Source organism: Erythranthe guttata, chromosome 9 (assembly GCF_056151865.1).
Source record: "Erythranthe guttata isolate IM_541 chromosome 9, IM_541, whole genome shotgun sequence".
Classification (NCBI taxonomy): domain Eukaryota; kingdom Viridiplantae; phylum Streptophyta; class Magnoliopsida; order Lamiales; family Phrymaceae; genus Erythranthe; species Erythranthe guttata.
Genome location: NC_142541.1, coordinates 11,420,189 through 11,564,367, shown reverse-complemented (window position 1 = coordinate 11,564,367; position 144,179 = coordinate 11,420,189). Strand labels below are relative to the sequence as shown.

Below are 144,179 nucleotides of genomic sequence, written 5' to 3'. Positions count from 1 at the left end.
ATAAATATGAATCTAACACATAGCGAAGTGATTGTGCAATTTCAGATGCAGGATGACCAGTATTCATAACATGAAAAACAATTTTTTGTTTTCAAGTTTCCATGCACGATTGATCCAATGACATGTTACACCCATATAGTCATTACGACCCCAATGATCACTCCAAATATCATAACAAATAGAAACTTTGTTGTCTAGCATAAGAAATTCCTGTACTAATTCAAGTTTAAGTCGAGAAACCAATTGCTTTGTAGTTCGAGTAGTTGTAGTTTTTGGTTGACAAGAACAACTAGGTCCATACATGTTTTTCAAACGGTCTATAAGACAATCATTATCAGCAAAACTAAATGAAAGTGATGCTAATGAAATAACTCTAGCCCATTCTTCTCTTTCTACAATTTTTGAAAATTTAAAAAGTTGAGAATCGGTACCTTCCTGTGAAGAATTAAATCTTAGTTGTGTTTGAGTTTTGTCACGACCGAATTCCGTCGGATATTTGCTAATCAAGTGCTTACGAAACGTCCCATGCCCATCGCCCTTTTTCCACGCGTATGATTTAGGGGCACCCTATATATTAAATTAAAAAAACTATTAATACACTTGCTAACTTAAATAGACAAATGAATAAAAAATAAAAAACGTGCAAAAATAAATACCTTGCAATAATTTCAAAACGCTTGAATGCTCCCGTCCACCATAACCGCTCTAGTAAAATGGACTGAGATTTTTTCGTAGAGAGAAGAGAGAGTGATGAGAGAGATATTTCAGAAGATGCAGGAAAGGGTAGAAGAGTAATTACACAACAAAATTTAACATTGTCAAATTTCTGACTATTGACTGTTAAAAATAGGGGGTTCTTTGATGTTTTCAATACTATAGGGGGGTAAATGCGACATATTCCATAGTACAGGGGTGCAAAGTGTATTTTACCCTAATAAAAAGGGCTTGAAAGGGGAGGAAAGGTAATTATCTGAAAATATTAGTGTTGATTTAATAAATAAAGGAAAATGGGAGGAAAGAATGGGTGCGACATGCAATATTTTAAAAATTACTATGGGATAATATAATAATAAAAATGACTTATAAGGGGTAGAAATGTAATTATTAAAAAAAGTTAGGGCTGATTTTATAATTAAAGGAAAATGGGAGGAAAGAATGCGTGCAGCAAGCAATATTTTAAAAATTGATAGGTGTATAACATAATAATAAAAACTGGTTGCAAGGGATGGTAAAGTAATTATCCGCAAATGTTTCGGCTGATTTCTAAATAAAGGAAAATGAGAGGAAAGAATGGGTGCAACAAGAATATTTTAAAAATCACTGGGGATAATAAAATAAGAAAAAGGGCTTATCAATGGTGGAAATGTAATTACCCGATAATGTTAGGGCTAATTTTATAATTAAAAGAAAATGGGAGGAAAGAATGAGTGCATCAAGCAATATTTTAAAAATTACTGGGATAATATAATAATAAAAAAAGCTTATCAGGGGTGGAAATGTAATTTCCCTAAAATTTACGGCTGATTTTATTACTAAAGGAAAATGGGAGGAATGTATGGGTGCAACAAGTAATATTTTAAAAATTACTAGGGGATAATATAATAACAAAAAGGGCTGATCAAGGGTGGAAATGTAATATTATGCGGAAATGTTAAGGCTGATTTTATAATTACAGGAAAATGGGAGGAAAGAATGCGTGCAGGAAGCCATATTTTAAAAATTGGTAGGTGTATAACATAATAATAAAAAGGGCTTGGGGTTGTAATGTAATTATCCAAAAATGATAGGGCTCATTTTATAAATAAAAGAAAATGGGTGGAAAGAATGGGTGCAACAGGCAATATTTTAAAAATTACAGCGGAATGATATTATAATAAAAAGGGCTTGTCAGCGGTGGAAATGTAATTACCCGAAAAAGTTAGGGCTGATTTTATAATTAACGGAAAATGGGAGGAAAGAATGTGTGCATCAAGCAATATTTTAAAAATTGGCTGGTGTATTATATAATAATAAAAAAAGTCTCACCATGGGAGGAAATGTAATCATCCAAAAATGTTAGGGAGGATTTTATGATTAAAGGAAAATGAGAGGAAAGCATGGGTGCTGCAAACAATATTTTAAAAATTGATAGGTGTATAGCATAATAATAATAAGGCTTACAAATGGTGGTAATGTAATTATCCGAAAATGTTAGCACTGATTTTATAAATAAAGGAAAATGGGAGGAAAGAATGGGTGCAGCTAGCAATATATTTAAAATTACTGGGTGCTAATATAATAATAAATAGAGTTTATCAGGGCCGGAAATGTAATTATCCGAAAATGTTAGGGCTGATTATGTAATTTAAGGAAAATGGGAAGAAATAGTGGGAATGGGAGGAAAAAATGGGTGCAACAAGCACTAATTAAAAAATTGACAAGTGTATAGTATAATAATAAAAAGACCTTGCAAGGGGTGGTCATGTGATTATCCAAATATGTTAGGGCTGATTTTATAATTAAAGGAAAATGGGCTGAAAGAATGGGTGCAACAAGCAATATTTTTAAAATTACTGGGTGCTAATATAATAATAAAAATGGCTTATCAGAGGTAGAAATGTAATTACCGAAAATGTTAGGGCTAATTTTATAATTAAATGAAAATGGGAGGAAAGCAGGGGTGCTGTGAGCAATATTTCAAAAATTGACAGTTGTATACTATAATAATAAAAATGGCTTGCAAGGGGTGGAAATGTAATCATCTAAAACATTAATGCTGATTTTATACATAAAGGAAAGTGGGAGGAAAGAATGGGTGCGACATGCAATATTTTAAAAATTACTGGGGATAATATAATAATAAAACGGGCTGATCAGGAGTGGAAATGTAATTACCTAAAATTTTACGGCTGATTTTATAATTAAACGAAAATGGGAGGAAAGAATGGGTGCATCAAGCAATATTTTACAAATTACTGGGGATAATATAATAATCAAAGGGTTGATCATGGGTGGAAATGTAATTATCCAAAAATGCTAAGGCTACTTTTGTAATTAATGGAAAATGGGAGGAAAGAATGGGTGCAGCAAGCAATAATTTTAAAATTGATAGGTGTGTAACATAATAATAATCATTGTAAGATGAAGAAAAAAAAAGACACCTCAAATTTTGATCCAAAAAACTAGTAGACATATATTCTTCAAGAAACTCCCTAAAAATCAAATAAATACAGTTAAACCTCAATAAATTAATGCAGTCGGACTAGCGAAACTCTATTGATTTATCGAAATATTAATTTACTACATTTTTTTCCCGAGTCGGGACCGGAATAAATTATTATTAATTTTGAACGGGACTATTAATTTATCGAGGTGATACTTGACTATCCGAAATAGCCCTTCTCACCAACAGGATGAGGAAGATTCCTGGAGGATAGAATTGTGGACTTCATTATCTCAGCAGGGATCAGAAATTGCTCTCTTCATTAGTTAAGCATAGCTCTATTACCACCTTACAAGGATTTATGGGTAAGTGAAAGCTGGCCGGATAAGGCTGCTGACGAGACGAGCAGGTTTGGAAGGCGCTTCCGATAGGTCGATTCAACACCAATGTATGAAGCGAAGCGTGGTTCGATCTACGCCCAACTCCATGATTTCATGCATGACTCTTCAGGCTATAAGTCGCTATAACCCCAGCTGAGAACAACTAAGGTCCAGTGTGTTGGAAAGCCAGCTCCTGCATTGGTTCTTTCTTTAAGTATGCGGGGGATTTACCATCCATCCGCTAGTTCTGAAGATCTCAGGCTTGGACCAAGCGGTTCCACTAAGTTTCATTAAGGAAGGGATCCTTCTATAAATCCATTAAAGAGCGTTTCCACCTGGTAGAACATCCTCAGGGAATATAAGGTTTTCATGAGGCTGATCTTGAGCCGCCATCCATGCACGAATACCATCGTTTAATAGAATATTTTTGGTGTAGAAAGTCTCAAATTCCGAATCTTCCGCTGCGCGAATTTCCTGAGAAACGAAGTCATAGGCACGTAAGTTCAGGGCCAAGCCGACTACTCCAAGAGCACTCATCCATAAACCGGTTAATGGTACAAATAACATAAAGAAATGTAACCAACATTTATTGGAAAAAGCAACCCCAAAGATTTGGGACCAAAAACGGTTAGCATCGGCTTCTGTGTTGGACTTGGATACAGTTTCTTCTTTCTTGCTTTTCCAAGAGATCAATGATGAGCCAAGGAAAAACAACCACCGCTTGGTTTTGACACTCAAGCGACCCGCCCTACGAAACATCGATGGAAATGTTAGATTTGACCACCTCTATCTACCCAACTAGTCCTATTTGATCTAAAAAATCCAACCTGGATGCTGGATAAATACCTTTGGCAGCTAATCCTCTTGATAGTACGGTAGTAGCATCTAAATGTGCAAATGTTGTAGCAGGGGTAGGATCGGTCAAATCGTCTGCAGGTACATAAACTGCTTGAATAGACGTTATGGACCCCTCTTTGGTAGAGGTAATTCTTTCTTGTAAAGAGCCCATTTCGGTACTCAGGGTGGGTTGATAACCGTAAAAAAATATCTCGAGAAATCTATGAAGATAGAATTCGGTCTCAAGAAGCAAGTCGGTGTTTTACGACCAATCACAAGTTTCATGTTGGACGCAGTATGAATACTGGAAATTATGATCAAAGATTCCTCTATCAACCGCCATCTACTTCGGAGATACCTACTGAAACCTTTTTTTAAATAATTCATAGGTTTGATATCTTGTCTCAAACTCATGTTGAAAGACATATTCAATCACATAAAGTCGACAAATGAAGTGGGTTAATTAAAAATTCACAGGTGAAAAATGGCAAAAACGAAAGCATTCACTCCTCTTTTGTATCTTGCATCTATAGTATTTTTACCCCGGTGGATTTCTCTCTATAGCATTCACGGAAGGTTATAATTTTGGGGATTTCAGGGCAGCGCGCTTGAATTTTTTTTTCGGGTTATTCACAAAATATTGCTAAAATAAGTATATATTTATAATTTTGAAGTAAAAATATATATATTTTAGTAGTTGTATTTTATATCGTAATAACAAATAGAGAAAGAATATCAAAAAAAAAATGTATGTACACAACATCTTAACATATTCAAAACAATATCCATATCCACACATCTCAACTATGGATATTATTTTATCATATGTAATATATCAAACGATAAATCACATATGATAAACTAAAATATTCATATTAATAAACCACAACAGCATATCCATATCCATAGATTAGAAACGTATCCATATCCATAGATCCCAACTAAACACAACAACAATAAACATAAATATTTAGCTTACTACCATTTGAACAATAAAATTGCATTACACTTACTGAAATGTGGAGTTGTTCGGGAGTTGTTGTCCCATTAAGCGATTCTCTGTATCTCCCTCCTCACTAATAGTTGGTCCGATTCCCCTCGACACATCATTGTCCATGTAGGCTTTCTTATACGTATCAAACACCGTAGGACTTTTGCCAATTTTTTTAAACAATAATAATAGATTATAAAGTAAGTAGGTATTTTAAACTTAAATAAATTAAATTATAGATCAAATCACTTACATGACTGTAAGAACAACTATTGATACTTGTTCGACCTCAATGGTGGTTTGTCGAGACTTTCTTTCGCAAGTCATTGCATTTATTTGATTTCAACTGTGAAAAATTACACATAAATTAATACAATTTAATATATATAAATATGATCCATAAATTAAAAGTATAGAATTTACATTCCCATCAACCCCAGGAGTAGAAATAGAATGAATAGTTTCTCCTAAGTTTGAGCATTGATCATATTTGGACGATTTGCCTTAGCAGTTGCAAGGTCTGGCGTTCTATCAAAAATTACCTTCAATCCTTTAGGTTTTTACATCTTTCCAACGACCATTCGCAGCCTCATTGAACCATTTCTTTGTAGCCTTATTTTCAGGAAGTTTCCAGGTTCCCTAACAGGCATAATGAAGATTTCATTGATTTGAAACAAAATAATTTAAATAACTTAATAAAATAAAATAAAAATTAACTTGAAATACTTTTGTTATCAATTTGTTCACTCTTTCTTTTCAATTATTTGGTCACCAATTAATTATTTTTACTGTCTCCAACAGTAATTTAACTGTCTTAGACAATAATATTAATAATATTACTGTTAGGGAAAATAATATTCATAATATTACTGTCCCAAACAGTAATATTACTGTCTGAGACAGTAATTTGGTAGCCAAGATAGTAATGTTAATTCAAATATTTTTTTCTAAGAAAAAAAAATTTCAAAAACAAAAAAACAAAGTCAACGTCGGAGACCGGCCGGAAAAAAATTTCAGGAAAAAACAAAGTTTTTCAGAAAATATAAAAATAAAAAAATAAAGTCAACGCCGAATCTGGCCGGAAAAAAAATTTCAGAAAAAAAAATTATTTTCTGAAAAAAAAAAAATTGGGGGTTAATGTGATATATTTGTTTAAATCCGGGATCAATGTGTAATATTAAGGAAGTTAGAGCATAATGGGTGGAGTTGATAAGAATTATATTATAGAGGGTATTTTAGACTAAAGACATGGGGATGGGTTTAATGGAGAGACTGTTTTTTTTGTAGACCAAAAAGCATTTAAGTCCCATGTGATGAGCCTTTTTGCCATTCGCCATATTAAATATACGTTACAGAAAAAAAAAATACTAAGAGGGAGAGTCCTACTGCTGCTGCATTACCGTGTTGAAGGAGATGTTTATGAACATAAAACACTATATATATATATATATATATATATATATATATATATATATATATATATATATATATATATATATATATATATATATATATATATATATGGGGCAATATGCCAAACACCCTTCATTGGGATTTTAATTCTTGATAAATCCATTATTTATAAATGATATTTGAGATAAATCCAATGGGCTTTAAAAACCATATATGCCCCCACTAATTATTAATTAGTATAACTATTTAATTTAAAAAAAAATTACACCCATAATCTACACCCAAAGCTTCTCCTAAAATTATTCCCCTCATCACGTTAATTCAGTTTTTTCTTTCCTTTTCTTTTTTATTTTGTTTAATGGTTTTCTTTATTTCCATTTAAAATAAAAGTTTATAATTATATTATTATTATTAAAAAAAATCGGTTGTTTATTTTAAATTATTATTTTTCTTATTTATATATTTTCATGTTTTTTATTTTAATTTAAAAAAATGATTTTATTTTTATTTTCGTTTTTTCATGGTTTTTCTTTTTTCTTAATTTCGATTTTTTTTGAAAATGGTTTATTTATTTATTTTTTATTTCCAGTTTTTTTTTTTTAAATAAAAACCACTCTATATAAACATAAAAATCACTCTGTATAAACATGAAACCACTATGTCTAACAATTATATAACATGAAAACCACTATGTATATAATTATATAACATGAAAACCACTATGTATAACAACTATGTCAACATAAAAACCACTATGTATATACAGTTATATAAAAATTTGTACAAAAATTATTGAAAAGCACTATAATTATTTATACAGAGTTTTATAGTGGTTTATGTAAAAATATTGAAAACCACTATAAAAATCCGCGAGGGTGTGGATGTGGTCGTCCGGTGGGGCAACGAGAGTGTGGGTGTGGATGTGGGAGTGGGTTGTGGAGAAAAGAGGGAGAGAGGAGAAAAGAGGGAGACGGTACGGGTTAAGAGTCGATTCAGCCAAACTACGGCTCTTTCGACCGTCAACATTACCCCTCTCTCTTCATTGGCTGCTCTTTTCTTCTCCCATGGGAAGTTCACATTCTCGTCTCCGAACGGGGATTTCTCCGAAAACCCCCCTCGTGTATTCGGGAATATTCATTCCTCAACATGGAATATGTCCTCAATCGACCCCTTTTCGATCACTCCCTTTGTACCCTCACTCTCGTCATCGATGTCGTCTTTATAGTCGAACTTCTTCAATTTTTCGACGATTCTTTCCACCGTTGTGCCGCCGGTGCTCGTACTCGTGCCCTCTTCGGAATCGGAACTCGAAACATCGCCCCTGTTAAGAGTCATTCAGCCAAACTACGGCTCTTTCGACTGTTATGTTTAACGAGAAACGATATAAAGTTATGTTTAACGAGAAACGATATAAAGTCACTTAATTAACAGAAGCCAATTGGCATGCGTGAATGATGATTAAATTAAAGAAATTACCTGTGGAGCCATCACCATCCAACAATGAGTTCCATGTCGATGACCTTTTTCTTGCCGAACCAAATCCCAAGGTTTGATGGTTCGATTTCGACTACATTACAGAATTTTCATCGCTGATTTCAATACAAAAATACAATCAGCTAACAAAAATTACAATAGAACCATTACAGATGAATATAAATCAAACATTATTCCCCGCATGGGTGTAGCTCAACTGGTTCCGGAGGTGGTAAGTTGGTGTAAGGTCCTAGGATCGAATCCTGGCAGCCGCAGTGTGGGAATTTCAACTCCAATGAGATTGGTTCCTTGTGGGCACCAGGTCCGGGTCTGCTACCTTAACGGGCCGTTGAGTTACCATGATTTACATTCCTCCATCAATCCTTGTCGGGCCAAGGGATGGGGGCCCTGGGGGCGAGGGATTTCGCCTTTTGGTGCAAATCAAACATTATTTGGATTTTGTCGCTGCTGTAAATAAGGGGCGTGGGGATTACATGAGGATGTGTTGTTACGATATAATAAGAAAAGATTCTACGAATCTTATTTTATTTTTTTTATTTTCAGTCATAAAACATACGTTACTTTTAAGTTAAGGGTATAATAGTGATAATTTATTATTTTTTATTATTTAATGCTAAAATAGATTTATCTCAAAAAGTTCTAAAAAAATTGGACCTATTGTAATTAGACTTGTGTAATGGGGGGCTTTTGACAAATAATCCCTACATATATATATATATATATATATATATATATATATATATATATATATATATATATATATTAGGGGTAATGGCAAATAGGCCCATGACAAGGACACTTAATTAAAAAAGGGACATCCAATTTTTTTTCTTTCAATAAATCCACCACATTCAAACTTATTTGCAAATAAGGAAAATCCTTTTATATATACCAAAATTACCCCAATTCATTGAAACCCAATTCAACTCCAATTTCATGATTTATACCCCAATTTAGCCCAATTTCATCAATTAACCAATTTTAACCCTAATTTCAATTTTGACCCCAATTTTAATCCTAATTCTTATCAATTCCACCCATTGTGCTCTAACTTCCTTAATATGACACATTGACCCCGGATTTAAACAAATGTATCACATTAACCCCCCAATTTTTTTTTTTTTTTCAGAAAATATTTTTTGTTTTGAAATGTTTTTTTTCGGCCAGATTCCGGCGTTGACCGCCGGAGACCGCCGTTGACTTTTTTTTTTCTTAAATTTTTTTGTTTAATTAATATTACTGTCTTGGCTGCTAAATTACTGTCCCCGGCAGTTATTTAACTGCCGGAGACAGTAATTTAGCTGTTAATTGACTGTTTTTTTCCTTCAAAATATTTTAATTAATATTACTGTATTCGTTGCTAAATTAATGTCTCCAGCAGTTATTTAACTGTTGGAGACAGTGATTTAACTGTTAATTGACTTTTTTATTCTTAAAAAAATATTTTTAATTAATATTACTGTATTCGTTTGCTAAATTACTGTCTCCAGCAGTTATTTAACTGTCGGAGACAGTAATTTAACTGTTAATTGACTTTTTTTCATTTTTTTTCTTAAAAAAAAATATTTTAATCAATAATACTGCCTTAGATGCTAAATTACTGTCTTCAACAGTAATTTAACTGTCTTACACAACAATATTAATAATATTACTGTTCGGAAAAAATAATATTAATAATATTACTGTTCGGAAAAATAATATTCATAATATTACTGTTCGGAAAAATAATATTCATAATATTACTGTCCCAAACAGTAGTATTACTGTCTGAGATAGTAATTTAGTAGCTAAAACAGTAATATTAATTAAAATATTTTTTTCTTCTATGAAAAAAAAATTCAAAAAAAAAGTCAACGCCGGAATCTGGCCTATAAAAAAAATATTTCAGAAAAAAAATTATTTTCTGATATAAAAAAGTTTTGGGGGTTAATGTGATATATTTGTTAAAATCTGGGGTCAATGTGTAATATTAAGGAAGTTAGAGCATAATGGGTGGAATTGATAAGAATTATATTATTGAGGGTATTTTAGACTAAAGACATGGGGATGGGCTTAATTGAGACACTGTTTTTTTTGTGGACCAAAATGTATTTAAGTCCCATGTGATGGGCCTTTTTGCCATTTGCCCTAGATATTATATGTATACATATTCCGTTCCTGTATAAATAAACAAAATACGAGAGAGAGAAAGATAAAAAGGAGACAGAAAGAGAGAGAAGAACAACGAGAGAGAGAAAGAGAGAGAATTAAGAACGGGAGAGAAGAATGAGGATTGCTCCAGGTGTTGTACCGTCGGACGAAGAGCTGATTAATTGCTACCTGTTGAAAGTATCAATGGGGATTCCACTGCCATGGAATTGGATGTCGGAAAAAGAGATTTACGGCGAAACAGCAGATCCATGGGAAGTTCTTCAAGACGTTCATTGGGAAGATTTTCATTCCGAAACGAAATTCAAGCACGTCACGTACGTTCTTACCAAGTTATTACGAGTTAATGGTAAGACTCGTATCGCCAGAAGAACAAAATCGGGTACTTGGAAGGGACAAACGAGTGGCAAAGAAATTTACGATGAGTCATCGGGAAATTTAATCGGCTTGTCCAAGATGTTCACTTTTTACAAGAATAAACCTAAAGGCCGGAGAGGCGAAGAAGAAGAAGAACACGGTCACTGGGTTATGCAAGAGTTTTCATTGGCCGGGGTTTGTTTGAATTTTGAGTTGAAGTTTAAAGATTACGCAATTTGTAGAATCACTAGGATGTTTCCAAAGGAAAACTAAAAGGAAAAGACAAAGAAGCTTGATATCGGATGGAGTTAGGAGAAATTAGTTCTAGTTCTTAATTTTCGATTTGTATCAATTATTCAATGCAGCTTGATATTTTTTTTTCGACCATTATTTCCGGTCTCTATTGTAAGCAATTATGTTTGAAATTAATCATCAAGAATTTGTTTTTTCCTTGATTGCATCTGATTAGCATCATCAAAAGATATATATATATATATATATATATATATATATATATATATATATATATATATATATATATATATATATATATATATATATATATATATATATATATATATGTATATATATATAAGATAACTTGAAACTTCCAATAATTTCTGAAAAATAAGGGAATGAATGAATGTGTAATTAGGGCAGACATATTATTTTAACTCAGAAGGGGTGAAATCACTATCATGTGCCATGTACGTGTGTGTGTGTGTGTGTGTGTGTGTGTGTGTGTGTGTTTTTCCTTGATTGCATCTGATTTATTGTTTAATTTTGAGTTGAAGTTTAAAGATTACGCAATTTGTAGAATCACTTGGATGTTTCCAAAGGAAAACTAAAAGGAAAAGACAAAGAAGCAGCCGAAGATTAGCAGAAGACGAAGGAATCGAAGAAGATCGTGATGCGTTTTCCAAGATGCAGAAGATTGATTTGGATAATATAGAGTTCGATTTCGATATCGATATCAATGACATTACGTTGAAAGATTTCGGATGGAGTTAGGAGAAATTAGTTCTAGTTCTTAATTTTCGATTCGGATCAATTATTCAATGCAGCTTGATATTTTTTTTCGACCATTATTTCCCGTCTCTACTGTAAGCAATTATGTTTGAAATTAATCAAGAATTTGTTTTTTTCTTGATTGCATCTGTTTTATTGTTTAATATATATATATATATATATATATATATATATATATATATATATATATATATATATATATATATATATATATATATATATATATATATATATATATATGATATGCCTAATTGGCCCAATCCAATGGGCCTACAAATTATTTACCTACTGGGCCACGAGCCCAATATCGAAGACCACTATCTCCGAGGCCCAATCACCTTCAAGCAAGGTTTGGGCCCGACAATCTCATCTAAGCTATAAACACACATTTGAACTCATTCCATAAGGTACGTCCTATTAACTGAGCAATACTATCAACTGTATTCTCTGGACTATTTCTATGATCAGCACGTCTGACTTGAGCGTCGGAGGGGTTTCCGCCGGATCAACCCCCGGCTTAGTTCATGTGTTCTATGATCGCAGGTACCTCAGGATCATCAAGTTGTCAAGCTACTGACCCGCTTTGCTCTCCCAGTTCATTTTCTACACCACCCCAGGTGATCTAAGTAATTAGCATCATCATTTTGGCGCCGTCTGTGGGAACGATGCAAACCAGATCACGTAGCCAACAAGATCCTCCTGAGGCGTCTGCTCGGAGAGAAAATGACACAGCTAACGACCTCCCACCTCGTGGAGGCTCTGGCTTGCCACCTCCTCCACATCCCATGGATCCGCCTCGCGAGGTTCAGGTGATCCCCTATCGGGACCCACCACTCGCCGATCCACCGCTCCCTGCTCCTCGAATGGTTCAAATAACCGAGGATGTGCTTCAACGCATGATAGGAGAAGCTTCAACTCGCGCTGCCATAGAGGCCGTGACCCAATATATCGCCACGATGGGAGCAAATGCTCCCAACGCGATACCAGCACCTGCTCCACATGTGGAGCCACCTATGGCACCACCGCCGTCGACTCCCTGGGGGCTTACATATGCCCCCAAAATATTTCGCTCGCCAAGGGTTATCGATTCCCTGGGGGCTTACATCTGCCCCCAAAATATTTTGCTCGCCAAGGGTTATCGACTCCCTGGGGGCTTACATCGCCCCCAAAATATTTTGCTCGCAAAGGGTTATCGACTCCCTGGGGGCTTACATCGCCCCCAAAATATTTTGCTCGCCAAGGGTTATCGACTCCCTGGGGGCTTACATCGCCCCCAAAATATTTCGCTCGCCAAGGGTTATCGACTCCCTGGGGGCTTACATCGCCCCCAAAATATTTCGTTCGCCAAGGGTTATCGACTCCCTGGGGGCTTACATCTGCTCCCAAAATATTTCGTTCGCCAAGGGTTATCGACTCCCTGGGGCTCACATCGCCCCCAAAACATTTCATTCGTCATAGCAGGAGCCAACGCTCCTCCTCGTGAGGCCCCACTTGGTCCTCAACATGATCAATTTCTACTTACTTCTCGAACGGTTCAGATAACCGAAGAAGACTTTCAGCGTATGATCACGGAAGATTCAACTCGTGCTGCCACTGAATCAGTGGCACCATATATCGCCAAGGTGGGGCATCTCACCCCAGTGGTTCGTGATCGCCTCATCCTAAATGGGGGGCTATCCCATCCTAAAGTTGGGCATCTCCTCTCAAGGGTGGTACATCCACTGACCTTTCAACCCCAAGGGGTTTCACATCCTTTCAAGTGTTTCACGTCCCTACTTCAAAAACAGAAAAAGGGTCTGACGCGCGCGCACGAACCAATGGCACAACCGTGCGCATCAACCTCAGACCATAGGTCTCGAGCGCCTCATCCTACAGTGGGCAGTTATCCCCATCCTAAGGTTGGGCATCACCCTTACCTTTCAACCCTAAGGGGGTTCACATCACATCTCAAGGAACGAGGAAAATCTCCCTACTCAAAAAATAGAACATCCCCAAGGGTGCGCACGTCCGATCTCAAGGAACGAGGATAATCTCCCTACTCAGAAAATAGAACATCCCCAAGGGGGCGCACATCCGATCTCAAGGAACGAGGATAATCTCCCTACTAAAAAAATAGAACATCCCCAAGGGTGCGCACGTCCCATCTCAAGGAACGAGGATAATCTCCCTACTCAAAAAAACAGAACATCCCCAAGGGGGCGCACATCCGATTTCAAGGAACGAGGATAATCTCCCTACTCAAAAAATAGAACATCCCCAAGGGGGTCCACATCCCATCTCAAGGAACTAGGGTAATATCCCTATTCAAAAAATAAAACATCCCCAAGGGGGTGAATATCAACCAAATAAGAAAGAAGAAAAAAAAAAAAAAAAAAAAAGAGAAGAAGAAAGAAGACGAAGAAAAAAGAAAAGAAGAAAGAAGAAGAAAAAAGAAGATGAAAAAATAGAAGAAAAAAGAAGATGATGAAAAAAGAGAAGAAGAAAGAAGAAGAAAAAAGAAGATGAAAAAATAGAAGAAAAAAAGAAGATGATGAAAAAAGAGAAGAAGAAAAAAGAAGATGATGAAAAAAGAGAAGAAAAAAGAAGAAGAAAAAAGAAGATGAAAAAATACAAGAACAAGAAGAAGAAAAAAAAGAGTAAAAGAAGAAGAAAAAAAAAAAAAAAAAAAATGGAAACGCGCGGAACGTTAGCGCGTGTGGAAGACACGCGCCAATCGCGCCCTCGGTATGCGCGCGCGCTGGGAGCAGCAAAAAAAAAAAAAAAAAAAAAAAAAAAAAAAAAAAAAATGGATGCAGCGCGTAGCACGCGCGCTTGGGGGCAACACACATGTGCAAACTGCACACCTCGATCCGCGCGCGCGAGTGAAGACAAAAAGGAAAAAAAAAAAAAAAATATATATATATATATATATATATATATATATATATATATAAAATTAAAGAGGGCAGCTAGCAGGCACGCCCCTGTCATTGCTGCGCCCATCACATCATTGCCATCATTTTACACTTTGCGTCAGCTCCTTTCATGACCCCGCGCGCGCTCCGCTACACCATATCAAATCGCGCGCGCGTCTTCACGTACCACATTTAATTGGGCGCGCTTCTACTCCACTCACCTAATCGCGTGCAAATTCTACTACTCTCTAACAAATCGCGCGTATATTTTGACGTGATTCACCAAATTGCGCGCGAATTTCAATACGCTCCACCAAATTGCATGCCGATTTTACCTCACTTCACCAAATCGCGTGAGAATTTCAACGCGCTATACCAAATCGTGTGCGCTCTCCAAATAAAAATAATTATTTCTCCACGCCATGCCAACGATTAACGCAAAACTACAGCACCAATCTACTCTCAATACGATCCGGTACCCCTTTCGACTTGGCTCCCACATCGTCTCGAGAGTGGGGGTTTACGAGACAACACCCACGAGGAGCCAACTCCCTCGGGTCTCATAACCACAACGAGATAACTCCCACGAGGAGACCACTCGCTCTGTCCCACAATTCGCAGCGACACAACTCCCACGAGGAGCCAACTCGCCCGATACTACAACCCGTAGCGAGACAACTCCCACGAGGAGCCAACTCGCTCGGTACTACAACCGGCAGCAAGACAACTCCCACGAGGAGATAACTTGCTCAGTCATATAACCCGTTGCGAGGCAACTCCCACGAGGAGTCAACTCCCTCGGGTCTACGAACCCACAGCGAGATAACTCCTACGAGGAGACCACTCGTTCCATCCTACGACCCGCAACGAGGCAACACCCACGAGTAGCCAACTCGCTCGGTACTACGAACCCGCAGCGAGACAACTCTCACGAGGAGCCAACTCGCTCGGTACCACAACCCGCAGCGAGACAACTCCCACGAGGAGCCAACTCGCTCGATACTACAAATCCGTTGCAAGGCAACTCCCACGAGGAGCCACCTCGCTCGGTAAAAAGACTCGTTGCGCGACAACTCCCACGAGGAGACAACTCGCTCAGAGCAACCTCAGTCCGCACGCTCCTCAATCGCGCGTCATCCAATGCTCCTACAACTTCGCTGCAAGACAACTCTCTCAAAGAGACAACTCGTTCGCTATGCACTACATAATCGCAAGCTCAAGTTAGCACGATTACAACCCTAGAAACACTTAGAGATATTATGAGAATCTATATAGCCTGGCCAGCTTGATTACTCAAAATTTATCTACTTGTTTTCGATGGGTCCTTCATTAAAACGTGGCCACGGTCCAAACATACTTACGACCCACGAGGTCTAACAAGGGGCACGATCCCCATAAAAAAACTCTTGAGAGCCTGATCCCCTCCTCAAGTACATCACGCACAAGGCTATATGTAAACACATATAAGCAACGCGTCAAAAACATTGACAATGTCGAAAAATAACAACTCCCACGAGGAGAATACTAGCTCCGTGCTAATACATTATCGTGAGACAACTTCCACGAGGACATAACTCGATCAACTCTATTACCCCAGAGACAACTCCCACGAGGAGATTACTTAATCCGTGCTACTACAATATCGTGAGACAACTCCCACGAGGAGATAACTCGATCAACACTATTACCCCGCGACGAGACAACTCCCACGAGGAGATAATTCGCTACTACATCATCGCGGGACAAAACCGACGACTCAATTAATTACATCGCGACAATTTGGTCGCGCTATGCACCAATGCGCATTCACGCTCCTCCGACACACGCTCCAACGCATTATCGCACACCATCGACTACTACAATTTTTACTCTCGACACGATGTGTCACCCATTTCAACATGGCCCCCACATCGACTCGAGAGTAGGGGGCTTAATGATATGCCTAATTGGCCCAACCCAATGGGCCTACAAATTATTTACTTACTGGGCCACGAGCCCAATATCGAAGACCACTATCTCCGAGGCCCAATCACCTTCAAGCAAGGTTTGGGCCCGACAATCTCATCTAAGCTATAAATACACATTTGAATTCATTCCATAAGGTACGTCCTATTAACTGAGCAATACTATCAACTGTATTCTCCTGGACTATTTCTATGATCAGCACGTCTGACTTGAGCGTCGGAGGGGTTTCCGCCGGATCAACCCCCGGCTTAGTTCATTTGTTCTATGATCGCAGGTACCTCAGGATCATCAAGTTGTCAAGCTACTGATCCGCTTTGCTCTCCCAGTTCATTTTCTACACCACCCCAGGTGATCTAAGTAATTAGCATAATCAATATATATATATATATATATATATATATATATATATATATATATATATATATATATATATATATATATATATATATATATATATATATATATATATCTTGAAACTACCAATAATTTCTGAAAGAATAAGGGAATGAATGAATGTGTAATTAGGGCAAACATATTATTTTAACTGAGTGAAATCACTATCATGTGCCATGCACGTGTGCGTGTGTGTTTTTCCATCCAAGTTAATTAAAAGGTTAATGGCATGACAAAATCGACAGGAAAATAGACACGTTGAGCACCAGCATTGTAACTCTAAACTACGCAATAACAAAAATCGAATTTTTATTTTTTTATTTTTTTTTTTTGAGTAACAAAAATCGAATTGATGAGTGTTTTTGTTAGGGCTTAGGCTTCGACTTTGGGGATTTGATGCCAGAGGGGAATGAGTTGAGAGGGGCCGAATGAAAGATAACTGAAATAGGAGACGGGCGGGCATTTGGTAATTTCTACAGCTTGACCAAACACTTTCAGTGTTCCGGTTGAAAGCCGTAAACTAAAGTCGGAGCCACATTTGAACAATTTTACAAATTCAAGGGTAAATCGATATGATCGAGTAGAACATGGTAAAGTGATCCCGCCCCAAAGCACAATGATGAAAATAAAATTTACCCCAAGCAAAAATCATGAAATAATTATATGTTCATTTCATATATAAATCTAAATATATTCATCCAACAATTCGATTAGAGCGCTAAACAAATATGTCCTGTAAACGAAGTAGAGCACATAAAAAATATAACAAATGAAATCACTTATAAACGGAGGTCAAGTCTAATATGCCACCCCATTCAATGATTTTATTTATTTCCATGAGTTTAATTCGCAGTTCTCTTTTACTACATCAGTGCAAAAGGCAGAGGTAATAAGTGGAGGAAGAAATAAGTATGTAAAAAAACACACCTGGTGTGTGTCTTCATACGAAAGAAACGTTTCCCAGCCCTCATTTGCAGTGTAATCGCGGCGAACAAGCCGAACTTGTTCTGGCTTTATATTGTGGTGGATGTCCTGATTTTGTTAAGTAGAATATTAATTCGCTGCATATATAACCCGACCGAGCTAAAAAATCGATATAGCACGAATAATGCTCCAACTTGGGCGAAATTAGAGAATCTTTTCGATTCATTTCGTCGAAAATTTCACACCCTTTATCTAATAGCCCCGAGTGACTACACGCAGATAAGGCACCGAGGAAAGTTCTCGGCGAAAACTTCTCTCGCAGCATCCAAATTCCCGCATTTCGAGTACATATCTATCAACGCAGATGCGAGATTTACGTTGGATGATGATAGTACATGTTTTTTCCCACTTCTCGTGTCCGAACATCTCTACATATCATTACCTTCATTCATTAGCAAAAGATCACAAAACACGCAGATAAAACACTACCCATGGTATCACTTTCAGGCAGCAGATTTTTGTCGAGCATCGTCGTAAATAAATTGAGGGCGTCTTCGGATGATCCGAGTTTAGCATATCCAGAAATCAAACAAGTCCAGCAAAAAACCAAATTTCTGTCAGGCATATCATCAAACACCTGGCGTGCTGACCTCAAATCCCTAACCACCTTGGCATAAACCATAAGCAAGCCATTGCAAACGAAAGAATCAGACACGAAAGCCGATTTCAGTAAACGGAAGACCCTGACGGCGAAATTCGAATGGTAGTGGCCGATGAGACGAGTGGCAATCAGATTGCTCGTTGAGGTGGAAAATGCGAGCGTGGAGTTGGAGGAGGTGAGCGCGTGGGATGCGGCCCTGTAAGAGGCGGGAGAGATCGTTCGCCGGCGGCCAAGTTGAATCGACTGAGTGACTGAGTTTTGGAGGATACTGTGAAAAGAACCCAGCTTTTGCGCGCCAAGTGGAATCGGAAAGAAGAAAGATGGTGGTGCTGCCGTGCTGGTGCATCAACAAAAGCTTTGCTCCTATTTTGCCGGGACATTAGCTTAAATACTGCACAAATCGTAATTTTATTAGGAATCTAGCTAGGGGAAATTACAAACACCCCTGAGGTATGCTCAAATTACAAAAACACCCCTCTTGTTTGGATAATTACAACCACCCCTCAACTCCTCAAATTTAGTGAAATCTTCGAGATTATATGGAATATTATCACTTTTGTACCCGTTTTATCTCATTCAAACTCTACATTATGAAGCAAGATGATCATAATATGTGATTTTTAGCTTGTATATATCAGTTTTTGGTACATCGAAAACTGTATTTTTACACAAAATGAGTACAAACTAGAGCAAATTTCACGGAATCTAGATGATTATGTTGAATTTGGCACCATAGAGGTGGAGGTGTAAGAAAGAATCATAGTTGAGGGGTAGATGTAATTATCCAAACAAGAGGGGGGTTTTTGTAATTTGACCATACCTCAGGGGGGGTGTTTGTAATTTACCCCAGCAATTTATTTTTTTCCATTATTTTCTACGTAATATTGAAAATTATGAATTAAAAAAAAAAATCGGTCTCAATCATGTATAGACATCCATAGAAAACTGTAGTAATCCGTAGTAACCCGTAGTAATCCATAGACATCCATAGACATCTGTGATAGCATATTTTGAAACTCTAGCTTCTCCTTTTAAACCCTAGCCGTCAGACACCCATAGTAACCCATAGACATCAAATCGAAAAATCTTGGATTCATACCACCAAACCTTAGATCCACCCACCAAACCCTAGATTCGTGACGCCAAAGGTCACCCACCCCCATCCACGCCTCTAAGGTTACCGCCCACCCCACCCACGCTGCCATCACCTACTCCAGAATCACCGCACCACCAACACCATTCTCGAACTCCGAGCGCCGCCGCTGGGCCACGTCACCCTCGAAGCCGCCTCCACTACGCACTCCATTGCCGCTTCAGATCCACCGCCGCCACCATAGATCCGACGCGCCACCGCTACCCACTTCGTCGGCGCCTTCACCATAGATTCACCGTAGCCGCCGCCTTAAGATTCAGTTCCGCGCACTCCGCCGCCGCCCCCGTTTGCTTCTCCAAACAAAAGACTAGTCTAGAGGGATACAGAGAGGGAGAGAAAAAGAGAAAAAAAAAAACAGAGAGAGAAAGAAAGCTGCGATGGAGAGAGAGGGAGAGGAAAATAGAGAAAGAAAGACGACAGAGGGAGAATGAGGGAAAAATAAATAATAGAAATAAATTTAATTAAAAAAAGTAAATGAATATGTAAATTAAAAGATTTAGGTTATAAGGGTAATTTAGGGATAAAACAATAATTAAGGATGTATATCATATATTGTTCCAAATTAAGGATTTAATTAAAAAATTGGGTTTGAACTTGTTATTTAGTTCAAATTAAGTTTTATTTGAGAGGCTCCTAGCATATTACCCTATTTTTTTATTAGTTCAAAACCTCCAACATAGAAATACTAATTTACCCTTAATGAAATTCAAAACCAAATGAATAACATAAATCATAAAAAAAAGAAAAAAAAAAGAAAACAAAACAAAATCGGCATTACAACGCCGATTTTGACTTGTAAAGTCGGCGTTGTGTCGCCGATTTGATTAACAAAAATCGGCATTGTGACGCCGATTTTCGTGTACAAAATCGGTCTGGATAAACCGATTTGGGAAACCAACGAAAACACACAAAAAAATCAATTTCAATCTCAATTTTTTTCCAAAATCGGTTAACGCATTGCAACACTACAAGAAGTAAGCATAGATTAATGTTCATCCACGCATATTTATCAAGAATCGATGCTTGATTAATGTTTTTGAATTGACAAACAAAAGTTTAGTAAAAATGACTTGTTGGTGGTGGTGGGGTGGTGGTGATGGTGCGGTGGAGGTGGTGCGGTAGGTGGGTCGCTGGTCGTCGCCGGTACGGTGGAAGTCTCGCTTGTCGGTGTCTCGGCGGTCTGGTGGCGGCAGTTGTGAGTTTTTTCCATATTTTTCTCTTTTTTTTTTTTTGTTTTTTTTTTTTACTTTTTTATTTTTTATTTTTTGGTCTTGAACAAATTAAAAATAGAGTTTGTTTGTATTTGAGTATAATTTATTGATAAGGGTATATTTGTCATGTTTAGTCTTGATGTAATAAAATTAAATTAATTTACGGGCTTGAACTAATAAATTCATTTATGTAAGTTTGAACTAATAAAAAAATGGGTTTGCATATTATATCCGCCGTTTATTGATAAATTAACGACAAAAGGAAATAAATTATTGATACACATGTTTTGTTAATCTTTTTTTTTTCTTTATAAGAAAAAAAAAACAAAGATGGCTGATAGAAACAAAGAAGAAGAAAAAAAAGTAATAAATGAAAAGTTTATTCGAGAACTAAATTATAGAGGAAAAAAGAAAAAAAAAAAGAAATAGGAGAGTGAAAAACAAATTACAATTTTCGTTCCAAAAATTTGATATCAAGATTCCAAAATTGTAATAAAAAAAATTGTTTCAGTATCAAAAAGTTTACAGATTGGAATTGGCAGATTTTGAATAGTTATAATTAGTGCAATTTTTTAAAATGAAAATCAGATCGAAAATAAAAATCATATATATATATATATATATATATATATATATATATATATATATATATATATATATATATATATATATATATATATATATATATATATATATATATATATTAAAAAGGGTTTATTAGGGATAACCCCATTGTTCATATTTTCTAATGAGGTAGATCAAATATTTTTTCCCTTTTTGATATACACCCAAATATGCCAACTTGGCACAATATATTATTTAATTTCCCTTTAATACCCCTGCTTTATTTTTGAACGGCATTTATTTCCTTAACTACGTGATATGAGATTACTGATTCGTTGCCTAAAATCACGGAATAAAATTACGTGAGTATATTGGTGGTTTCATCGGTTTCATCTGCACTTGCGCCGCCACCAGCACCTCCACCGCCACCACCTCCGCCTTCAAGATCGTCACCTCCACCTAGACCTCGACCGGCACCACCTCCGCCTCCAAGGGTGTGACACTCGATTTAGGAGTGAAGCCAAGTAACTTAAATGGCCAATATCGTTGTTATCGTTGTTGGCCACCGACGGCCGCCCCCGTCAATTCTCAGATATAGGGTTTTGATGATTTTTCGGCCCATAGTCGATGAGCGAGATTCATAGTCGAATTAGATCTATGGGATAGTATATTAAATGATATGGGATAGTCTATTAATATTAAAACACAAATCCTCCACCGTCACTTCTGAGATCTAGGGTTATGATGATTCTTCGGCCCATATTTTCGGTCCATAGTCGATTAACGAGATCCATGGTCGAATTAGATCTATGGGATAGTCTATTAAATGATACGGGATAGTCTATTGATATTAAAACATATATCCGTCGCCGTCACTTCTCAAATCTAGGGCTCTAATGATTTTTCATCCCATAGTCGATTAACGAGATCCATAGTCGAATTAGATCAATGATATGGGATCGTCTAACAATATTAAAACACAAATCCGCCGCCATCACTTCTCAGATCTAGGATTTTGCATTTGCTCTTGCATTGACTTCATTTGGATCTCCACTTCCGGTGGAGTTGAAAAAAATCTCGATTTTCCAGTCCTTGTACTTGTACTTTTAATTCCAAGTCCTTTGCTCTTTCCGAGAACTTTTTCTATCGCAGTTGAGATGGTTGTGCTTTCGTCACTTCCATCACACATGGTCTCATCATAAACTCGCTCCAAATGAGCCTGAAATTGAATATCAAAAAAAAAATGTATGTACACAACATCTTAACATATTCAAAACAATATCCATATCCACACATCTCAACTACGTACTAGTTTAATATATCAAACGATAAATCGCATATGATAAACTAAAATATTCATATTAATAAACCACAACAGCATATCCATATCCATAGATTAGAAACGTATCCATATCCATAGATCCCAACTAAACACAACAACAATAAACATAAATATTTAGCTTACTACCATTTGAACAATAAAATTGCATTACACTTACTGAAATGTGAAGTTGTTCGGGAGTTGTTGTCCCATTAAGCGATTCTTTGTATCTCCCTCCTCACTAATAGTTGGCCCGATTCCCCTCGACACATCATTGTCCATGTAGGCTTTCTTATACATATCAAACACCGTAGGACTTTTGCCAATTTTTTTAAACAATAATAATAGATTATAAAGTAAGTAGGTATTTTAAACTTAAATAAATTAAATTACAGATCAAATCACTTACATGATTGTAAGAACAACTATTGATACTTGTTCGACCTCAATGGTGGTTTGTCGAGACTTTCTTTCGCAAGTCATTGCATTTATTTGATTTCAACTGTGAAAAATAGCAAATAAATTAATACACTTTAATATATATAAATATGATCCATAAATTAAAAGTATAGAATTTACATTCCCATCAACCCCAGGAGTAGAAATAGATTGAATAGTTTCTCCTAAGTTTGAGCATTGATCCTATTTGGACGATTTGCCTTAGCAGTTGCAAGGTCTGGCGCTCTATCAAAAATTACCTTCAATCCTTTAGGTTTTTACATCTTTCCAACGACCATTCGCAGCATCATTGAACCATTTCTTTGTAGCCTTATTTTCAGGAAGTTTCCAGGTTCCCTAACAGGCATAATGAAGATTTCATTGATTTGAAACAAAATAATTTAAATAACTTAGTAAAATAATATAAAAATTAACTTCAAATACTTTTGTTATCAATTTGGTCACTCTTTCTTTTCAATTATTTGGTCATCAATTAATTACTTTTACTGTCTCCAACAGTAATTTAACTGTCTTAGACAATAATATTAATCATATTACTGTTAGGGAAAATAATATTCATAATATTACTGTCCCAAACAGTAATATTACTGTCTGAGACAGTAATTTAGTAGCCAAGATAGTAATGTTAATTCAAATATTTTTTTCTAAGAAAAAAAAGTTTCAAAAACAAAAAAACAAAGTCAACGTCGGAGACCGACCGGAAAAAAATTTCAGGAAAAAACAAAGTTTTTTAGAAAAAAAAAAATAAATAAAGTCAACGCCGAATCTGGCCGGAAAAAAAATTTCAGAAAAAAAAATTATTTTCTGAAAAAAAAAATGGGGGTTAATGTGATATATTTGTTTAAATCCGGGATCAATGTGTAATATTAAGGAAGTTAGAGCATAATGGGTGGAATTGATAATAATTATATTATTGAGGGTATTTTAGACTAAAGACATGGGGATGGGCTTAATTGAGAGACTGTTTTTTTTGTGGTCCAAAATGTATTTAAGTCCCATGTGATGGGCCTTTTTGCCATTTGCCCTAGATATTATATGTATACATATTCCGTTCCTGTATAAATAAACAAAATACGAGAGAGAGAAAGATAAAAAGGAGACAGAAAGAGAGAGAAGAACAACGAGAGAGAGAAAGAGAGAGAATTAAGAACGGGAGAGAAGAATGAGGATTGCTCCAGGTGTTGTACCGTCGGACGAAGAGCTGATTAATTGCTACCTGTTGAAAGTATCAATGGGGATTCCACTGCCATGGAATTGGATGTCGGAAAAAGAGATTTACGGCGAAACAGCAGATCCATGGGAAGTTCTTCAAGACGTTCATTGGGAAGATTTTCATTCCGAAACGAAATTCAAGCACGTCACGTACGTTCTTACCAAGTTATTACGAGTTAATGGTAAGACTCGTATCGCCAGAAGAACAAAATCGGGTACTTGGAAGGGACAAACGAGTGGCAAAGAAATTTACGATGAGTCATCGGGAAATTTAATCGGCTTGTCCAAGATGTTCACTTTTTACGAGAATAAACCTAAAGGCAGTAGCGGCAAAGAAGAAGAAGAACACGGTCACTGGATTATGCACGAGTTTTCATTGGCCGGGGTTTGTTTGAATTTTGAGTTGATGTTTAAAGATTACGCCATTTGTAGAATCACTCGGATCTTTCCAAAGGAAAACGAAAAGGAAAAGACAAAGAAGCTTGATATCGGATGGAGTTAGGAGAAATTTGTTCTAGTTCTTAATTTTCAATTTGTATCAATTATTCAATGCAGCTTGATATATTTTTTTTCGACCATTATTTCGGGTCTCTACTGTAAGCAATTATGTTTGAAATTAATCAAGAATTTGTTTTTTCCTTGATTGCATCTGATTTATTGTTTAATTTCTAGTTGATATATATATATATATATATATATATATATATATATATATATATATATATATATATATATATATATATAAGATAACTTGAAACTTCCAATAATTTCTGAAAAATAAGGGAATGAATGAATGTGCAATTAGGGCAAACATATTATTTTAACTCAGAAGGGGTGAAATCACTATCATGTGCCATGTACGTGTGTGTGTGTGTGTGTGTGTGTTTTTCCATCCAGCATTGCAAAATCGACAGGAAAATAGCCACGTTGAGCACCAGCATTGCAACTCTAAATTACGCAGTAACAAAAATCGAATTGATGAGTGTTTTTGAAAGCCGTAAACTAAAGTCGGGTCCACATTCGAACAATTTTACAAATTCAAGGGTAAATCGATATGATCGAGTAGAACATGGCAGTGAACTTGGCGCACGCAATCCACACCGACGACGCCATCTCTAGAGCACGCCTTGAGGAGAAAAGAAAACGTCAACTCGTTGGGCAGAAGCAGCCAAAACTTCTCGACCAGCACTCTGATGATTGCGTTGAAAGGGAAGATATTAGGTTGCCGCAGTAAACGAAAGACCGAAGACCCTGACGGCGAAATTCGAATGGTAGTGGCCGATGAGACGAGTGGCAATCAGATTACTCTGGTGCGTATTGAGGCGGAAAATGCTAGCGTGGAGTTGGAGGAGGTGAGCGCGTGGGATGCGGCCCTGTAAGAGGCGGGAGAGATCGTTCGCCGGCAGCCAAGTTGGATACAGTGAAAAGAACCTAGCTTTTGCGCGCCAAGTGGAATGGGAAAGATGGTGGTGCATCAACAAAATCTCACGACAACTGGACTATTTAATTAATTCTTAAATCTATTTAACTATTAAACTTACCATGGTTGTAAATTTAGGTTCAAGGTTATTGATAAACTAACGACAAAAGGAAATGAATTATTGATACACATGTTTTGCTACTTTTTTTTTTTCTTTTTAAGAAAACAAAAAACTAAGAAAAAGGGCTGATAGAAATAAAGAAGAAGAAAAAAAGTAATAAATAAAAAGTTTATTCGAGAACTAAATAATAAAGGAAAAAAGAAAAATAAAAAATAAAAGTAAGGGGAGAGTGAAAAACTAATAACAATTTTCGTTCCGAAAATTGAATATCAAGATTCTAAAATTGTAAATAAAAAGAATTGTTCCAGTATCGAAAAGTTTACCGATTGAAATTGGCAGATTTTGAATAATTATAATTTTACTATCACCTAAAATATATAAAACATAATAATACTTGTTTATTAATTAGTGTAATTTTTTAAAACGAAAATCAAAGCCATAATTTTCAAAATGGTATATAAATCAAAGCCATAATTTTTTCATCGTGCCATAGTCCTTCGATGGTTTCAAATCGAGATTGAAGAATGCCTAAGTTCTTTCGATATCCGTCTAATATGCCTCTTGCATCCTTGTAAACAATTGTAATCACGTCCTTGTAAAACAGGAATTGCTTGAACAATAGTAAACCAATGTGGATATATACCATATACTAGATAATAACCTTTTTTGTATTATATTATCTACCCTTGAGAGGAAATCGAATATATGTGGCTAGACCTTCAATGTCGACTGAAGGAATTACAAATGTGGAAACGTTGCAAAAGCAGCACGAACAACCTGGACTTGTTTCTACACCAGCGGTCCACGCTACGACAATCTCTACGGGTGCAAGTTGGAACGGATTTTTCAATTTCCGCCGGTTCCGATCTGAAAAGTTCCAATTTTGGAACAACTTTTTTCATTCCGACTTCCAAAATTCCGATTCCGAAATTTTCCGATTTATTTGGATTGGAATTGGAATTATATAAAATAAATTTGGAATTTCCGATTTCTGATCCGATTTAATTCCGAAAAATTCCGATTTTTTTCCGAAAAATACACCTATAAATAGTATATATTATATAATGCTTATTCTCTAAACAATACACCAATAAGTTTTGTTTTAGGATTTTGACATAATGAATTGTTGTTAGAAGTTTTATTGGATATTATGCAGTGTTTATTTTTATTTATTTTTTAAAAATAAAATTTAGTAGTTATTAGTTTTACTTTTATCGGCGTGGATGTTCTTATTTTCGAAAAATTGTGAACATTTTAGAAAATTTCGGCTACGTTTTGAAATTTTAAAGCTTATGTGATTTCCGATTTTTTTCCGAAATTCCGAAATTTTCGGTCCTTTTGGAATTGGAATGAATTTTTAGATTCCGAAATTTTTGGAATTGGAATTGGAATTGATTTGGTACTTCCGATTTTTTTTGGAAATTTTCCGAAAAGGCTAATTCCGCTCCAATCCATCCGACTCGCACCCCTATATATACATATATATACACACACATTACTAGAAAATCACCTATTGGCTACGGCACCATCCATCGCTAAACAATGTAAATCCGTCGCTAACTCGTGATTAGCGACATATATCGTGTGTTGCCAATCCCAAAGAAAAAAGCGACGTCGCTTAATTTTAGTTGCGACTTGTTGAAATGCCGTCGCTACACGTGGCAACAAATAATGATCGTCGCTACACTCCATCGCTACGGTTGTCACAGACTAGTTTGTCGCTAGACATGGCCACGGGTTGGGTCGGGTCCGGGTCCGGGTTCTATTTTTGCGGGACCCAAAATCGACCCGCGTGAGGCGGGTCCAGGTCCGGGTCCGGGTTCTACTTTTTCGGGACCCAAAACCGACCCGCGTGAGGCGGGTCCGGGTCCGGGTCCGGTCGGATCCACTCGGGTCCAGGTCCAAAACCGGTTCTTGAATTTTTTTTTTTAATTTTATTATTTTCACATATATCAAAAAAAGGAAAAAAAAAAGATGAATTTAAAGGACTTGAGCTTAGTTTTAAATTCAAAATTATAAAATTTTAAATTTAAAACTAAGTTGCCTACGTATCCGGTATGGAATCAAAGTCCACGTAGTTCTCTTACCTTCACTTACCTTTTTAGTCGTCGCTGCCGCCGGGTGAAGTTGTATTCCCACCTTCTGTAGGAACATATTTATCATCGTCGTCGTCTTCTTTGTCGATGTGATCATCTTTGTGTCTGTAGTCGGTCTTCGTCCAATCTCCCAAAAGCATTTGATTTTCGAAATTGTCGGCACCGAGATTGCTTCTTGTTGGATCCAATACTCTACCGGCTACACTAAAGGCGGATTCGACCGCAACAGTGGAGACGGGGTAAGCGAGAACATCCGTGGCAATACGTGCCAAAATTGGAAAGGATGAACTTTTTGACTTCCACCACGCTAGTATGTCAAAATCTGTACTTTCTGTGGAATCAAATCTAACGGTTAAATAACTCTCAAGTTCCAATCGTTGATTGGAACTTGAGGATGAGGACCTTGGGCGCTTGAAGCGCTCATGCAATAAACATTGGGCCGCCAACATAGTAGATGTATCCGTCGATGTTGAAGCAGGATTGTTATTTGAAACATTAGATGTTCCAGATATACTAGCATATTCATCATAAAGTTCATTTAATAATGTAGTCGAAGTGCTAACAAGAGTAGGTATGTTAGGAAGTGGAGGACAATCAATCAATGATATATCCTTAGACAAATTATCGTAATATATTTGTAGCATATCAGGTAATAGATCAAGCCTAAGTCTAGGATCTAAAATTGTAGCAACCAAATATAGTTCAGGAATATTCATATAATATTTGCAGAATTTTTTCTTAATTTCATTCAGACACGGAACTAAAATTTCAATTTGCATAGCTTCGTTAATAACACCGTCAACATTGCATAACTGATAAACAACTAAATGAACAGTAGGATAATAAGTACCAGATAATAAATCAGAACTTTCGGAAAAAATGCTTAAAGCATTACAAATTTTCAAGCATGTATCCCATTCAGATGGTAAAATATGAATTCCACCCTGAGAAAATTTTGTTTGAAAAAATTGACATATTAAGTCTTTATATGCAAAAATTTGTTTTAAAACTCTAAATGTTGAGTTCCAACGAGTTGGAGTATCTCGGTTAAATCTAACTTGATGCATGTGGTGGGTTTGACAAAACTCCCACCATTGTTTGGTAACCGACTTGTGTCGCCATATGTATTGAATACATGCTCTAATTTTAGTAATATGCGTTGACAACATTAGTAAACCATCTTGGACACATAAATTCAAAATATGACATATGCACCTAATGTGAAAAAAAATTCCCCCACGTGCTGGCTTACATGGATAGAAGCCGTGTTAGCACTTGCGTTATCGAATGAAATTGAAAAAACTTTTTCACTTAATAAATATGAATCTAACACATAGCGAAGTGATTGTGCAATTTCAGATGCAGGATGACCAGTATTCATAACATGAAAAACAATTTTTTTTTTCAAGTTTCCATGCACGATTGATCCAATGACATGTTACACCCATATAGTCATTACGACCCCAATGATCACTCCAAATATCATAACAAATAGAAACTTTGTTGTCTAGCATAAGAAATTCCTGTACTAATTCAAGTTTAAGTCGAGAAACCAATTGCTTTGTAGTTCGAGTAGTTGTAGTTTTTGGTTGACAAGAACAACTAGGTCCATACATGTTTTTCAAACGGTCTATAAGACAATCATTATCAGCAAAACTAAATGAAAGTGATGCTAATGAAATAACTCTAGCCCATTCTTCTCTTTCTACAATTTTTGAAAATTTAAAAAGTTGAGAATCGGTACCTTCCTGTGAAGAATTAAATCTTATTTGTGTTTGAGTTGTGTCACGACCGAATTTCGTCGGATATTTGCTAATCAAGTGCTTACGAAACGTCCCATGCCCATCGCCCTTTTTCCACGCGTATGATTTTGGGACACCCTATATATTAAATTAAAAAACTATTAATACACTTGCTAACTTAAATAGACAAATGAATAAAAAATAAAAAACGTGCAAAAATAAATACCTTGCAATAATTTCAAAATGCTTGAATGCTCCCGTCCGCCATAACCGCTCTAGTAAAATGGACTGAGATTTTTTCGTAGAGAGAAGAGAGAGAGTGATGAGAGAGATATTTCAGAAGATGCAAGAAAGGGTAGAAGAGTAATTGCACAACAAAATTTAACATTGTCAAATTTATGACCATTGACTGTTAAAAATAGGGGGTTCTTTGATGTTTTCAATACTATAGGGGGGTAAATGCGACATATTCCATAGTACAGGGGTGCAAAGTGTATTTTATCCTAATAAAAAGGGCTTGAAAGGGGAGGAAAGGTAATTATCTGAAAATATTAGTGTTGATTTAATAAATAAAGGAAAATGGGAGGAAAGAATGGGTGTGACATGCAATATTTTAAAAATTACTATGGGATAATATAATAATAAAAATGACTTATAAGGGGTAGAAATGTAATTATTAAAAAAAGTTAGGGCTGATTTTATAATTAAAGGAAAATGGGAGGAAAGAATGCGTGCAACAAGCAATATTTTAAAAATTGATAGGTGTATAACATAATAATAAAAACTGGTTGCAATGGTTGGTAAAGTAATTATCCGCAAATGTTTCGGCTGATTTCTAAATAAAGGAAAATGAGAGGAAAGAATGGGTGCAACAAGAATATTTTAAAAATCACTGGGGATAATAAAATAATAAAAAGGGCTTATCAATGGTGGAAATGTAATTACCCGATAATGTTAGGGCTAATTTTATAATTAAAAGAAAATGGGAGGAAAGAATGGGTGCAACAAGCAATATTTTAAAAATTACTGGGATAATATAATAATAAAAAAAGCTTATGAGGGGTGGAAATGTAATTACCCTAAAATTTACGGCTGATTTTATAACTAAAGGAAAATGGGAGGAATGTATGGGTGCAACAAGCAATATTTTAAAAATTACTGGGGGATAATATAATAATAAAAAGGGCTGATCAAGGGTGGAAATGTAATATTATGCGGAAATGTTAAGACTAATTTTATTATTACAGGAAAATGGGAGGAAAGAATGCGTGCAGGAAGCCATATTTTAAAAATTGGTAGGTGTATAACATAATAATAAAAAGGGCTTGCTAGGGGTTGTAATGTAATTATCCAAAAATGATAGGGCTCATTTTATAAATAAAAGAAAATGGGTGGAAAGAATGGGTGAACAGGCAATATTTTAAAAATTACAGCGGAATGATATTATAATAAAAAGTGCTTGTCAGTGGTGGAAATGTAATTACCCGAAAAAGTTAGGGTTGACAGCAATATTACTATAACAACAGTAATATTACCGTCAACCACAGTAATTTTATTGTGTTTACAGTAATATTACAATAATAGACAGTAATATTATTACGTTACTCCGTGAATAACTCAAACAAAAAAAAACCCAAAAAAAAATATTGATGTTGTTGACAATAATATTATTGTGTTTACAGTTATTTTACTGTCAACGACAGTAATATAATTACGTTGACTTGTCAACGAATCAAAAAAGATAAAAAAAATATAACAAAAAATAAAAAATAAAATTTTTACATTAATTTACTTTCAACGGCAGAACAATTACATAAATATATTGCCAGCGACAGTACAATTACTTTAACTAACTGTCATTGACAGTATAATTACGTTAATTTACTGTCAGTGATAGCACAATTACGGTCAACGTTTAGTGGCGGACGTAAAAAAAAAAACAAACAAAACAAAAAAAAAAAAAAAAAACTTAAAAAAACACTAAAAAAAATCAACGCCGGAAACCGGCGAAAAAATCCGGAAGAAAAGAAAAGAAAGAAAGGAAAAAGAAATAAAAAAGAAAAAGTCAACGCCGGAAACCGGCGAAAAAATCCCGGAGAAAAAAAAAAATCGAAAAGTCAATGCCGGAATCCGGCGGCAAAAAAATGTCTTTAAAAAAAAAGGTTTTTGAAAAAAAAAAGTCAAAATTGAATTTTTATGGACAAAATTGATTAAATTGGTGTTACAATTAAGAATTGTGTATAAATGGTTGGGGGTAATATTGGCATATACATGAATGTTTCCTTTATTTATGATAAACTAGTAACCATGCCCGTATGTTGCACGAGAACAACTACAAAAGAGAAGAAAATAATTATTTTATTTAAAATTGTATATATGTAATATAAGATTCATATATTCAAAAGCACGGATGGCTAATTTTGCAAAATTTGGCAAATGAAAAAAAAAAAACAATGTTTAAGAAGAAAATAAACTCACCTCAGCACAAATTATGTTTCAATCATTGTACGATAAAGAAAAAAAAAGACACCTCAAATTTTGATCGAAAAAACTAGTAGACATATATTCTTCAAGAAATTCCCTAAAAATCAAATAAATACAGTTAAACCTCAATAAATTAATGCAGTCGGACTAGCGAAACTCTATTGATTTATCGAAATATTAATTTACTACATTTTTTTCCGAGTCAGGACCGAAATAAATTATTATTAATTTAAACGGGACTATTAATTTATCGAGGTGATACTTGACTATCCGAAATAGCCCTTCTCACCAACAGGATGAGGAAGATTCCTGGAGGATAGAATTGTGGACTTCATTATCTCAGCAGGGATCAGAAATTGCTCTCTTCATTAGTTAAGCATAGCTCTATTACCACCTTACAAGGATTTATGGGTAAGTGAAAGCTGGCCGGATAAGGCTGCTGACGAGACGAGCAGGTTTGGAAGGCGCTTCCGATAGGTCGATTCAACACCAATGTATGAAGCGAAGCGTGGTTCGATCTACGCCCAACTCCATGATTTCATGCATGACTCTTCAGGCTATAAGTCGCTATAACCCCAGCTGAGAACAACTAAGGTCCAGTGTGTTGGAAAGCCAGCTCCTGCATTGGTTCTTTCTTTAAGTATGCGGGGGATTTACCATCCATCCGCTAGTTCTGAAGATCTCAGGCTTGGACCAAGCGGTTCCACTAAGTTTCATTAAGGAAGGGATCCTTCTATAAATCCATTAAAGAGCGTTTCCACCTGGTAGAACATCCTCAGGGAATATAAGGTTTTCATGAGGCTGATCTTGAGCCGCCATCCATGCACGAATACCATCGTTTAATAGAATATTTTTGGTGTAGAAAGTCTCAAATTCCGGATCTTCCGCTGCGCGAATTTCCTGAGAAACGAAGTCATAGGCACGTAAGTTCAGGGCCAAGCCGACTACTCCAAGAGCACTCATCCATAAACCGGTTAATGGTACAAATAACATAAAGAAATGTAACCAACATTTATTGGAAAAAGCAACCCCAAAGATTTGGGACCAAAAACGGTTAGCATCGGCTTCTGTGTTGGACTTGGATACAGTTTCTTCTTTCTTGCTTTTCCACGAGATCAATGATGAGCCAAGGAAAAACAACCACCGCTTGGTTTTGACACTCAAGCGACCCGCCCTACTAAACATCGATGGAAATGTTAGATTTGACCACCTCTATCTACCCAACTAGTCCTATTTGATCTAAAAAATCCAACCTGGATGCTGGATAAATACCTTTGGCAGCTAATCCTCTTGATAGTACGGTAGTAGCATCTAAATGTGCAAATGTCGTAGCAGGGGTAGGATCGGTCAAATCGTCTGCAGGTACATAAACTGCTTGAATAGACGTTATGGACCCCTCTTTGGTAGAGGTAATTCTTTCTTGTAAAGAGCCCATTTCGGTACTCAGGGTGGGTTGATAACCGTAAAAAAATATCTCGAGAAATCTATGAAGATAGAATTCGGTCTCAAGAAGCAAGTCGGTGTTTTACGACCAATCACAAGTTTCATGTTGGACGCAGTATGAATACTGGAAATTATGATCAAAGATTCCTCTATCAACCGCCATCTACTTCGGAGATACCTACTGAAACCTTTTTTTAAATAATTCATAGGTTTGATATCTTATCTCAAACTCATGTTGAAAGACATATTCAATCACATAAAGTCGACAAATGAAGTGGGTTAATTAAAAATTCACAGGTGAAAAATGGCAAAAACGAAAGCATTCACTCCTCTTTTGTATCTTGCATCTATAGTATTTTTACCCCGGTGGATTTCTCTCTATAGCATTCACGGAAGGTTATAATTTTGGGGATTTCAGGGCAGCGCGCTTGAATTTTTTTTTCGGGTTATTCACAAAATATTGCTAAAATAAGTATATATTTATAATTTTGAAGTAAAAATATATATATTTTAGTAGTTGTATTTTATATCGTAATAACAAATAGAGAAAGAATATCAAAAAAAAAAATGTATGTACACAACATCTTAACATATTCAAAACAATATCCATATCCACACATCTCAACTACGTACTAGTTTAATATATCAAACGTAAATCGCATATGATAAACTAAAATATTCATATTAATAAACCACAACAGCATATCCATATCCATAGATTAGAAACGTATCCATATCCATAGATCCCAACTAAACACAACAACAATAAACATAAATATTTAGCTTACTACCATTTGAACAATAAAATTGCATTACACTTACTGAAATGTGGAGTTGTTCGGGAGTTGTTGTCCCATTAAGCGATTCTCTGTATCTCCCTCCTCACTAATAGTTGGTCCGATTCCCCTCGACACATCATTGTCCATGTAGGCTTTCTTATACGTATCAAACACCGTAGGACTTTTGCCAATTTTTTTAAACAATAATAATAGATTATAAAGTAAGTAGGTATTTTAAACTTAAATAAATTAAATTATAGATCAAATCACTTACATGACTGTAAGAACAACTATTGATACTTGTTCGACCTCAATGGTGGTTTGTCGAGACTTTCTTTCGCAAGTCATTGCATTTATTTGATTTCAACTGTGAAAAATTACACATAAATTAATACAATTTAATATATATAAATATGATCCATAAATTAAAAGTATAGAATTTACATTCCCATCAACCCCAGGAGTAGAAATAGAATGAATAGTTTCTCCTAAGTTTGAGCATTGATCATATTTGGACGATTTGCCTTAGCAGTTGCAAGGTCTGGCGTTCTATCAAAAATTACCTTCAATCCTTTAGGTTTTTACATCTTTCCAACGACCATTCGCAGCCTCATTGAACCATTTCTTTGTAGCCTTATTTTCAGGAAGTTTCCAGGTTCCCTAACAGGCATAATGAAGATTTCATTGATTTGAAACAAAATAATTTAAATAACTTAATAAAATAAAATAAAAATTAACTTGAAATACTTTTGTTATCAATTTGTTCACTCTTTCTTTTCAATTATTTGGTCACCAATTAATTATTTTTACTGTCTCCAACAGTAATTTAACTGTCTTAGACAATAATATTAATAATATTACTGTTAGGGAAAATAATATTCATAATATTACTGTCCCAAACAGTAATATTACTGTCTGAGACAGTAATTTAGTAGCCAAGATAGTAATGTTAATTCAAATATTTTTTTCTAAGAAAAAAAAATTTCAAAAACAAAAAAACAAAGTCAACGTCGGAGACCGGCCGGAAAAAAATTTCAGGAAAAAACAAAGTTTTTCAGAAAATATAAAAATAAAAAAATAAAGTCAACGCCGAATCTGGCCGGAAAAAAAATTTCAGAAAAAAAAAATTATTTTCTGAAAAAAAAAAAATTGGGGGTTAATGTGATATATTTGTTTAAATCCGGGATCAATGTGTAATATTAAGGAAGTTAGAGCATAATGGGTGGAGTTGATAAGAATTATATTATAGAGGGTATTTTAGACTAAAGACATGGGGATGGGTTTAATGGAGAGACTGTTTTTTTTGTAGACCAAAAAGCATTTAAGTCCCATGTGATGAGCCTTTTTGCCATTCGCCATATTAAATATACGTTACAGAAAAAAAAAATACTAAGAGGGAGAGTCCTACTGCTGCTGCATTACCGTGTTGAAGGAGATGTTTATGAACATAAAACACTATATATATATATATATATATATATATATATATATATATATATATATATATATATATATATATATATATATATATATATATATATATATATATATATATATATATATATATATATATATATATATATATTAGGGGTAATGGCAAATAGGCCCATGACAAGGACACTTAATTAAAAAAGGGACATCCAATTTTTTTTCTTTCAATAAATCCACCCCATTCAAACTTATTTGCAAATAAAGAAAATCCTTTTATATATACCAAAATTACCCCAATTCATTGAAACCCAATTCAACTCCAATTTCATGATTTATACCCCAATTTAGCCCAATTTCATCAATTAACCAATTTTAACCCTAATTTCAATTTTGACCCCAATTTTAATCCTAATTCTTATCAATTCCACCCATTGTGCTCTAACTTCCTTAATATGACACATTGACCCCGGATTTAAACAAATGTATCACATTAACCCCCCAATTTTTTTTTTTTTCAGAAAATATTTTTTGTTTTGAAATGTTTTTTTTCGGCCAGATTCCGGCGTTGACCGCCGGAGACCGCCGTTGACTTTTTTTTTTTCTTAAATTTTTTTGTTTAATTAATATTACTGTCTTGGCTGCTAAATTACTGTCTCCGGCAGTTATTTAACTGCCGGAGACAGTAATTTAGCTGTTAATTGACTTTTTTTTTTCTTCAAAATATTTTAATTAATATTACTGTATTCGTTGCTAAATTAATGTCTCCAGCAGTTATTTAACTGTTGGAGACAATGATTTAACTGTTAATTGACTTTTTTATTCTTAAAAAAATATTTTTAATTAATATTACTGTATTCGTTTGCTAAATTACTGTCTCCAGCAGTTATTTAACTATCGGAGACAGTAATTTAACTGTTAATTGACTTTTTTTCATTTTTTTTCTTAAAAAAAAATATTTTAATCAATAATACTGCCTTAGATGCTAAATTACTGTCTTCAACAGTAATTTAACTGTCTTACACAACAATATTAATAATATTACTGTTCGGAAAAAATAATATTAATAATATTACTGTTCGGAAAAATAATATTCATAATATTACTGTTCGGAAAAATAATATTCATAATATTACTGTCCCAAACAGTAGTATTACTGTCTGAGATAGTAATTTAGTAGCTAAAACAGTAATATTAATTAAAATATTTTTTTCTTCTAAGAAAAAAAAATTCAAAAAAAAAAGTCAACGCCGGAATCTGGCCAGAAAAAAAATATTTCAGAAAAAAAATTATTTTCTGATATAAAAATGTTTTGGGGGTTAATGTGATATATTTGTTAAAATCTGGGGTCAATGTGTAATATTAAGGAAGTTAGAGCATAATGGGTGGAATTGATAAGAATTATATTATTGAGGGTATTTTAGACTAAAGACATGGGGATGGGCTTAATTGAGAGACTGTTTTTTTTGTGGACCAAAATGTATTTAAGTCCCATGTGATGGGCCTTTTTGCCATTTGCCCTAGATATTATATGTATACATATTCCGTTCCTGTATAAATAAACAAAATACGAGAGAGAGAAAGATAAAAAGGAGACCGAAAGAGAGAGAAGAAAGAGAGAGAATTAAGAACGGGAGAGAAGAATGAGGATTGCTCCAGGTGTTGTACCGTCGGACGAAGAGCTGATTAATTGCTACCTGTTGAAAGTATCAATGGGGATTCCACTGCCATGGAATTGGATGTCGGAAAAAGAGATTTACGGCGAAACAGCAGATCCATGGGAATTTGTTTTTTCCTTGATTGCATCTGATTAGCATCATCAAAAGATATATATATATATATAAGATAACTTGAAACTTCCAATAATTTCTGAAAAATAAGGGAATGAATGAATGTGTAATTAGGGCAGACATATTATTTTAACTCAGAAGGGGTGAAATCACTATCATGTGCCATGTACGTGTGTGTGTGTGTGTTTTTCCTTGATTGCATCTGATTTATTGTTTAATTTTGAGTTGAAGTTTAAAGATTACGCAATTTGTAGAATCACTTGGATGTTTCCAAAGGAAAACTAAAAGGAAAAGACAAAGAAGCAGCCGAAGATTAGCAGAAGACGAAGGAATCGAAGAAGATCGTGATGCGTTTTCCAAGATGCAGAAGATTGATTTGGATAATATAGAGTTCGATTTCGATATCGATATCGATGACATTACGTTGAAAGATTTCGGATGGAGTTAGGAGAAATTAGTTCTAGTTCTTAATTTTCGATTCGGATCAATTATTCAATGCAGCTTGATATTTTTTTTTGACCATTATTTCCGGTCTCTACTGTAAGCAATTATGTTTGAAATTAATCAAGAATTTGTTTTTTTCTTGATTGCATCTGTTTTATTGTTTAATATATATATATATATATATATATATATATATATATATATATATATATATATATATATATATATATATATATATATATGATATGCCTAATTGGCCCAATCCAATGGGCCTACAAATTATTTACCTACTGGGCCACGAGCCCAATATCGAAGACCACTATCTCCGAGGCCCAATCACCTTCAAGCAAGGTTTGGGCCCGACAATCTCATCTAAGCTATAAATACACATTTGAACTCATTCCATAAGGTACGTCCTATTAACTGAGCAATACTATCAACTGTATTCTCTGGACTATTTCTATGATCAGCACGTCTGACTTGAGCGTCGGAGGGGTTTCCGCCGGATCAACCCCCGGCTTAGTTCATGTGTTCTATGATCGCAGGTACCTCAGGATCATCAAGTTGTCAAGCTACTGACCCGCTTTGCTCTCCCAGTTCATTTTCTACACCACCCCAGGTGATCTAAGTAATTAGCATAATCAATATATATATATATATATATATATATATATATATATATATATATATATATATATATATATATATATATATATATATATATATATATATATATATATATATATATATATATATATATATATATATATATATATATATATCTTGAAACTACCAATAATTTCTGAAAGAATAAGGGAATGAATGAATGTGTAATTAGGGCAAACATATTATTTTAACTGAGTGAAATCACTATCATGTGCCATGCACGTGTGCGTGTGTGTTTTTCCATCCAAGTTAATTAAAAGGTTAATGGCATGACAAAATCGACAGGAAAATAGACACGTTGAGCACCAGCATTGTAACTCTAAACTACGCAATAACAAAAATCGAATTTTTTTTTTTTTTATTTTTTTTTTTTGAGTAACAAAAATCGAATTGATGAGTGTTTTTGTTAGGGCTTAGGCTTCGACTTTGGGGATTTGATGCCAGAGGGGAATGAGTTGAGTGGGGCCGAATGAAAGATAACTGAAATAGGACATTAACCTCCCAATTTTTTTCGATCAACGCCGGAATCTGGCCAGAAAAAAAATATTTCAGAAAAAAAATTATTTTCTGATATAAAAAAGTTTTGGGGGTTAATGTGATATATTTGTTAAAATCTGGGGTCAATGTGTAATATTAAGGAAGTTAGAGCATAATGGGTGGAATTGATAATAATTATATTATTGAGGGTATTTTAGACTAAAGACATGGGGATGGGCTTAATTGAGAGACTGTTTTTTTTGTGGTCCAAAATGTATTTAAGTCCCATGTGATGGGCCTTTTTGCCGTTTGCCCTAGATATAAATAAACAAAATACGAGAGAGAGAAAGATAAAAAGGAGACAGAAAGAGAGAGAAGAACAACGAGAGAGAGAAAGAGAGAGAATTAAGAACGAGAGAGAAGAATGACGATTGCTCCACGTGTTGTACCGTCGGACGAAGAGCTGATTAATTGCTACCTGTTGAAAGTATCAATGGGGATTCCACTGCCATGGAATTGGATGTCGGAAAAAGAGATTTACGGCGAAACAGCAGATCCATGGGAAGTTCTTCAAGACGTTCATTGGGAAGATTTTCATTCCGAAACGGAATTCAAGAACGTCACGTACGTTCTTACCAAGTTATTACGAGTTAATGGTAAGACTCGTATCGCCAGAAGAACAAAATCGGGTACTTGGAAGGGACAAACGAGTGGCAAAGAAATTTACGATGAGTCGTCGGGAAATTTAATCGGCTTGTCCAAGATGTTCACTTTTTACGAGAATAAACCTAAAGGCAGTAGCGGCAAAGAAGAAGAAGAACACGGTCACTGGATTATGCACGAGTTTTCATTGGCCGGGGTTTGTTTGAATTTTGAGTTGATGTTTAAAGATTACGCCATTTGTAGAATCACTCGGATCTTTCCAAAGGAAAACGAAAAGGAAAAGACAAAGAAGCTTGATATCGGATGGAGTTAGGAGAAATTTGTTCTAGTTCTTAATTTTCAATTTGTATCAATTATTCAATGCAGCTTGATATATTTTTTCTCGACCATTATTTCCGGTCTCTACTGTAAGCAATTATGTTTGAAATTAATCAAGAATTTGTTTTTTCCTTGATTGCATCTGATTTATTGTTTAATTTCTAGTTGATATATATATATATATATATATATATATATATATATATATATATATATATATATATATATATATATATATATAAGATAACTTGAAACTTCCAATAATTTCTGAAAAATAAGGGAATGAATGAATGTGCAATTAGGGCAAACATATTATTTTAACTCAGAAGGGGTGAAATCACTATCATGTGCCATGTACGTGTGTGTGTGTGTGTGTGTGTATTTTTTTCCATCCAGCATTGCAAAATCGACAGGAAAATAGCCACGTTGAGCACCAGCATTGCAACTCTAAATTACGCAGTAACAAAAATCGAATTGATGAGTGTTTTTGAAAGCCGTAAACTAAAGTCGGGTCCACATTCGAACAATTTTACAAATTCAAGGGTAAATCGATATGATCGAGTAGAACATGGCAGTGAACTTGGCGCACGCAATCCACACCGACGACGCCATCTCTAGAGCACGCCTTGAGGAGAAAAGAAAACGTCAACTCGTTGGGCAGAAGCAGCCAAAACTTCTCGACCAGCACTCTGATGATTGCGTTGAAAGGGAAGATATTAGGTTGCCGCAGTAAACGAAAGACCGAAGACCCTGACGGCGAAATTCGAATGGTAGTGGCCGATGAGACGAGTGGCAATCAGATTACTCTGGTGCGTATTGAGGCGGAAAATGCTAGCGTGGAGTTGGAGGAGGTGAGCGCGTGGGATGCGGCCCTGTAAGAGGCGGGAGAGATCGTTCGCCGGCAGCCAAGTTGAATCGACTGAGTGACTAAGTTTTGGAGAATGCAGAGGAAACGTGGATACAGTGAAAAGAACCTAGCTTTTGCGCGCCAAGTGGAATGGGAAAGATGGTGGTGCATCAACAAAATCTCACGACAACTGGACTATTTAATTAATTCTTAAATCTCACCATGGTTGTAAATTTAGGTTCAAGGTTATTGATAAACTAACGACAAAAGGAAATGAATTATTGATACACATGTTTTGCTACTTTTTTTTTTCTTTTTAAGAAAACAAAAAACTAAGAAAAAGGGCTGATAGAAAAAAAGAAGAAGAAAAAAAGTAATAAATAAAAAGTTTATTCGAGAACTAAATAATAAAGGAAAAAAGAAAAATAAAAAATAAAAGTAAGGGGAGAGTGAAAAACTAATAACAATTTTCGTTCCGAAAATTGAATATCAAGATTCTAAAATTGTAAATAAAAAGAATTGTTCCAGTATCGAAAAGTTTACCGATTGAAATTGGCAGATTTTGAATAATTATAATGTTACTATCACCTAAAATATATAAAACATAATAATACTGGTTTATTAATTAGTGTAATTTTTTAAAACGAAAATCAAAGCCATAATTTTCAAAATGGTATATAAATCAAAGCCATAATTTTTTCATCGTGCCATAGTCCTTCGATGGTTTCAAATCGAGATTGAAGAATGCCTAAGTTCTTTCGATATCCGTCTAATACGCCTCTTGCATCCTTGTAAACAATTGTAATCACGTCCTTGTAAAACAGGAATTGCTTGAACAATAGTAAACCAATGTGGATATATACCATATACTAGATAATATCCTTTTTTGTATTATATTATCTACCCTTGAGAGGAAATCGAATATATGTGGCTAGACCTTCAATGTCGACTGAAGGAATTACAAATGTGGAAACGTTGCAAAAGCAGCACGAACAACCTGGACTTGTTTCTACACCAGCGGTCCACGCTACGACAATCTCTACGGGTGCAAGTTGGAACGGATTTTTCAATTTCCGCCGGTTCCGATCTGAAAAGTTCCAATTTTGGAACAACTTTTTTCATTCCGACTTCCAAAATTCCGATTCCGAAATTTTCCGATTTATTTGGATTGGAATTGGAATTATATAAAATAAATTTGGAATTTCCGATTTCTGATCCGATTTAATTCCGAAAAATTCCGATTTTTTTCCGAAAAATACACCTATAAATAGTATATATTATATAATGCTTATTCTCTAAACAATACACCAATAAGTTTTGTTTTAGGATTTTGACATAATGAATTGTTGTTAGAAGTTTTATTGGTTATTATGCATTGTTTATTTTTATTTATTTTTTAAAAATAAAATTTAGTAGTTATTAGTTTTACTTTTATCGGCGTGGATGTTCTTATTTTCGAAAAATTGTGAACATTTTAGAAAATTTCGGCTACGTTTTGAAATTTTAAAGCTTATGTGATTTCCGATTTTTTTCCGAAATTCCGAAATTTTCGGGCCTTTTGGAATTGGAATGAATTTTTAGATTCCGAAATTTTTGGAATTGGAATTGGAATTGATTTGGTACTTCCGATTTTTTTTGGAAATTTTCCGAAAAGGCTAATTCCGCTCCAATCCATCCGACTCGCACCCCTATATATACATATATATACACACACATTACTAGAAAATCACCTATTGGCTACGGCACCATCCATCGCTAAACAATGTAAATCCGTCGCTAACTCGTGATTAGCGACATATATCGTGTGTTGCCAATCCCTAAGAAAAAAGCGACGTCGCTTAATTTTAGTTGCGACTTGTTGAAATGCCGTCGCTACACGTGGCAACAAATAATGATCGTCGCTACACTCCATCGCTACGGTTGTCACAGACTAGTTTGTCGCTAGACATGGCCACGGGTTGGGTCGGGTCCGGGTCCGGGTTCTATTTTTGCGGGACCCAAAACCGACCCGCGTGAGGCGGGTCCAGGTCCGGGTCCGGGTTCTACTTTTTCGGGACCCAAAACCGACCCGCGTGAGGCGGGTCCGGGTCCGGGTCCGGTCGGATCCACTCGGGTCCAGGTCCAAAACCGGTTCTTGAATTTTTTTTTAATTTTATTATTTTCACATATATCAAAAAAAAGAAAAAAAAAAAAAGATGAATTTAAAGGACTTGAGCTTAGTTTTAAATTCAAAATTATAAAATTTTAAATTTAAAACTAAGTTGCCTACGTATCCGGTATGGAATCAAAGTCAACGTAGTTCTCTTACCTTCACTTACCTTTTTAGTCGTCGCTGCCGCCGGGTGAAGTTGTATTCCCACCTTCTGTAGGAACATATTTATCATCGTCGTCGTCTTCTTTGTCGATGTGATCATCTTTGTGTCTGTAGTCGGTCTTCGTCCAATCTCCCAAAAGCATTTGATTTTCGAAATTGTCGGCACCGAGATTGCTTCTTGTTGGATCCAATACTCTACCGGCTACACTAAAGGCGGATTCGACCGCAACAGTGGAGACGGGGCAAGCGAGAACATCCGTGGCAATACGTGCCAAAATTGGAAACGATGAACTTTTTGACTTCCACCACGCTAGTATGTCAAAATCTGTACTTTCAGTGGAATCAAATCTAACGGTTAAATAACTCTCAAGTTCCAATCGTTGATTGGAACTTGAGGATGAGGACCTTGGGCGCTTGAAGCGCTCATGCAATAAACATTGGGCCGCCAACATAGTAGATGTATCCGTCGATGTTGAAGCAGGATTGTTATTTGAAACATTAGATGTTCGAGATATACTAGCATATTCATCATAAAGTTCATTTAATAATGTAGTCGAAGTGCTAACAAGAGTAGGTATGTTAGGAAGTGGAGGACAATCAATCAATGATATATCCTTAGACAAATTATCGTAATATATTTGTAGCATATCAAGTAATAGATCAAGCCTAAGTCTAGGATCTAAAATTGTAGCAACCAAATATAGTTCAGGAATATTCATATAATATTTGCAGAATTTTTTCTTAATTTCATTCAGACACGGAACTAAAATTTCAATTTGCATAGCTTCGTTAATAACACCGGCAACATTGCATAACTGATAAACAACTAAATGAACAGTAGGATAATAAGTACCAGATAATAAATCAGAACTTTCGGAAAAAATGCTTAAAGCATTACAAATTTTCAAGCATGTATCCCATTCAGATGGTAAAATATGAATTCCACCCTGAGAAAATTTTGTTTGAAAAAATTGACATATTAAGTCTTTATATGCAAAAATTTGTTTTAAAACTCTAAATGTTGAGTTCCAACGAGTTGGAGTATCTCGGTTAAATCTAACTTGATGCATGTGGTGGGTTTGACAAAACTCCCACCATTGTTTGGTAACCGACTTGTGTCGCCATATGTATTGAATACATGCTCTAATTTTAGTAATATGCGTTGACAACATTAGTAAACCATCTTGGACACATAAATTCAAAATATGACATATGCACCTAATGTGAAAAAAAATTCCCCCACGTGCTGGCTTACATGGATAGAAGCCGTGTTAGCACTTGCGTTATCGAATGAAATTGAAAAAACTTTTTCACTTAATAAATATGAATCTAACACATAGCGAAGTGATTGTGCAATTTCAGATGCAGGATGACCAGTATTCATAACATGAAAAACAATTTTTTTTTTCAAGTTTCCATGCACGATTGATCCAATGACATGTTACACCCATATAGTCATTACGACCCCAATGATCACTCCAAATATCATAACAAATAGAAACTTTGTTGTCTAGCATAAGAAATTCCTGTACTAATTCAAGTTTAAGTCGAGAAACCAATTGCTTTGTAGTTCGAGTAGTTGTAGTTTTTGGTTGACAAGAACAACTAGGTCCATACATGTTTTTCAAACGGTCTATAAGACAATCATTATCAGCAAAACTAAATGAAAGTGATGCTAATGAAATAACTCTAGCCCATTCTTCTCTTTCTACAATTTTTGAAAATTTAAAAAGTTGAGAATCGGTACCTTCCTGTGAAGAATTAAATCTTATTTGTGTTTGAGTTGTGTCACGACCGAATTTCGTCGGATATTTGCTAATCAAGTGCTTACGAAACGTCCCATGCCCATCGCCCTTTTTCCACGCGTATGATTTAGGGACACCCTATATATTAAATTAAAAAACTATTAATACACTTGCTAACTTAAATAGACAAATGAATAAAAAATAAAAAACGTGCAAAAATAAATACCTTGCAATAATTTCAAAATGCTTGAATGCTCCCGTCCGCCATAACCGCTCTAGTAAAATGGACTGAGATTTTTTCGTAGAGAGAAGAGAGAGAGTGATGAGAGAGATATTTCAGAAGATGCAAGAAAGGGTAGAAGAGTAATTGCACAACAAAATTTAACATTGTCAAATTTATGACCATTGACTGTTAAAAATAGGGGGTTCTTTGATGTTTTCAATACTATAGGGGGGTAAATGCGACATATTCCATAGTACAGGGGTGCAAAGTGTATTTTATCCTAATAAAAAGGGCTTGAAAGGGGAGGAAAGGTAATTATCTGAAAATATTAGTGTTGATTTAATAAATAAAGGAAAATGGGAGGAAAGAATGGGTGTGACATGCAATATTTTAAAAATTACTATGGGATAATATAATAATAAAAATGACTTATAAGGGGTAGAAATGTAATTATTAAAAAAAGTTAGGGCTGATTTTATAATTAAAGGAAAATGGGAGGAAAGAATGCGTGCAACAAGCAATATTTTAAAAATTGATAGGTGTATAACATAATAATAAAAACTGGTTGCAAGGGATGGTAAAGTAATTATCCGCAAATGTTTCGGCTGATTTCTAAATAAAGGAAAATGAGAGGAAAGAATGGGTGCAACAAGAATATTTTAAAAATCACTGGGGATAATAAAATAATAAAAAGGGCTTATCAATGGTGGAAATGTAATTACCCGATAATGTTAGGGCTAATTTTATAATTAAAAGAAAATGGGAGGAAAGAATGGGTGCAACAAGCAATATTTTAAAAATTACTGGGATAATATAATAATAAAAAAAGCTTATGAGGGGTGGAAATGTAATTACCCTAAAATTTACGGCTGATTTTATAACTAAAGGAAAATGGGAGGAATGTATGGGTGCAACAAGCAATATTTTAAAAATTACTGGGGGATAATATAATAATAAAAAGGGCTGATCAAGGGTGGAAATGTAATATTATGCGGAAATGTTAAGACTAATTTTATAATTACAGGAAAATGGGAGGAAAGAATGCGTGCAGGAAGCCATATTTTAAAAATTGGTAGGTGTATAACATAATAATAAAAAGGGCTTGCTAGGGGTTGTAATGTAATTATCCAAAAATGATAGGGCTCATTTTATAAATAAAAGAAAATGGGTGGAAAGAATGGGTGACCAGGCAATATTTTAAAAATTACAGCGGAATGATATTATAATAAAAAGGGCTTGTCAGTGGTGGAAATGTAATTACCCGAAAAAGTTAGGGTTGACAGCAATATTACTATAACAACAGTAATATTACCGTCAACCACAGTAATTTTATTGTGTTTACAGTAATATTACAATAATAGACAGTAATATTATTACGTTACTCCGTGAATAACTCAAACAAAAAAAAAACCCAAAAAAAAATATTGATGTTGTTGACAATAATATTATTGTGTTTACAGTTATTTTACTGTCAACGACAGTAATATAATTACGTTGACTTGTCAACGAATCAAAAAAGATAAAAAAAAAATATAACAAAAAATAAAAAATAAAATTTTTACATTAATTTACTTTTAACGGCAGAACAATTACATAAATATATTGCCAGCGACAGTACAATTACTTTAATTAACTGTCATTGACAGTATAATTACGTTAATTTACTGTCAGTGATAGCACAATTACGGTCAACGTTTAGTGGCGGACGTAAAAAAAAAACAAACAAAACAAAAAAAAAAAAAAAAACTTAAAAAAACACTAAAAAAAGTCAACGCCGGAAACCGGCGAAAAAATCCGGAAGAAAAGAAAAGAAAGAAAGGAAAAAGAAATAAAAAAGAAAAAGTCAACGCCGGAAACCGGCGAAAAAATCCCGGAGAAAAAAAAAATCGAAAAGTCAATGCCGGAATCCGGCGGCAAAAAAATGTCTTTAAAAAAAAAAGGTTTTGAAAAAAAAAGTCAAAATTGAATTTTTATGGACAAAATTGATTAAATTGGTGTTACAATTAAGAATTGTGTATAAATGGTTGGGGGTAATATTGGCATATACATGAATGTTTCCTTTATTTATAATAAACTAGTAACCATGCCCGTATGTTGCACGAGAACAACTACAAAAGAGAAGAAAATAATTATTTTATTTAAAATTGTATATATGTAATATAAGATTCATATATTCAAAAGCACGGATGGCTAATTTTGCAAAATTTGGCAAATGAAAAAAAAAAACAATGTTTAAGAAGAAAATAAACTCACCTCAGCACAAATTATGTTTCAATCATTGTAAGATAAAGAAAAAAAAAGACACCTCAAATTTTGATCGAAAAAACTAGTAGACATATATTCTTCAAGAAATTCCCTAAAAATCAAATAAATACAGTTAAACCTCAATAAATTAATGCAGTCGGACTAGCGAAACTCTATTGATTTATCGAAATATTAATTTACTACATTTTTTTCCGAGTCGGGACCGAAATAAATTATTATTAATTTAAACGGGACTATTAATTTATCGAGGTGATACTTGACTATCCGAAATAGCCCTTCTCACCAACAGGATGAGGAAGATTCCTGGAGGATAGAATTGTGGACTTCATTATCTCAGCAGGGATCAGAAATTGCTCTCTTCATTAGTTAAGCATAGCTCTATTACCACCTTACAAGGATTTATGGGTAAGTGAAAGCTGGCCGGATAAGGCTGCTGACGAGACGAGCAGGTTTGGAAGGCGCTTCCGATAGGTCGATTCAACACCAATGTATGAAGCGAAGCGTGGTTCGATCTACGCCCAACTCCATGATTTCATGCATGACTCTTCAGGCTATAAGTCGCTATAACCCCAGCTGAGAACAACTAAGGTCCAGTGTGTTGGAAAGCCAGCTCCTGCATTGGTTCTTTCTTTAAGTATGCGGGGGATTTACCATCCATCCGCTAGTTCTGAAGATCTCAGGCTTGGACCAAGCGGTTCCACTAAGTTTCATTAAGGAAGGGATCCTTCTATAAATCCATTAAAGAGCGTTTCCACCTGGTAGAACATCCTCATGGAATATAAGGTTTTCATGAGGCTGATCTTGAGCCGCCATCCATGCACGAATACCATCGTTTAATAGAATATTTTTGGTGTAGAAAGTCTCAAATTCCGGATCTTCCGCTGCGCGAATTTCCTGAGAAACGAAGTCATAGGCACGTAAGTTCAGGGCCAAGCCGACTACTCCAAGAGCACTCATCCATAAACCGGTTAATGGTACAAATAACATAAAGAAATGTAACCAACATTTATTGGAAAAAGCAACCCCAAAGATTTGGGACCAAAAACGGTTAGCATCGGCTTCTGTGTTGGACTTGGATACAGTTTCTTCTTTCTTGCTTTTCCACGAGATCAATGATGAGCCAAGGAAAAACAACCACCGCTTGGTTTTGACACTCAAGCGACCCGCCCTACTAAACATCGATGGAAATGTTAGATTTGACCACCTCTATCTACCCAACTAGTCCTATTTGATCTAAAAAATCCAACCTGGATGCTGGATAAATACCTTTGGCAGCTAATCCTCTTGATAGTACGGTAGTAGCATCTAAATGTGCAAATGTCGTAGCAGGGGTAGGATCGGTCAAATCGTCTGCAGGTACATAAACTGCTTGAATAGACGTTATGGACCCCTCTTTGGTAGAGGTAATTCTTTCTTGCAAAGAGCCCATTTCGGTAATCAGGGTGGGTTCATAACCGTAAAAAAATATCTCGAGAAATCTATGAAGATAGAATTCGGTCTCAAGAAGCAAGTCGGTGTTTTACGACCAATCACAAGTTTCATGTTGGACGCAGTATGAATACTGGAAATTATGATCAAAGATTCCTCTATCAACCGCCATCTACTTCGGAGTTACCTACTGAAACCTTTTTTTAAATAATTCATAGGTTTGATATCTTATCTCAAACTCATGTTGAAAGACATATTCAATCACATAAAGTCGACAAATGAAGTGGGTTAATTAAAAATTCACAGGTGAAAAATGGCAAAAATGAAAGCATTCACTCCTCTTTTGTATCTTGCATCTATAGTATTTTTACCCCGGTGGATTTCTCTCTATAGCATTCACGGAAGGTTATAATTTTGGGGATTTCAGGGCAGCGCGCTGTTGGCCGAAAACCTACACGCAAGTGCACGTATCGTACAAGTAATATAGTGGACAATTAAGTCCGGATATCGAACCCACAGGGAATATTTAATTATCTAATCCTAGACGCTAAATTCTACCAATTATTATCAAGCCCACCCTACACAGTCGACTTTTGAGAGAATTAACTAAAATAAATTAAAAGACAAATTAAAACGACAAAGCAAGAAAGCAAATTAAACACGAAGATTTATCAGAGTAAACGAGCCTAGGATTTTATTCTTCCCCCTATGTGATTATTATTCCCCCAATTCCTTCAATTATGCAAGCAATTAACCCGGATTATTAACCTGAGATGCTAAAATAATCATAACCCGCTTCCGCGTGTATTACGATTCTAATACTCTAGATTCAATTACTATATTCCTATGCAATTAATTCTAGAACACAGCATTAAGCACAAATCTCAATAATGGCTACCTAAGAGATTAACTATATTCCTATGTTAATACCACAAAGGCTCTTCTACCACAGTTCTAATTATTAACCCGATCTTCCGATTCATGCGATTAACAATAACATAAAAGCGCATAAAGTGGCCAGTTTCATGAACTTAATAAAACAAGTAGAAGAAATAATCCGGAATTAAAACTTGCATAAAATCATAGAAAAGGGTTCATAAATCCCACATAGGGTTCCAAATAAAATCCTAGAAATAAGAAATTTAGCTACTCATGATTAAAGGAAAAACGCAAATAAAATAAATCATAGACGATAAATCTTTGCTTGGAGTCTTCGAATTCTTCGTCTTCGTTATTGCTTTGTTGCTCTTGAAATTGCGTAAAAAGATCCCTAATTGTGTGCTTGGCTTGGTCTTATATAGGGTGAAGAACTTGGGGAAGAAGGCAGTTTCCTTGTGCAATTAAAATTCCTTTACTGCGCAACTTCGGAGTCTCGGACGGGGGTCTCACAATTTGAACTAAAACTGGGACGGGGGTCTCAGCTTTAAATCTTCAGAATTTTGATATTTTAACTTTTGACCCATATTTTCGCCAAAATTGCAGTTTTGACCCCATACTTTTCCAATTCTTCACTTTGTACCTAAAATACAATAAATCAACTTTTTAAGCACCAATTATCGTTAAAACACACCAAAAGCTCAAATAAAAAGATACGATAAAGTGTAAAAACATACACTTAACACACCCCCAAACTTGAACTTTTGCTTGTCCTCAAGCAAAATTTACCAATAAGCAAATAACTCAACGATAACATCTCATCACATAGATCAATGACCAACTTCACGTTTTCAGAACTTGTAATTATAATGACAATTCTTAGGCATTCGCAAGCTCAAAATTCAACAACACTTAGTCACTCACCATTACCAAAAACCACAATTCATACAATTGCTTCAAGCATCCAATATTTGCAAATTAAAGATAGAAAAAAATTTATACTTACATGCATATGCTTGACTCCAAATACTCACCAAATTATTCTACTCTACTAATATCGAACACTAAGCTATTGGGATCATTGGGGCTTTGTGGCTTTCAATTGTTAGGCTCTTTGGTTCGAGGTAGGAAATATGGGTATATGTGGCTATTCTTCTTGAATTTAGGTGATTACGCCAATGTTTGAAAGATAGGCGTTTGAAACAATGAATTCACCTCTACGGACTTTAATAAACTCGATTCTCAAAAGTTCAAAAGTCTCCACTTTTGCTTTTGAGGCAATGGATCGAGTTTTCAAAAATAATTCAACAAGTAGTCCTTATTTCTCCCTTCTAGTCTCTTCTTCTTCTTCTTCTTTATTTTTTTTTTTTATGTATATATATAGAAGCAAAGATATTTGTCTTCTTTTTTTTTTTTTATTTTTTTTTTTCGAAGAAGAAGAAGGACCTTAAAAATTTTTAGACCGAACTCCAAGGGGTAATTTTTCAAGAATCTCCACCTATTCTACCTTACACATTGGCTAAAAGAAAGAACACCTTTTCTCCGAGGCTCAAAACAAGGTTCTAAGGATAATTTCGATAAAAAGGTTGGCTTGAAAGGCTCAAACGGTTCAAAGAAGGCCCAAATCATATCCCAAATCACTCACTACTCAATACTTCGTATCATAAATTTCCTAAGGTGAGTTCTAAAACCGAACATAGCATGATCTAGCACAAATTAATTCCAAATTTAAAATACAAAACATTCAACCAAAGCAATGCACAAAATGTGATTCCTAGCAATAATTCGCTTCTAAGTCCCGTTGAATCGAAAGCTAAACAAACATCTAATCATTATCACACAAAACAAGCAATCTAATCATCAAACATTGATCATCTCTCATCATCATAAATCATTGATGCATTCGACTCAAGCAAATTATTTTTTTATTATTTTTTTTTTATATTTCGGAAAAAAAAACGATAAAAGCAATAAAAACAAATAAAACCTAATGCATGCAAACTAAAACAAATAAGCACAAAAACATGTTTTTCACCCCCAAACTTAAAATTTTCGTTGCCCTCAACGAAATTAGCACAAAGTTTAAGGATAGAAAACACCTGATTTAGTCGGAGTCGTCGTCATCGGGGTATGAGAATTGGCGGGAAGGCAAAACGATTCTTTTTTTTTTTTTTTTTTTCTGGTTGTGGGACGGCCGTCCCACATTTTAGGCCATTTTTCGGACGGCCGTCCCACAGACAGAGCTGCAGAATGCGGCCTTCTGTTTCCCGGACGGCCGTCTGACATTTTGCTTGCGATTTCGGACGGCCGTCTGGACCCCCTGACCATGTTTTCGACCCTGAAAATGAAAATTCAAATAAATTAATTAGAATGCATGCCTATAATAATAAAAACGAAACGAAAAATATAAAGAAAACTACGAAAAACAATAAAGCTCGGGTTGCCTCCCAAGAAGCGCTAAGTTTTAAGTCTTCAGCCAGACTTTTCTTCTTAAAATTGTTATGTCCAATCCAACGCCTTGTAGATTGTGCATCCATCCATGAGCTTTTTCACTTCAATTGCAACCGATACAAGGATAGGATTGCAATATGTCAGGGTCCACCTTAGCTTGTAGTCTTTCTTAGTTGTAATCAATCGGTACGAAGCCAAGATGGGGTCTTCATCACCCGCTCCCTCAAATTGGTACACAAAAACCTCACGTCCGCGTATAACCTCCACTTCAAACACATTCGTCTTCTCATCAACCTCTATTGATGCCTTCAAAGCCACGTCATGAACAACAATAATATCCTCAATTTGAATATTTGCACTAACCACATCCATCTCCTTGTTCTCTTTTTCCGATACATCTTTGGAGTTGAGCTCGATTGCATTCTCATATTCATCATCCTTAAGCGTCTTCGTAAGTTCCTTTTCCTTCTCATCGACAATATTTTCTAGGTCTAAAGGATTTTTCTCACTACAAGTTGTAGACGGATTTTCTTCGTTGCAACCATTCTCGATATTGTCTGAAATATTTTCAAGAGACCTCTGGCGCTTGAATTCTTCCAACTGTAACTCCAGTCTCCGGATAGATGCTTGAGTGGATTTCATAAATTCTTCAAGGACGGAATTCAAATAACACTCCTGAACAGTGGGCTCTCGTGGTGTGTTGGTGTATGTGTTCCAATAACCGTCGTTGGTGTTATCTATGAAATTATTCGCTTTCGGTGCATACCAACATTGGTTACTGTAATGATCTCCACCACATCTTGAACAAAGTAACGGCATATTATAGGTATTTTGGAGGTATTCGCCAGACGGAAGCCATTCATATCCCGTTTGAGTTTCGCGAAAATTGTAACCTGACATGTAACCAAAGAAAAGAGAAAAAAAAATATTAAAAAAAAAAATTAATTTGGGTGAATCGTGAAAATTGTTCAAATTTAGAGCTAGAATAAAATAAATAATTAAAATATTCCCCGGCAACGGCGCCAAAAACTTGTTGGCCGAAAACCTACACGCAAGTGCACGTATCGTACAAGTAATATAGTGGACAATTAAGTCCGGATATCGAACCCACAGGGAATATTTAATTATCTAATCCTAGACGCTAAATTCTACCAATTATTATCAAGCCCACCCTACACAGTCGACTTTTGAGAGAATTAACTAAAATAAATTAAAAGACAAATTAAAACGACAAAGCAAGAAAGCAAATTAAACACGAAGATTTATCAGAGTAAACGAGCCTAGGATTTTATTCTTCCCCCTATGTGATTATTATTCCCCCAATTCCTTCAATTATGCAAGCAATTAACCCGGATTATTAACCTGAGATGCTAAAATAATCATAACCCGCTTCCGCGTGTATTACGATTCTAATACTCTAGATTCAATTACTATATTCCTATGCAATTAATTCTAGAACACAGCATTAAGCACAAATCTCAATAATGGCTACCTAAGAGATTAACTATATTCCTATGTTAATACCACAAAGGCTCTTCTACCACAGTTCTAATTATTAACCCGATCTTCCGATTCATGCGATTAACAATAACATAAAAGCGCATAAAGTGGCCAGTTTCATGAACTTAATAAAACAAGTAGAAGAAATAATCCGGAATTAAAACTTGCATAAAATCATAGAAAAGGGTTCATAAATCCCACATAGGGTTCCAAATAAAATCCTAGAAATAAGAAATTTAGCTACTCATGATTAAAGGAAAAACGCAAATAAAATAAATCATAGACGATAAATCTTTGCTTGGAGTCTTCGAATTCTTCGTCTTCGTTATTGCTTTGTTGCTCTTGAAATTGCGTAAAAAGATCCCTAATTGTGTGCTTGGCTTGGTCTTATATAGGGTGAAGAACTTGGGGAAGAAGGCAGTTTCCTTGTGCAATTAAAATTCCTTTACTGCGCAACTTCGGAGTCTCGGACGGGGGTCTCACAATTTGAACTAAAACTGGGACGGGGGTCTCAGCTTTAAATCTTCAGAATTTTGATATTTTAACTTTTGACCCATATTTTCGCCAAAATTGCAGTTTTGACCCCATACTTTTCCAATTCTTCACTTTGTACCTAAAATACAATAAATCAACTTTTTAAGCACCAATTATCGTTAAAACACACCAAAAGCTCAAATAAAAAGATACGATAAAGTGTAAAAATATACACTTAACACGCGCCTGAATTTTTTTTCGGGTTATTCACAAAATATTGCTAAAATAAGTATATATTTATAATTTTGAAGTAAAAATATATATTTTAGTAGTTGTATTTTATATCGTAATAACAAATAGAGAAAGAATATCTAAAATTACATAAAAGAATAGAGAAGGAAATAAAAATAAGGCGGCAAAAACACATATTTGCATAATAATATGTCAAAAAGCAATAAAAAAAAGTTGGAATATTTTTTCTGGCAGATTTTGAATAGTTATAATTAGTGCAATTTTTTAAAATGAAAATCAGATCGAAAATAAAAATCACATATATATATATATATATATATATATATATATATATATATATATATATATATATATATATATATATATATATATATATATTAAAAAGGGTTTATTAGGGATAACCCCATTGTTCATATTTTCTAATGAGGTAGATCCAAATAATTTTTCCCTTTTTGATATACACCCAAATATGCCAACTTGGCACAATATATTATTTAATTTCCCTTTAATACCCCTGCTTTATTTTTGAACGGCATTTATTTCCTTAACTACGTGATATGAGATTACTGATTCGTTGCCTAAAATCACGGAATAAAATTACGTGAGTATATTGGTGGTTTCATCGGTTTCATCTGCACTTGCGCCGCCACCAGCACCTCCACCGCCACCACCTCCGCCTTCAAGATCGTCACCTCCACCTAGACCTCGACCGGCACCACCTCCGCCTCCAAGGGTGTGACACTCGATTTAGGAGTGAAGCCAAGTAACTTAAATGGCCAATATCGTTGTTATCGTTGTTGGCCACCGGCGGCCGCCCCCGTCAATTCTCGGATATAGGGTTTTGATGATTTTTCGGCCCATAGTCGATGAGCGAGATTCATAGTCGAATTAGATCTATGGGATAGTATATTAAATGATATGGGATAGTCTATTAATATTAAAACACAAATCCTCCACCGTCACTTCTGAGATCTAGGGTTTTGATGATTCTTCGGCCCATATTTTCGGTCCATAGTCGATTAACGAGATCCATGGTCGAATTAGATCTATGGGATAGTCTATTAAATGATACGGGATAGTCTATTGATATTAAAACATATATCCGTCGCCGTCACTTCTCAAATCTAAGGCTCTAATGATTTTTCATCCCATAGTCGATTAACGAGATCCATAGTCGAATTAGATCAATGATATGGGATAGTCTAACAATATTAAAACACAAATCCGCCGCCATCACTTCTCAAATCTAGGATTTTGCATTTGCTCTTGCATTGACTTCATTTGGATCTCCACTTCCGGTGGAGTTGAAAAAAATCTCGATTTTCCAGTCCTTGTACTCGTACTTTTAATTCCAAGTCCTTTGCTCTTTCCGAGAACTTTTTCGATCGCAGTTGAGATGGTTGTGCTTTCGTCACTTCCATCACACACGGTCTCCTCATAAACTCGCTCCAAATGAGCCTGAAATTGAATATCGAAAAAAAAATGTATGTACACAACATCTTAACATATTCAAAACAATATCCATATCCACACATCTCAACTACGTACTAGTTTAATATATCAAACGATAAATCGCATATGATAAACTAAAATATTCATATTAATAAACCACAACAGCATATCCATATCCATAGATTAGAAACGTATCCATATCCATAGATCCCAACTTATAAACACAACAACAATAAACATAAATATTTAGCTTACTATGTGACACCCCCTAGATTATATGTAGCAAACCGAGAGGGTTTGCCGTGCACGGAAGCTTTAGATGTATTATACGGGTAATATATAGGTGTTTTGACTCCGAGACTTGGTGAAGTGTAGTTCATCTCATGACCTAAGGACTTAGACGGAGTGGACTTGGCAATGTTTTCGACGGAAAGGTTTAGTGGGTGGAGGAGTGATGGTCTAACTACCCGACTAATCGGTGATATAGACTATGAATGGTGTCACCTTGAGAAAACATAAGAATAATAGGTTAAAGTCCATAATTAAACAATATATTAGTTTTACATAAGTGGACCATAGTTTAACAAAAAGGGGCCCATCTTCGGAGGAATATGCCTCCTCTACCACGGATAATAATACACATGGGCTACTACGGAAATAGTAATTGTTCTAAGAACAATATACACAAAAGATAGTACTACAAGCATTATAAGTAGATCCTCCATGCGAACCAAAAACCCGGAATCGTCCTCTCGAACCGTCGACTAGTCCAATCCGGTGGAGTGAGTAGTACTAGTACCTGCAAACGGAGAATATCTATATGAGCTAACAAAGCTGAGTAAGGTTATCGAAAGATACCGAAAATTTACATATTGTCATACTACATATACTATATTAGAATAGCACAAGCACAACGACATTTAACACTATTCACATATAGAAACATAAAGAATCTTCGTTTTATCGGATCCGATGAGAAATTAACTTTTGTACTTAGAAAACAAGAAGATTATTCTGAGCCCGTTTTAGTGGAATCAAACCACTCATCTGTAGTATCTATGGTTGGAATACCGGCCCCCCGTATCCATTCTCATTCTTTCTAAGTATTTCATTAATTCCCCAATTTATTTCATTTAATTACAAAATGGCACGGCCGAAGTATTAAGAATTTCGGTTGAGTACATACAGTTATCAATATTCCACCATAGCCCATAAGAGATACAAAAGTCACAAAACATCACAAATATCAATCAAGTGACAATTAAACACATATTTCACGAAAGATTAACCATGATTAAATTGTGAATTCACACATATTCATCCAAGAATATAACACACACTTATTAAGGATCAACCTATCTACTATCTTTCCTTAAGCTACCTAATATCAATTAAGATTCAAGATCAAGGAACCATATTAGGTTTCGGGTTTTCAGCACAACACCCCTGAACTTCTGAAAATTACAGTTCTGCCCCCCAAAGTTCAAGACTCACACATGCAATATACTCTAAAGTTCAAAATCCATACTTTCATGAAAATCGACCCTTAACTTAAATTTCAGATCAATGCAGAAAACTCAGTTGAAATTGATTTGATGCAAAATTTCCAAAAATTACATAATTCACCCTAACTTCTCTAGATCTATACATGCAAGACCTCTAAAATACACAAATCCCATTTTCTAGTAAAAACCTTTTTAAAAACTGAATATCACTATTTACTAATGCAGAAAAACAATTTTTTTGGAACTCCAATTGAAACTCGTTTCCTTGAAATTACAGATTTGCCCCAAAATTCTTTTAAATTGCACATGCATCAACACTAACATTTCAAAATCCCAATTTTTTTATGTCCAACCCTTAAAATTCGAAATCTTTACCCAAATTATGCAGAAAATGAAATCAAGATTTTAATCTAGGCAACAACTTTGAAAATTCCATTTTTCACCCCAAGAGTTTTAGATCCACACATGCAAAACCACTAAAAGATCAAAAATTACCCTTTTCTTAGAAACTTACTTAATCTGAAATTTTCGTTTAATAAATGCTGAAAAAAAACAATTTTGAAAACTCAATGAACCTGACTTCTCACAATTTACAGATCTGGCCCGAAAATATGCAGAATTACACATGCAACCCCAAAACTTTTTCCCAATTTAATTTCCTCACAATTTTCGAAATAACTAATATTTTCTTTGGAAGAAATCAACCCAAATCTACCATTTAAGACCTCTGATCATACATGCAATAACATAAATCCTACGGATTAACAACAAGAAACAATTTAAATGCAAGAACAACACAAATAAGAATTAGGGGTGTCTTTTAATTAATTTCGAAGTTTTTCCTTTTTATTACTTGATACCTCCATTTGCAGCAAGGATTTCGATTCCTTACCTCAAAAATAGAAAAGAAATAAAGGCTAGATGAAAAGGGAAAGGTTCTTGGGAGCCTTCTTCAAGCTTGCAGATTTAACCAAGCTACCTTAATGTGGAAAGATACCGTGTAGATTTCTAGGTGAGAGGTGTTTTCATTTGTGAAGGGGCACCATGTATTTATAGTATTTTTTTGAGTATTCAAGTGCAAGGGTGAGATAGGGAATTCTCATGGTTGGTTTGATAAATATCTTGCTGAGTTTGAAGAGGGGTTCAAGCTTGGTGGTGCCGGTGGAAATGGTGGTTTCGGAGGTGAAGAAAGAAAAGCAAAAATGGAGAGAGAGAGAGGGTATGTTGCAGCCGAAATGGGGAGGGGAGAAGGGACTCTTGGCCTTCTTAAGTGGGCATGCTTGACATGGAGTGTAGGAGTGGTTTAGTAGGGGTTAGGCTAGGCTTTAGGATAATCATTTACTTGATTTCAAAATATTCAATAATCCCCCCCTAATTACATACACACATATACACGGCACACACATACATATATATATATCTATTACATATTATGATAATTCCTAATATGCATGCATAATTACCGAAACACATAGGCACATAAGGTCACGTAATAAATTTGATATCTAATAATTCGGATATCAATAATTCACGTATAGCCCAAATTTTATTTTTGGTAAAATCTAGCATTTACGTGACTAGAGGTTTTACGGTTTAGAAATTATCGTGTTTTGAACACGTGGGGTGTTACAATCTTCCCCCCTTTAAAAAATTTTGTCCCCAAAATTTGTTACCTGTCCCGAATAGTTCGGGATAGAGACTTCTCATTTCGGATTCGCGTTCCCATGTAGCTTCTTCGGGTGTGTGGTTGAACCACTGCACTTTGACTAGGTGAATCTCGCGGTTTCGGAGCGTCTTGGTTTTGGAGTCGAGGATTCGGAAGGGTTTTTCTTCGTAGGAAAGGTTTGGGTTCAGCTCAATAGGTTCGGCCTTGAGAATATGATCGGGGCTGGGAATGTACTTGCGAAGCATGGAGACGTGGAATACGTTATGGATTCGGGATAGGTTAGGCGGAAGTGCTAGACGGTAAGCGCGACTGCCTATTCTTTCGAGTATTTCGAATGGACCGATATAACGTGGAGATAGCTTGCCTCGGTTTCCGAATCGCAAAATTCCTTTAAAAGGAGCTACCTTTAGAAATACCGATCCTCCGACTTCAAATTCCAAATCTCGCCTTCTATTATTTGCGTAGCTTTGTTGTCGGTTTTGGGCAACTCGTATATTTTCGCGGATGTCTCGAACTAGGTTCACGGTTTGTTGAACTAGGTCGGGCCCGAGAAGTTTTCTCTCTCCAACTTCATCCCAGTAGAGGGGAGATCGGCACTTTCGTCCGTAGAGTGCTTCGTAGGGCGCCATTCCGATTGATGTTTGGAAGCTATTATTATATGCAAATTCGATCAACGGTAGTCGAGATTCCCAGTTGCCTCCAAAGTCGAGTATACAGGCTCGAAGTAGATCCTCAAGGGTTTTAATCGTGCGTTCTGACTGGCCATCGGTTTGGGGATGAAAGGCCGTGCTGAACGATAATTTGGTACCAAGGGTTCCTTGCAAACTTTTCCAGAATCTTGAGGTGAACCGTGGGTCTCGATCTGAAATAATGGTCGTCGGAATTCCGTGGAGCCGAACGATTTCTCGCATATAGAGTTCTGCGAGTTTGTCTAGGCTAAACGTCTTGCGGATCGGAAGAAAATGGGCTGATTTGGTTAACCGGTCGATAATTACCCAAATAGAGTCGGATCCGCGTTGGGTCCTTGGAAACCCTTGAACAAAGTCCATTGTTATTACTTCCCATTTCCATTCGGGAATTGAATTTGGTTGAAGTAATCCTCCGGGTCGTTGGTGTTCGGTCTTGATCTGTTGGCAAGTGAGGCATTGGGCGACGAATCGAGCTATATCTTCTTTCATTCTCGGCCACCAATAAAGTTTCTTCAAGTCTTGGTACATTTTGGTTGATCCGGGGTGGCAAGTATATGTGGTTTGATGTGCCTCGGCTAAAAGGAGTCGTTTGATTTCGGCATCGTCGGGAATGCAGGTGCGGTTGTGGAATTGGAGGAAACCGTCTTTGGAAATTTGAAAATTAGGGTTTGCTTCGAGATTTGTGCGAATTTTCTGAAGTTGGGGGTCCTGCTCTTGAGCTGCCTTCACGCGTTCTCGGAAATCTGATTCAACCACTAGGGCGTTCATTGATTTCCGACTAAGAGCATCTGCCACGACATTCGCCTTCCCGGGGTGATATAGGAATTCGCAGTCATAGTCTTTAACCAGATCGAGCCATCTTCGCTGCCTCATGTTTAATTCCTTCTGTGTGAAGAAATACTTCAGGCTTTTGTGGTTGGTGTAGACGGTGCACTTATCTCCGTATAGGTAGTGGCGCCAGATCTTAAGTGCAAAGACTACTGCTGCGAGCTCCAGATCGTGAGTTGGGTAATTTTTCTCGTATTCCTTGAGCTGGAGGGACGCGTAGGCTATCACTTTTCCGTTTTGCATAAGTACGACACCTAGTCCGAGTTTGGACGCGTCACTATAAATCACAAAACTTCCGGATCCATCGGGTAATGAGAGAATTGGGGCGGTGGTTAAACGCTTCTTTAGCTCTTGGAAACTAGCCTCACGGTCTGGGGTCCATTGGTAGGTGACTCCCTTCTTCGTGAGTTGAGTGAGAGGTGATGCGATTTTTTAGAAATCTTGGACGAACTTGCGATAGTATCCGGCCAAACCAAGAAAGCTTCGGATCTCTCTGACGTTCCTTGGAGTTGGCCATGTTGAGATGGCTTCTATTTTGCTGGGGTCGACGGAAAGTCCTTCGGCGGAGATAATGTGACCAAGGAAAACGACGCGTGATAGCCAAAATTCACATTTACTGAACTTGGCGTAGAGTTTGTGCTCCCGGAGTGTTTGAAGTACTGTTCGTAGTTGGGAGGCATGTTCTTCTTGGGTCTTGGAGTATATAAGAATATCATCGATAAAGACGATGACAAACTTGTCGAGGTACTGATGAAAGACTCGATTCATAAGGTCCATGAAAGCGGCTGGTGCGTTGGTCAACCCAAACGGCATTACTACAAATTCATAATGGCCGTATCGGGTTCGGAAGGCAGTCTTTGGAATATCAGTCCCTTTGATCTTAAGCTGGTGGTATCCTGACCGAAGGTCGATCTTGGAGAAGACGGATGACCCTTGGAGTTGGTCAAAGAGATCATCGATGCGGGGCAGAGGATATTTATTCTTTATGGTCACCTTATTCAGCTCTCGATAGTCGATGCAAAGGCGGAAAGATCCATCTTTCTTCTTAACGAATAATACCGGGGCTCCCCATGGGGAGTGACTAGGGCGGATGTATCCTTTATCGAGTAGCTCTTGGACTTGATTTTTCAATTCTTTAAGTTCCACCGGAGCCATACGGTATGGAGCCTTTGAGATTGGTTCCGTTCCCGGAATAAGATGAATTTCGAACTCAATTTCTCGATCAGGCGGTAGCCCGGGTAGGTCTTCGGGGAAAACGTCGGGGAATTCTTGAACAACGGGAAGTTCGGACATTGTCGGTGGAGGTTTTGAGTTAGTCTCTAGAAGGTCGACTAGATAGCCGGTATGTCCCTTGTTGATGAGTTTGGTGGCTTTGATTGCTGAGATTATGGGAATCTGGGTCTTGGTGTCGCTTTGAAATTCTAGGGAAGCGTGATTCGGAAGAGAAAAGCTTACGGTCTTCAGAGCGCAATTGATTTGAGCCTTGAACTTGGTCAGCCAGTCCATGCCCATTATAAGGTCAAAATTCTCGATTGCTAAGACGATGAGATCGAACCTCATGGGTTGGGATTTAATCTGAATAGGGCAATCCTTCACTACCTCGCTAGTAATCATCTCTTCGCCCGAGGGCATAGAGATGCGATATTCATGGCTTACTTGGGTCGGTATTAGGCCAAGGCGTACGCACACATTGGTTGAAATAAAAGAATGTGTAGAACCAGAATCGATCAAAGCATACACGGGTTCTCCAAGAATAAGAAGGGTACCTGCGATCATCGTCGGGTCTTGATGCACTTGTTCTCGGGTCATAGAAAACACGCGGCCTGGGACTCGAGTTTGGGCATTGGGGCAGTCTCTCGCCTTATGGCCGGGCTTTTTGCATCGAAAGCATAATTCGGTATCCCTTACGCAGATTCCAAAGTGAGCCTTTCCGCAGTTCGAGCAAGTTGGCTTGGCTGCCGGTGTTACTGGTCTAGAGTTTGAAATTTGGACCTTCTTTCCCTTGAATTTTTGATTTCCAAAATTGGCCTTCTTCCATGGTCGTGGCGCGGGTGGCTGGGATCGTTTCCCTTGTTGAATTTCGTTTTCGTCTTGAGCGGCGGTTAGTGCCTTGTCTACCATTTGGCGAAAGGTAGTGGCGTCGGACATGTGGATATCCCTTCGGATTTCAGGTTGTAGTCCTCTTGTGAAGTGATTCTTCTTTTCTTCAACGTCCTTGGCGATAAATGGGGCGTACAAGCATCCTCGTTCAAATAATCGAACGTATTCGGTCATGGTGAGGTCCCCTTGGCGGAGTTCCAGGAATTCCTTGAGTTTGTTGGCCCGAACGTCTTTGGAAAAGTACTTCTCGAAGAATTGGATCTTGAATGCTTCCCATGACAAGTTCTCAAGTTCAACACCTTCTTTCGCCCCTTCCCACCAGTTTCGGGCTTCGTTGCGGAGTAAAAAGAGGGCACAGTGCACTCGTTCGCGGTCATCCATTTGCATGTAATCAAAGATCACTTCCAAGGATTTGACCCATTCTTCGGCTATGACCGGGTCGGGATCACCATGAAATTCAGAGGGTTTCATGCGAAGGAAACGTTCATATAGGCTTTGAGGATTTGGTTGAGGCGTAGATGGCGCTTGGCGGCTTTGAAGAAGTTGTTGAATCTGATCGTGATGATTCTGTGCTTGCTCGCGGATAAGGTTGGAAAGACCAAGAATAACGTTAGCGGTGTCTGGGAGATTGTTTGTGGCGGTGGTGTTCCGTGATTGTCTTCCTGTCATGTCTTAGTGTATGTGTTGCAAAAATACCTTTAGATTAACAGAAAAATAAATATAAACACAAGTAAGCACATAATTACCGGACCGACCGAGTCTTCACGCTTCGAGGGTTTCGAATTCCGGTTCGGTGCTCGTATAGAGTTTCTACTAATTTTGCTCTGATACCATGTCTGTGACACCCCCTAGATTATATGTAGCAAACCGAGAGGGTTTGCCGTGCACGGAAGCTTTAGATGTATTATACGGGTAATATATAGGTGTTTTGACTCCGAGACTTGGTGAAGTGTAGTTCATCTCATGACCTAAGGACTTAGACGGAGTGGACTTGGCAATGTTTTCGACGGAAAGGTTTAGTGGGTGGAGGAGTGATGGTCTAACTACCCGACTAATCGGTGATATAGACTATGAATGGTGTCACCTTGAGAAAACATAAGAATAATAGGTTAAAGTCCATAATTAAACAATATATTAGTTTTACATAAGTGGACCATAGTTTAACAAAAAGGGGCCCATCTTCGGAGGAATATGCCTCCTCTACCACGGATAATAATACACATGGGCTACTACGGAAATAGTAATTGTTCTAAGAACAATATACACAAAAGATAGTACTACAAGCATTATAAGTAGATCCTCCATGCGAACCAAAAACCCGGAATCGTCCTCTCGAACCGTCGACTAGTCCAATCCGGTGGAGTGAGTAGTACTAGTACCTGCAAACGGAGAATATCTATATGAGCTAACAAAGCTCAGTAAGGTTATCGAAAGATACCGAAAATTTACATATTGTCATACTACATATACTATATTAGAATAGCACAAGCACAACGACATTTAACACTATTCACATATAGAAACATAAAGAATCTTCGTTTTATCGGATCCGATGAGAAATTAACTTTTGTACTTAGAAAACAAGAAGATTATTCTGAGCCCGTTTTAGTGGAATCAAACCACTCATCTGTAGTATCTATGGTTGGAATACCGGCCCCCCGTATCCATTCTCATTCTTTCTAAGTATTTCATTAATTCCCCAATTTATTTCATTTAATTACAAAATGGCACGGCCGAAGTATTAAGAATTTCGGTTGAGTACATACAGTTATCAATATTCCACCATAGCCCATAAGAGATACAAAAGTCACAAAACATCACAAATATCAATCAAGTGACAATTAAACACATATTTCACGAAAGATTAACCATGATTAAATTGTGAATTCACACATATTCATCCAAGAATATAACACACACTTATTAAGGATCAACCTATCTACTATCTTTCCTTAAGCTACCTAATATCAATTAAGATTCAAGATCAAGGAACCATATTAGGTTTCGGGTTTTCAGCACAACACCCCTGAACTTCTGAAAATTACAGTTCTGCCCCCCAAAGTTCAAGACTCACACATGCAATATACTCTAAATTTCAAAATCCATACTTTCATGAAAATCGACCCTTAACTTAACTTAAATTTCAGATCAATGCAGAAAACTCAGTTGAAATTGATTTGATGCAAAATTTCCAAAAATTACATAATTCACCCTAACTTCTCTAGATCTATACATGCAAGACCTCTAAAATACACAAATCCCATTTTCTAGTAAAAACCTTTTTAAAAACTGAATATCACTATTTACTAATGCAGAAAAACAATTTTTTTGGAACTCCAATTGAAACTCGTTTCCTTGAAATTACAGATTTGCCCCAAAATTCTTTTAAATTGCACATGCATCAACACTAACATTTCAAAATCCCAATTTTTTTATGTCCAACCCTTAAAATTCGAAATCTTTACCCAAATTATGCAGAAAATGAAATCAAGATTTTAATCTAGGCAACAACTTTGAAAATTCCATTTTTCACCCCAAGACTTTTAGATCCACACATGCAAAACCACTAAAAGATCAAAAATTACCCTTTTCTTAGAAACTTACTTAATCTGAAATTTTCGTTTAATAAATGCTGAAAAAAAACAATTTTGAAAACTCAATGAACCTGACTTCTCACAATTTACAGATCTGGCCCGAAAATATGCAGAATTACACATGCAACCCCAAAACTTTTTCCCAATTTAATTTCCTCACAATTTTCGAAATAACTAATATTTTCTTTGGAAGAAATCAACCCAAATCTACCATTTAAGACCTCTGATCATACATGCAATAACATAAATCCTACGAATTAACAACAAGAAACAATTTAAATGCAAGAACAACACAAATAAGAATTAGGGGTGTCTTTTAATTAATTTCGAAGTTTTTCCTTTTTATTACTTGATACCTCCATTTGCAGCAAGGATTTCGATTCCTTACCTCAAAAATAGAAAAGAAATAAAGGCTAGATGAAAAGGGAAAGGTTCTTGGGAGCCTTCTTCAAGCTTGCAGATTTAACCAAGCTACCTTAATGTGGAAAGATACTGTGTAGATTTCTAGGTGAGAGGTGTTTTCATTTGTGAAGGGGCACCATGTATTTATAGTATTTTTTTGAGTATTCAAGTGCAAGGGTGAGATAGGGAATTCTCATGGTTGGTTTGATAAATATCTTGCTGAGTTTGAAGAGGGGTTCAAGCTTGGTGGTGCCGGTGGAAATGGTGGTTTCGGAGGTGAAGAAAGAAAAGCAAAAATGGAGAGAGAGAGAGGGTATGTTGCAGCCGAAATGGGGAGGGGAGAAGGGACTCTTGGCCTTCTTAAGTGGGCATGCTTGACATGGAGTGTAGGAGTGGTTTAGTAGGGGTTAGGCTAGGCTTTAGGATAATCATTTACTTGATTTCAAAATATTCAATAATCCCCCCCTAATTACATACACACATATACACGGCACACACATACATATATATATCTATTACATATTATGATAATTCCTAATATGCATGCATAATTACCGAAACACATAGGCACATAAGGTCACGTAATAAATTTGATATCTAATAATTCGGATATCAATAATTCACGTATAGCCCAAATTTTATTTTTGGTAAAATCTAGCATTTACGTGACTAGAGGTTTTACGGTTTAGAAATTATCGTGTTTTGAACACGTGGGGTGTTACATACTACCATTTGAACAATAAAATTGCATTACACTTACTAAAATGTCATGTTGTTCGGGAGTTGTTGTCCCATTAAGCGATTCTCTGTATCTCCCTCCTCACTAATAGTTGGCCCGATTCCCCTCAACACATCATTGTCCATGTAGGCTTTCTTATACGTATCAAACACCGTCGGACTTTTGCCAATTTTTTTAAACAATAATAATAGATTATAAAGTAAGTAGGTATTTTAAACTTAAATAAATTAAATTATAGATCAAATCACTTACATGACTGTAAGAACAACTATTGATACTTGTTCGACCTCAATGGTGGTTTGTCGAGACTTTCTTTCGCAAGTCATTGCATTTATTTGATTTCAACTGTGAAAAATAGCACATAAATTAATACACTTTAATATATATAAATATGATCCATAAATTAAAAGTATAGAATTTAAATTCCCATCAACCCCATGAGTAGAAATAGAATGAATAGTTTCTCCTAAGTTTGAGCATTGATCATATTTGGACGATTTGCCTTAGCAGTTGCAAGGTCTGGCGCTCTATCAAAAATTACCTTCAATCCTTTAGGTTTTTACATCTTTCCAACGACCATTCGCAGCCTCATTGAACCATTTCTTTGTAGCCTTATTTTCAGGAAGTTTCCAGGTTCCCTAACAGGCATAATGAAGATTTCATTGATTTGAAACAAAATAATTTAAATAACTTAATAAAATAAAATAAAAATTAACTTCAAATACTTTTGTTATCAATTTGGTCACTCTTTCTTTTCAATTATTTGGTCATCAATTAATTATTTTTACTGTCTCCAACAGTAATTTAACTGTCTTAGAGAATAATATTAATTATATTACTGTTAGGGAAAATAATATTCATAATATTACTGTCCCAAACAGTAATATTACTGTCTGAGACAGTAATTTAGTAGCCAAGATAGTAATGTTAATTCAAATATTTTTTTCTAAGAAAAAAAAGTTTCAAAAACAAAAAAACAAAGTCAACGTCGGAGACCGGCCGGAAAAAAATTTCAGGAAAAAACAAAGTTTTTTAGAAAAAAAAAAATAAAGTCAACGCCGAATCTGGCCGGAAAAAAAAATTCAGAAAAAAAAATTATTTTCTGAAAAAAAAAAATTGGGGGTTAATGTGATATATTTGTTTAAATCCGGGATCAATGTGTAATATTAAGGAAGTTAGAGCATAATGGGTGGAGTTGATAAGAATTATATTATAGAGGGTATTTTAGACTAAAGACATGGGGATGGGTTTAATGGAGAGACTGTTTTTTATTGTGGACCAAAAAACATTTAAGTCCCATGTGATGGGCCTTTTTGCCATTCGCCATATTAAATATACGTTACAGAAAAAAAAAAATACTAAGAGGGAGAGTCCTACTGCTGACAAATAGGCAAATAGGCCCATGACAAGGACACTTAATTAAAAAAGGGACATCCAATTTTTTTTCTTTCAAATAAATCCACCCCATTCAAACTTATTTGCAAATAAGGAAAATCCTTTTATATATACCAAAATTACCCCCAATTCATTGAAACCCAATTCAACTCCAATTTCATGATTTACACCCCAATTTAGCCCAATTTCATCAATTAACCAATTTTAACCCTAATTTCAATTTTGACCCCAATTTTAATCCTAATTCTTATCAATTCCAACCATTATGCTCTAACTTCCTTAATATTACACATTGACCCCGGATTTAAACAAATGTATCACATTAACCCCCCAATTTTTTTTTTTTTCAGAAAATATTTTTTTTTTTCTGAAAAGGTTTTTTTTTCGGCCAGATTCCGGCGTTGACCGCCGGTCTCCGGCATTGACTTTTTTTTTTCTTAATTTTTTTTGTTTAATTAATATTAATGTCTTGGCTGTTAAATTACTGTCTCCAGCAGTTATTTAACTGCCGGAGACAGTAATTTAGCTGTTAATTGACTTTTTTTTTTCTTCAAAAATATTTTAATTAATATTACTGTATTCGTTGCTAAATTACTGTCTCCAGCAGTTATTTAACTGTTAGAGACAGTGATTTAACTGTTAATTGACTGTTTTATTCTTAAAAAAAATATTTTTAATTAATATTATTGTATTCGTTTGCTGAATTACTGTCTCCAACAGTTATTTAACTGTCGGAGACAGTAATTTAACTGTTAATTGACTTTTTTTCATTTTTTTTTCTTAAAAAAAATATTTTAATCAATAGTATTGCCTTAGATGCTAAATTACTGGCTTCAACAGTAATTTAACTGTCTTCAACAGTAATTTAACTGTCTTACACAATAATATTAATAATATTATTGTTCGGAAAAAATAATATTAATAATATTACTGTTCGGAAAAATAATATTCATAATATTACTGTTCGGAAAAATAATATTCATAATATTACTGTCCCAAACAGTAGTATTACTGTCTGAGACAGTAATTTAGTAGCTAAAACAGTAATATTAATTAAAATATTTTTTTCTTCTAAGAAAAAAAATTCAAAAAAAAAAAAAGTCAACGCCGGAATCTGGCCAGAAAAAAAATATTTCAGAAAAAAAATTATTTTCTGATATAAAAAAGTTTTGGGGGTTAATGTGATATATTTGTTAAAATCTGGGGTCAATGTGTAATATTAAGGAAGTTAGAGCATAATGGGTGGAATTGATAAGAATTATATTATTGAGGGTATTTTAGACTAAAGACATGGGGATGGGCTTAATTGAGAGACTGTTTTTTTTTGTGGACCAAAATATATTTAAGTCCCATTTGATGGGCCATTTTGCCATTTGCCCTAGATATTATATGTATAAATAAACAAAATACGAGAGAGAGAAAGATAAAAAGGAGACAGAAAGAGAGAGAAGAACAACGAGAGAGAGAAAGAGAGAGAATTAAGAACGAGAGAGAAGAATGAGGATTGCTCCAGGTGTTGTACCGTCGGACGAAGAGCTGATTAATTGCTACCTGTTGAAAGTATCAATGGGGATTCCACTGCCATGGAATTGGATGTCGGAAAAAGAGATTTACGGCGAAACAGCAGATCCATGGGAAGTTCTTCAAGACGTTCATTGGGAAGATTTTCATTCCGAAACGGAATTCAAGAACGTCACGTACGTTCTTACCAAGTTATTACGAGTTAATGGTAAGACTCGTATCGCCAGAAGAACAAAATCGGGTACTTGGAAGGGACAAACGAGTGGCAAAGAAATTTACGATGAGTCGTCGGGAAATTTAATCGGCTTGTCCAAGATGTTCACTTTTTACAAGAATAAACCTAAAGGCCGGAGCGGCGAAGAAGAAGAAGAACACGGTCACTGGGTTATGCAAGAGTTTTCATTGGCCGGGGTTTGTTTGAATTTTGAGTTGAAGTTTAAAGATTACGCAATTTGTAGAATCACTAGGATGTTTCCAAAGGAAAACTAAAAGGAAAAGACAAAGAAGCTTGATATCGGATGGAGTTAGGAGAAATTAGTTCTAGTTCTTAATTTTCGATATTTTTTTTCCGACCATTATTTCCGGTCTCTACTGTAAGCAATTATGTTTGAAATTAATCAAGAATTTGTTTTTTCCTTGATTGCATCTGATTTATTGTTTAATTTCTAGTTGATATATATATATATATATATATATATATATATATATATATATATATATATATATATATATATATATATATATATATATATATATATATATATATATATATATATATATATATATATATAAGATAACTTGAAACTTCCAATAATTTCTGAAAAATAAGGGAATGAATGAATGTGTAATTAGGGCAAACATATTATTTTAACTCAGAAGGGGTGAAATCACTATCATGTGCCATGTACGTGTGTGTGTGTGTGTGTTTTTCCATCCAGCATTGCAAAATCGACAGGAAAATAGCCACGTTGAGCACCAGCATTGCAACTCTAAATTACGCAGTAACAAAAATCGAATTGATGAGTGTTTTTGAAAGCCGTAAACTAAAGTCGGGTCCACATTCGAACAATTTTACAAATTCAAGGGTAAATCGATATGATCGAGTAGAACATGGCAGTGAACTTGGCACACGCAATCCACACCGACGACGCCATCTCTAGAGCACGCCTTGAGGAGAAAAGAAAACGTCAACTCGTTGGGCAGAAGCAGCCAAAACTTCTCGACCAGCATTCTGATGATTGCGTTGAAAGGGAAGATATTAGGTTGCCGCAGTAAACAAAAGACCGAAGACCCTGACGGCGAAATTCGAATGGTAGTGGCCGATGAGACGAGTGGCAATCAGATTACTCTGGTGCGCATTGAGGCGGAAAATGCTAGCGTGGAGTTGGAGGAGGTGAGCGCGTGGGATGCGGGCCCTGTAAGAGGCGGGAGAGATCGTTCGCCGGCAGCCAAGTTGATTCAGGAATATGCTGCCAAGTGAGAACTCTACAAAGAGCTGCACAAGTGCAAAAATTTCAATGAAAGACGTTTCTACAAGTCCTCGGTCGAACTGATTAGTTAACTAACATATTTTAGAAACTTGGCTGACAAGATTTCCGGTTTCTTTGTGTTTACGGGACATGGAACAGTACGTTACATCATTAGCTCGAGCACCACCGCCTTCAAAGATTGTAGGGTTGTTCTTATGCTGTCGTTTTTTGCGTTTGATGTTTGTGTAGAAATCTTAATTGTGTCGACTCTTACCCGAATACTGACCCGCCTGCAGCCCTAACTTTCTCCACCGATTTGCACTCTTAACAGCCACTGGAAAGTTCTGGAAATGCGACAGAAAGAGGAAGTTGATAACTAAGGCGCCGGTCTGCCACCACTAGAGTAGGATTGGAGTTTTCAAAACCAGATAGATTGAACCGGGTTTAGATTAATAGGCACCGGCTGTAATTAGTGTGTACATTCCTTTTCCTGGACCCATGGTCTGGTGAGGTAGGTTACTCAACGTAATGTTATTCTACTTAATTCCGTAGATGCACTGTGTAAACATTTATTCGTATCTATATGAAGTGTTTGAGTTGATTGTACTACACAGGTGTTGATTGTGCATCCTTTACCGAAATTAGGGTTCCGCAGCAAATACAACAATCTTCATAGGTAGATCTCGAGCTCCATCGAACTAATTATGTAATTAAATTATTAACTATTAATAATTTTATGTCTATATTCCTTTGTTAGCATTCTTAGTTTGGCTATTTATAGTCCTTTAAATGTTTCGGTTTGATTCAATTCATTTCACAACTTACAAACGATCACCAAGTAAAGGACACGTATTTTTATCATTTAACCCAAAACAAAATGTATCAACATTCTTACTTTTGCGCGCCAAGTGGAATGGGAAAGATGGTGGTGCATCAACAAAATCTTTACTTTATTTTTTGATATTTTTAATGAGTTTAAATTCAGAACGGATTATCCGTTTTTTTAGGATTCATCTCATGACAACTGGACTATTTAATTAATTCTTAAATCTATTTAACTATTAAACTTACATAGTTGTAAATTTAGGTTCAAGGTTATTGATAAACTAACGACAAAAGGAAATGAATTATTGATACACATGTTCTGTTACTTTTTTTTTTTCTTTTTAAGAAAAAAAAACTAAGAAAAAGGGCTGATAGAAATAAAGAAGAAGAAAAAGAGTAATAAATAAAAAGTTTATTCAAGAACTAAATAATAAAGGAAAAAAGAAAAATAAAAAATAAAAGTAAGGGGAGAGTGAAAAACTAATAACAATTTTCGTTCCGAAAATTGGATATCAAGATTCTAAAATTGTAATAAAAAGAATTGTTCCAGTATCGAAAATTTTACCGATTGAAATTGGCAGATTTTGAATAATTATAATTTTACAATCACCTAAAATATATAAAACATAATAATACTGGTTTATTAATTAGTGTAATTTTTTAAAACGAAAATCAAAGCCATAATTTTCAAAATGGTATATAAATCAAAGCCATAATTTTTTCATCGTGCCATAGTCCTTCGATGGTTTCAAATCGAGATTGAAGAATGCCTAAGTTCTTTCGATATCCGTCTAATATGCCTCTTGCATCCTTGTAAACAATTGTAATCACGTCCTTGTAAAACAGGAATTGCTTGAACAATAGTAAACCAATGTGGATATATACCATATACTAGATAATATCCTTTTTTGTATTATATTATCTACCCTTGAGAGGAAATCGAATATATGTGGCTAGACCTTCAATGCCGACTGAAGGAATTAAAAATGTGGAAACGTTGCAAAAGCAGCACGAACAACCTGGACTTGTTTCTACACCAGCGGTCCACGCTACGACAATCTCTATGACTTGATCAATGTCGGTGGTCGCCATCACCCGTCCGGCCAGTTATTCAAGCCGATCATTTCTCAGTATGCAATCTCAACTGCGCATTCTCCTTCTCTCCCGTTACTACCAACATCGGCCAGTCTCTTCAGATAATTGTTCAAAAAATGAGATGTCGCAACCTCTCAGCTTCGGTCGGGGCGGTCTTCCAAGTCCTGGCTGTCTTTTAGCTTACCGCGGTCTCGACTTCGATGTTTGTTTCCATCGATCTCGAAATGGTGGAATGCTGAAAGTGTAGCGTCATTTACAAAGTTGTGCGTAATGTAGCCCAACTGCCCTCTTTGTGGGGTGGACTTTCCCTAGTCATGAAGAATCACTATGATGAGAAACATAAAGGCAATGATGCAAAGATGATAATTTGGATCAAATTGGTTACACAAGCGGTGGGATACTTAACAATTGGCTGTCACCAACGGTTTGAGGTAAATTACATATTTCCCTATGAACATGTGTGTTGCTTGAATATTTAGTTAGGATTTTTGAATGACGTTTTAATTTGATTTCCATTACCCTTATTTTCATGATTTTTAGCTGAATTTACCGCAATCAATATGTGATAACCAAGTTATTTCATAATTTCTTGTATTGTTTAGGGGTTATATATACATACGGGTGCAAGTTGGAACGAATTTTTCAATTTCCGCCGGTTCCGATCTGAAAAGTTCCGATTTTGGAACAACTTTTTTCATTCCGACTTCCAAAATTCCGATTCCGAAATTTTCCGATTTATTTGGATTGGAATTGGAATTATATAAAATAAATTTGGAATTTCCGATTTCTGATCCGATTTAATTCCGAAAAATTCCGATTTTTTTCCGAAAAATACACCTATAAATAGTATATATTATATAATGCTTATTCTCTAAACAATACACCAATAAGTTTTGTTTTAGGATTTTGACATAATGAATTGTTGTTAGAAGTTTTATTGGATATTATGCAGTGTTTATTTTTATTTATTTTTTAAAAATAAAATTTAGTAGTTATTAGTTTTACTTTTATCGGCGTGGATGTTCTTATTTTCGAAAAATTGTGAACATTTTAGAAAATTTCGGCTACGTTTTGAAATTTTAAAGCTTATGTGATTTCCGATTTTTTTCCGAAATTCCGAAATTTTCGGGCCTTTTGGAATTGGAATGAATTTTTAGATTCCGAAATTTTTGGAATTGGAATTGGAATTGATTTGGTACTTCCGATTTTTTTTGGAAATTTTCCGAAAAGGCTAATTCCGCTCCAATCCATCCGACTCGCACCCCTATATATACATATATATACACACACATTACTAGAAAATCACCTATTGGCTACGGCACCATCCATCGCTAAACAATGTAAATCCGTCGCTAACTCGTGATTAGCGACATATATCGTGTGTTGCCAATCCCAAAGAAAAAAGCGACGTCGCTTAATTTTAGTTGCGACTTGCTGAAATGCCGTCGCTACACGTGGCAACAAATAATGATCGTCACTACACTCCATCGCTACGGTCGTCACAGACTAGTTTGTCGCTAGACATGGCCACGGGTTGGGTCGGGTCCGGGTCCGGGTTCTACTTTTTCGGGACCCAAAACCGACCCGCGTGAGGCGGGTCCAGGTCCGGGTCCGGGTTCTACTTTTTCGGGACCCGAAACCGACCTGCGTGAGGCGGGTCCGGGTCCGGTCGGATCCACTCGGGTCCAGTTCCAAAACCGGTTCTTGAATTTTTTTTTTAATTTTATTATTTTCACATATATCAAAAAAAGGAAAAAAAAAAAAAAAAAGATGAATTTAAAGGACTTGAGCTTAGTTTTAAATTCAAAATTATAAAATTTTAAATTTAAAACTAAGTTGCCTACGTATCCGGTATGGAATCAAAGTCCACGTAGTTCACTTACCTTCACTTACCCTTTTAGTCGTCGCTGCCGCCGGGTGAAGTTGTATTCCCACCTTCTGTAGGAACATATTTATCATCGTCGTCGTCTTCTTTGTCCATGTGATCATCTTTGTGTCTGTAGTCGGTTTTCGTCCAATCTCCCAAAAGCATTTGATTTTCGAAATTGTCGGCACCGAGATTGCTTCTTGTTGGATCCAATACTCTACCGGCTACACTAAAGGCGGATTCAACCGCAACAGTGGAGACGGGGCAAGCAAGAACATCCGTGGCAATACGTGCCAAAATTGAAAACGATGAACTTTTTGACTTCCACCACGCTAGTATGTCAAAATCTGTACTTTCTGTGGAATCAAATCTAACGGTTAAATAACTCTCAAGTTCCAATCGTTGATTGGAACTTGAGGATGAGGACCTTGGGCGCTTGAAGCGCTCATGCAATAAACGTTGGGCCGCCAACATAGTAGATGTATCCGTCGATGTTGAAGCAGGATTGTTATTTGAAACATTAGATGTTCCAGATATACTAGCATATTCATCATAAAGTTCATTTAATAATGTAGTCGAAGTGCTAACAAGAGTAGGTATGTTAGGAAGTGGAGGACAATCAATCAATGATATATCCTTAGACAAATTATCGTAATATATTTGTAGCATATCAGCTAATAGATCAAGCCTAAGTCTAGGATCTAAAATTGTAGCAACCAAATATAGTTCAGGAATATTCATATAATATTTGCAGAATTTTTTCTTAATTTCATTCAGACACGGAACTAAAATTTCAATTTGCATAGCTTCGTTAATAACACCGGCAATATTGCATAACTGATAAACAACTAAATGAACAGTATGATAATAAGTACTAGATAATAAATCAGAACTTTCGGAAAAAATGCTTAAAACATTACAAATTTTCAAGCATGTATCCCATTCAGATGGTAAAATATAAATTCCAGCCTGAGAAAATTCTGTTTGAAAAAATTGACATATTAAGTCTTTATATGCAAAAATTTGTTTTTAAACTCTAAATGTTGAGTTCCAACGAGTTGGAGTATCCCGGTTAAATCTAACTTGATGCATGTGGTGGGTTTGACAAAACTCCCACCATTGTTTGGTAACCGACTTGTGTCGCCATATGTATTGAATACATGCTCTAATTTTAGTAATATGCGTTGACAACATTAGTAAACCATCTTGGACACATAAATTCAAAATATGACATATGCACCTAATGTGAAAAAAAATTCCCCCACGTGCTGGCTTACATGGATAGAAGTCGTATTGGCACTTGCGTTATCGAATGAAATTGAAAAAACTTTTTCACTTAATAAATATGAATCTAACACATAGCGAAGTGATTGTGCAATTTCAGATGCAGGATGACCAGTATTCATAACATGAAAAACAAATTTTTGTTTTCAAGTTTCCATGCACGATTGATCCAATGACATGTTACACCCATATAGTCATAACGACCCCAATGATCACTCCAAATATCATAACAAATAGAAACTTTGTTGTCTAGCATAAGAAATTCCTGTACTAATTCAAGTTTAAGTCGAGAAACCAATTGCTTTGTAGTTCGAGTAGTTGTAGTTTTTGGTTGACAAGAACAACTAGGTCCATACATGTTTTTCAAACGGTCTATAAGACAATCATTATCAGCAAAACTAAATGAATGTGATGCTAATGAAATAACTCTAGCCCATTCTTCTCTTTCTACAATTTTTGAAAATTTAAAAAGTTGAGAATCGGTACCTTCCTGTGAAGAATTAAATCTTATTTGTGTTTGAGTTTTGTCACGACCGAATTCCGTCGGATATTTGCTAATCAAGTGCTTACGAAACGTCCCATGCCCATCGCCCTTTTTCCACGCGTATGATTTAGGGGCACCCTATATATTAAATTAAAAAACTATTAATACACTTGCTAACTTAAATAGACAAATGAATAAAAAATAAAAAACGTGCAAAAATAAATACCTTGCAATAATTTCAAAACGCTTGAATGCTCCCGTCCGCCATAACCGCTCTAGTAAAATGGACTGAGATTTTTTCGTAGAGAGAAGAGAGAGTGATGAGAGAGAATTTCAGAAGATGCAAGAAAGGGTAGAAGAGTAATTGCACAACAAAATTTAACATTGTCAAATTTCTGACCATTGACTGTTAAAAATAGGGGGTTCTTTGATGTTTTCAATACTATAGGGGGGTAAATGCGACATATTCCATAGTACAGGGGTGCAAAGTGTATTTTACCCTAATAAAAAGGGCTTGAAAGGGGAGGAAAGGTAATTATCTGAAAATATTAGTGTTGATTTAATAAATAAAGGAAGATGGGAGGAAAGAATGGGTGCGGCATGCAATATTTTAAAAATTACTATGGGATAATATAATAATAAAAATGACTTATAAGGGGTAGAAATGTAATTATTAAAAAAAGTTAGGGCTGATTTTATAATTAAAGGAAAATGGGAGGAAAGAATGCGTGCAGCAAGCAATATTTTAAAAATTGATAGGTGTATAACATAATAATAAAAACTGGTTGCAAGGGATGGTAAAGTAATTATCCGCAAATGTTTTGGCTAATTTCTAAATAAAGGAAAATGAGAGGAAAGAATGGGTGCAACAAGAATATTTTAAAAATCACTAGGGATAATAAAATAATAAAAAGGGCTTATCAATGGTGGAAATGTAATTACCCGATAATGTTAGGGCTAATTTTATAATTAAAAGAAAATGGGAGGAAAGAATGGGTGCAACAAGCAATATTTTAAAAATTACTGGGATAATATAATAATAAAAAAAGCTTATCAGGGGTGGAAATGTAATTACCCTAAAATTTACGGCTGATTTTATAACTAAAGGAAAATGGGAGGAATGTATGGGTGCAACAAGCAATATTTTAAAAATTACTGGGGGATAATATAATAATAAAAAGGGCTGATCAAGGGTGGAAATGTAATATTATGCGGAAATGTTAAGGCTAATTTTATAATTACAGGAAAATGGGAGGAAAGAATGCGTGCAGGAAGCCATATTTTAAAAATTGGTAGGTGTATAACATAATAATAAAAAGGGCTTGCTAGGGGTTGTAATGTAATTATCCAAAAATGATAGGGCTCATTTTATAAATAAAAGAAAATGGGTGGAAAGAATTGGTGCAACAAGCAATATTTTAAAAATTACAGCGGAATGATATTATAATAAAAAGGGCTTGTCAGTGGTGGAAATGTAATTACCCGAAAAAGTTAGGGCTGATTTTATAATTAACGGAAAATGGGAGGAAAGAATGTGTGCATCAAGCAATATTTTAAAAATTGGCTGGTGTATTATATAATAATAAAAAAAGTCTCACCAGGGGAGGAAATGTAATCATCCAAAAATGTTAGGGATGATTTTATGATTAAAGGAAAATGAGAGGAAAGCATGGGTGCTGCAAACAATATTTTAAAAATTGATAGGTGTATAGCATAATAATAATAAGGCTTACAAATGGTGGTAATGTAATTATCCGAAAATGTTAGCACTGATTTTATAAATAAAGGAAAATAGGAGGAAAGAATGGGTGCAGGTAGCAATATATTTAAAATTACTGGGTGCTAATATAATAATAAATAGAGCTTATCAGGGCCGGAAATGTAATTATCCGAAAATGTTAGGGCTGATTATGTAATTTAAGGAAAATGGGAAGAAATAGTGGGAATGGGAGGAAAAAATGGGTGCAACAGGCACTAATTAAAAAATTGACAAGTGTATATAAACCCTTTTTAATATATATATATATATATATATATATATATATATATATATATATATATATATATATATATATATATATATATATATATATATATATATATATATATATATTAAAAAGGGTTTATTAGGGATAACCCCATTGTTCATATTTTCTAATGAGGTAGATCCAATTAATTTTTCCCTTTTTGATATACACCCAAATATGCCAACTTGGCACAATATATTATTTAATTTCCCTTTAATACCCCTGCTTTATTTTTGAACGGCATTTATTTCCTTAACTACGTGATATGAGATTACTGATTCGTTGCCTAAAATCACGGAATAAAATTACGTGAGTATATTGGTGGTTTCATCGGTTTCATCTGCACTTGCGCCGCCACCAGCACCTCCACCGCCACCACCTCCGCCTTCAAGATCGTCACCTCCACCTAGACCTCGACCGGCACCACCTCCGCCTCCAAGGGTGTGACACTCGATTTAGGAGTGAAGCCAAGTAACTTAAATGGCCAATATCGTTGTTATCGTTGTTGGCCACCGGCGGCCGCCCCCGTCGAATTAGATCTATGGGATAGTATATTAAATGATATGGGATAGTCTATTAATATTAAAACACAAATCCTCCACCGTCACTTCACAGATCTAGGGTTTTGATGATTCTTCGGCCCATATTTTCGGTCCATAGTCGATTAACGAGATCCATGGTTGAATTAGATCTATGGGATAGTCTATTAAATGATACGGGATAGTCTATTGATATTAAAACATATATCCGTCGCCGTGACTTCTCAAATCTAGGGCTCTAATGATTTTTCGTCCCATAGTCGATTAACGAGATCCATAGTCGAATTAGATCAATGATATGGGATAGTCTAACAATATTAAAACACAAATCCGCCGCCATCACTTCTCAAATCTAGGATTTTGCATTTGCTCTTGCATTGACTTCATTTGGATCTCCACTTCCGGTGGAGTTGAAAAAAATCTCGACTTTGCAGTCCTTGTACTTGTACTTTTAATTCCAAGTCCTTTGCTCTCTCCGATAACTTTTTCGATCGCAGTTGAGATGGTTGTGCTTTCGTCACTTCCATCACGCATGGTCTCATCATAAACTCGCTCCAAATGAGCCTGAAATTGAATATCAAAAAAAAAATGTATGTACACAACATCTTAACATATTCAAAACCATATCCATATCCACACATCTCAACTACGTACTAGTTTAATATATCAAACGATAAATCGCATATGATAAACTAAAATATTCATATTAATAAACCACAACAGCATATCCATATCCATAGATTAGAAACGTATCCATATCCATAGATCCCAACTAAACACAACAACAATACCATTTGAACAATAAAATTGCATTACACTTACTGAAATGTGAAGTTGTTCGGGAGTTGTTGTCCCATTAAGCGATTCTCTGTATCTCCCTCCTCACTAATAGTTGGCCCGATTCCCCTCGACACATCATTGTCCATGTAGGCTTTCTTATACGTATCAAACACCGTAGGACTTTTGCCAATTTTTTTAAACAATAATAATAGATTATAAAGTAAGTAGGTATTTTAAACTTAAATAAATTAAATTATAGATCAAATCACTTACATGACTGTAAGAACAACTATTGATACTTGTTCGACCTCAATGGTGGTTTGTCGAGACTTTCTTTCGCAAGTCATTGCATTTATTTGATTTCAACTGTGAAAAATAGCACATAAATTAATACACTTTAATATATATAAATATGATCCATAAATTAAAAGTATAGAATATACATTCCCATCAACCCCAGGAGTAGAAATAGAATGAATAGTTTCTCCTAAGTTTGAGCATTGATCATATTTGGACGATTTGCCTTAGCAGTTGAAAGGTCTGGCGCTCTATCAAAAATTACCTTCAATCCTTTAGGTTTTTACATCTTTCCAACGACCATTCGCAGCCTCATTGAACCATTTCTTTGTAGCCTTATTTTCAGGAAGTTTCCAGGTTCCCTAACAGGCATAATGAAGATTTCATTGATTTGAAACAAAATAATTTAAATAACTTAATAAAATAAAATAAAAATTAACTTCAAATACTTTTGTTATCAATTTGGTCACTCTTCCTTTTCAATTATTTGGCCACCAATTAATTATTTTTACCGTCTCCAACAGTAATTTAACTGTCTTAGACAATAATATTAATAATATTATTGTTAGGGAAAATAATATTCATAATATTATTGTCCCAAACAGTAATATTACTGTCTGAGACAGTAATTTAGTAGCTAAGATAGTAATGTTAATTTAAATATTTTTTTCTAAGAAAAAAAAATTTCAAAAACAAAAAAACAAAGTCAACGTCGGAGACCGGCCGGAAAAAAATTTCAGGAAAAAACAAAGTTTTTCAGAAAAAATAAAAATAAAAAAATAAAGTCAACGCCGAATCTGGCCGGAAAAAAAAATTCAGAAAAAAAAATTATTTTCTGAAAAAAAAAAAATGGGGGTTAATGTGATATATTTGTTTAAATCCGGGATCAATGTGTAATATTAAGGAAGTTAGAGCATAATGGGTGGAGTTGATAAGAATTATATTATAGAGGGTATTTTAGACTAAAGACATTGGGATGGGTTTAATGGAGAGACTGTTTTTTTTGTGGACCAAAAAGTATTTAAGTCTCATGTGATGGGCCTTTTTGCCATTCGCCATATTAAATATACGTTACAGAAAAAAAAATACTAAGAGGGAGAGTCCTACTGCTGCTGCATTACCGTGTTGAAGGAGATGTTTATGAACATAAAACAATATATATATATATATATATATATATATATATATATATATATATATATATATATATATATATATATATATATATATATATATATATATATATATATATATATATATATATATATATATATATATATATATATATATATATATATATATATATATATTAGGGGTAATGGCAAATAGGCCCATGACAAGGACACTTAATTAAAAAAGAGACATCCAATTTTTTTTCTTTCAAATAAATCCACCCCATTCAAACTTATTTGCAAATAAGGAAAATCATTTTATATATACCAAAATTACCCCCAATTCATTGAAACCCAATTGAACTCCAATTTCATGATTTACACCCCAATTTAGCCCAATTTCATCAATTAACCAATTTTAACCCTAATTTCAATTTTGACCCCAATTTTAATCCTAATTCTTATCAATTCCACCCATTATGCTCTAACTTCCTTAATATTACACATTGACCCCGGATTTAAACAAATGTATCACATTAACCCCCCAATTTTTTTTTTTTTCAGAAAATATTTTTTTTCTGAAATGTTTTTTTTCCGGCCAGATTCCGGCGTTGACTTTTTTTTTTTCCTTAAATATTTTTGTTTAATTAATATTACTGTCTTGGCTGCTAAATTACTGTCTCCGGCAGTTATTTAACTGCCGGAGACAGTAATTTAGCTGTTAATTGACTTTTTTTTTCTTCAAAAATATTTTAATTAATATTACTGTATTCGTTGCTAAATTACTGTCTCCAGCAGTTATTTAACTGTTGGAGACAGTGATTTAACTGTTAATTGACTTTTTTATTCTTAAAAAACATATTTTTAATTAATATTACTGTATTCGTTTGCTAAATTACTGTCTCCAATAGTTATTTAACTGTCGGAGACAGTAATTTAACTGTTAATTGACTTTTTTTCATTTTTTTTCTTATAAAAAATATTTTAATCAATAGTACTGCCTTAGATGCTAAATTACTGTCTTCAACAGTAATTTAACTGTCTTCAACAGTAATTTAACTGTCTTACACAATAATATTAATAATATTACTGTTCGGAAAAAATAATATTAATAATATTACTGTTCGGAAAAATAATATTCATAATATTACTGTTCGGAAAAATAATATTCATAATATTACTGTCCCAAACAGTAGTATTACTGTCTGAGACAGTAATTTAGTAGCTAAAACAGTAATATTAATTAAAATATTTTTTTCTTCTAAGAAAAAAAAATTCAAAAAAAAAAGTCAACGCCGGAGACCGGCGATCAACGCCGGAATCTGGCCTGGAAAAAAATATTTCAGAAAAAAAATTATTTTCTGATATAAAAAAGTTTTGGGGGTTAATGTGATATATTTGTTAAAATCTGGGGTCAATGTGTAATATTAAGGAAGTTAGAGCATAATGGGTGGAATTGATAAGAATTATATTATTGAGGGTATTTTAGACTAAAGACATGGGATGGGTTTAATTGAGAGACTGTTTTTTTTGTGGACCAAAATGTATTTAAGTCCCATGTGATGGGCCTTTTTGCCATTTGCCCTAGATATTATATGTATACATATTCCGTTCCTGTATAAATAAACAAAATACGAGAGAGAGAAAGATAAAAAGGAGACAGAAAGAGAGAGAAGAACAACGAGAGAGAGAAAGAGAGAGAATTAAGAACGAGAGAGAAGAATGAGGATTGCTCCAGGTGTTGTACCGTCGGACGAAGAGCTGATTAATTGCTACCTGTTGAAAGTATCAATGGGGATTCCACTGCCATGGAATTGGATGTCGGAAAAAGAGATTTACGGCGAAACAGCAGATCCATGGGAAGTTCTTCAAGACGTTCATTGGGAAGATTTTCATTCCGAAACGAAATTCAAGCACGTCACGTACGTTCTTACCAAGTTATTACGAGTTAATGGTAAGACTCGTATCGCCAGAAGAACAAAATCGGGTACTTGGAAGGGACAAACGAGTGGCAAAGAAATTTACGATGAGTCATCGGGAAATTTAATCGGCTTGTCCAAGATGTTCACTTTTTACAAGAATAAACCTAAAGGCCGGAGCGGCGAAGAAGAAGAAGAACACGGTCACTGGATTATGCAAGAGTTTTCATTGGCCGGGGTTTGTTTGAATTTTGAGTTGAAGTTTAAAGATTACGCAATTTGTAGAATCACTAGGATGTTTCCAAAGGAAAACTAAAAGGAAAAGACAAAGAAGCAGCCGAAGATTAGCAGAAGACGAAGGAATCGAAGAAGATCGTGATGCGTTTTCCAAGATGCAGAAGATTGATTTGGATAATATAGAGTTCGATTTCGATATCGATATCGATGACATTACGTTGAAAGATTTCGGATGGAGTTAGGAGAAATTAGTTCTAGTTCTTAATTTTCGATTCGGATCAATTATTCAATGCAGCTTGATATTTTTTTTCGACCATTATTTCCGGTCTCTACCGTAAGCAATTATGTTTGAAATTAATCAAGAATTTGTTTTTTTCTTGATTGCATCTGTTTTATTGTTTAATATATATATATATATATATATATATATATATATATATATATATATATATATATATATATATATATATATATATATATATATATATATATATATATATATATCTTGAAACTACCAATAATTTCTGAAAAAATAAGGGAATGAATGAATGTGTAATTAGGGCAAACATATTATTTTAACTGAGGAGTGAAATCACTATCATGTGCCATGCACGTGTGTGTGTGTGTGTTTTTCCATCCAAGTTAATTAAAAAGGTTAATGGCATGACAAAATCGACAGGAAAATAGACACGTTGAGCACCAGCATTGTAACTCTAAACTACGCAGTAACAAAAATCGAATTTTTATTATTTTTTTTTTTTTGAGTAACAAAAATCGAATTGATGAGTGTTTTTGTTAGGGCTTAGGCTTCGACTTTGGGGATTTGATGCCAGAGGGGAATGAGTTGAGTGGGGCCGAATGAAAGATAATTGAAATAGGAGACGGGCGGGCATTTGGTAATTTCTACAGCTTGACCAAACACTTTCAGTGTTCCGGTTGAAAGCCGTAAACTAAAGTCGGAGCCACATTTGAACAATTTTACAAATTCAAGGGTAAATCGATATGATCGAGTAGAACATGGTAAAGTGATCCCGCCCCATAGCACAACGATGAAAAATAAAATTTAGCCCAAGCAAAAATCATGAAATAATTATATGTTCATTTCATATATAAATCTAAATATATTCATCCAACAATTCAATTAGAGCGCTAAACAAAACCAAAGTAGTGCATCGATAGATATATAGATAGATAGCTTACAGATAGATGCACGAATAGAAAACCTCAAAACTCGACATTATCAAAACCAATGAGCTCTGGGCATGTTATATTCTTTCCACATTTCCGCAAACGCAGTAATCCAACAAGTATGTCCTGTAAATGAAATGGAGTTGCACAGAATAATTATGTATTTATCTCCATGAGTGTAATTTGCGATTCTCTTTTACTACATCAGTGCAAAAGGCAGAGGTAATAAGTGGAGGAAGAAATAAATATGTAAAAAAACACACCTGGTGTGTGTCTTCATACGAAAGAAACGTTTCCCAGCCCTCATTTGCAGTGTAATCGCGGCGAACAAGCTGAACTTGTTCTGGCTTTATATTGTGGTGGATGTCCTGATTTTGTTAAGTAGAATATTAATTCGCTGCATATATAACCCGACCGAGCTAAAAGATCGATATAGCACGAATAATGCTCCAACTTGGGCGAAATTAGAGAATCTTTTCGATTCATTTCGTCGAAAATTTCACACCCTTTATCTAATAGCCCCGAGTGACTACACGCAGATAAGGCACCGAGGAAAGTTCTCGGCGAAAACTTCTCTCGCAGCATCCAAATTCCCGCATTTCGAGTACATATCTATCAACGCAAATGCGAGATTTACGTTGGATGATGATAGTACATGTTTTTTCCCACTTCCTCGTGTCCGAAAATCTCTACATATCATTACCTTCATTCATTAGCAAAAGATCACAAAACACGCAGATAAAACACTACCCATGGTATCACTTTCAGGCAGCAGATTTTTGTCGAGCATCGTCGTAAATAAATTGAGGGCGTCTTCGGATGATCCGAGTTTAGCATATCCAGAAATCAAACAAGTCCAGCAAAAAACCAAATTTCTGTCAGGCATATCATCAAACACCTGGCGTGCTGAACTCAAATCCCTAACCACCTTGGCATAAACCATAAGCAAGCCATTGCAAACGAAAGAATCAGACACGAAAGCCGATTTCAGTAAACGGAAGACCCTGACGGCGAAATTCGAATGGTAGTGGCCGATGAGACGAGTGGCAATCAGATTTTTAATGAGTTTAAATTCAGAACGAATTATCCGTTTTTTTAGGAATAATAGGATTCCATTCATCTCATGACAACTGGACTATTTAATTAATTCTTAAATCTATTTAACTATTAAACTTACATAGTTGTAAATTTAGGTTCAATGTTATTGATAAACTAACGACAAAAGGAAATGAATTATTGATACACATGTTTTGTTACTTTTTTTTTCTTTTTAAGAAAAAAAAAACTAAGAAAAAGGGCTGATAGAAAATGGTAGTGGCCGATGAGATTGCTCTTACATATTTGGTTGCCGCCAAATATGTAAGAGGCGAAGTTGAATCGACTGAGTGACTGAGTTTCCGAGGAATGCAGAGGAAACGAGGGTAGTGTGAAAAGAACCCAGCTTTTGCGCGCCAAGTGGAATCGGAAAGATGGTGGTGCATCAACAAAAGCTTTGCTCCTAATTTTGCCGGGACATTAGCTTAAATACTGCACAAATCATAATTTTATTCTGTGAAACCTTTTTAATCTCACGACAAGTGGACAATTTAATTAAGGCCTGCAGATATATGCAAGCCTAATTTTTTAGGGGTCTTAAGATATAGGTCCCTGGTGACAAAACTTATTAGAACTAAATGACAAGTCTAACTATTAGTCATAGAGACAACATAGAGTTACATGGTAGAGACAACATAGAGTTACATGGTGACACGTTGTTCCAATAGAGTTCAAACGGACTATTACTTTTAGTAATGGTAGAGACAACATATAGTTAGGGGGTGACATGGCTCCTCCAACATTTCTTAAATCACTCATAGAGCTATGTTGTCTCTAGTCTCTACCACTTCTTGAAACTATTAGTCAGTATGAATAACATATCTACTACATTATCCCATTAGAGTTTATAACTATATTTCAGGGGTAAGTGCAATTATCGATACCACAGGGACCTTAAAATTATTTTATCGTACCTGAGGGATGTGGGTGTAATTTACCCTATTTTCAATGAGTTTAAAATCAGAACGGATTGTCCGTTCTTTTAGGAATAATAGGATTCCATTCATCTCATGACAACTGAACTATTTGATTAATTCTTAAATCTATTTGACTATTAAAGTCACCAGACTTCTTCGACTCTACACCCAGTGATAAACACCGGGTGGTCTTCTGGTGCCACGTGTCATTTTTTGTATTTTATAATATATTCCCCCGCTAGGGTTTACTTTTAGGGATTTTAGAAAAAAAAAAAAACACGTTGCAGCAGAAGATCCACCCCGTGTTTATCACCGAGTGTAGGATCGAAGGAGCCAACTTTTTCTTTTTCAAAAAAAAAATTTTTGCCGCCGGTCTCAGGCATCGACTTTTCAAAATAGGAGCATACTTTAATATGCTCTAATAGCACCCTTAACTTAATTTAACCTCAATTTGACCACAAATTTCACAAATTATTCAATTTTGACTCAAAACATTTCTTTTTCAAAAAAAAAATTTTGCCGCCAGATTCGAGCGTTGAATTTTCAATTTTTTTTTTCTTCCGGATTTTTTCGCCGGTTTCCGGCGTTGATTTTTTTTTCCTCTCTTTTTTCTTTTCTTTTCTTCCGGATTTTTTCGCTGGTTTCCGGTGTTGACTATTTTAAGTGTTTTTTTAAAATTTTTTTTTTTTTTTTTTTTTTTTTTTTTACGTCCGACGCTAAACGTTGACCGTATTTGTCCTGTCACTGACAGTAAATTAACGTAATTATACCGTCAATGACAGTTAATTAACGTAATTGTACTGCCGTTGACAATACATTTATGTAATTGTTCTGCCGTTTACAGTAAATTAACGTAATATTATTATTTTTTATTTTTGTTATTTTTTTATTTTGTTTGATTTGTTGACAAGTCAACGTAATCATATTACTGTCATTGACAGTAAAATAACTTTAAACACAATAATATTACTGTCAACAACATCAATATTATTATTTTTTTGGGTTTTTTATTTTGTTTGAGTTATTAACGGAGTAACGTAATAATATTACTGTCTATTATTGTAATATTACGGTGGTTGACGATAATATTACTGTTGTTATAGTAATATTGCTGTCAACTACATCAATATTATTATTCTGTTTGGATTTTTTTTGTTTGTTTGAGTTATTCGCGGAGTAACATAATAATATTACTGTATATTATTGTAATATTATTGTGGTTGACGGTAATATTACTCTTGTTATAGTGATATTACTGTCACTCACAGTAATATTAACTCTTTTGGCTTTTTATTATGTTTACATTGGTTGAACGGTCAACATAGTAATATTACTCTATTACACAATAATAATGAGTTTTGTAGTGTTAATATTATTGTGCTATAGATTAATATAGCAATATTACTGTGTTAAACTGTAGTTTAGTTAATTTTACTGTGTTTAACAGTAATATAGTTAATATTACTGTCAATCACAACAATATTGTTGTTTAAACGGAAAAAAAAATGTTACAGAAAAAAAATCGAAAAAAGTCAACGCCGGAGACCGCCGGGAAAAAAAAATTAAAATTGTTTTTTTTCTTTAAACGAAAATGTTTTTGGTCAAAATTGAATAATTTGTGAAATTTGGGGTCAAATTGAGGTTAAATTGGGATGAAATTGGAGCATATTAAAGTATGAGGCCATATTCTAGTCTTTTACAAAAATCTGAACCATGTGTGAACTTATTTGTAAGAGTTTTTTGCCTCGATCTCTTTATGAATATATATATATATATATATATATATATATATATATATATATATATATATATATATATATATATATATATATATATATATATATATATATATATATATATATATATATATATATATATATATTAAAAATCAGATATCATAATGATCGGAATTTTGAATGAAAAGTTGTTCCAAAATCGCAAAATCTCCAATCAAAATTGACGGAATTCAGTGTTTTTTTCAATATCTACCCATGAATTTATGTGCTAGGAGATTTCCTTTAAATAAAATTGAAAAAATAATTAAATGAAATAAAGGAATAAAAAGGGTTATTGAAGTCTATAGCAGCCGAGAAAGAAGATTAAAAGTCTTCACAAACGACTCCAATCTCTCATATTGGCCGAACAAACAGTTGCTCGAAGGGAAGTAATTCGGGGTATTGGCGCCAACGCAGTCGAGTGCAATGGATTCAAGAAGGGGAGAGGAATACGAGGTTTTTTCACTCCAAGGCCACTATCAGGAGATGTACAAACCGAGTGGATCGTCTTAAAGATACTGAGGGAATTTGGAAAGAGAAAGATGAGGACATTGAGAATATTATTTCTAATTATTTCGAGCACATCTTCAAGTCCACAAATCCGAGAGAGGATGAAATAGATGAGGTGTTGGCGAGTGTCGAGACCAGAATTTCCAGGGAAGCTAGTCAACTTATGTCAAAGCCTTTTACTTCGGATGAGGTAAACCGAGCCATTTCTCAAATGGCTCTTCTTAAATCCCCGGGCCTGGATGGTTTACCCTTTGTTTTTTTCACTAAATATTGGCATTTGTTAGGGTCCGATGTTCTTCCTCGTGTGCTTGAATTCCTGAATCACCGCAAACTTCCCCCAGACCTAATTCCACTTTTATTGTTTTAATCCCGAAGGTGAAAAACCCGGAAAAAATCACTGATTATCGACCTATAAGCCTTTGCAACGTTATTTATAATTGGGTCGAAAGTCTTAGCCAATTCTCTGAAATTGGTTTTAAATGACTTGATCTCCCCTACTTAGTCTGCCTTTGTTCTAAAACATTTAATTTCTAATAACGTTCTCGTTGCTTTTGAGATCAATCATTTCATTAAATTGGGCTCTAATACATGGCTATTAAATTGGACATTAGTAAGGCATACGATCGGATTGAATGGTTTTTCTGCAAGAGATTATTTCTCGTTTTGGAATCCCCTCTCGCTTTATTGATCTTATTATGTTGTGCTGAGGCTCTCATTTTCGTTTTTATTTAATGGTACGCAGTTTGGCGGTGTCATTCCCTCGAGAGGGCTTCGGCAGGGCGACCCGCTCTCGCCGTACCTGTTTATCTACTGTGATGAGGCTCTTATTGCAATGATTGCAAATGCCACTGTTAGAGGAGCATTCCAAGGCGTCCGTGTCTCCCAAACAACTCCGATGGTGTCTAGCTTGTGCTTTGCCGACGACACTCTTATTTCCGGACATGCTACTGAGGAATATGCTGCTGTTTTGAAAGAAATTCTCATCAAGTATGCCAGAGTTTCCAGGCAGGAGATTAATCATGAGAAATCTACGATGACTTTTAGTCCGACTACCCGGCTGTCCTGTAGAAATGCCATTAACCAAATCCTAGGCTTCCGAATTGTGGACCATCGTGACAAATATTTGGGGATGCCGGCGTCCGTTGGAAAAACCAAAAAAGAGATATTTGCCTATTTACGAGACCGTGTGTGGTTGAAGATCAAGGGTTGTGGGAAGAAACAACTCTCCAAAGCGGGCAAGGAAGTTTTGATCAAAGCAGTCCTACAGGCTATCCCGACTTACAAGATGAGCTGTTTTCTTCTCCCCGAAGGACTTATTAATGAAATTGAAATGGCAATCAGACGATTTTGGTGGGGAAATGGAGAGAATAAGGGCATGGCCTGGTTGTCGTGGGGGGAGATGTGCAAAGCTAAGGCTGTCTCTTTAACGCTGACGTGGGATCTCGACCATCCACCACTTGGAGAAGCATTTGGAAGATTATTCCGTTTGTGAAGATGGGCCTCCGTAGAAGAATTGGAAGTGGTCTCGACACATCTATATGGGGTGATCCATGGCTTCGAGGGGGAGGTGGGTTTAAGGTTTTCACCTGGCGTCCAAGTAACTTCGCTTTTCCGGATAGGGTCTCAGATTTAATCGAGTCGAATACAAATTCTTGCAATATGCAACTGATAAATGATGTTTTTTGGCTGGTGAACGTCGAACGTATCTTGGCTATTCCGGTGGGCAACGGGTATGGGAAGGACATTTTGTATTGTATATTGTTTTGTCTAATAAAAAATTACTTATCAAACTTAATTCATTCTACTATGATTTAAAATTAAAATTATAAATATTATATATTGTAATTGTTTTACAATTTTTAGACCAATAGACAATGTGTCCTACATTAAATCTTGCAATAGATGTCGGAGCAATCTGCCATGCAACTCATCAATTGATCGCTCTCTCTCAAACAAATATTGTAAAAAGTGTAAAACCATAATTTAAATATATATATATATATATATATATATATATATATATATATATATATATATATATATTAAAGGGTAAATGACAAATAGGCCCATGACAAGCACATCCAACTTTTTTGTCTTTCAAATAAATCCAGCTCATTCAAACTTATTTGCAAATAAGGAAAATCCTTTTATATATACCAATATTACCCCCAATTCATTGAAACCCAATTCAAAGAAGTCCAGCAAAATACCAAATTTATGTCAGGCATATCATCAAACATATGGCGTGCTGACCTCAAATCCCTAACCACCTTGGCATAAACCATAAGCAAGCCATTGCAAACAAAAGAATAAGACACGAAAGCCGATTTCAGGACATGGCAGTGCACTTGGCGCACGCGATCCACACCGGCACCGCCATCTCTAGAGCACGCCTTGAGGAGAAAAGAAAACGTCAACTCGTTGGGCCAGCACTCTGATGATTGCGTTGAAAGGGAAGATATTAGGTTGCCGCAGTAGGCGGAAGACCCTGATGGCGAAATTCGAATGGTAGTGGCCGATGAGACGAGTGGCGATGAGATTGCTCTGGTGCGCATTGAGGCGGAAAATGCGAGCGTGGAGTTGGAGGAGGTGAGTGCATGGGATGCGGCCTTGTAAGAGGCGGGAGAGATCGTTCGCCGGCGCCCAAGTTGAATCGACTGAGTGACTGAGTTTTCCCAACATTTCTTAAATCACCCATAGCGCTATGTTGTCTCTAGTCTCTACCATTTCTTGAAACTAATAGTCAGTTAGAACTCTACCGGAATAACGTATCTACTACATTATCCCATTAGAGTTTCTAACTATGTTTTCAGGGGGTAAGTGTAATTATCGATACCACAGGGACCTTAAAATTATTTCATCATACCTGAGGGGTGTGGGTGTAATTTACCCTATTTTTAATGAGTTTAAAATCAGAACGGTTGTCCGTTTTTTTAGGAATAATAGGATTCCATTCATCTCATGACAACTGGACTATTTGATTAATTCTTAAATCTATTTAACTATTAAAGTCACCAGACTTCTTCGACTCTCCACCCGGTGATAAACACCGGGTGGTCTTCTGGTGCCACGTGTCATTTTTTGTATTTTATAATATATTCCCCCGCTAGGATTTACTTTTAGGGATTTTAGAAAAAAAAAAAAAAAAAAGAACACGTTGCAGCAGAAGATCCACCCAGTGTTTATCACCGAGTGTAGGGTCGAAGGAGCCAACTTACCATGGTTGTACATTTAGGTTCAAGATTATTGATAAACTAACGACAAAAGGAAATAAATTACTGATGCACATGTTTTGTTACTCTTTTTTTTTTATTTGCTTTATAAGAAAAAAAAAAACTAAGAAAAATGGTTGATAGAAACAAAGAAGAAGAAAGAAAGTAATAAATAAAAAGTTTATTTGAGAACTAAATAATAAAGGAAAAAAGAAAAAAATAAATAATTTAACTGTTAATTAGAAAAAAAAATATTTTCTTAAAAAAAATATTTTCTTAAAATATTTTCCCAAAAACCGCCCGTTCAACGCCGGAATCTGGCCGGAAAAAAAAAATAGAAAAAAAATTGTTTTCTTAAAAAAAATATTTTTGTAAAAAGTTATTAAAATGGGGGTTAATGTGATATATTTGTTTAAATCCGGGGTCAATGTGTAATATTAAGGATGTTAGAGTAGAATGGATGGAATTGATAAAAATTATATTATGGAGGGTTTATTGGACTAAAGACATCGAGATGGGTTTATTTAAAAAAAAGTTTTTTTTTTTTTTTTTTTGTGAACCAATGTGCATTTAAGTCCCTTGTCATGTTTCTTTTTGTCATTTGCCCTTAAAAAAATGGGTCTATTAGATATAACCCCCTTAAACATTCAAATAATAGGGGTGGATCCAAATTTAAATTTGCCATTTTGATAAAAACCCAAACTTTTCTAAATTACATAATTACCCTCAATCAAATCCCACAAATCCCGTTACTTTACCTTTTGAAATAATATCAAATCTCTCCCTATTTTCCCGTTAAAACACTATCACCACAAAACCACTATCAAAAAAACTGCAAAACCTCTCAAAACCAGGAATTTGCACGGCCGTGGATCGGCGATTTTTCTGCACTCCGACCAAGCCTCCGTAGGTACGTCGTCGCCACTCGCTGAATCGCTATCATCCATCGATTTGTTGATATGTTTTGGCTAAATCGACTATCACGTTTGTGTAATTGCAGATCTGTTATAATCGCATACCGAATTCGAGCACTAAATCAGTGATATTGCAACAATTGATGGGCAGGACATCCACCAGAAGTGATATTGTCGTTGGCCGCCGTCGCCGCCGCCGTCACTGCTCCAATCTAGGGTTACTCAAATCTAGGGTTTTGATAATTCTTCGGCCCATAGTTGATTAACGAGATGCATAGTCGAATTACATATGTATTAATATACTATCCCGTATCATTTAATAGACTATCCCACTGGTATAATTTTACTATGGATCTCGTTAATCGACTATGGGCCGAAGAATCATCAAAACCCTAGATTTGAGAAGTGACGGCGGCCGATTTGTGTTTTAAAATTAATAGACTATCTCATATATTTTAATAGACAATCCCATGTATCTAATTCGACTATGGGTTTAGTTATTTGACTATTGGGCCGAAGAATCAACAAAATCCTAGATCTGATAAGTGATGGCGGCGGATTTGTGTTTTAATATTGTTAGACTATCCCATATCATGTAATAGACTATCTCGTTGATCTAATTCGACTATGGATCCGTTAATCGACTATGGATCCCGTATTATTCAACCACATAGTATATTAATAATTTCAATATAGTACATGAATCTGCTATGATAGTATATTACGGTTATAGTAGTGATATGAAATTGTGTTACAAACAATATACCACTGAAATGACAAGAACATTGAGAACAAAACCAACGTAAAGTATTCCAACATAACCAATAAAATAGTACATTAATAATCTCATAATTTCAATCTAGGGTTTTGATAAAATACTTAAAACACATCATAACACAATCAAACCAATATGTCGAGTTAAAAAACTCTAGTACATTAATATTCTCATAATAGTATAATAAAATGATAATGGTACTATCATACGGTATTCATAATAGTATACTACTGTATTACAACGGTTTAGCACTTAACCGACGTTACCGAGCCATTACATCGTAAACACCTCTTTATAGCAACCAACCCACCAAACCTCAACAAAATCGCCATCGAGAAAACCTAAAATCATGAAACAAAATTAAAAATGCAGAATACTAAAAAATGATTAAATAGACTGCAAATACATTTGAATGACAATACATTAATATCATCAAAAATAAACTTAAAATGCAAAATCCATACACTAAATAAAAAAAGACTACGAAATATATTTTAATGTACTACCGAGCACACTAAAATCGACTATTGTAAACAAATAAACCAACTATCAATATGGATCAAACTCATGAACTCGACCACAGCAGACATTTATTTCGATTATTGCATAAACCAACTACGACGTTCATATAAAACAACTCTGGTCCGACTGCGTGAACCATCCTCTTCTAACTTTGTGAATCCTCTTCCAAACAAACATCATCAGCCAAAAATAACGATGTATATGTGACAACGTAATTTTGTTAAAAAACGTTCTACTTAATAGAATCAAGTATCAACACAACTCTTAAAAATGTCTAACCACGGTACACGACAACCCTGGACATACAGCGAAAATAAAAAACGAAAAAAACGCATTTCATACCCGCTTAACAACGTACAACAATGAACGCTCAAATCCGATCCTATTTCCACGCCGGTGAAAAAATCTTCAAAGACGATAGAAAAACGATGAAACGCTGGAGAAAATCTTCAAAACAGATTGTACACGATTTGATAGAAACGGCCAATAAACTCACGTAAATTTATTCCGTGATTTTAGGCAACGTATCAGCAAATCTCATATCACGTAGTTAAGGAAATAAATACCGTTCAAAAATAAAACAGGGGTATTAAAGGGAAAATATATAATATATTTTGCCAAGTTGGCAAAATTTGGGTGTATCTCAAAAAGGGAAAAATTAATTGGATCTACCTCATTAGAAAATATGAACAAGGGGGTTATCCCTAATAAACCCTAAAAAATATGGGTTAATCTCAAAAAGCCCTATGACAAGGGCACTTAATTAAAAAAAAGACATCCAACTTTTTTGTCTTTCAAATATTTCCAGCTCATTCAAACTTATTTGCAAATAAGGAAAAACCTTTTATATATACCAAAATTACCCTCAATTCTTTGAAACCAAATTCAACTCCAATTTCATGATTTACACCATAATTTAGCTCAATTTCATTAACTAACCAATTTTGACCATAATTTCAATTTAGACCCGCCACCACCGGAGACCGCCGATCAGCCGCCGTTTACCGCTGGAGACCGGCGTTAACTTTTTCTTTTTCTTTTTTTTCTGAATTTTTTTTCATGTAGGTCAACCAACGTTGACCGCCGGGTCTCCGGCGTTGAATTTTTTTTTTTTTAATCATGGTATTTTGAGACTATACAAAAAATCATGTTTCTCCGTTATTTCTATCAATTCTCTAATTTCTCTCCTTTTCTCTCTGTCGCATTTTTTTTCCTCCACGTCTCCCCTTTCTCTAAACCATTTCTATCACTCGTCTTTTTGCAACGGGCGGCAATAAGCGGAGGAGTATATGACGGTATCGACGCGTGGCCGCGGCGAGGAGGATTAGAGTGGCAACACCCTTTCCTCTTGATCCAAAGCCTAACCCAAATGCTTCTCTTGTTTCTACTTCCGATCCAGATTCTGCCGCGCCCTGCACATAGATTTGACTGTATAATATTTAGTAATTAGTCATAATTTTTAGGGTTAAATACATTTTGCACTCTGTACTATAGCTACTGTGGCATTTGCCCCCGTTACTATCAAATGTGACAAAACAACCCCTACAGTTAGCAATCGTTAATCTTTTTGTTCATACGAGATGATGTGGCACATTGATTTTTTGTGTGTGTGTTTGATTTTTTTTTTTTTTTTTTATGGAAATGAGGTGGAAAATTACCCGAAAATGTTACGGCTGATTTTATAATTAATGGAAAATGGGAGGAAAGAATGTGTGCATCAAGCAATATTTTAAAAACTGGCTGATGTATAATATAATAATAAAAAAGGCTCATCAGGGGTGGAAATATAATTATCCAGAAATGTTAGGGCTGATTTTATAATTAAAGGACAATGGGAGGAAAGCATGGGTGCTGCAAGCAATATTTGAAAAATTGATAGGTGTATAACATAATAATTAAAAGGCTTGCAAGGGGTGGTAATGTAATTATCTGAAAATGTTAGCGCTGATTTTAGAAATAAAGGAAAATGGGAGGAAAGAATGGGTGCAACAAGAAATATTTTAAAAATTGACAGGTGTACAATATAATAATAAAAATGGCTTGCAGGGGGTGGAAATGTAATTATTTGAAAATATTAGGGCTGATTTTATAATTAAAGGAAAATGGGAGAGAAGAATGGGTGCAACAAGCAATATTTTAAAAATTGACAGCTGTATAATATAATAATAAAAAGGACTTGCAAGGGGTGGTAATGAAATTATCCGAAAATGTTACGGCTGATTTTATAATTAAAGGTAAATGGGAGGAAAGAATGGGTGCAACAAGGATATTTTAGACTAAAAAAATTTGGGGGTTAATGTGATATATTTGTTTAAATCCGGGGTCATGTGTAATATTAAGGAAGTTAGAGCGTAATGGGTGGAATTGATAAGAATTATATTATGGCGGGTATTTTAAACTAAACACATTGGGATATGTTTAATTGAGAGACTGTTTTTTTTTTTGGACCAAAATACATTTAAGTCCCATGTGATGGGCCTTTTTGACATTCGCCCTATATTAAATATACGTTACAGAAAAAAATACTAAGAGGGAGAGTCCTATTACTGTTGCATTACCGTGTTGAAGGAGATGTTTATATATATATATATATATATATATATATATATATATATATATATATATATTCCGTTCCTGTATAAATAAAGAGTTAATTGCATAGACCCCCTGTGTTATTTCTCGGAAGCAAAAAACCCCCCGGAAAAAAAAAATTAGCATATGACCCCCTATGTTGTGTTTTAGTCAGCCCACCGCCCCTTTGTGTGCACTGGCTCGTTGACTTACGTGAAATGACAGAATTGCCCTTAATAAAAAATAAAGAAAAAAAGATTCTTTAAATTAAAAAAAAAAAAAAAAAAATCACCGGATTCGGTAAATATATCAGATGGGGTTCATTTGGGAGCTCCGATGCAACCTACAAACGCGTACAAATGAAGCTTCGTCTATACGAAATGGCATTAAACACATGGTCGGATTGGTTGGAAATAAACATCAATCGGACCAAAACGAAGTCGTTCTTCACTAGCCTCTCCCCCGGTCACTTTCACTTGTGGTGGCGGCGCCGCCACCATCAGCCCATGGTGGAGGCCACCGCCGAAGACCACGGTCGCCATGGACGGCGGCACGAATTCCTTCGCCATGGGGTTCAATTTCGAGAGCATTTCCTCCAAATCCCTCATCTCCCTCTTGAACCCCTCTCCTCCATCATCGCCGCCCCCGTTAACTTTCACCTCCTCCACGTGCTGACGGCCGTCGTCGCCGCCGCCGCCGTTAATTGTGTTTTCCAGCTGATGATGGTGGTGGCCGTTGGATACTTTCTGCTGGGCCAGGTTTTCCGTTTAATTTGCCCGGAAAACACTTGCCCCTTTCGAATCTACTTCGAACGCAAAGTTCTTGAAGAACTTCGAAGAAACCTCTGCTTCCAAGGATGACCGCCACTGAGGCCGCCGCCGCACGAAGATGAAGAAAACTCATTTTCTGGGCCTCCATTTTCTCCGTTCAATCTCACCGACCACGAGCCGCACACCTCCGCCGCGGCATGCCTCAATTGGAAGAAGATCTGAAAATGTAGTGGTGTTGGGGTGATAAGCAGCGGTGGCCTGAACGCTCCGACTTGGGTTGAATTCAGTTGTGAGTTGGATGGGTGGAGTGGTTCGGTGGTGGGTTGGGGGAGGGGGAGGCGGGGATGGAGGAAGGGGGGTGGGGATGGAGGAAGGGGAGTGGTTCAATTATTTGGGGAAGAAGATTTATTCTTTTTTTTTTTTTCCTGTATTCTTTATATTTGTTTTGACAATTTTGATAATTACAATTTAGTCCTATAACTTTAGATTATTTATAATTAAATCAATCTGGGTTTTTTTCCTCTTACAAAGGGGTTTTTATGTCTTTTCCTGTCCTAAAATGTCATAAAACGCACGCCCAGCTGCATGAACCGCGAGTGTATCCCACGAATCGCTCGTAGGGTTCTTATTGTCATTGACTTCCTTTCATAGGGGGGTATTTGCTAATTTTTTTATCAGAGGGGGTTTTTTGACAATTAGACATTTCACAGGGGAGCCGAGTGCAAATACCCCTATAAATAAACCAAATACGAGAGAGAGAAAGATTAAAAAGGAGACAGAAAGAGAGAGAAGAACGAGAGAGAGAGAGAACGAGAGAAAAGAACGAGAGAGAGAAAGAGAGAGAATTAAGAACGAGAGAGAAGAATGAGGATTGCTCGAGGGTTTGTACCGTCGGACGAAGAGCTGATTAATTGCTACCTGTTGAAAGTATCAATGGGGATTCCACTGCCATGGAATTGGATGTCAGAAAAAGAGATTTACGGCGAAACAGCAGATCCATGGGAAGTTCTTCAAGACGTTCATTGGGAAGATTTTCATTCCGAAACGAAATTCAAGCACGTCACGTACGTTCTTACCAAGTTATTACGAGTTAATGGTAAGACTCGTATCGCCAGAAGAACAAAATCGGGTACTTGGAAGGGACAAACGAGTGGCAAAGAAATTTACGATGAGTCATCGGGAAATTTAATCGGCTTGTCCAAGATGTTCACTTTTTACAAGAATAAACCTAAAGGCCGGAGCGGCGAAGAAGAAGAAGAACACGGTCACTGGATTATGCAAGAGTTTTCATTGGCCGGGGTTTGTTTGAATTTTGAGTTGAAGTTTAAAGATTACGCAATTTGTAGAATCACTAGGATGTTTCCAAAGGAAAACTAAAAGGAAAAGACAAAGAAGCAGCCGAAGATTAGCAGAAGATGAAGGAATTGAAGAAGATCGTGATGCGTTTTCCAAGATGCAGAAATTGATTTGGATAATATAGAGTTCGATTTCGATATCGATATCGATGACATTACGTTGAAAGATTTCAGACGGAGTTAGGAGAAATTTGTTCTAGTTCTTAATTTTCGATTCGGATCAATTATTCAATGCAGCTTGATATTTTTTTTCGACCATTATTTCCGGTCTATACTGTAAGCAATTATGTTTGAAATTAATCAAGAATTTGTTTTTTTCTTGATTGCATCTGTTTTATTGTTCAATCCAATAATTTCTGAAAAACTAAGGGAATGAATGAATCTGTAATTAGGGCAAACATATTATTTTAACTGAGAAGGGGTGAAATCACTATCATGTGCCATGCACGTGTGTGTGTGTGTGTGTGTTTTTCCATCCAAGTTAATTAAAAAGGTTAATGGCATGACAAAATCGACAGGAAAATAGCCACGTTGAGCACCAGCATTGTAACTCTAAATTACGCAGTAACAAAAATTGAATTTATTTTTTTCTTTTTCTTTTTTGAGTAACAAAAATCGAATTGATGAGTGTTTTTGTTAGGGCTAAGGCTTCGACTTTGGGGATTTGATGCCAGAGGGGAATGAGTTGAGTGGGGCCGAAGGAATGATAATTGAAATCGGAGACGGGCGGGCATTTGGTAATTTCTACAGCTTGACCAAACACTTTCAGTGTTCTGGTTGAAAGACGTAAACTAAAGTCGGAGCCACATTCGAACAATTTTACAAATTCAAGGGTAAATCGATATGATCGAGTAGAACATGGTAAAGTGATCCCGCCCCAAAGCACAATGATGAAAATAAAATTTAGCCCAAGCAAAAATCATGAAATAATTATATGTTCATTTCATATATAAATCTTAATATATTCATCCAACAATTCGATTAGAGCGCTAAACAATTATGTCCTGTAAACGAAGTAGAGCACATAAAAAATATAACAAATGAAATCTCTTATAAACGGAGGTCAAGTCTAATATGCCACCCCATTCAATGGTTTAACGAGTATTTTACGATGGCAGTAAATACAATTCAAGAGCACTTGAGAGAAATATCAATCTTTTAGCCAATACACTTCCTCAAAAGTCAATTCACATACACCTTCATTCATTAAACAATAGAAAAACTGTTGTAAACAAATTTTGATTTGTTTCGGAGCAGTAACATGGAAATGGAGTTGCACACAATAATTATGTATTTATTTCCATGAGTTTAATTCCCAGTTCTCTTTTACTACATCAGTGCAAAAGGCAGAGGTAATAAGTGGAGGAAGAAATAAATATGTAAAAAAACACACCTGGTGTGTGTCTTCATAAGAAAGAAACGTTCCCCAGCCCTCATTTGCAGTGTAACCGCGGCGAACAAGCTGAACTTGTTCTGGCTTTATATTGTGGTGGATGTCCTGATTTTGTTAAGTAAAATATGAATTCGATGCATCAATAATTCAAAACATCCCTAAATGGAAAGAAATCATGAAGTATCTATGAAGTAGATAATCGCATTTCTCTAAACAGAGATTCCTTCTATCACCTGATAAACACTTCTATTTTGATCATGCAAAGAAGAACCAAACAAGAAATGCATGCACAACGCCACCAATATTAATCCAACTCCGCCTCCTTTCCTTAACGACCCCCTTCTCGCTCATAACCCCCTCAATTTCGACACACTACGCCACTCAAGATCCGAAGCAAACGAATTCGAAATCATAACATAACAAATGGAATTCTCAGGATCAACCCCGACAAGCATCGAAGAAACATCTCGAGCTATTTCTAACCTGTTGTGCAGCACCGACTCGGCAAGAATTGCCCCCAAAACAAATTTAATAGCCTCAAAAGGCATGCAACTAACAACACCGAGAGCTTCCTCTATATAACCTGACCGAGCTAAAAGATCGATATAGCACGAATATTGCTCCAACTTGGGCGAAATTAGAGAATCTTTTCGAGTCATTTCGTCGAAAATTTCACGCCATTTATCTAATAGCCCCGAGTGAGTACACGCAGATAAGGCACCGAGGAAAGTTCCGGAATCTGGAAGAAGCAGACAAAGCTCTTGCATTTCGGAGAAGAGTCTCAAAGCTTCATCGCCTTTGCCGTTTACAGCAAGACCTACGATCATGGAATTGAATGAAACCACGTCTTTTCGACTATCTCGGCGAAAACTTCTCTCGCAGCATCCAAATTCCCACCTTTCGAGTACATATCTATCAATGCAGTTGCGAGATTTACGTTGGATGACAGTACATGTTTTTTCCCACTTGTTCGCATGTAGTTGTGAACCCAAATTCCGAGGTCTGAGTCTCCGATTTCAGCACACGCTGAGAGGATGCTGACCATAGTGACGTGGTTAGGACAACATTCGTAGCTCTCCATCATTGATTTGAAATCACACAAAGCCTCTAAAGCGCAGCCGTTTTGAACGTAAGTACCTATCATAGTATTCCAAGAAAGAATGCTTCTTTTACTTTTGTCAGAAATCTGATCAAAATTCACCCTACTCCGCTCCATCTTTCAGCATTTTCCGAAACGAGTACAATATTAACATAATCAGAAGATAAATTGTTGCATTCTTTTAGCATACGTGACATTAGTTTCACCCATTTGTCAAGGTGTAATCGCGGCGAACAAGCTGAACTTGTTCTGGCTTTATATTGTGGTGGATGTCCTGATTTTGTTAAGTAAAATATGAATTCGATGCATCAATAATTCAAAACATCCCTAAATGGAAAGAAATCATGTTTCACTTGCCTGAATACCAGCTTCTCGTGTCCGAACATCTCTACATATCATTACCTTCATTCATTAGCAAAAGATCACAAAACACGCAGATAAAACACTACCCATGGTATCACTTTCAGGCAGCAGATTTTTGTCGAGCATCGTCGTAAATAAATTGAGGGCGTCTTCGGATGATCCGAGTTTAGCATATCCAGAAATCAAACAAGTCCAGCAAAAAACCAAATTTCTCTCAGGCATATCACCAAACACCTGGCGTGCTGACCTCAAATCCCTAACCACCTTGGCATAAACCATAAGCAAGCCGATTTCAGGACATGGCAGTGCACTTGGCGCACGCAATCCACACCGGCACCGCCATCTCTAGAGCACGCCTTGCCGCAGTAAACGGAAATTTGAGCGCGAAATTCGAATGTTAGTGGCCGATAAGACGAGTGGCGATAAGATTGCTCTGGTGCGCATTGAGGCGGAAAATGCGAGCGTGGAGTTGGAGGAGGTGAGCGCGTGGGATGCAGCCTTGTAAGAGGCGGGAGAGATCGTTCACCCGGCGCCCAAGTTGAATCGACTGAGTGACTGAGTTTCCGAGGAATGCAGAGGAAACGAGGGTAGTGTGAAAAGAACCCAGCTTTTGCGCGCCAGGTGGAATGGTGGTGCATCAACAAAAGCTTTGCTCACAAATCTTAATTTTATTTTCCGATACCTTTTTAATCTCATGACAAGTGGACCTTTTTAATCTCATGACAAGTGGACTATTTAATTAAGGGCATATTACAAATAAGCCCATCAGTGGGAACTTATTCATAAAGAGATCCAGACAATATTCTCCTTTACCAATAAGTCCACACATGGTCCAGATTTATGTAAAGGACTAAAATAACCCCTCTTACTTTAATATGCTCCAATTTCATCCTTAACTTACTTTAACTTCAATTTGACCCCAACTTTCACAAATTATTCAATTTTGACCCAAAACTTTTTTTTTTTCACAAATTTTTTTTTTTTCAAAAACTTTTTTTTCCCGCCGGATTCCGGCGTTGACCGGCGGTCAACGCCGGTCTCCGGCGTTGACTTTCTAAATTTTTTTTTTTTTTTTTTTTTTTTTTTTTTTTCCTTCCGGATTTTTTTTCCGGATTCCGGCGTTGACCGGCGGTCAACGCCGGTCTCCGGCGTTGACTTTTTAATTTTTTTTTTTTTTTTTTTTTTTTTTTTCTGTAACTTTTTTTTCCGTTTAAACAGCAATATTGCTGTGAATGACAGTAATATTAACTATATTACTGTTAAACACAGTAAAATTAACTAAACTATAGTTTAACACATTGATATTGCTATATTAATCTCTAGCACATTAATATTAACACAACAAAATTCATTATTATTGTATAATAAAGTAATATTACTATGTTGTCCGTTCAACAAATGTAAACAAAATAAAAAAAACCAAAAGAATTAATATTACTGTGAGTGACAGTAATATTACTATAGCAACAGTAATATTACAATAGTAGACAGTAATATTATTACGTTACTTCGTGAATAACTCGAACAAAACAAACACCCCAAAAAAATAATAATATTGATGTTGTTGACAGTAATATTATTGTGTTTACAGTTATTTTACTGTCAACGACAGTAATATAATTACGTTGACTTGTCAACAAATCAAAAAAAATAAAAAAAAATAATAATAAATAAAAAAATATAATATTGCATTAATTTACTGTCAACGGCAGCACAATTACATAAATGTAATGTCAACGGCAGTACAATTACGTTAATTAACTATCATTGACAGTATAATTACGCTAAATTACTGTCAGTGACAGCACAATTACGGTCAACGTGTAGCGGCGGGCGTGGAAAAACAAAACAAACCAAACAAAAAAAAAAAAACTTAAAAAAACACTAAAGAAAGAGACCGCCGGAAACCGGCGAAAAAATCCGGAAGAAAAGAAAAGAAAAAAAAAAAGAAAAAAGAAAAAAAAAAAAAAAAAAAGTCAACGCCGGAATCCGGAAAAAAAATCCGGAAGAAAAAAAAAAAAAAAAAAAAAAAAAAAAGTTTAAAAAGTCAACGCCGGAATCCGGCGGCAAAAAAAAGTTTTTGAAAAAAAAAAATTTTTTGAAAATAAAAAAAATTTTGGGTCAAAATTTAATAATTTGTGAAATTTGGGGTCAAATTGAGATTAAATTAAGTTAATGATGAAATTGGAGCATATTAAATTATACTCCAAAAAAAAGTCAAAATTGAATTTTTGTGGTCAAAATTGAACTTTTATGGACAAAATTGATTAATTTGGATTACAATTAAGAATTGGGTATAAATGATTGAGGGTAATATTGGGATATACATGAATGTTTCCTTTAGTTATAATAAATATTAAAGGGATGGGCTTATTGGTGAAAGAGATATGTCCCCTATACCTAGAATAATAAACATGCTTGGTTGGGGACTTTTGCATAAAAATCCCTATAATTAATTCTTAAATCTATTTAACTATTAAATTTACCATGGTTGTAAATTTAGGTTCACGTGTTTTGTTACTTTTTTTTTTTTTTTTTTTTTTTTTTTTTTAAGAAAAAATAGAAACTAAGAATAAGGGCTGATAGAAACAAAGAAGAAGAAAAAAAGTAATAAATAAAAAATTTATTCGAGAACTAAATAATAAAGGAAAAAAGAAAAAAGAAATAAAAGACGAGGAGAGTGAAAAAAATTGTTCCAGAATATATAATTTTATTATCACCTAAAATATATAAGACATAATAATATTGATTTATTAATTAGTGTAATTTTTTAAAATGAAAATCAGATCGAAACTAAAAATCTTTTAGGGATAATTAGCAAGACCCCCTCATGTGGTAAAATCATGTAAGGTAGCTCATCCTCCAAATAATAATTTGAGAAAACCCAAATAATTTTTAAACCCCTTAGATTATTCTCTAACTAATTTTTAAACGTAAGATTACAATACTGCCCTCAATGAATCTTAAACCCTAATCGGTTCTCATTTAACCCAGATCACAAATTTTTGTCTCCCTCATCAGTCATTCCTCTCTCTCTGCCACCGACGCCATCAGAGGTTGTGGTCCAGTTGAAACCATAGCCTTCGTCTGCCTTCCTCTTCCTCAACTTCTTCCAAATCGTGCGCTCTGTTTCTGTAGATTCAAATGAAATTTCAATTTTTAGCAATTATTGCGAAATCGAGAAGTTACTTTTGACGATGCTCTTTCAATAATTTGTTTGGCAGATTATCATTGGAGGAGGAGGATCAAAAAATCTGATTTTGATATTCGGTTAGTTTTTCAATGGTTTCTGATTTGGTATTGAAATAATATATTTTCTGAATTAAAATTATGGGTTTTAGGTTTATATTAATAAATCCATTGAATCTGTTGATATTAAGAATTATTAGGAATCCAGATTATTTTTTCTCTTTATCAGTGAAAATGCAGGAAAATGAATACATAAATACTCAAAATTGTATATAATTGACTTTTACTTCTAGTCGATTTTGTTTGTTCAAAATTTGTCTGTACTCACTACTCTGTACTACTTAGAATATGGAAGTGGGGTGGTGATGGTGTGGTGTGGCGACGACGTGGTGACGATGAAGAGCAGATCTAGGGTTTTTTTGTGCATTGTGGCGGAAGACGGCGCAGAAAAAGAAATTCGCGCAGGCAGGGCCCTTAATCGACTACGTGTGTTTAATCGACTATGTTCAATAGTCGGTTAAGGCTTAATCGACTATGTTCAGTAGTCGATTAAGGTTAACAAACTCCAGTTGTTAATTTTTTTTTTTTTTTGATTTTTTGTTTTATTGATTCCAATGTATAAATCAATTACAATGTTTGCATATTTTTTTTAAATATAGTTGTTTTTGCATTTTTTTTTTGTAATTGTGATTTGTTATTTTTAATAGTTAAAATTTTAATCGACTATGCATTAATAAACCTGATAGAGAAAAAAAATTAAAAAAACCAAAAAAAAATTTAAAACGAAATTAAAAACAAAAAAAAATTAAAAAATTAAAGATTTTCCTTAATCGACTATGAAGCATAGTCGATTTAAGACTAATCGACTATGCTTCATAGTCGATTAAAAAAACGGAAAAAAAAAAAAAAAAAAAAAAATCCTGGAGCGCTGATACAGTGATGAGGTGGCGGGCGGGGGTAAAGCTGGAAAACATAATGACTGAAAATGGGTGTGGACTTTTCTCAAATGGACTAAAATATTTTGGGCCTCCCTCAAATTAAAAAAGTAGTGAGGGGGTTTTCTCAAAGAGCCCCAATCTATCTTTTATATCGTAATCATCGGAATTTAGAATGAAAAGTTCTTCCAACATTGACGGAAATCAGTGTTTTTTTCAATATCTACCCATGATTAAATAAAATTAAAAAAAAAGAGGGTCCATTTGATATACACCCCTCATAAGCAACTTACATAGGGCTAGGTTCCTCCCCAAAATTCTTTCTTTGAGATAACTCCTGGAGAGGTAAAAGTACTATTGGGCCCTTATATTCAATTTCCACCAAACTGCATTCAGCATTTCCACCAACTGCAGTCAGCATTTCCACCGACTGCATTTTAGCATTTTTGACCTGCATTTACCACCTTTACAGATTTTTTTAATAAAAAATATAAATGTTTATTTTATTATTTTTTTTATATATATACCTTTTGTATTTTTTTATTTTTTAATTTTCTTTTACTTTTCTTTTAATTATTTTTTTTTACTTTTTTTAATTTTAAATTTTTTTGATTTTTCTTATATTAGTTTTTAAATTATTTACTTAATAAGTTTCCCGTACAGAAATTGACTATAAATGACTATAGTATACTAGTATAATTATATGTAGCCATGAACTGTTTTTTACACCAAAATTACGGTCGGACGATTATGTAGACGGTTGATTATATATAAAAAAAAACTTCGTCTACATCAACAAAATTCACAATTTGGAACTTGATATTATAAATCAATTAGTACCCAACAAAAGAATTAGAAAAACACCAACATCACTATACATCAGGAAAAACCACATAACTAATATATAACTATATATTACTACATGTGACTATATATGACTACATCTATATGACAACATGTGACTATATATGACTACTTGTATATGACTAAGTATGATTATATACGACTACATGTACATGACTACATGTGACTATATATTACTACATGTGACTATATATGACTACTTGTATATGACTACATATGATTATACAGTTAAACCTCTATAAATTAATACAGTTGGGACCATCAAAATTTCATTAATTTAGCAAATATTAACTTATCGATAAATTAATAATTATTAATTTATACATTAATTAATAACTTATTAATTTATGAAATTATTTTTATTATTATTTTCAATAAATGTATCTTTTAATTTTTTTTACATGTATATTATTCAATGCATCATTAGTTCAATGCACTATAGAGCCTGTTTCACAAACAGAAGCTCTTAAAGCAACAATGGTATAGAACGATTTTATGTTGAGTTATGAGAAAACTATACCGAAAGTTCTAACCGTGTTAAGAAAAGTGAGGGATGAGATTGATGGTAATATGAACTTCAACAAGACACAAGCGATAATTAAATTAAATTGTATTAAGCCTTCATAAATCTATAAATATGTAATTGTACCATGTAATTTAAGAATTTTTTTTATGTATTATTAATTTATATATTATATGGGGCTTCTTAAAATTTTCGAATGTGTATTATCTTATAAATTTAGCGAATTATTAATTTAGCACGTTGTCCCCGAGTCGGGACCTGAAAATTTTATTATTTAAGCGAGGTTATTAATTTATCGAGGTTCTACTGTATATGACTACATGTGACTATATATGACTACATGTATATGACCACATGTAACTATAAGAGTATACAGTATAGTTTGTATTTATGGCTTCAAATCCTACTTTTCAACACGACAGTAACTTCGATCTAATCGGTAACTGTTTCGAACTGACGAACAACATGTCCTCTCGGCAAAAGCTTAGTGCATAGAAGGTGTTCAAACACCAAAACCTGTGGAAAAAAAAAACAGGTTCAATTTAAATATTTATATTATAAATCAACTCATAACCAATAAATATAAATCGAAATACGCAATCACGTGCATATGTTACTAAATGTTACTATATGTTACTAAATTATCGTCGACCGACAAATATCGATTAACATACAGTTGCATCCACACACAGAAGAATTTCTTCTTAAAAATAGGTATGTATAGTAACTTTGCGGTATCAACATTTTCGGTTCGTGGATCTAACACATATCTTTAAAACCGTATCAGAAATTTTCAATGGTTACCTATGAATCGCGTGAAAGATGCAGTTTAGCTTCAGTATAACAAAGAATAGAGCAATTCAACCTAAAGACATAAAAAACATAGAGTAGAATCTAACTATTTAACTTCAGTGGAACCTAATACTTAAAGATCTAGAATCTCATTAAAAAAAATAAAAAATAAATGATAACTTTGATACAGAGAATGCCTTTCAACCTAAAAACATAATATTCAGCACAAGGCTCACTATTAACACAAGCAAAACAAATATGCAAAAAGAAAATTAAAGATCTTATCACCTGATTCATGGAATATTCAAATCAATTAAGTTAACAAATTGAATCCGCAAATAGAAAAGAAGAACAAACTCAATTAATTAGGAACCCTTCAAAGAAGAAGCCTTTTTCTTCTGCTATTGGAGCATCTTAAACTGATGCAGAAATTAAGTTTACCGGTGACGGTGGCGGCGGTGAGCAGTGGGCGGTGGTGGGCGGCGGTGTGGCGGTGGGCGGCGGTGTGGCGGTGAGAAGTGGGAGGAGTAGGGGGAGAAGCGGTGGGGATATCGGACGGCGGAGATGATGCAGGCGGCGTAATGGTGGCTGATGGTGCTGGACTTGGTGCTCCCGCCACCGGCGTGGGCGCCGCCGCCACTAGTGCTGTTGTTGGAGGAGGCTTTGGGCGTGGCTGATGGAGCTTGAGACAAATCAGATCCAACTACCAATGGCCGCGCCGCCATTGCTGAAATTTTTCAAGTTTTTTTTTTTCTTTCTGGAATTTGTATAGAGGGGGGGAGAGAGAGAGAGAGAGAGAGAGAGAGAGAGAGAGAGAGAGAGAGAGAGAGAGAGAGAGAGAGAGAGAGAGAGAGAGAGAGAGAGAGAGAGAGAGAGAGAGAGAGAGAGAGAGAGAGAGAGAGAGAGAGAGGGGATAAACGGCGGTGGAGGATGAAGAGAGAAGGGAATGAGAGTTGAGGGATCTAGGGTTTTAAATTGTAACTAAAGGGTAAAATAGGTATTTTAATTTGTCTAGAGGGGTCTATCAAATTAAGATTAGAATTTGGGTTTTTGACTAGGGAAGAAAAATCCTTAGGACCTATCCATATATATTTTCAAAACTAGGGGTTTATCCCACATTTCCCATAAAAAAAAAAGCATAGAGAAAACGGAAGAGAGATAAGTGGGACAATGACGAAGAAAATAAACGAGAGATGAGATGTGTTAGATCGTGGGAATAGAGTTTGAGAATTTAGATGGATATTATAATTGAATTATTATAAATTAATATTAAATAATGGGGTAGAAAAAAGGGTATAATAGTGAACCTGTATTATTTTTTAGGGGCAATAGGCCAAACACCCTCCATTGGTTTTTTATTCTTGATAAATCCATAATTTATTAATGGTATTTGAGATAAATTCAATGGGCTTGAAAACCCATATATGCCCCCACTTATTAGTATAATTAATATAATTATTCAAATTAAAAAAAAATTATACACATAATCTACACCCAAATCTTTTCCATAATTTATATCCCCAAATTACGCTTCACATTTATGCCCAAAATAATGCTCTCAAATCAATTCTAAAAATCTCATTTTTTTTTTCTTATTTTCGATTTCGTCATAAAAAAAAATCGATTTTGTTTCTAAAAAAGTTTATTTTCATTTTCTTAATTTTGGTTTTTTATTTTTTATATTGACCACTATATGTGATTATAGTATTCCGTTACGAAAATCCATTATAAACTTGTCGAAAATCTCTAAGTAATTAATAAAAACCACTATCTAATTAATGAAAGCCCCTCTGTAAATTAACGAAAATCACTATGTAATTAGCAAATTCAATTACAAAAATTCACTAAAAACTTATCAATTAACAAAAACAACTCTATAATTACTGAAAACAACTTTATAATTAACGAAAATCACTATGTAATTAACAAATTCCATTACAAAAATTCACTGAAAACTTACCATTTACGAAAACGACTATGTAATTAATGAAAACCACTCTGCGTGCAAAAACCACTATTTCTTTTAACTTTGAAATCCGGCATTGTCTCAAATCCACTTTGTAAATTGAAAGGATCGATCAACTAGATGCTAAAAACCACATAACAATGGAATCAATATTACCATATATATATATATATATATATATATATATATATATATATATATATATATATATATATATATATATATATATATATATATATATATATATATATATATATATATATATATATATATATATATATATATATATATATATATATATATATATATGGGACGGCTAAAACATATACCGTTTCTTTTTTACTTCATTATCACCAACATAAAAAATAGAAAATAAATAGGTAATGAAATTAATACCCTTAATAAAATCAATATCACACAAATTTTTTGTGTTTGATATTGATTTTTTATTAAATCTTGTAGAGGGAAAAAGAAGAGAGTGGAAAGAGAAAAAAAAAAAAAAAAAAAAAAGAGGAAGAAAAAAAGGGCGTAAAAAATAATTAGGGTTTTGAAAGAGTATATTGGACAATCAAGGGTAGATTTGGAATTATGAAAATAGTATTTGGTGAAATATTATATAAAGGGGGTTTTCACTAATTATTTTTAAGTGTTTCCTTAATTACATCTCCGGCGTTGACTTTCTTTCTGTAACTTTTTTTTTACAGTTTAAACAACAATATTGCTGTGATTGACAGTAATATTAACTATATTACTGTTAAACACAGTAAAATTAACTAAACTATAGTTTAACACGGTAATATTAACACAACAAAACTCATTATTATTGTGTAATAAAGTAATATTACTATGTTGATCGTTCAACAAAGGTAATCATAATAAAAAGCCAGATGAATTAATATTACTGTGAGTGACAGTAATATTGCTACAACAACAGTAATATTACCATCAACCACAGTAATATTACAATAATAGACAGTAATATTATTACGTTACTCCGTGAATAACTCAAACAAACAAAACATTACAAATACAATAATAATATTGATGTGGTTGACATCAATATTACTATAACAACAGTAATATTACCATCAACCACAGTAATATTATTGTGTTTACAGTAATATTACAATAATAGACAGTAATATTATTACGTTACTCCGTGAATAACTTAAACAAAACAAAAAAACCCAAAAAAATAATAATATTGATGTTGTTGACAGTAATATTATTGTGTTTACAGTTATTTTACTGTCAACGACAGTAATATAATTACGTTGACTTGTCAAAAAATTAAAAAAATTAAAAAAATAACAAAAAATAAAACATAATAATATTACGTTAATTTACTGTCAACGGCAGAACAATTACATAAATGTATTGTCAACGGCAGTACAGTTATGTTAATTAACTGTCATTGACAGTATAATAACCTTAATTTACTGTCAGTGACAGCACAATTACGGTCAATGTTTAGCGACGGACGTAAAAAAAAACTTAAAAAAACACTAAAAAAAGTCAACGCCGGAGACCGCCGGTCAATGCTGGAAACTGGCGAAAAATTCCGGAAGAAAAGAAAAGAAAAGTATGGAATTCCTGAATTCCGCCAATTCCAATATGAAAATATCCGAAGTTGGAAACGTATTTTTCCTTTTTAAGTTCCGATTTCTGATTCTTCCAAATTTATTTGGAACGGAAATTGGAATGTTATATAAAATTACCTAAAATTCGATGTTCGATCCGATTTTAGTTTCGAATATTTCTATGGTTTTTCAAAATATATAATATAATTTTATGATATATTTTCTAATTCGATAATATAACTTATGTTATGTTTTATATGAAATAAATATGACCCACATCCTTTAATTTTTTTAATTCTAAATTTGCCCTCAAGCTAAATCCATAAATTCTACAGTCACGTTTCTCTTAGATCTACTTTTCTTATTTCTTCCCTCTTCTCTCTCGTTCTCGCTCCTCTCTGTCACGTTCTCTCTCTCAGTCACCTGACTTGAGCGTCTGAGGAATTTCCGCCGGATCAACCCCCAGCTTAGTTTCCGTGCATTCTGCTCGCAGGAGTCTCAAGATCATCAAGACTCTCAAGCTCATCAAGCACGAGTTTCGAGATCATCAAGCACGTGAGCAAGTGATCATATTTGCTCTCCCAGCTCAGCATACTTCAACTACTTTAAATGATCTAGTTCTAGCATCATCAAGTACGTTATAACGTATCCTTTCAGGTTCTCCTCATTTTTTTAATCAAAATGTGTATTTTAAAAAGTACGATAGTTCGAGGTAAATTTAAATCATCTAAAAGGTCATTTTATAAAATTAAGTCCCTAATCAAATCACTATACAAAATAATTCAACACATATTATAAACACTCAAATTTAAAGAATTCCTTGATATGCAATCATATTTTTAAGAAAACTAACTTTGGAGACAATTTACTTGCTCCGTTGACTTCGGCTTAAGAACATTACCATTTGTATTTTTTATTTTCATCCTGCGTATAGCTCCAAGTACGAGCATCTGATTACGTGGCAAATTCCCATTGGTGGACACGAACATCAATAACGTGGCAAAAACATTACTCCCAATTATATTTATTTTACCACCACTTCCGTCGAAATTTGTCCCGAACGGAATAAAATTGAGAAGTACCGATCGGCCGCCGGCGATGGTACACCGGAAAATCCAGCATCTGAGCTGCGCTCTCATACTTCTCTCCCTCCTACCTCTCACCACGCGCGCTCGCCCCTTCGTGCTCGTCCTCTCCCAGGACGATCTCTCTGACCCCGCCGCCGCCCCCAATTACCCCGCCGCCGCCGACGACGTCGCCGATTTCGATGACTTCCCGGATTCCGAGTCCAAGCCCGACTCAATACTCGACCCTGGGTCGTGGTCCCCACTCTTCGAGCCCGATCCGAGTTTCAAAAGCCCTAACCCTAACGACGACGACGAGGCGATTTACTACAACGGGGTGAGTAGGATGGTGGAGGCGTCCAGTAGAGGGGAATTCAGGATTATGGAGGAGGCGGCGTCGGAGATCGAGGCGGCTGCCGCGCTGGGCCAGCCGCACGGGCAGTCGGTGATGGGGTTTTTCTACAGTATGGGGATTGGGAGGGAGAGGAACGAGGGGAAGGCGTTTTTGCATCACCATTTTGCGGCGCAGGGTGGGAATATGCAGTCGAAGATGGCCTTAGCGTACACTTACTATCGCCAAGAAGTAAGTTCTTTTCTAACTTGGGTTTATTTAACTATATTGCTTTGTGTTGTAAATGAAGATTGGGGAATTTTAGGATTCTTTTGTGAATTGGTATATGCATAAATTTGAGATAATTTGTATGTGTGTTGAATCTGTACCCTTAAATTTTGTTTCAGCAGTCGTTTTTGTTCATTTTCAGTATGAATATTAGAAACTGTGATGGGTTTAGAGGATGGTGTAACTTATGGAAGAATACATTTTGAAGCTGGGAATGAAACTTGTAACCCTATAAATTGTTCTCTGTTCTAATCCAACAATACTCTTTCGGTTTAGGATTTTTGTCTGGTAGAAAAACCGGTGTCTGGACTTATTTATTCATGTTGCTGGATACAAAAGGGCCATCTTTTGGAAATAGTGAATTTAGTTGGTGCTCGTATCACTTGGTTTAAAGAAGCATTATAAGTAGCTCTTCTTTTTTATGGAAACTGTAAATTTATTTGGTTGTGTTCATAGGACTTGGTTTAGAAGCCAGTATTAGGTTCCTCGGTTCCCGTTAGGGAATTTTTATCACGGAATTATGAAATCCTACACTTTTAAAATGTGATTATTAGAGTGGAGTGTGATTCAATTGGAGAACAAGGACTTTTGCTGAAAAAAGATGCATATCCTCGATTGTTCTATACAAAAGCTAAATGACAAAGTGTATCAAGGCACAAAATACCATGAGAAGACTTAGTACAAGGCAGCAGCACATATGTGCCTCATTTTAATTAGGCTACACTAAGTGTGTTTTTAAATCTGTAGGTTATAAAATATATATATGATTCTACGCGATGAATTCCATGAATTTTAGCACTTTGACCACGATAATAGTTTCACTACTTCATCCTAAAAACTTCCTCAGTTTTAGCATATTTACAGCATAATCTCCGAAATCATCAAACTATAATTACTTAGAGAAGCATTCGACTTCTTTCCATTTAGTGACTGTTCCTTGAGTTAGGGTGGCATTTTTTTTTTTTTTTGAGTCGGGCAATCTCATCAACGAGCTATTTTTGTAGCTATCGATTATGTTGTTGATCCATTTTTATTTTGGTGCAGATGCATGACAAAGCAGTTAAGCTGTATGCTGAATTGGCAGAGGTAGCAGTGAACAGTTTTCTCATCTCGAAAGACTCACCTGTGATTGAACCAATTAGAATCCACAATGGCGCCGAGGAAAACAAAGAAGCTCTCAGAAAGTCCAGAGGAGAGGAGGATGAGGATTTCCAGATTTTGGAATACCAGGCACAAAAAGGCAACGCAGGAGCTATGTATAAAATTGGAATATTTTATTACTTTGGTTTGAGAGGTGTGAGACGCGATCATGCTAAGGCATTACGGTGGTTCTCAAAGGCAGTAGAGAAGGGTGAGCCTAGGTCAATGGAACTTCTTGGAGAGATATATGCACGAGGTGCTGGGGTTGAAAGGAACTATTCTAAGGCTCTAGAATGGCTTACGCTTGCATCAAGACAACAACTTTATTCAGCATACAATGGCATGGGATATTTATATGTTAAGGGTTATGGAGTGGAGAAAAAGAACTACACAAAGGTATATTTTTTTTCTTTTCTTGGCTCGTATCGTCTCCTCTTATACCCTGCATTTTCCTCCTACCCTAGGGTCCACTTACGGTTCTTTATTAACTAATTTCTAATATATGAGTATACTGTTTTTAACGTTCCAGTAGTCATTTTCTTCCGTATTTTTCTACGTTCCAAATCCACTGTATGGGCAATGTTAATTTCTGATTTTTTTTTTCTTTTTGCAATGTTAACTTCAGGCAAAGGAGTACTTTGAGAAAGCTGCCGAAAATGAAGAAGCTGGTGGATTCTACAACCTTGGGGTGATGTATCTAAAGGGTCTAGGGGTGAAACGGGATTTGAAAATAGCAACCAAGTACTTTGCACTTGCTGCTAATGCAGGTCAACCAAAAGCATTCTACCAATTAGCAAAAATGTTTCATACTGGTGTGGGCCTCAAGAAGAATCTGCAAATGGTAAGTCTAACTTTTACTTGAGTAATGTCTCTTCCGAAAGACTAGATTATGTCTCTCTTTTTAGCTCACTCTCTGTTTGAACAACTTGACAACATGTTTGTGTTTTTGCTTTATTACCGAGCAGTCCATTTGATTACTTATTGAGATTCTTTTTTGTTGCTTTTTTCTTGCACTGTTATTTTTCCATTTATTTTTTATGAATTGTAATTTGAAGTACAAAATCCTTGGTGATTTTAGGCAACAGCGTTATATAAGCTAGTTGCAGAGCGTGGACCATGGAGTTCGTTGTCTAGATGGGCACTAGAGTCATATTTAAAAGGTGACATAGGCAAGGCATTCCTTTTGTACTCGAGAATGGCGGAGATAGGGTATGAGGTGGCACAAAGTAATGCTGCTTGGATTCTCGACAAATACGAGGAACATAGTATGTGCATGGGGGAGTCTGGACTCTGTACTGACGCTGAAAGGCATCAACGTGCACACGCCTTGTGGTGGAAAGCTTCTGAGCAGGGTAACGAACATGCTGCTCTGCTTATAGGGGATGCATATTATTACGGTCGGGTATGTTAATAATGTTTTCTTGGTTATTTCAAGACATTCTTGTTGAGGGTTTTATCTACAATTATGTGCCTTGCTATCTACTCTGCAGGGTACAGAACGGGATTATGATCGTGCAGCCGAAGCCTACATGCATGCTAAATCTCAGTCAAATGCTCAAGCCATGTTCAATCTTGGATATATGCATGAGCATGGGCAGGGACTACCATTGGATCTACACCTTGCCAAGCGTTATTATGACCAAGCCTTGGAAGTTGACCCTGCTGCAAAATTACCTGTATCGCTAGCCCTTGGCAGCCTATGGATACGAAGAAATTATGCCAACAGTTTCCTTGTGAGTCCATCTTCTTGTTGTTATTCTCTTGTCATCAGTTATTCTCAACTTTACGAAATTACTCAGTGATTAAAACAATTAAAAGTAAATTTTGGAAATTGTCAAAAAAATTATCTATTCTAGACAGGCCCTTAAACCGATAGTTTTGATTTTTATGAACGTCGAAATTTGATGCAAGAAAGAAACCTCTCTCATGCCAAACTGATCTTGGCATAACACTCTTTTCTATGAACAACCCCTCCATTGATATGGGGTTGACTTTTTTAATCTTTTGTACGCATTGGTTTGACATAATGAAATGTAGTCCTATGGTTTGACAACAATGCATGAGCTAGGTTGGGCCTTCTTTTTTCTGCATGCATGTGGCGAACTGTACTCTTAATTGTTCTAATCACTTGGTAGTTTGTTTAGATTGAGAATAACGGATGATAAAAAAATAACTGAAGAGATAAGAGTATCGAATCAAACTCCGTATTGCTATATACAAGATTCTTAAATATCTACTGAGAAACACTCATGTGTTTACCTGTAAATACACAGCATAGTTCTTTTCCTTCGTTGAGTTTGACCTTTTCCTAATGATATATTATCTCAACTTAATGGATGACTTGGTTTGTTAGGTTGATATGATTGATTCGCTACCTGAAGTTTATCCAAAAGTGGAGGATTGGGTGGAAAATGTACTATTGGAGGAAGGAAATGCGACAATTCTAACACTGTTGGCCTGCCTCTTTACGGTTCTTTTTCTACGTGAAAGGCAAAGAAGACAGCCTGTAGCCGCTGACTTGGCCCCACCTGAACTGATGATGCCAGCTGGCCGGCTGCAATTCTAGACAAAGTATAATTTTTGTTGTGCAAAAAGGGAACATCGTAGGACGTGTCTTCACTCACTCACTCACCGAACCCAAAGGAAGGATTCTTTTGCAGGAAGATGTATAGGTGTTTGTTTGATTGGTTAAAGAGTAGCCTCTTTTTTTTTTTTTTTTTTTTTTTTATGGTTTTTGCTTCATGCATGTTGTAAAATAGAAAGGTGGGGGGGTTTTCACAAGGTGGAAAAGGAACATAGAAATTTTAGTTGTAGAATTTGGGGCTCTGATTAATGACACTTGAGTCATCTCTTTTGTACAAATTGAACAAAGAATTGAAGAAAAAGAGAGGATTTTGGACTTTATGATACTTCCCTTCTTTTGCAAATGGAGTTTTTGTTTTTGTTTCTCTTTGATAAGCTATTTTGAATCTGTAATTTCATAAGCATCTATTCAACAATTTCGAAATAGAATTCACCTAATGTTTCACTTCATTTTCTCCATTATTTTAGACTAAAATCTGATAGTTCCTCAATGTAGAATGTGATAGTAAGAAAATTTCAATTCAGGGTAAATTACAAACACCCCCCTGAGGTATGGTCAAATTACAAAAATCCCCCTCTTGTTTGGATCATTACATCTACCCCCCTCAACTATGATTTTTTTTTAGACCTCCACCTCTATGGTGCCAAATTCAACATAGTCATCTAGATTCCGTGAAATGTGATCTAGTTTGTACTCTTTTTGTGTAAAAAATACAGCTTCCGATGCACCACAAACTGATATATACAAGTTAAAAATCACATATTATGATCATCTTGCTTCATAATGTAGAGTTTGAATGGGATAAAACGGGTACAAAAGTGATAATATTCCATATAATCTCGAAGATTCCACTAAATTTGATGAGTTGAGGGGGGTGGTTGTAATTATTCAAACAAGAGGGGTGTTTTTGTAATTTGACCATACCTCAGGGGGGTGTTTGTAATTTACCCTTTCAATTCACCATAGGAGCATTAATAAGAGAGGAAAATATGTATTTCATTAACGTTAGAGAACTTCATAAGCGGTAAATTTGGAAAATAAATAAATAGTGCTCCATTGGAAGAGAGGAACGACAAGGAAGTCTCTTTTGAAACAAAAAGCAATTAAGTAAACAATTAGGGCTCGTTCGGTTACCGCTACAAAGTTCTACTGACTAAATAGTAGGGGCTAATAACATGTCTGATTGGTAATATTCACACTTTTTCAACTCCGCTATTAAATTCAAAGTCCGCTATTAAATGCTACTATTTCATTAAATTAGTAGCACCCCTCCCCCTGAGATTAATTTAATAGGGGGTGACTACAAAGAAAAAATACAATTTTATCCTTAAAATTATATTTTATTATTGTAAACTAAGTGGTTTTATAGACAATTTTTATATAATAACAGATTTTAACGAATTTAATAGAAAATCTAATCTAAGAAACCGAAAATGCTATTAACTAAATAATTAATTAGTCAGTAGGGAGTTACTCCAATCTCATGATAATCCACAAACTTTATTCGGTAAAATGACCCAAAATGTTTTTAAAATTGAGAATTCAGCTAATATTCCCTTTATTTCCTCCATTATTTTAGACTGAAATTTGATAACCAATAAGTAATACTCAATTAGAAAAGATGGACCTATAATTTGGGATAAATAAATCATTTCTTGAAACAACATGAAATTAGGGAATGGGATTAAACAATTAATAATGAAAAAAATTCTCATAATTGCTCCCTTTTGTTATGAATGCATTCATTATACATTTAGTGTGGATGTCAAAAACGTAAGAGTTTAAGTGGCTTCATTAATACTTCATGTATTCAATATGCTACTTGAGAACTATAAATAGATGCCATTGTAATGCATCTAAAACACACTTGAATAAACAAGAAAGAATAAGAAGAAAAGGTTCTATTATCCTTACATTTGATTTCCCATATTCTTGTTTTACTTGATTTTCTTTAGTATATTTATAACACGTTATCAGCACGAATTGCTCTACCTCACTATCCGGTAAGGACATATATTGAAAGTCTGTATGCACTCACTGTATGTCATGAAGGTTTGTTGGTTGAGTATTCAATTATTCGGATGTGCATTCATTCACCAGGAATATTTATGGTCTAACCATTTTGTTAAAGGTCAAGGTGCACATATATGTATATTAGCGTGAACTCATCATGTTATAACTGCCTGAAAATATATATAAACTAATGCATATATGTAGAAATGAAATATATTGAATTCCTATGTATATATGCTTATTTATGCTTACATTTTATATCCATTCAACATTTACTTTATATGCATATAGTTTTATATTATACAGTAGAGTGTCTCTTCCTGTTATTAAATTATACATGTTAATTATTATCCTAAGATTTAACTTTGTATTCATGAGAATGCCTTAATTTTCTCAAACCCGTTATTTGCGATTCTGTATGAATCCATTTCTTGTGTTTTGTCTTACACACATGATATATTGCATTTTCTGCGTATATAATTTACACCACTTTGTGCATAATAATAATATCAAACGTTTTGATACAATAAGAGATATTAATTTATTTATTTTATAAGTATTATTGTCAATTAAAATGCTATCTCTTTAATTATTATTTATTTGTTTTATTGTTATGCAAATTATCATAAGAACCTGAAGTTCTTTATAGAAAATATAGGCCCGAAGTCTATATCGAATATCAAAGCCTGAAGCTTGAATATATTGAATAAATTAGACTCAAACCTGAAGTTTTGAGTATACATATAATCTAAAGCACTATTAATTTTATGACACAGTGCTATGGCAAACATCACCAAGCTTGAGTTCGCTGCTCTAGATATTTCCGGAAGAAATTATCTAACTTGGATCCTTGATGCTGAGATCCATTTGAATGCCATGAACCTCGGAAATACCATTAAGGATGGTAATGAGGAAAGTGAACAAGATAAGGCGAAATCAATGATTTTTATCCGCCATCATCTCCACGAGGGCTTAAAATCCGAGTATCTTGGGGTAAAGGACCCTGCTACTCTATGGAATAATTTAAAGGAAAGATATGATCACCAGAAGAGTGTCATACTTCCTAAAGCTCGATATGAATGGATGCACTTGCGTTTGCAAGATTTTAAATCGGTAAATGAGTATAATTCCGCCATGTTTAAAATTGTTTCTCGATTGAGATTATGCGGAGACGATGTCACAGAACAGGACATGTTAGAAAAGACATTTACCACATTTCATGCCTCTAATATGCTCCTGCAGCAGCAATATCGTGAAAGAGGTTTTACCAAATACTCTCAATTGATTTCTTGCCTCCTCGTTGCTGAACAGAACAACGAGCTCTTGATGAAAAATCATAACTCCCACCCAACAGGATCACAAGCATTTCCAGAAGTAAATGCAAATGTTTCATTCTCTGAAGTGAATGCAAACAACTATAATCGTGGTCGGGGTCGTGGCCGTGGCCGTGGGTATCGCCGTGGTCATGGTCGACATCAAGATGGTCCTAGAGTTGCACCATACCACCCGAAGTGGAATAAAAATAGTGAAAAACAAGACAAGGGCAAGGCTGTAAAATTTGGCCCTCCTAATAATCAAAATGAGAGTTGCCACAGGTGTGGAGTAAAAGGGCACTGGTCACGTGCATGTCGTACTCCAAGGCACCTTGTGGATTTATATCAAGCATCCATCAAGGGAAAAGGAAAAGGGAAAGAAATCAATTTTACTGATTTTAGCAACACCGAGAATGACCATATTGATCCAATGGACCTTACCCATTTGGATGTTGCTGATTTCTTTCCCGCGCCAAGTGGAGAAATTGATGAAATCAAATTTCATGGTGATGATAACAATGATGGCAAAAAATAGATCAATCAGGATTGATCAAATATTACATTTATGTTGCATTTGAGTTAAATAATGTTTATCTTTCCATTCCCTAAATGAGTTCGAAATAATTTTATGTGTGGTTGGTTGTTTGATTGATATAAAAAAATAAATTTTATTATAACTTCTTATATTACTTATTTTATTCCCAGAAAATGGAATATAATGAGTCCGTGAGCAACCTGAACGGTGGAGACATTTGTTTGGTTGACAGTGGAACAACACACACAATTCTTCGAGATCAAAAATATTTCTCGAGTTTGAAATTGGCAAAGGCAAGTGTTAGTACAATTTCTGGTACTACCAAACTAATTGATGGCTCCGGAAGAGCTAATATTGTTTTGCCTGGTGGAACGAATATTTTGGTCAAAGAGGCTTTGTACTCTAATAAATCCAAAAGAAACTTATTGAGTTTCAAGGACATACGTCTCAATGGATTTCATATCGAGACTATGAATGAGGGGAATATGGAATTTCTTTGTATTACAACCAATATTTCATGCCAGAAGCATGTTAAAGAGAAACTCCCAGTTTTTTCATCAGGGTTGTATTTTGCGACTATAAGCGCAATAGAAACAAATATTGTGATGGACCAGAAGTCCAATGATCCGAAACTTTTCTCTCTTTGGCACGATCGACTTGGTCACCCAGGATCGACCATGATGCGTCGAATAATAAATAATTCATATGGGCACTACTTTAAAGAACCAGAAGATTCTTTTGCCCCATGAATGTGTATGCATTGCATGCTCACAAGGGAAATTAATTATAAGACCATCTCCAATGAAAATTAATAGCGAGGTCCCAACATTTTTACAAAGAATTCAAGGGGATATTTGTGGACCTATAGATCCACCTTGTGGACCATTTCGCTATTTTATGGTTCTATTGGATGCATCATCTAGATGGTCACATGTAAGTCTATTGTCAACACGTACTGTTGCTTTTGCTAGACTTCTTGCTCAAATCATAAGATTAAGAGCTCAATTTCCCGATTATCCCATCAAGAGTATTCGTCTTGATAATGCCGGTGAATTTTCATCTCAAGCATTTAATGATTATTGCATGTCAATTGGTATTGATATTGAACATTCAGTTGCCCATGTACATACTCAAAATGGACTTGCAGAGTCATTTATTAAGAGATTGCAACTGATTGCTAGACCTTTGCTTTTACGGTCTAATTTACCCACTTCTATTTGGGGACATGCAATATTACATGCTGCTTCATTGGTCAGGATTAGACCAAGTTCATTTCAGAAGTATTCACCGTTTCAACTTATTTCTGGCCAGCAGCCAGACATTTCTCACTTAAAAATATTTGGTTGTGCTGTTTATGTTCCAATTTCTCCACCTCAGAGAACAAAAATGGGTCCCCAAAGACGAATTGGAATTTATGTTGGTTTTGATTCCACGTCTATAATTAGATACATTGAACCCCTGACGGGTGATTTGTTTAAGGCAAGATTTGTTGATTGCCATTTTGATGAGACAATTTTCCCGCCGTTAGGGGGAGAGAGATCGTCGGTTCAGGTTGAACGGCGTGAAATTACATGGAATGTACCGTCTTTGTCTCATCTTGACCCACGCACGAATCAATGTGAGAAAGAAGTACAAAGGATAATCAATTTGCAAAATATTGCAAATCAATTGCCGGATGCTTTTACCGATATGAAAACGGTAACAAAATCTCATATACCCGCTATAAACACCCCGGCACGGGTTGATGTCCCTGAAGGACAACATGAAGAGATAATGAAACCTCGCATGAAGCGTGGGCGCCCTATTGGCGCGAAAGATAAGAACCCTAGAAGGAAAAGGGTAATAGAAGTAAATTCTCCTGAAGAGAATATTATCTCTGAACAAGAAAGCGCTATGAAAAATGTGACTGATCAGTCTAAAGTACATGATGCCCCTGGAGAGGATCATGAGAAAAAACTTATATCTGAAGAGATATCTTTAAACTATATAAATACCAGAAAAAACTGGGATAGAAATAAAGTTGTTATTGATAATATTTTTGCCTATGGGGTTGCAATTGATATTGCAAATGAGGACCCCGAACCAAAATCTGTCGAAGAATGTCGACATAGAAATGATTGGCCAAAATGGGAAAATGCTATTCAAGCTGAATTAAATTCCCTTGAAAATCGTAAAGTATTTGGACCAGCAGTCCAAACACCGGATGGTGTAAAACCCGTTGGATATAAATGGGTATTCGTACGAAAACGAAATGAGAAAAATGAAATCGTGAGATATAAAGCACGACTAGTTGCACAAGGTTTCTCACAGAGACCCGGGATTGATTATGATGAAACATATTCTCCCGTTATCGATGCAATCACGTTGAGATATTTGATCAGTTTAGCAGTCACAGAGAGGCTTGACATGCGCCTTATGGATGTTGTTACTGCATATCTTTATGGATCATTAGATAGTGATATTTATATGAAAATCCCTGAAGGATTTAAAATGCCTGAAGCATTTAAAGGAAGGTCTCGTGATTTATACTCAATTAAGTTGCAACGATCCTTGTACGGTTTGAAACAATCTGGAAGAATGTGGTATAACCGTCTAAGTGAATACCTTGTTAAAGAAGGGTATATAAATAATCCAGTTTGTCCTTGTGTTTTCATCAAAAGATCCAATAGTGGATTCGCTATTATTGCGGTTTACGTGGATGATCTAAATCTTGTGGGAACTCCTGAAGAGCTCACAAAGACCGCAAACTATTTGATGAAAGAATTTGAGATGAAAAATCTCGGAAGGACAAAATTTTGTCTCGGCCTGCAGATCGAGCATTTGTCCAATGGAATCTTCATCCATCAATCAACATATACAGAAAAGATTCTAAAACGATTTTACATGGATAAATCTCATCCTTTGAGTAGTCCAATGGTTGTTCGATCGTTGGATATACAGAAAGATCAATTCCGCCCTCGAGAAGAGAATGAAGAATTACTTGGTCCAGAAGTACCTTATCTTAGTGCCGTTGGAGCACTAATGTATCTTGCAAATAACACTAGACCTGATATTGCTTTCTCGGTCAACTTATTAGCAAGATATAGCTCTGCGCCTACTAAAAGACATTGGAATGGCATTAAACATGTATTACGCTATCTTCGTGGAACAACTGATATGAGTTTGTTTTACTCAAACAATTCAGAATCCCAAGTAGTGGGTTATGCAGATGCCGGCTACCTTTTTGATCCACACAAAGGCAGATCTCAGAGTGGTTACGTTTTTATTTGTGGCGGTGCTGCAATTTCATGGCGTTCAGTGAAACAGACATTGGCAGCTACTTCTTCAAATCACTCAGAAATTCTGGCATTGCATGAAACCAGTCGCGAGTGTATATGGTTGAGATCAATGATCCAACATATTCGAGAAAATTGTGGGCTGACTTCAATACGAGATACACCCACAATACTTTACGAGGATAATGCCGCTTGTATTGCACAAATCAGAAACGGCTACATTAAAGGTGATAGAACAAAACATATATCACCCAAGTTTTTCTACACTCACGAGCTACAAAAGAATGGTGATATTGACGTTCATCAGATACAATCATGCAACAACTTGGCAGATTTATTCACTAAAGCACTGCCAACTACAACGTTAAAGAAGATGGTCCATAGTATTGGAATGCGTCGACTTAAAGATCTCTTGCCGACATCAGGGGGAGCGTGATCATTAACTCTCACACACTGTACTCTTTTTCCTTCGTCCAAGTTTTTATCCCACTGGGTTTTTCCTGGCAAGGTTTTAACGAGGCAGTGTCTCACGATCGCAAGCTTTACATGGATGTGTACTCTTTTTCCTTTGTCCAGATTTTTCCCATTGGGTTTTACTGGCAAAGTTTTTAACGAGGCATATTCCATTAAGATTGACATCCAAGGGGGAGTGTTATGAATGCATTCATTATACATTTAGTGTGGATGTCAAAAACGTAAGAGTTTAAGTGGCTTCATTAATACTTCATGTATTCAATATGCTACTTGAGAACTATAAATAGATGCCATTGTAATGCATCTAAAACACACTTGAATAAACAAGAAAGAATAAGAAGAAAAGGTTCTATTATCCTTACATTTGATTTCCCATATTCTTGTTTTACTTGATTTTCTTTAGTATATTTATAACACCTTTATCCCTTAATTAATTGTATTTCCAAGGGATTTCACACAGATTAAGAATGCATTTAATATAAGTACAAGTTAGGAGAAAATATAGAAGAATAGCTAATACCCTCTCCACCCCTCTCTCTTTCCATAACAAATTACTTCATTTGTCACATATTATTTGTCTCTTTGGAGTGTGTTTTGTGTTCTAAATTACTCCCTCCGCTCATATATAATTGTCGTTTTTAGCTTGTGCACAAGGATTAAGGATCTCAATAAATATTGCTTAATTTTAGAAAAATATATGTTCTTATACTAAAATGCCTTGCCAATACTTAATGTGAGAGAGTGTTGGAGATAGTTAATAAGGTTAAAATTGATAATTACACAATTAATGAAGTATTGGAAATATAAACGCACACCCAAACATAGTTTTTTGACGCACATAACCACTTAAGGGGAATATTTCGGCGAATCTTCTAATTTTCCAGCGCCCGCGCGATGCACATGCGAAAGTACAAGGGCTTTTTCGTTTTTTTTACTTAAACATATCTTAAGGGGGTGAAATTGAAAGTACCAGGGACTCAATTGAACTTAATTTGAAACTTTCACAAATTCGAAATTAATTGAAGCTTTGTGGCTTCATCTTCCATGGAATCAAAACACCCACCGTTGCATGCCTATTTCAAAATGGAGCAAAAAAATCTCCAATAAAGAGACGAAGAAGAACAGTGACATCAATCTACTGAAATTCGCCATGGATGAGAGAGACGAAAAACCCAACTCCGGAAGCGATTGAATCGGATTGAATCTGCTGAAATACCGCATGTACCACCGTTCTTCCTCATCGCCAAGGTACCTTTTCACGACATGCGAACCGATTTCGACGCTTCCCCACGAATTGTCGGGGCCCAAATCGAAGACTAAACCCCTAGAGAGCGACGAATTTGAAGGAAGTGGTGGAACTGAAGTGGGCGTGGATACTTGAATTGGGAAGTGACCCGCTGCTCCAGTAATTCTCATTTGTTGTCTCTTTGTTGGCGTTTCTGCTCATCAACAAGCGTTTGAGGAATTCTCCAACGGCACCCACCCCCCCACCCCCCCCCCCCGGCCCCGTCGGAATTCTCCAACGGCAGCGCCCCTTTGTTCACCGGGACCAGGCGGTGGGTGTTTTGATCCCATGGAATATGAAGCCACAAGCTTCAATTAATTTCGAATTTATGAAAGTTTCAAATTAAGTTCAATTGAGTCCCTGGTACTTTCAATTTCACCCCCTTATGATATTTTCAAGTAAAAAGACGAAAAAGCCCTTGAACTTTCGCATGTGCATCGCGCGGGCGCTGGAAAATTAGAAGATTCGCCGGAATATTCCCCTTAGGTGGTTATGTGCGTCAAAAAACTGTGTTTGGGGTGTAGATTTGCAACTTTTATTAGTTAAGGTGGTAAAGTGCAAAAATGGCCAAAGTTCAGGTGGCGAAGTGCTATTAACCCTTCTTAATATGTGCACAACCATTCAAAATATATAATATGGGACGGAAGGAGAATAACTAATATTGGTTTTCTCTTCCCTAATAATTTGGAGTAAATAACTTGTTTACTCTCCCACATTTTCCTAACAAATTTTCATTTTCCATTCCGCTATTATCTTTATAATAATGCTAATCCACAAATTTTTATTTGGTAAAATGACCCAGTATTTTTAAAATTTAGAATTCAACTAATGTTTCACTCTATTTCCTCCATTATTTCATGCAAAAATTTGATAATTCCCTCCTAAAATTCTTTGATTTCAACGTAGAACGTGATGAGGGCTTTGGAATCTGCTAATTTTCTTCAAATTAGGTATTTCACTAATGTTAGAGAACTTGATAATGGTAAATAAAGAAAATAAATAAATAATGCTCTATTGGAAGAGAAAGACATAATTTGGGACAAACATTTCAAAACTTTCATCAAAGCTTGTAATGGACAGCTAATTTGAAGGTAATATAAAGAAGAGAAATTTTGTAAGTTATTCAACGAAATATTTATTAGTTACACAATAACTGTCCATTTTGTTTCATATTATCTGTTACTTTACATTTTCAATAATGCACGAAATGCATATTCTTTCTCGTTTTAACCTTACTAATTCAACTTTAAGTATTAACTCACTCTTATAAATCAATAAGTGATAAAGCTTATTTTAGTCTTTTTATGTGTTTTTTCCTAAAATCAAACCATATTTATTGAAGTTTATTTATACTTGTGCAAAGGTGAAAAGAAGTTTTTCCTATTTTCTATAATTTACAATTCTTATCAGAATATGAAATATTGCTTATAATTAATTACATAGTACAGTTGAAATGTATGTACGTGAGACTACAGACTAAAGATAAATACAGGAAATGTCTAAAACTGAGCAGATGTTATTCGACGAGATTTAAGTGCAGATAAATACATTAAACGATGATCAAATATTTTAATAAAATTTATTATGATACCACTGCCATGCAACTGCTCATAAAGATGTTGAAAATAATCGAAAATTGGAAGTATGTTCTTACACACGACAACACTATCACTTCCGTTTTTCATCTTTACGAATTCAAGATAATAAAGTCAGCTTTAAATGTTCGCCCAAATAAATCATCTCGAAAACCAAGTCAGATAGACAAACCTTTTAGATGAAAGTTGGCTTAGTAAGGCCTCCTCCAAGTCTGCTCATCATTCTGTACCGAAGACTCCATTGGTCGATTATTATTGCATTTCTTGCAAGCAGTATTCCGACTAAAATTCAAGAAATCACATCTGCAAAATACGAAATAATTTAATTCGCTATACCATAAATTGTACCAAAGTTAAATAAATTTGCCAAAAAAAGCATTTTGTAAATGGACTTACTTGGAGCACTCCCAATCCCCGGGTCTTAGTTGCCTCTGGGGCCGAGGCTCTTGGCAGCGCACACACTGCTTGTTGCTTGCAAAATTCATAAACGAACACCTGAAGGACAAAAAAAATTAAATAATTAGAAAAAAAAAATTCCAAGAAAACAGGAGCATGAATTTTCTTTAACTTCCAAAGTCAAAATAAAGTTTGTTTAATTTTTGCTTCCTTTTCTTGATTGGGTTAATATCGCCCTGCTTATATTCTTCTTTTATAAACGACAAAACATTGAATGGCTTCATTTCTGGGACTTGGTCAAATTCTAGATCATTGTGTTCATCGATTTTAGAAACCTTCAACACATGAAAAAAAAACCACCTTCTTTTTTCTGATACGACAAGACAAGACAAAAACCTTCTAGTGAGCCAAATCTACCGTGTCCTCGTCGACCCAATTAGATATTAATGTTGCTTCTCCATAACTTTTCAGTTCCATTCTAGCTATTTCGGAACAAGCTTGAAATGTCAATCTTCCAATATAACTCGTGTTTGACTTAAAGTCCATCTTGTAGTCAATTATTAAGCAAATTCAGGCTTGAAAAAACCATTTTAATGCCATTAAAGATTCAGTACCTGTGACTAAAAAAATTCTGAACCTAATATGAACTTCAAATATCCAACGAAAATAATAAGATAATTCAAGGCACTGTAACAATCTTGTATATTACTAAATCTTTTGGGATCCTAAAAGCAAACTGCAAATTATATGCTTATTCTTTCACTGGATTGTTTTTCGATGCCTGTCCATGTTAAAGTCAATCTAACCCCCAATACAATTTTATTGATTAAAGTGATAGCAAATATGTAGGGAGGCATAAGTTATAAATTGCGGCAATTGCCAGATTAGTGGATCCATAAGTTATAAATTAGGGCAATTGCTAGATTGAGTTCGTAGTATGGGAAAAATTCAAGTGAACAGCGTAACCAGATAAGACACGATTTGTAAATCAAACAATCAGTTATGAAATCCATACGTCAAAAACAGTGGCAGGAAATATATTGAACTTACTGAAGGCAGTCCCAATCTCCCTTTTTCTTTTCAGATCTATCACCAGATGCGCTCTCCGGGGCCTTGCCTTTACATCTTAGACATGTTGTATTTTTGGCAAAATTCATAAAATTGCACCTACAATATAATATGGATATTCATCATCTTACACTTGACATAATACCAAAGCCAAAAATAAGTAACAAAAAACTTATTGGGTAAATGCAAAAACAAGAGATGTATTGAATTGGAACTACGAAGCTTACCGCTCAAAAGATGTATTGGCAAGAAGTTGAACAGGTTTGATATGAAAAGAAATGAAAGTTCTATTTGTGTTCTAGAAAATTCAAAATAGCTAACAAATAATGCAACTCCATAGTAAAATTTCTCAAGGGCTGTAATATTTGCCTCGAAACCAATCCATTGCAAAACTTTAGTTAACCAACTGAATGATGCCGACAAAAACTAGATGGCCAATGTGATTGATTTTCCGTTTGATCGGATTGAAAGTAAGAGAAAGAGTGGAGACTGTTTTAACTTCTAAACCCTAATGCATATGGCTCCCTTCTGGGGAGCCGAGCCATCAGTGAGAACTTGCTCGATTTACAAAACGAAGCACTTCACAGTCCGTCTCATAGTTCATCTTTCTGTATTCATTATGTTACTTTATCTTTCGTAATGAAGAGCTGAGGCAGTATAGTACAAGTGACCAGAAATTGATGTCTAAAGCTAATCCTTATACAAAGAATTTTACGTGTAGAACTCAATAGTCACAGGGTTCAAATGGAATCATTTTTCACAAGATCTAGCCCATCTGCACCAAAATATCAAGCTCGTACACCAACTCTTATCACTTATGAAAAAATCCCATGATGCATCAAACAGGCTTCTAACTTCCAGACCAATCACCTAGTCTGAATGGCCAAAATGGGAGGTCCAGAATAGAGCTTAATTCAATTGACAACTGCAAGAGCTTAATTTAATTACAGACAATCATGCTCTTCTTCTACCACAATATGAACTAAGACAGATATCTTTATAACTTTAACAGAAAAAATAACTAAAAAGTATCTTCATGGTAGATAAAAGATTACCCCTGACAGATCCAGTCCCCCTTTTTCATTTCCACATCACTCCCGACAGCTCTTGGCGCATTATTTCCACAATCACGGCATTTTCCATTTCTTGCAAAGTTCCTAAAGTTGCACCTATCAAGCAATTTTATAAAAGATATCAGCCAGTTTTCAAGCAATAGTACCAGACGATGATATATAGCCAATCAATAGATAATACCAGAAAGTCAGTGTCATCAGAACGTTATGCATCACAAGTAAATACATGATGTTGCATATGTGTTTATGATGTACAACAACAAAACCCACAAACTCCAGATGAATTCAACAAATACAACAGAGACTATGAAACAGTTCGATTGGAAATAAAACTGTGTGAATATTTATAATCACTCCAAAGCAAAATTAAGAGCTACCAAAAGAATATAAAAAAAAATCGCCTTACTTGGTACACACCCAATCTCCTGGTTTCGTATCACCCCTTTTTGAGCTTTCATTGTCCGATAAATCAAGAAGCTGCTTCGTTCTTCGAGTATTTGTGGGAGCAGGTTGGGGAAGATTGGGGTCAAGAGTTGTCTCACCAAGCTCAATCAACTCCGACAGTAATTTCCTTGCAGATGATTCAACGAGCTCTCTACCTGGAGGCTTACTCTCTCCAGATATAACAATAGGATCCAACGCATAGAATAATAACATACGAACTACATCTACTGTACGTGAAGCGGCTTCAGACTCGGTTAACATAACATATGCTCTATCACATGACCCACGAAGATTGCAAGAACCACAAACCTGCAAGTAATCAACCGAGCGATAAATAAATTTTTGGAAGTGTGTATGCCATTTGTTCACGAATGATAAATAAATTGTACACGACGTGGATGATAAACATACATCTCCTTCATCAAGTTCTACGTATGCTCTCAATCTTTTCCCAGAGTTAACTGTCTTTCTGAAGAGATTAGGACAGCCTTTCTCTACAATTGTTTGGATATCTTGTTTGGACAATGACCTGCAACGTAATATTAAAAGCTCTTGAAATCAGACTGACGAATTTACTTGACCTACGATTTAGCACAGTACTTCGCAACCATAACATCCAACACAAATTCCCTCGCAGATTAAAAATCATATCTTTAACAAGCAAAAACATACATTCTGCATTTCCAGTTTTTATGATCTTTTACTCCAAAAAAAAAATCAAAATATGGATAACACAAATCAGATTTAGTACTTATTAGATCTATGATTCTCTGTTCGACCCACACTATAAAAATCAAATACATCAATAATTTCCAGAAATTCCAGCACAAAACATCATGAATATAACTATGCTTTCCTTGGATATATCTTCCAAGGCCTCGTTTGGTTGCCCAGATATGATGATTAGCCAAGATAAAATTAAATAATCTAATGAAACACAATTATATTATTGGACCTTCGATGATCCAATAAAATACATGCCTATAAAGTAAGATAACACATGATAACATAATATTTGCGGGTTGACCCGGCAAATTGTTCAGGATACCAAACATCAAATAAAGTCCAATTATTTTAATTAATCATGGCTAATCTACCCAACCAAACGAGGCCAACGGATTAAAAAATATAAATTATCTGAAATTGGTAAACAGAAAATGCGATAAGGTGCAGCAATGGCAATACTTGAAAATGTCAAAACGGTCACGTGCGAAGCTCAAACACGCGTCCTTAACCAACTTCATATCCGTGTAAACAACACCGCCACTGGTGCCGGCGTTTTCCACGGCGGCGGCGGCTTTTAGAGTAAGGTAGCCTTTGTCCTTCAATCTATCAACGAAATTAATCCATTCGGGCCATGGGTGAGCTGAAATTGCAGAAGAATCGTCGGCAGTGAGAGTGGGAACGTCGGAATCGAGCGTCAATGCGGCGGAAGTGTAGCGGTTGAACCGCAGTGTAGGCGGAAGGCAGATTTTATTGAATTTGAGGGGGGCAATTTGAGAGAAATTTCCGGAACTGCGGAGCATTGAGGGTCCGAGGAGAGAGAATAATCTAGAAGTCGCCATTTTTGAATTTGTTGTCTGGTTATTCCAAGTTCAGAACATGATAAACTTTTTTGGGGGTTTTTACAGATTAGGGTTTTTGCGGGGTTTTAGTTGATAGTTGTGGAAGAGATATGGAAGTGAAGACAGTATGGGGTTTTAACTCTCTTGTAGCAGCACTTTGAACCCTTGAAAAATTTAATAGCACTTTGCACCCTTGAAAAAACTTAATAGCACTCATGCATAATGCACCACCCCACGTGAGTTTTTAAAGCTAATAAAGGTAATTTAATATTTTTAGTGGTATTTAAAAATTATATTTGTTATCACAGAAATATATTTTAAGAATAAAGTAATCCTTCAACTATTTCGTTATCAAGTTATCTGAAAATCATATTTTCTTCGAAATATTTTTATCTAATATTTCTACCAATTACAATAAAAGATCTATCAATCGAATAATTTAGTGATAAAAGTTTATTTAATTTTATTTTGTAAGAATATATTTTTTTTTCAATTACCCAGTGTGATTTTTATTTTTTTCACACTTTGTGCGCTTGAAATTAGGTTGGAGGTTGAAGAAAGTAACAATTTAATTTGTTATTTTGCACCGCGGATAAAAAAAACCAATAAAAAATGAATTATCCTTTATTATTCAATTAAGGGTGAATTGTGAATGATATTGTGTTTTGAGGGTACAAAGTACTGCTATTATTATTTTTCAAGGGTGCAAAGTGCCAAAAGCCTCTATTTCAAGGGTGCAAAGTGGGATTAAGCCATTCTTTTATAGGTTGATTTAAATAAAAAAGTTACAAAAGGGCACGTGACGTCAAGTAATATGGAACTTTTATTTAAATTTTCCAAGGAAAATCAAACCAAACAAAGATTTTTAGAAAATGAAATATAAGGAGAAAATAAAATTTTATTTCTTATTCTTAGTGTCATAAACACAATATAATGGCATCTATGCATATAGGGGTGAAATTGAAATGGAACTTTCGATTTTCGCCTATTTCGATCCGAATTTATATTATAAGTTACTAAAATAGTGAAAACAAATTATATCCGCCAATTTTGATCCTAAAATTTTCGATTTTGGAATGAGTTTTTTTCATTCCAATTTCTGAAATTCCGATTTTCAATAACAAAGGCAAAAAATGCATTTTTCTTGGATTTAGTAATGAGTCGAAAGCTTATAAACTTTATAATCCGAACACCAAGAAAATTGTCATTAGTCGTTATGTTGTCTTTGTTAAGGATACCACCTGGCCATGGGATCAAATTGGTATTAAAGAAGATGTTCCAACATATTTTAAAAATGATGTGAAAGGGTGGCAACCTATGAAAAATGAGCAAGAAGTGGAAGTCACTCCAATTGTTATAATAGTTGATCAAAGTCCAACTGCGGTCGAATCTCCACTTACAACTGAACCACATAGGTCTCGACGTGTTCGAAAAAATCCAGCGCTGATTATGATTTATTTGGAATTGATCAAAATGATGATTCATTAACACGTTTTGTTTTTCTTTTCAGATTGTGACCCTGCCATTTTTAAGAAGCTGTCAAAGAACAAAAATAGAGAAAGGCTATAGATGCTGAGTAGGTACATGGAATGTCCTACTAATATGCATGTCTTGGTTGCAAAAAAGATTTTTTAGATACTTGCAGGGCACGAAGGAATATGGTTTGATGTATAATAAGAAATGTGAAAAATCGGTGCTATTTGCCTTCACATATAGTGATTATGCATGAGATTTGGACGATCAAAAGAGTACCCCTGGATATGCTTTTCACATTATCATTTACTGAAGCTGAATTTGTTGTTGCAATAGGTTGTGTTTGCTTGTCAAGCTCTTTGGCTAAAAAAAATTCTTAAAGAGTTGCATCTCAGGGAAGATGGAGTTGTTCAAATTTATTGCGACAATAGTTTGGCAATGAAACTTTCAAGAAATCCAATTTTACACGGTCGAAGCCAACATATAGATGTGAAATATCATTTCTTAAGAAATTTAGCAAATGATGGAGTCATCAATCTTCTGTACTGTAGAAGTGAAGACCAAATTGCAGATATTTTACGAACTTCTCAAGTTCCCTACATTTCACAAGCTCGGGAAGTTGCTCGACGTTTGTCATTTCGAGAATTCAATACCTTGCTGAAAATTTTACTTTGAATCAAATTTTGTAAACTTTCAGTTTAAGAGAGGGAATGTTGAAAGACTTTGGTTCGGGGTGAAAGACGGATTGATCGGATCGAAATTAGCCTTCTCGGAAAAAAATTCAAAAAATTTCGGAAGTACAAAATCAATTCCAATTCAAAAAATTTCGGAATCTAAAAATTCATTCAAATTCCAAATGGCCCATAATTTTTGGAAATGCAGAAAAAAAAAATCGAAAATCAGCCAAGCTTTAAAATTTCTAACAATAGCGGAAATTTTCTTAATTTTCCGAAAATAAGAACATCCACATCAATAAAAGTAAAACTAATAACTATTAAATTTCAATTAAAAAAATAAATAAAAATAAAGACATCATAATATCCAATAAAACTTCTAACCACAACTCAATATGTCAAAATCATACAACAAAACTTAAATCAAATTATTGTTTCAGAAAAAAAAAAAAAACTTAAAATAAGTCTTATATAATATAATATATATTATTTATAGGTGTATTTTTCGGAAAAAATCATAATAATTCGGGATTAATTTCGGAAACTAAACCGGACCAAAAATCGGAAATATCAATTCCAATCCAAAAAAATCGAAAAAAATCGAAAATCGAAATCTTAGAAATCGGAATGAAAAAAGTTGTTCCAAAATCGGAACTTTTCATATCGAAACCGGCGGAAAATAGAATTTTCATTCCAACTTACACCCCTAGACTTTGTCAATATTTAGTTGTTTTACTTTGTCCTATTTTCTGGGATATTAGTTTTGATTTAGTCATTCAGCGGTACAAAGTTGTAATTTTGCCTATTTAGAAATGATTTCTCAATGAATAAAATATAGCAGTAAAGCCTTTTCTTCTTCATATTTCTTGCATCTTCTATCTCCATTTTACTTTAACAAATTATCTAGTCGATTGTACCGAAATATCTCAATATTAAACTTAATTTTTTTTGGACTTGAACCCACAAAGAGAGAATAGTTTAATTTCGAACAATTAAATTATTCAAATTAAAGAGCAAAATCGTGTATCCTTTGGTAAAAAAAATATTGCATTATAAATATGAGATTTGAGAGTTTTACACGAAAACAATTAGAAGTAGAGGTGAGTTCGGGATGAGATTTCGGAAAATTCCAGAACGGGATTTCGGGACTCCGGGTTCAAACTAGAATTATGTTCGATTAAACTAGAAGTCCCAAAAAAATAATTCCAAAACCAACTCTTATCTCTCTCCAACAATAAGTCTGATTTAATTGACTTGGAATTATTCATACATGGAGGAAAATGAGAAGGTATGGTCAAACTTCCAACATGATCAATTAAACTACAATTTCACACTTGAATTAATTTAGTCAATCATAAAAAGATATTTATTCAAAAAAAATATAATTAATGTTGTACTCTCATCCACAGTCTAGATAATATATTATTGAGATCCAATTTTTAATCAATTGAAAAATCTCCATCATATCCGATAATCATCAATTAATTTATTCACTTAAATATAAATTAAACCAATATGTTTTCATGGACACTAAACCATGTAACCTTTTATGTTTTATATATATTATTGTAAAAATTCGAATTTTCAATATACATACCACGTTAAAATGGTTATATGCACATGTATCTGATTTTTTTCAATATTTGCGTTTGCTTTTAATCTAAAGTATTTTAGATTAGGAAGCAAATGTAGCTTTATCCATGGATAAAAAAGAAAAATAAAAAAAGTACTTAGAGCAACTCTAATGTATTTATAAAATCCCTTGGTTTCCATTTAATTATTCAAATTTAATATTTTGTCCTCCAATTGAGTTATTAATTGATTTAATATTTCATTTGTAAAGGGTCATCAAACATCCTAGAAAATAGCAACTACTAATTCAAGTACAAAATTATTCAACAAATAAAGGGATCTTTTAAAAATTAATATTAAAAAATAATATTAAATTGTTTGATATTTGTATTTGGTATTTATGGTTAGGGTAAATAAATTTTATAGAAATATTAAATATCATTCTAGATATCAAATGACCATTTGATAATTCAGTTTGATATTTGTGGATTGGAGTTGTGTGCTAGAATAACAATGTCTAGAAAATATTTCTCTAATTCCTCTTGAGCAACTCCAATTGTAAACATGAAAAAAATGAGTTATCAAGAACTCATTTATGTTTGACATAATATTTTAATATTAATTTAATATTTATCAACTTGAACCATGGTTATAAAATTATTTATCAATGGAAAGTTTTTAGCTGGTTTTAATTTTAATTGTCAAATGTGTCAATTTATTTGAATATTTAAGTAGTTATTTTTTTTATAACTCAATTTCCATCAAGTATTTCTTTTTCGACAGGGTCTTTTGCAAAATTCACCCCTGTGTAATCTCGAATTGCTAAAAAGCCCCCCCGTGTTAAAACAATTAGCACATAACCCCCTCTGAAAGTCAGTCAAGGCCAAAAAGGACCCTGCGAGCTCGATGTGTAATACACTCGCGGTTTGTGCGAGTGTGCATGTGTTTTTGGACGTGAAAAGCCACAAATACCCTCTAAATTACAAATTTACCCCAAACTTTTCACAAGCCCAAAATAAAGTTTTTAGATTTTTCAATTTAATCCTTGACATTTTCAAAAAACCCTCTCACCAAATCAACCCAAAACCTATCCCATTTTTTCATCAATCTAACAAAAAGTGTATTCCAAACTTTGTCTAAATCATCATGAAAGAAGCTTTGTGTATATAGTATAGTAGATACGATAATTAGTTTTGTTTGGGTTATTAAAGCTGCAAATTATAAGGATATAATCATATAATTAGGTAATGAAGCACTCAACAGCGGCAGTGTCCAAACTCTCTTCATCCGCCGGAGCAACGACGTTTGTGGCCAGCATTCGGATTGATGGGAAACATACGCCGGTGGATACCGCAAGCTTTGAGATGCGGCCAATTATTTCCCTATTTCTAATTGGCGAAGAAATCAACTCGATTCCTTTAATGGTAGAGAAGACGATTTCAGTTGTTGTAGAGGGTGGCTCTCCGACATGTACGGCGGGAGACACACCTTTATAGTACTCTGACAAGTAGTTGTTTGGGTTTGGGTTGGGGATAGGTTTTGGGTGGAATAAGGGTGGAGGGGCAGGTGTTTTGCTGGGGGAGAAGAGCAGAACATATTTATTTTTGTTTTTACTTTTCTTTTTGGATTTTATTTTTCATTTTTTTATTTTTTGGGTTGTTTTATTAGTAATTAGGGTAATTTTGTCATTTCACATAGGTCAACAATCAAATATGATATACGGGGCAGTGTGCTTTATAAAATATAATATAGGGGGGTCTTTGCTAATATTTTTAACATGAGGACTTTTTTAGCAATTCAAGATTACACAAGGGGTTATATGCAATTAACTCTTTTCGACATACAAGAATGTAGAATATCAAAATAACCACCCATTATGATACTCCTATTGAAGGATTTTTTTATTTAGTTTTGAGACATCAAAAAAATAGTTTTGATAATTCATTTGTTACTCGCATTGGAATTGGAGCTGCTATACGAGCAGCTTCAATGGCAACACATTAAAATGAACTGTCAAGTACTAATTTGATACTAGTTTCATTATTTTGATATTTATTTACTTCAACGACAAACATTTGAATGGAATTCGAGTTTCAAGTTTCGGTTTAGGTTTCAGTTTTGATTTTATCAAATTTTAAATATAAGTATACATATATTAAAACTGACACATGTCGATTCATGATAGATTATTTCGACATTTAATTTTTTAATAACTCTTTTCGCAAGATGCAATTTTTGCATCCCGAAAGTTGAATATTAAAACAACTACCAATTGCTCCCGTAACAATGTGGAAGTTTTACTATTTGATTTCTCCATTGAAATTGCTCTTTTAATTAATTAATTATGTTTAACAAATTGCCAATAGATAGTAGAAATAGGATATAAAAATTTGAATGACAAAACCATAACGGTTACATATATCTCTATCATAATTCATAACCGACTTCCATTAAAATCCTTTTAATTAACTCGTCACATTAAAATAGTTCTTTTGTGGTAATTAGTTTGAAAAATAAAAACGGAAATCCCATCCTTGCAATATTTTAACCAAGCATTCACAATTCACATTCACACAACATTCATAGAAAAAACACACACACTTTCTCTCTGTTCTTTGTAAGAACAGAATAGAATGCCATCATAACATCATTTTCCCAAAAGGAGCCCCTCCATTAAAGTAAGTATTAATCCATAAAGATCCCTTTTTTTTTACCCTTTATCTTATTAATCATTTCCCAAAATATTGTTTATAATCACAAAAAAAAAAAAAATCCGTTTCTTGAATCTTGACCGGTTCTTCTTCTTGTTGATAAATAAAATAACCCTTAAAAAAAATAATCATCATCTGAAATCAAGATTTGATCCGGTTCAAAGTATTTGGGAAATATTTCTTAAAGATCCCTATCATCTCGTGGGACCCACATAAAAAAAAATGTGGTCTTTTTCACAGGCAGGCGGTTTCTCGTCACTATCTCGTGCCCCACGTTTCGTTCAAGAAATTGAATTTTTAATTAACCAAGAATGAAGTTCTTATTTGTCGTGCAGCATTAGCGGAGGATCAAGATTATTTGACTTTCGGCAAAGAGGGGTGTGTTTCTCTTTCCAAAGAAGGAAACAAAAAGTAAGACCCACCAAATAAATAGTGGTAAAAATCATAAATTTAATTTACCCTAGTTTAAAAAAAGGTGTGGGTGGGTGGGAAAATGGTTAGAAATATTAAAATAATCATAAATTGAGAAAATTGAGAGTATAAAATAGAAACGAAAATGGACTCACCAATGTCACCAGCTGCTGTTGTATCAATGGATAATATGTTGGGTTTGTTGAGGATTCGGGTCAAGAAAGGTATCAATCTTGCTGTAAGAGATGTCCGAAGCAGCGATCCGTACGTTGTTATCAAGATGGGCAAACAGGTTTTCTTCTTCTTCTTCTTGCTTCTTGTGTGTGCACGCGCGTGTGTGTGTTTGTGTTGTATTTCATGAGTTTTCTGAGAAGGGTTTTGGCCTTTTGTGTTTATGAGTGATGATCTTTGATTGCTTGAAGGAATTGAGTGCGTTGACTTTTGCTTTTTTCTTTGAATTTTGGTTCATCTGTGCTTGATTTTGGGGTTGACTATTTCTTTTGATATAGCTTTTGCATTTGCTGTTTTTAATTTAGTTTTTTTTTCTTTTTTTCTTGAATTTCTCACATCATGGTTTTGAATTTTGATCATGGAATCGAATGATGTCGATTTGGTATTTTTTTTTTTTTTTTTTTTGTTTTCGATTTGATGCACTCGGTAGCGAAAGGATCAATTACTCTCGGAAAAAGGGGAAATGTACGAGTTAAATTACTATTTTTACATGGGATCATTTTCATCGTTCGATAAGAATTTTCCCGAGTGACTCTACTAGGAGCCCGTTTCGACTATACCCATAAAGTTTGCCTTGGGTCCCGAAATTCCTAGGAAAGGGCCCGCGGGCGTGCAGTGTATTTCGTTCGATAATCTTGGCTATTTTACTTGCTGTGAACATGTTTGCTTTTTAATTTTTGCCATTTCATCGTATATATATAACTTTATAATTTTGTTTTTGGTGCAGAAATTGAAGACGCGCGTTATCAGAAAGAACGTGAATCCTGAATGGAACGAGGACTTGACGCTTTCTATTGCAGATCCTAATCATACAATTTCTCTGGTCAGCCCACCTTCCTTTAATTACACACGTTAGTGTACTGTCAACAACAGGACAATTACTGTCGGACAGTATAATCACTGTTAATGAATAATACAATTACGGTCAACGTTTACGATAAAAAATGTGAATTTTGCGTAAATGCTTCCGTATTGTTATTATCTGCACATTGACCGTGAAAATAAGTCAATTTCTCTGGTCGGAGAACATTCGATTCATCTATTACCATCTTTGAGTTCCATTTTCATTTGTCACAAATATCTCTAATTTCTTTTTCTTTTTGGTACATTTTTCAGACAGTGTACGACCACGACACGTTCAGCCTGGACGACAAAATGGGAGTAGCAGAGTTCGACATACGACCATTTATCGAAGCCATAAAGATGAAACTAGACGGCCTCCCAGACGGCACAATCATCACTAAGATACAACCTTCTAGAACCAATTGCCTCTCCGAGGAAAGCTCCGTTATTTGGAAAGAAGGTAAAGTAGTGCAAGGCATGATGCTCCGGTTAAAAAACGTGGAGTGTGGCGAAGTTGAAATCGAGCTGCAGTGGATCGATATTCCTGGCTCTAGAGGTTTATAGACCGGTACCAAATTGTTACTATTTGGTTCCTTTTCTGACCTTGCTGTAACTTTTATAAATGTATGCGTCGTGGAGTTTGTGAGGGGCATTTTCGTCAGTTTAGGCAAAAGTTTGACATGGTAGTTGCAAATATTAAGATTGGCATGCGGCTTTCTAGCCTGTGATTTATTTAATGTTGTATGATTTGTAAGATTTTCTTTTTATTCAATATGAAGTTTGAACTTATTGATCTTCTTTGTAAATTAGATGTGATTGATTATAGGATTTAATGGTTCTTAAGGCACTTAAACGGTTAATCTCGCATGTTTTTAAAGTGAAAACGAAATGAGTAACGAGTCAACTCCATTGCTAATCGTAAACGGATTTCCCGGGGAGCTGGAATATTGGTATAGGAATTGTTCGGTTCTTCTCAAGAGTTCGTACAACTTAAATTAGTTCATTTCCTTCGCCAGCAAAATGTAGTCGCGGATGACTTTGCTCGTGTCCATTTCTAGCAATAAGGAGTTCTTTCGTGCCGTTAATTTTCCTCCCTTGGTTTCGGTTGCGTACCGGTATATTTTTTGTTTCCAAATAATTCAATTGGACTTGTTCTATAACTATTTAAATATATAGTAATTGTCTAATTGACCCATGTAAGTGACTCACAATCTTTTATGAAGTATATAATACTGTATATTTTCTTTAAATTATTTTTCTTTTATAAGTGGATATTCGTTTTGTTGAATCTCAAGCAATTATTAGCAAATAAGTCAAATTTTTGCACTAAAATTTACTTATACTACTTAAAAAGAATATCTCTCTAAAATACTTCAAAACCTCGGCTTCCAAATTTGATTTTGAGTTTTTGACTAGTAATTTGAACTACATGTAACGCAATATTCTATTTTTAGCTAACTTGTATAATTAATTTCATGTTTGCTACGAATTGTAAATTTTTAGTTTTTTTAATCGTGTATTTGATTTGGGGCTGCATTTAGAGATCCTGACGCAAGGTTGTATGTGACGAGTCAACTACCCATTTGGACGCTATGGGTTAGGATTTTTTTTTTTTTTTTTTCCAATTCAAATGTAATAATTGTTGAATAATGTTTTATAGTATTTAATTAATGTTGCACCATTTTTTTCAAAAACAACTTCATAAATAACCCCGAAATCAACTATAAATTTGTTCTAAACATGAACTTAATGATAATAATTAGCTACAACATAACATTATGTTGAGTGTGGTTTAAGTTTGTGAAGATTTATAGTCAAAATCGAATTTGGAAGCTTAGAGTTTTGAAGTGTGGAAAAAATAAGGAAGAGGAAAATGGGTTGAAAGGGTTTTAGAGAGATAAATCTTGAGTTGTGTGGGGGAGTTAGTAATTTCAATGCGAGATTTAACATCGAATAGGTATAAACCTTTGTTCGAATTCTTGGAACAAAATAAAATAATGTAGGTTCAAATGAATAAATGGATACTTTCATTAGTTGAAATAGTTGTATTAAACATTGACTTGTAAACTTCTTGCACCACAAAGATAAAATCTCTCGCCCCCAAAGTCGCTTATCTCTTGGCCCGACATATTTTTTATGGAGGAATATAAATCATGGTGACTTGACGGGCCATTAGGGTAGCAGATTTGCGTCTGGTGCCCACAAGAATCCAATCTCTCATTGGAGTAGAAATTCCCAGACTATACGATTGTCAATACTCAATCCTAAAATTTTGTACCAACTTACTAACCCTCGGAACCAATTGAGCTAAACCCATGCAGCTAGTGGCAAGGCCAAGATCTTTTGTGAGGGGGGCTTAAACACATTGGGGTTCGGGAGCAGCGCTCCCGAAAAAAAAAATTTCTATAAGAAATTTAAGATGAAAATTTGATATGAAATTCTTTTCCTCCACTTTACGAAGATAATACCAAATCGAATCGCAAAAGCTAAATTACGATAAAAAATTAAGAAATATGAATATCAAGTTGATTATCAAATTTATACATTCGACTTTATATTAATATTAAATCTAAAACTTAAGATGAGAAAAACTTTGAATAAGTGGACTTAAATAATAGAGCCGGCCTTGGGGGTAAGTCAGGAAACCTTGGCTTAGGGTCCCACCCCACAAGGAGGCCCCATAATTTTTTTCATAAACCACTATATGGCCCCAATAATTAGTTATATAGCACGTTTTAGTCCTTAGATATTTTATTAGATGTTGTATTAAACTATATGTTAATGGAATATTTTATAATCTCAACTATTCAAAAAATATAAAGAAAGACCAATTTAAATATTGTGTTTCGTAGATAATATTGTTTATAAGTTAATTATATAATTACTTATAGTATGTTATTAATATCCAAAATTGTATGCCAATTTTCTTTTAGATTAAACGTATTAAATCTTAAACCAAACATCCATATCACAAAAAGATTGAAACCAACTGTTGCTGGTTGAGACGAACAATATAATGATCAATATATGTACTTTTAATAATTTTGATCAACGATTGTTTTTTTTCCTCCCCATAATGTGTTGTTTATGCATGAAATAGATGCATATATCATTATGTCATCAAATGTTTTTACAATGCCAACAACATTAAGTTTCGTATTTGATATATTTCAAATTCATATTGTTATTTTCAATAAAAGAGAAAAAAAGTTTGTTTATTCAATAAGATATTTGTTAAAAATGTGTACCAATAAGTTATAACAATATAATTTATAAGATACTATTTAAAAAACCAAAGTGATAATGTTAAACTCTGCTTAGGGCCCCCAAATTCTCAGGACCGGCTCTGTTAAATAATATAATTGGATAGCTACAAAATAAAAATAATATATATATATATATATATATATATATATATATATATATATATATATATATATATATATATGGGACAATTTTGGAAGTGAGGGGGCTTGAGTCCACCCTAGCCCTGAGGTGGACTCGCCCCTGCACGCAAGTAATAGTAGACTTCTTATCATACTATAAGGTGAACATAATCATTTATTACATTGCACTGCAAAAGGAATATTATACAACACCCCTTCCCCTTCTTCTTGAACCTCCTCTTCCTCCACCCTTAAACATGTTGTAGACGAACAAATTTTCAAGCAGTTAAATTGCTAATTTCCATAGAGCCGGCATTCAAAGTCATTTATATATCGATGCGCAAAACTCATATGTATATTATATATATTAAATATCAATTATATGTTTTCTATTTTAATATTAAGAATTTAATTATTAAATAAATTCTTAATTTAAATAGAAAATTAATTTTAAATATGTATTGGCCAATAGAATTATAAGAAATAAATATCAATTAATTATTGGCC

The 144,179-nt window shown here is 35.0% G+C and overlaps 8 protein-coding genes, 1 long non-coding RNA gene and 2 pseudogenes across 10 annotated transcripts; 8 read left to right on the top strand and 3 right to left on the bottom strand.

Moving 5' to 3' along the window:
* The first annotated feature begins 24,498 nt into the window (after positions 1-24,498).
* Positions 24,499-25,050, top strand: LOC105955027 (NAC domain-containing protein 83). The gene has a single exon (XM_012978727.2). It carries the CDS (start codon positions 24,499-24,501, stop codon positions 25,048-25,050), a length of 552 nt encoding a protein of 183 aa, XP_012834181.2.
* A 14,812-nt stretch (positions 25,051-39,862) lies between these two features.
* On the top strand, positions 39,863-40,414 carry LOC105972725 (NAC domain-containing protein 83). Its single transcript, XM_012997704.2, has one exon. It carries the CDS (start codon positions 39,863-39,865, stop codon positions 40,412-40,414), a length of 552 nt encoding a protein of 183 aa, XP_012853158.2.
* A 29,247-nt stretch (positions 40,415-69,661) lies between these two features.
* On the top strand, positions 69,662-70,174 carry LOC105972723 (NAC domain-containing protein 83). Its single transcript, XM_012997703.2, has one exon. The coding sequence runs from the start codon at positions 69,662-69,664 to the stop codon at positions 70,172-70,174; it is 513 nt and encodes a 170-aa protein (XP_012853157.2).
* Positions 70,175-84,697: 14,523 nt separating this feature from the next.
* On the bottom strand, positions 84,698-85,928 carry LOC148768090 (pentatricopeptide repeat-containing protein At1g59720, chloroplastic/mitochondrial-like; annotated as a pseudogene). Its single transcript, XR_016033381.1, has 2 exons — positions 85,072-85,928; positions 84,698-84,934 (listed from the first exon to the last, which is right to left on the bottom strand). The product of XR_016033381.1 is annotated as a pentatricopeptide repeat-containing protein At1g59720, chloroplastic/mitochondrial-like (transcript).
* A 12,874-nt stretch (positions 85,929-98,802) lies between these two features.
* On the top strand, positions 98,803-99,246 carry LOC148768089 (NAC domain-containing protein 83-like). The gene has a single exon (XM_088822765.1). The coding sequence runs from the start codon at positions 98,803-98,805 to the stop codon at positions 99,244-99,246; it is 444 nt and encodes a 147-aa protein (XP_088678891.1).
* A 1,164-nt stretch (positions 99,247-100,410) lies between these two features.
* LOC148768088 (pentatricopeptide repeat-containing protein At1g08070, chloroplastic-like) lies at positions 100,411-102,716 on the bottom strand (annotated as a pseudogene).
* Positions 102,717-105,034: 2,318 nt separating this feature from the next.
* On the top strand, positions 105,035-105,945 carry LOC148768087 (uncharacterized). Its single transcript, XR_016033642.1, has 2 exons — positions 105,035-105,349; positions 105,614-105,945. It is a non-coding gene; the product is annotated as an uncharacterized LOC148768087 (long non-coding RNA).
* Positions 105,946-112,754: 6,809 nt separating this feature from the next.
* EBS5 (HCP-like superfamily protein) lies at positions 112,755-117,678 on the top strand. The gene is made up of 6 exons (XM_012986081.2): positions 112,755-113,575; positions 114,656-115,147; positions 115,377-115,592; positions 115,830-116,153; positions 116,242-116,484; positions 117,105-117,678. The coding sequence occupies exons 1-6, from the start codon at positions 113,027-113,029 to the stop codon at positions 117,315-117,317; spliced, it is 2,037 nt and encodes a 678-aa protein (XP_012841535.2). The 5' UTR covers positions 112,755-113,026; the 3' UTR covers positions 117,318-117,678.
* Positions 117,679-119,066: 1,388 nt separating this feature from the next.
* LOC105965911 (uncharacterized) lies at positions 119,067-121,306 on the top strand. The gene is made up of 2 exons (XM_012990457.2): positions 119,067-119,338; positions 120,125-121,306. Exon 2 carries the CDS (start codon positions 120,129-120,131, stop codon positions 121,194-121,196), a length of 1,068 nt encoding a protein of 355 aa, XP_012845911.2. The 5' UTR covers positions 119,067-119,338; positions 120,125-120,128; the 3' UTR covers positions 121,197-121,306.
* A 6,453-nt stretch (positions 121,307-127,759) lies between these two features.
* On the bottom strand, positions 127,760-132,512 carry LOC105961814 (zinc finger (Ran-binding) family protein). Its single transcript, XM_012986079.2, has 7 exons — positions 131,992-132,512; positions 131,218-131,335; positions 130,769-131,115; positions 130,345-130,458; positions 129,272-129,388; positions 128,222-128,320; positions 127,760-128,128 (listed from the first exon to the last, which is right to left on the bottom strand). The coding sequence occupies exons 1-7, from the start codon at positions 132,369-132,371 to the stop codon at positions 128,017-128,019; spliced, it is 1,287 nt and encodes a 428-aa protein (XP_012841533.2). The 5' UTR covers positions 132,372-132,512; the 3' UTR covers positions 127,760-128,016.
* A 6,119-nt stretch (positions 132,513-138,631) lies between these two features.
* On the top strand, positions 138,632-141,079 carry LOC105961816 (protein C2-DOMAIN ABA-RELATED 4). The gene is made up of 4 exons (XM_012986080.2): positions 138,632-138,768; positions 139,137-139,504; positions 140,171-140,266; positions 140,560-141,079. The coding sequence occupies exons 2-4, from the start codon at positions 139,358-139,360 to the stop codon at positions 140,848-140,850; spliced, it is 534 nt and encodes a 177-aa protein (XP_012841534.1). The 5' UTR covers positions 138,632-138,768; positions 139,137-139,357; the 3' UTR covers positions 140,851-141,079.
* The last annotated feature ends 3,100 nt before the right edge of the window (positions 141,080-144,179 follow it).

Excerpts from the sequence above, each read along its gene's own strand:
- LOC105955027 (XM_012978727.2), top strand. The coding sequence starts at position 24,499 with ATGAGGATTGCTCCAGGTGTTGTACCGTCGGACGAAGAGCTGATTAAT.
- LOC105972725 (XM_012997704.2), top strand. The coding sequence starts at position 39,863 with ATGACGATTGCTCCACGTGTTGTACCGTCGGACGAAGAGCTGATTAAT.
- LOC105972723 (XM_012997703.2), top strand. The coding sequence starts at position 69,662 with ATGAGGATTGCTCCAGGTGTTGTACCGTCGGACGAAGAGCTGATTAAT.
- LOC148768089 (XM_088822765.1), top strand. The coding sequence starts at position 98,803 with ATGGGGATTCCACTGCCATGGAATTGGATGTCAGAAAAAGAGATTTAC.
- EBS5 (XM_012986081.2), top strand. The coding sequence starts at position 113,027 with ATGGTACACCGGAAAATCCAGCATCTGAGCTGCGCTCTCATACTTCTC. Across the intron at positions 116,154-116,241 it reads ATGCATATTATTACGGTCGG|GGTACAGAACGGGATTATGA; the intron begins GTATGTTAATAA and ends TCTACTCTGCAG. Across the intron at positions 116,485-117,104 it reads ATTATGCCAACAGTTTCCTT|GTTGATATGATTGATTCGCT; the intron begins GTGAGTCCATCT and ends TTGGTTTGTTAG.
- LOC105965911 (XM_012990457.2), top strand. The coding sequence starts at position 120,129 with ATGGCAAACATCACCAAGCTTGAGTTCGCTGCTCTAGATATTTCCGGA.
- LOC105961814 (XM_012986079.2), bottom strand. The coding sequence starts at position 132,371 with ATGGCGACTTCTAGATTATTCTCTCTCCTCGGACCCTCAATGCTCCGC. Across the intron at positions 131,336-131,991 it reads GACCGTTTTGACATTTTCAA|GTCATTGTCCAAACAAGATA; the intron begins GTATTGCCATTG and ends ATTACGTTGCAG. Across the intron at positions 128,321-129,271 it reads GGAGATTGGGACTGCCTTCA|GTGTTCGTTTATGAATTTTG; the intron begins GTAAGTTCAATA and ends TTTGTCCTTCAG.
- LOC105961816 (XM_012986080.2), top strand. The coding sequence starts at position 139,358 with ATGGACTCACCAATGTCACCAGCTGCTGTTGTATCAATGGATAATATG. Across the intron at positions 139,505-140,170 it reads TTATCAAGATGGGCAAACAG|AAATTGAAGACGCGCGTTAT; the intron begins GTTTTCTTCTTC and ends TTTTTGGTGCAG. Across the intron at positions 140,267-140,559 it reads CTAATCATACAATTTCTCTG|ACAGTGTACGACCACGACAC; the intron begins GTCAGCCCACCT and ends TACATTTTTCAG.